At 39.3% G+C, this 121,896-nt stretch overlaps 8 protein-coding genes across 12 annotated transcripts in view; 3 read left to right on the top strand and 5 right to left on the bottom strand.

Moving 5' to 3' along the window:
- Window positions 1–697: 697 nt before the first annotated feature.
- Window positions 698–9,274, bottom strand: LOC103473163 (thyrotropin receptor-like). 2 transcript variants are annotated; one of them, XM_008423166.2, is made up of 11 exons: window positions 9,040–9,274; window positions 8,892–8,963; window positions 7,342–7,416; window positions 7,005–7,079; window positions 6,400–6,474; window positions 6,221–6,298; window positions 5,416–5,482; window positions 5,095–5,172; window positions 3,902–3,963; window positions 1,716–2,766; window positions 698–972 (listed from the first exon to the last, which is right to left on the bottom strand). In XM_008423166.2, the coding sequence occupies exons 1-11, from the start codon at window positions 9,201–9,203 to the stop codon at window positions 748–750; spliced, it is 2,022 nt and encodes a 673-aa protein (XP_008421388.2). In that variant the 5' UTR covers window positions 9,204–9,274; the 3' UTR covers window positions 698–747. The 2 variants fall into 2 exon arrangements, with proteins under 2 accessions (XP_008421388.2, XP_008421386.2); XM_008423164.2 differs by having other exon boundaries at window positions 3,902–4,090; window positions 5,414–5,482; window positions 9,040–9,270.
- A 459-nt stretch (window positions 9,275–9,733) lies between these two features.
- Window positions 9,734–18,974, bottom strand: pdzph1 (PDZ and pleckstrin homology domains 1). Its single transcript, XM_081613924.1, has 13 exons — window positions 18,865–18,974; window positions 18,277–18,363; window positions 14,643–16,565; window positions 14,398–14,553; window positions 13,373–13,534; window positions 13,136–13,237; window positions 12,701–12,811; window positions 12,141–12,319; window positions 11,892–12,049; window positions 11,686–11,728; window positions 11,371–11,557; window positions 10,338–10,473; window positions 9,734–10,032 (listed from the first exon to the last, which is right to left on the bottom strand). The coding sequence occupies exons 2-13, from the start codon at window positions 18,335–18,337 to the stop codon at window positions 9,933–9,935; spliced, it is 3,318 nt and encodes a 1,105-aa protein (XP_081470050.1). The 5' UTR covers window positions 18,338–18,363; window positions 18,865–18,974; the 3' UTR covers window positions 9,734–9,932.
- A 2,760-nt stretch (window positions 18,975–21,734) lies between these two features.
- On the top strand, window positions 21,735–30,011 carry reep5 (receptor accessory protein 5). The gene is made up of 5 exons (XM_008423162.3): window positions 21,735–21,937; window positions 22,146–22,239; window positions 28,562–28,700; window positions 28,799–28,967; window positions 29,750–30,011. The coding sequence occupies exons 1-5, from the start codon at window positions 21,820–21,822 to the stop codon at window positions 29,797–29,799; spliced, it is 570 nt and encodes a 189-aa protein (XP_008421384.2). The 5' UTR covers window positions 21,735–21,819; the 3' UTR covers window positions 29,800–30,011.
- Window positions 30,012–33,344: 3,333 nt separating this feature from the next.
- Window positions 33,345–35,965, bottom strand: lage3 (L antigen family member 3). Its single transcript, XM_008423161.3, has 3 exons — window positions 35,823–35,965; window positions 34,015–34,143; window positions 33,345–33,930 (listed from the first exon to the last, which is right to left on the bottom strand). Exons 1-3 carry the CDS (start codon window positions 35,861–35,863, stop codon window positions 33,816–33,818), a joined length of 285 nt encoding a protein of 94 aa, XP_008421383.2. The 5' UTR covers window positions 35,864–35,965; the 3' UTR covers window positions 33,345–33,815.
- Window positions 35,966–38,887: 2,922 nt separating this feature from the next.
- On the top strand, window positions 38,888–42,863 carry stc1l (stanniocalcin 1, like). Its single transcript, XM_008423160.3, has 5 exons — window positions 38,888–39,187; window positions 40,037–40,179; window positions 40,266–40,373; window positions 40,765–40,868; window positions 42,194–42,863. Exons 1-5 carry the CDS (start codon window positions 39,070–39,072, stop codon window positions 42,489–42,491), a joined length of 771 nt encoding a protein of 256 aa, XP_008421382.2. The 5' UTR covers window positions 38,888–39,069; the 3' UTR covers window positions 42,492–42,863.
- A 7,012-nt stretch (window positions 42,864–49,875) lies between these two features.
- On the bottom strand, window positions 49,876–79,204 carry fgfr1b (fibroblast growth factor receptor 1b). 2 transcript variants are annotated; one of them, XM_008423158.3, is made up of 17 exons: window positions 78,977–79,204; window positions 69,708–69,837; window positions 58,740–58,838; window positions 58,462–58,634; window positions 57,916–58,039; window positions 57,400–57,590; window positions 56,097–56,241; window positions 55,829–56,019; window positions 55,614–55,759; window positions 54,822–54,943; window positions 54,082–54,192; window positions 53,792–53,982; window positions 53,211–53,333; window positions 53,059–53,129; window positions 52,080–52,217; window positions 51,884–51,989; window positions 49,876–50,560 (listed from the first exon to the last, which is right to left on the bottom strand). In XM_008423158.3, exons 2-17 carry the CDS (start codon window positions 69,814–69,816, stop codon window positions 50,501–50,503), a joined length of 2,100 nt encoding a protein of 699 aa, XP_008421380.1. In that variant the 5' UTR covers window positions 69,817–69,837; window positions 78,977–79,204; the 3' UTR covers window positions 49,876–50,500. The 2 variants fall into 2 exon arrangements, with proteins under 2 accessions (XP_008421380.1, XP_008421381.1); XM_008423159.3 differs by lacking the exon at window positions 58,740–58,838.
- A 25,064-nt stretch (window positions 79,205–104,268) lies between these two features.
- Window positions 104,269–119,364, bottom strand: marchf5l (membrane-associated ring finger (C3HC4) 5, like). Of its 3 annotated transcripts, none has more exons than XM_008423154.3 (7): window positions 119,267–119,364; window positions 110,163–110,239; window positions 108,890–109,092; window positions 107,216–107,346; window positions 106,968–107,139; window positions 106,275–106,441; window positions 104,269–105,362 (listed from the first exon to the last, which is right to left on the bottom strand). In XM_008423154.3, exons 1-7 carry the CDS (start codon window positions 119,336–119,338, stop codon window positions 105,198–105,200), a joined length of 987 nt encoding a protein of 328 aa, XP_008421376.2. In that variant the 5' UTR covers window positions 119,339–119,364; the 3' UTR covers window positions 104,269–105,197. The 3 variants fall into 3 exon arrangements, with proteins under 3 accessions (XP_008421376.2, XP_008421377.2, XP_017163417.2); XM_008423155.3 differs by lacking the exon at window positions 119,267–119,364 and adding an exon at window positions 110,958–112,396 and having other exon boundaries at window positions 110,163–110,286; XM_017307928.2 differs by lacking the exon at window positions 119,267–119,364 and adding an exon at window positions 110,958–112,396.
- The window catches only part of actr1b (actin related protein 1B), a 9,996-nt gene continuing 7,089 nt past the window's right edge, over window positions 118,990–121,896 (top strand). Inside the window, exons 1-5 of the mRNA XM_008423157.3 lie at window positions 118,990–119,196; window positions 120,545–120,609; window positions 120,815–120,890; window positions 121,683–121,808; window position 121,896. The exon at window position 121,896 is cut by the window's right edge and continues 124 nt beyond it. Coding sequence (XP_008421379.1) covers window positions 119,149–119,196; window positions 120,545–120,609; window positions 120,815–120,890; window positions 121,683–121,808; window position 121,896 — 316 coding nt within the window. The 5' untranslated portion in view covers window positions 118,990–119,148. The remainder of the gene's footprint in view (window positions 119,197–120,544; window positions 120,610–120,814; window positions 120,891–121,682; window positions 121,809–121,895) is intronic.

Raw genomic sequence — 121,896 nt, 5'->3', positions numbered from 1 at the left:
CCAGACCACAGTAATGCCTCGGGAAGCCCATTACTGCTGTCCTGCTTTCTGTGAGCACAAAGGATCTAAACAGAGGCACTGAAGTGTTTTTCTTCAGGTCTGAGCTGCTCGGTGCTGCATGCTTGTGTCCGGAAGGGGACTGAAAAAAACCCTGATGATGACCTCATTAGGAAATGTGTTTGGATTTTAACTGCAACAAAAAAGAAACAAACAAACATATGACCTTGCCTTTAATTATAGCTAGATAACATCAAACACCTGCATATGGAAAGTGTGAAGCATCAGTTTAGATTTTACTTGAAGATAATCAAAATGCATACTTTTCTATCTTATTTTCCCTCAGATGAAATTGCATTTGTACTGACTTCTGGAAAAGTACAGCTTGCATAAATATACAAGCAAAAATTAATTAGGAAATAGTGGAGTTATTTCTTTTCCTTAACCATCATCTTAAAGTTACAAGATTTTAAAAGCCTCTGCAACGGTTTATTAAGAATGATGTATTCGCTAATCTGTAAATCATTTAAAACTGTTGAACTTACGTTGGGTAACACTTACATAGATCAGTTAAAACATGTAAGCATGTATTAAAAACAGATTTTAGTTTTTCATTTTGCAGTATTGGTATTATTCCATTCATTTCAAATTGAAGGAGGACAACATTTTTTACTGTAATTCATAATAACAGACACAAAGAAAGAGACTACTGGGTTGTATTTAAATATGTTTGAGAAGTGAACACATGGTTCATGTGTTTTGATGTTGCTGACTGGCAGTGCGGCCGGGCAAAGTCTCTCTGTAAACATGTGGAGTGATGCTGAGGAACTGGCTTCGAGAGTGGTACGCCTGCTTCTGGCACAGCCCCATCCGACTGAACAGCATCAGGATGTCTCTGTGAAACGCCTTGGTCAAGATGGCGTAAAAAAACGGGTGTGCACAAGAGTTCAGTGGGTAGAAGAGCACGAGCAGCACCTGCGGAGAAAATACAAATCGGTTATTATTTTAAGAAAGAAAAAAAAAATCTGAATTGAAACTATAGTAGACCCCTGTATTTAAGTGGGCTAGAAAACACAAGTGTGCACAAATAGCTGTAGTCCATGAACACTTGACACTTGAGATCTCCTCTAAAAACATTCAAATATTGCATATATGAAGTGTGAGTATTCACCTCCTTGGATGTTTTGTCATTTTTATTGCTTTTACAAATCAATAATGAGTAATAGTGATGGGTCATGTTCAAGAGTATCTGCTCTGAAGGGGGTAAATACTTTTTATTAGCACTGTCTCTGCTTATTATAATTGTTCAAGCACCAAATATTCTTCAACATACATTAACACACACCATAACACAAAAGCCAGTGCCAAGGTGGTTGACACTAGCCTGGCGCAAGCTAGCGTCAACCATTAGCTAGTGCTAGCAGTACTCCCAAGCTGCTCTTAGGGGTTCAGGCAATCAGTACTAATGGAAATAAATGGGTTTTTTGGATTGGGTCCTTTGCAAAAGCCAGACAATAGCAGCATTGTTTCTATGTATTTCAGCTTCCCAAACTGCATTTTCTTTAGAATATTGCAGATATAATCTGTGGAAAAATAATCAGCAGATATTTTCTGAATAGCTTGGAATCACATTCCAGAGAAAAATGCGCAAATAAGTTGATCCATGAATACTGAAGAGCCAACAGACAGGGGTCCACTATCCAAAGAAAAATGCAAACCTTAGAATCTGTGATGGTCATCAGTGGCTGGTGGAACACTGCCACCAAACCATAGAAACAAATAGGAGCCAGACACAGGAAGTTGGTAAAGATAAGAACAGCCATCCGCTTGGCCATGCTGGTGTCACATCGGCTGGAATCATGCTGGGGATTGTGCACCATACAGTAGATGTGCAGGTAACACAGGCTTACTACTATAAAAGCCATTATGTTTAGAATTAGAACAGAAACAATATAAAACTGGGCAACGACTGTCTCACTGTCCATGGGCAGACAAATGCTCACTCTCTGGTAAGTGTTCACACCAAGCACTGGCAAAAAGGCTACTGTCCCACAAAGTAGCCATCCAATGAGCATCAGCACGGCCGCATGCCGCAGCCTCATCTGTCTGTCCGGCCTCATGGCGTTGAAGATCGCATGCCAGCGCTGGAAGCTGATTGCAGTCAATGTATACACAGATAATTCACTGGCAAACAGTGATAAAATCCCTGCCATCTGACAGCCACTTCCTGTTTGCCAAGAAATAGCATAATGGTAGTAGTTAGAATGTGTGTAGTAATCGACTGTAGCTATCAGCAGCAAGTACATCCCCATACAGCCATCGGCAAAAGCCAGGTGACCCAAAAGGAAACGGGTGACAGACAGCTTCTGTTGAGATGTCAACAGGATGAAGAGCACCAACAAGTTAGCTGAAATGGCTAACAAGCTAACGACCCAGACCAACACCCGCAGGAAGCCCTGGCTCATTACGTCCTCACAGGGGTTCAGCGCATCAGGCAGAGGCGTGCACAACGGTCCGGTATCTTGGTGAAGAGCATCACACAGAGCAAAGTCCAACTCTTCCCCTAGCGCCTCTGAAGATAAATCCACAACAAACAAGCCCTCATCCTTAGCCTTTTTGTCCAGACCCCCAATGCCAGGGTTGTTTCGATGGTAAGTTGGGGTCTGAAAGTTGTTTTTCAGATGATTGGGCAGATTGTTTCCCAGAACCGTAAAGGATTCCTGCAGTTGTGTGACAGCAGCCCTGGTTTGGTTGCAGAAATGTTCTTCTCTGTGTTTGGAGAGAAAAAAACACAAGAATGTTTTAATTGTTGCAAACCAGCCTCAAGGTGTCACGATATGGTTCACTTTCAGTCACATCTTATGTAAATGTCTGTTTGTCGACATTCCTGGATACTTCAATTCAGTCACTAGCTACGTTTCCATTAACTGTAAAATTACACAAATTAAAGTTATGAAAATAAATTAGCTTAATAGAAACTAGGCAATTTTGAAAAAACATGTTTTTAATTAAGTATTTTTGCGCTAGGATGAGGTGGTTTTTCGGTCGTAACGAATCATGAGTCACGTAATAAACAATCGGATGTTGCTACTGGTGAAAATGACAAAGAAGACGACAGGAAGTAGTCGGAGGATGATGGTTTGTTTTAGGTTGTTTTGGTTTTTTTCGGACAATGTGCAGCTGGCTCCACCAGAGCTCTCACAGCATCACAGTTCATAAAAAGGTGGGTCTGAATCCGTAACTCTTCTGCACAATGGCCGACTACAATTTCTCCAAAATGCTGCATACAATGCTGCTCCCAAGTAAGCAGGGCTTGTCGCACAAACCCCTGAATAAGACGGCAACTTCTCCTCTGATTGGCTGATAGAGGATGAGCGCTAGCGCTAGCACCATGGATGAATTATGAATATATCTCATGCAACTGTTTGCATCTGTCATTGTCATTATTTTCAACAAATTATCATGTGAACAAGCTTATTCACGTGTGATTTTAATCTCAACTCTTATTTAATAGAAACACTGCAATGGTTTCATCAACACTGGCAAAATATAAACACAGATTTGTGCATATTTGTAATAGAAATGCAGCAATTGTTCCTATAAAATGTGATATTCATTAAAACATTTTACATTCTCAACTTAGCAAATAGGTCCTCAAACTCAAAAATCAGGGTTGGTTGGCCAATTTGATCAACCCTCACATCTCTTCAACCAATTTTAAACATCACTGTACCGTTTGCTTTTTAAATAGAAGGTAACGTCATAAAGTATTTATCTATAACAAATAGAATGACAACGTTGCAGCCCGTGTCTTCACATGAACTTGTTGCACTGTGAGACCTGGAGTTTGATTGAATGTGAGGAACGTGGGAACTGTTTCCAGCACTTTTGTTTTTTTACTCACCTTCTCCATCTTTTGAGCATTTTAAGGCCACAGCAATGGCTTGCGAAGGTCATGTAAGCACTCTGCAAATGAAGAAAAGCACTAAAAGGAGGCAGAGCTTTGAGTGCCCATGTTTTACGAACTTGAAGGATCTCAATGCTGCTCATGCCTATTGAAGGCAGAGAGTGTACTTTGGTTTCTGAAAGGTCTCTGGAATGAGAGAAGAGATAAGAGTAAGGAATTCACTCACATTGGTATTTTGTATTTAACTTAGACTTAAAGCAGTGCAGCCTGCAGCGCTTCAGATGTCGCTCTTTAAATGACCTCAGTGAAAGTTCACCAGTGTTCAATGTTTTCTCTGTTTGTGGATGACACTCATTGTGATTGGCTGGACTCACAAAGTTTTAGAAATGACTTTTCCAGATTGATAGATGCATTGTAGCAATTATCATCTGTTATCATAATTCTTTACTTGATGATTTCATATTTTAAATATTTTATTTCTGTTTCAATGTTTTTTTTAAATCAGGCAGTAATCAAGCCTGAGTGTGGCTAAAGAAACCAAACCTTAAAATGTGGATAATCACATAAGTTCAACCAAATTAAAACTGTTTTTAATTCATGATTGATCAAGGGTGCTTATGGTTCCAACCTATTTTCAATTAATAAGTTAAATCATCGTTCGAAAATTACACTTTTAATTTACTCCACTGATCTTTGATGTTAGCATGTGTTTGATTAAGGGGGCAAATGCTTTTTCACATAAAGATTCTGACATCAAATCACTGCATGGTTTTAATAAAGCTCAGTGTTTATGATTCAGCACACAAAAGAGGGACTGATGAAAAATCACACCCATGGGAAAGTTCCAGGATAAAAAAAACTGGTGAACAAATAAGAAAACAAAACAAATATTGACTTCACACCTGATTGACCCAAAAAAGAGGCCTGCTTACAGTCTGGACTCAAACACCATTGAGATTCTGTGACATGACTGTAAACAGGTCAATGATCCTAGAAGAGACATCCAACCAGAAGCAGTTCTGGGTTGAATGAAATCATTTGAAATCTAAATCTGCTCGGGAAATTAATAATTTTACCCTTGACTGTTATTTAAAAATGGTACAATTTAAGGGTAAACACACATACTGCATGTTCTATAAGTAAGGTATGACCACATGAATCAATGCACATTGAGTTATTAATAGACTTACAAATGAGTGGGGCCATGAATCACCCCATAAAATGCATATTCGGCTATATGTTCCAAATCCATATTCCTGTGAAGGTATCTGGAATTACAAAGAGAGAATTTTTAAAAAGTGATTAATCAATTTTTTTTTTTTGAAACAGTAATGCCAACATTTCAGAAAATGTGTTTTTAGCAGAAAAAACAGAGAGCTAATTTTTAAACGTGACATGCCCCCCCAAAAAAAACAAACTAAAATAGTGTGCTAATACAACAGTAATGACTTCTATATAGTGTTCTCAATATTTTTATATTTTTTTTATTATTAATTCAAAAGGCCTCACACTTCTTCCAGCTGGCTGCCATTGAAAGCGTAGTCTTGGATCTCCGTCAAACCATTTCCATTAAGCATGCTACGAGACAAAGAAGACAAGAATGCTATGACATGGTGGGACACAAAAACATCTCATAACTCTACGGTGTTTCAGATAAATAATGAAGTGTTTGTTCAAAGTCTCATTTATAGGGCCAGCATGATGTAAACTTCGCAGACAGCGACTTCCAAGCTGTCCTATTTATGTCAATATGTGCTAAAAAACAGTGCTAGCCAACAGCAAGCTGCAGCTAACTACTTAGCATAGCAACCGATGACAGCACATAAATAGTTTTCCTGTAACAGTCAGTTGTTTCTCCACTATTAGCTCATTGAGCAACAAGTACATGAGGATGATTGACAGAGCTAAGCCCCTCCTCCTGGCTCTGTTTTTGGTAAGGAGTGGTGCATTTCTTCAGATGGCTCAGGGAGGATGTGGAGGAGATTGATTTTTTCACAAATTATTTGTCTCGGATTGCGCTGTCACAGCAGGGTGACAGTTTTGATAAATATGAAGAAAATATAAATTAATTTTTAGGAAAATTACATACTGTAGCTTCAATCTGTGTCATGTTTTTCACTTACTGAATGGAATCACTGAAATGAATTAACTTTTTCTAAAATACCCAAATTAATTGAATGTGACCGTTATGTTTGATGCTTAAAAGGGTCTGCTGTGATCAAAGTGCATAATTAGTTCAGAAAAATGACTGTAAATTATTAATTTGCTATTTCTCAATTGGATTGCCTTAGCTGACTTCAACTAACTCCAACTTACACTGTCAAAGCGTTCTCAGATACTCCAGTGAAGGAGTTGGCAGGGATCACTCGTAGGAAGACATTTTCCACTATTTCCCTGAATAAACAGACAAAATGACTAAAATTATCCACACCAGTTAAAACACGCTGAGGTTTCTGTTGACTAGCAAAGTTTGCTTACACCTCTAGAATACATACAAAATGAAATCCTCCTGTCTTGACTGAACGTATTGTAAAACAGGAAATGATGTCAGACCCGTGTTGGTGATCCCACTGCAATGAAACACATCGAATGAGAAAGTAATAAACGTTTACAGTGGACGCTCACCTATTATAGGTTAATATTTACAAATTTTTCTGTGGAACATTAACTTTAAATTATTTTTGTCTATTGGTGAGTTTTTTTCAGAGGACATATCTAAAGTATCTGATAGAAAATGCAGTGAATCTGAAGTATGTTGCTCCTAAATCTACTTGACACTCTATTGGCTGGTGTTTTCAAAGCAGCCAATCCAGGAGCACCATTAATTTTCCTTGCGACTGATTGGCTGTACCTCCAAGAGCAGAGATAAGTCTGTGGATGTTAGCTTCTGTGCTAGTGCTAATATGGTTTCCACTGTGTGTATTAGTGCATATTTAGTCTATTAGAGGAGATCCCAAGTGCTCAAGGATTCTAGTTATTTGCAGGAGGTTCTTGTCCCTAATCCTTTGAATTCCAGGGATCCACTGTATTCATAGGATTGTCATTTACTCTCTTAAAAGAACAAAATACTCTTACGCTAAACATATAAACAGAGACTTACAGATATTTTAAGTTTGGAAGTTTCTTGAATGCCTCTGGATGAATGTATGACAGTGTTTTGATGCTGTGCAGCTCTCTGGACACACAGACAAACCATCATGTGTACACACATCACATGCACACAAACAGATCTGACACACACTAAGAACAAATGCTGTTTTTGGTTTTTCATACATTTTATTTCTTAAAAATAATCATCTAATGCAGCTTATTTAACTGAATCCTGGTGCGATATATTAGGGTCCAATGAGAAATTATTAGTATTCAAGCTAATTAACATTTATGCCCCAGAATGTGACAATAAAGGAAGACATCTCAAGCTGTTTAAAGTCACTTACATGTGCATGACGCTGGACAGATTGTAAAAAGAATTTCTCTCAAGAGATCTTAAGGCACTGTCATCAGAGATGTATCTGTAAAAAAATAAAATAAGATAAATAACACAAAACACAGAACCTTTATTATTCACAAAGTATTTTAACTGACTGAAAAAACAATGCATTTATTTTTGCTTCTTGAAATAATGACTTGAGTGAACCAGAGCGGTGTCTTGAGTAAATCCTGGCACAGGAAGTTATTCACCCAAACGTTCATGTATTGTTACTCTTGTTATTAACAGAAGTGAATTTCTGGTTCAGTGTTCTTCTGTCCAAACATCCAAACATCAAATATATAATATCACCCATTTAATCCTGCCTCAGGATTTTCCAGGGAGGCATTAGCTTTTGCATCTGGCTCTGACACTGGATTGACATGGATGCTCTCTTTAGAATTCAGAACCGAATTGGTAACCATGAAAAGATGTAATCCTGTCTGATAGTCAGGGGTCTTGACTGTGTGGCAGACGCACAAAGACAAAATAAAACAAGATTAGATGGGGAAAAAAATAAAATGTTCAGCCAGAAGGTTCTCAAACTTTTCCATGCCATGGCCTCTCAAACGGTATTACCCTATTTGCAAATCCAAAGACAATGCTACAAAATATGGAAAGAAACATTGAATTTTACTTTCTTTCTCAATTTAATTTACTTTTCAATAATTATTACATTTATTTGACATAAATGCTGTTTCATACCTTATGATTTTAGCTGGCAATGAGTTCTATGATGGAAAATTTCTATCAGGCAACATGACTTTCTGAAGGCACCCCCTGGTGGCCCCCACTTTCAAAAACACTGTTTTCAACTGTTCTCTTTCTTTAACGCTTTTGTCTTTACTTTTGTCTCTCCATCATTGTGTTAGTCAGACTGTCTTCACGCTGACTCACCACTGCAGCACACACACACACCAACCCATCTTTGATGGCATCAGGCATCCAGAAATCTTATTGTGTCAAACCTTTAAATGTTTATGCTTCACAGCAATGTGGGCCCTCAAGGCTACCACCATGCACTGAAACAATCCATGCCATGAACAGACAAAATGTGCATTCAGTTTAACATTTCTAAATGGCAGAAAAAATATTGTTTAGTTTAAAGAGCATGTTTCTAACTCACGCTGTATCTAACTCACGCATCATAGTTTCACAGACATAAACACAGCATTTCTTTAAAGGGTCAGGACAAATTTTGTGAGATAAAAGATTATTTTAACTCAACATAATGTCAGAATAAAGGCTGTATAATCAGTCAAGGTCATGAAGAAATATGTGTGCAGCTGTGTTTGCAAATAAAAAGCCAGTTTTGCTGAACAGCTACACTGCAACTATAGTAGAAAAGCATAAACAGTTGTGTTTTAATTTAAACGGTTTAGCTGATAAATAGGATCATTTTCAGTTTTCTCAATGACATAAAAAGTTGCCTCGAGTTGTCTGACTGTAATTAAATTTTGCAGGCTAGTTTTACATATTTCACAGAAACATTAATGTTGATTAAAATAAAAATCTTACATGTGAGAAATGTTGGGCAAACTGGCAAAAGCATTTTGAGGAATGTAAGCAAGCTTTGTCCTCACGAGCCACCTAAAACACAAGTAAGAAATGCATCAGCCATCACCACTTGCTAACTAACATTTGAGTCAAAAACTTAATTACTTACACCTCCTGCAAGGACAAGTGGAAAAGAGGCACAAGTTCTACTCCAGTGCATGACACATGTTTGGTTTTCCAATCGCACTTGCAGCGGGGAGGACAGCCGTCCACAGGGACAGACAGTCCAACCAGGAGGAGGATCACAGACAGAGGCTTCAGGTCGGGCTTCATTACGAATGTGGCGATGCAGCCAGGCTTCAAACCACTGAACTCAGAGTCTTTACAAAACACAGGACTGCACTTCTAGTCAAGACCTTCAAAATAACATTTTCAACTCAGGCCTTCAAAATAAAAACCTTTATGTAATTTTAGTTCGATGTATTTGACTCTAGAAAAGTTTTGCAAATACTTCTAGCACGTTATTTGAAGGGGTGTGCATAAGACTGACATGACGCTGTCATAAATATGACACAACAACATGAAGGAGTCTTCATGAATGTTTATGACTGTTGTCAGTAAATGTCATTCTGTAAATAATCACACTTTTAATGCAAAGTTGATTCTTTTAATGGACTTTTAATGCAAGTTTTAGTGCATTAAAAGTTCAGGTTTGCATTAAAATGCCTTTATTTACTGAATGACACTTCATGATTAACAGTCATAACTCCTCTGTGTTTATGACAGTCATGTCAGTCTCATGCACACCCTTCAAATAAAGTGCTACCCAAATACTCCATGAGAAATTAGAGGAATACAGAAGACGGAGTTGATCAGCTTTTATTTACATTTATTAAATCTCATTTGACATCCTGTTGGATTAAGGAAATTTTTAATGGTTTGAACATTTACAAGCAATATTATTTTCTTAACAGCAGCACAGTAGGAGCGGTGAAACTGTCATCATACTGGAAACTCGTCTCGGTCCTCAGGCTGCTAACATCTACAGAGTCCAGCTGTTCCTCACATCCTGGTTTCTTCTGGTGGGAGGCTCATGTAGTCCTGAAGGACCTGGTGAAATGGCCGCCACTTCTTTATGGAGGCTTTGATGGCTAAAATCCATCTGATAGAGCACAAACAAAACAGCCATAAAATCACTGAGGTTGCATGTCGGACATCGAAGCTGATCAGATACATTAACTCCTGTTTTGAAAACTTCTGGTTGGTTCTGTCAACAAGTTTTTCATCTTGAAACAAAATTATAGGATAAAACTGCACATTACGACGCTTTGTGAGGAGAGTTCTCATTCAGTTTGTTCTTCTGCAGAAGAGATCTGGCCTAAACAGCAGCAGCTCTACCAGTTTATCACAGACTGAGTTAATCTGGCTGATGAAGCTGTGAAGTGCCTCAAAAAGCCAACTCCTTACCGTTTATTTTCAGCTGAATTGTCGGCACAGAAGTAAAACGTCTTGAACTCATCAGACGGAGGTTTCAGTTCAATTGTGGACTTTTTGGATCCATAGGCCTGCTCCCGCACAGCATAGCCCTGAAGGTAAATCCCACCTGAAGGCAGAGGCAACACGGTGTTCTGATAAATGTATTAATAAATCATTTCAGAAATGAAAAAAATTAATCTCTCTGAGGAAACAAGGACTAACAACTGACTGCATATATCTTTATCAGATGTTTTGATTTTTGTAGCTAATCAGGTGGCTCAGTCAGTCACACACTGATCGGTTCCTCCAGGAATTTGCGATGCTGCGATTGCACCTAGTAACAGATTCACTCACCATTCACAAAGTTTGCATGGACAGGCAACTTTCAGCAGACATTTTCCACCTGGGTCAGATTATCTCATATCTCTGAAATAATCTTATCTGTGATACTTTTTCCTTCTTTTCTGACCAATCACTGTAACTCAAATGCAACTAAATTAGCCCCTTCTAATTGAAATTCCTGTTGTACAAACCTGCATGATGGAAGCATGAGTGAAACTCAAAAGTAAAATTTTTATTTTTGTTTTAGCCAAAGTCATTCTGAGATGTTTTGTAGGATTTGCTTCTACTGTTCATATTAACTTGAATGACTAATATGGAATTCTTATTTTGCACTTTGACCCCTCCTGATTTGATTTGTATTATAGCTTACAAAAAATTGCAACTTTGACTGAAATGTTTTTGAAAAATGTGATCAGTCAAAATAACTAATTTTGAGCTGCAATAATCACAAGAAAAGTAAACATTGCAACATCCTGGAGGTACTGACTGATGCTAATTCATGACAGCCCCAGACTCTGAAACTTGGTGTAATGCACATTAATACATTAATTCTTTTTAAATATATAGGAAGCAAATGATAATGTATATGTATAATAAAACAATTAAAGATATCACCGCATTTAACACCAACACTACATCTGCTGACAAGACTTCAACAGCTTCACCTGGCACAGATTCCTACCATGTGCGTGGGTTGAGCGGATGCCGCTGTACAAGTAGAGACACGCGTCTTTCAGAATGCAGTAGTGCTGGACCCACGTGTCTTTACTCCTGTCCAGTTTGTTGAGCAGACCCAGACAGTCCGGGTTTTTCACAGCCAGCGGCGGCATGTTGGAGTTGTGTCTTGTGACGTCAACCCACACATGGTTCTACAACAGAAAATAATCTCAGAGTTTATGTAAAATATGATATTGTGATAAGTATAAAAGTCAGAGAAATGTGTGATTCAAAGGCTTTAACAATAAAAACAAGGTGATTTTTTGACAGATTTGGCTACCTGTGTAATGGGATGAACAGCTCTTTCCATAGCTTCACACCATCTGCAGTCACAAAGGGATCACAACCAAAAAATTATTCATTAAAATATTGATGGAATATGAATGAAACTGAAATACGTCATCGGACTTAAATTCATGTTGCTTTAAATCAGAGTCTGAAGAATAGACTTTATAAAACTATTTGGTTTAGTTGGTCCTACATTACCTTTTCATTTCCTGGTTGGAAGTGGCGCAGAGAGAGTACACCCGACTGCCAAACTGAGGGCGACACTTGAAAACAAACGGCTTTCCCAGGGAATCATCCAGCCCCACCTCAGCGCCTTCCAGCTTCACTGAAGATAACGGCTGCCGCTTACCTTCATCCTGGATTACAAATGGAGTCATGTTCATTAGAGACATTTTATTTTCTATAGACGTTTATCTTCAGAGCAAGCATCCCTCTGCCTATACTCACTCGTTTGTTTTTGAAGTAGTACAGGCAGCAGTCATGTGTGAGAACAAACCACCTCTTCCTCCAGCCTTTGATTAGACCAGACTGGGTACGCTTATGGAGGTAACCCCGGCATGGTGGTCTGGGTGTGTTAGGACCCCGAGCAATGTCTGATCCAATGGTCAACGTTAGAATATCTGGACCTACAATAAATATTACAACTTTGATCAGTGTCAGGCTTCAGCTTAACAGTTGTGACAAAATAATATACATAGATAGCTATTTAGACAGATATTTATTTTTTGGTCATTTTTGACCTGTTTATACAAAAGTAAAAAAAGAAAAAAACACATACCGCAGAATAAAAATAAAGCATAAGACAAAACAAAGACAGAAACAGTTCATATTTAATTTCCTGTCTATGGCAAGAACACCAAGTTTACCTGAAAAAGTGTAAGTAGAAGCACAAGCTTATCACACCGTCACTTTATCACACATCATCAAGCTCAAAGCAGCAGAATCTTTTCAGAATGTCTCAAATGTTTAGTTTTGTTTCTGGTGTTTAACCTGAGAGAACTTCATACCTTGTCTGGCTAAATTAGCTGCCTCCGAATGAGGAATGCTGGTAACGTCAATTCCATTAACAGCAAGGACGTAGTCGCCCACTATTAGTCCTGCTTCCTCCGCTGCTCCATCTGAAAGCAAACAGATCACATGTATGATCCTACAAAGAAAAATAAACACAGCCACATAATACCCTCTGGACAAGAAAATTACTATTCAATTGGTAAGTTTTTGATTATAGGAAATGAATGAACCAATGTAATAACATTGACTTGGTTTAATTATCCCAAAACCCAAAACTACATGTTTGTTCATTTTTCTGCAGAAGAAATACACTCAACATTACAGTACCCAAAATCTGGCAAAGATTCAGTTTACATTTGACTAATCACTTCTCTATGAGTTGTTCTGCTGATTAAAAATAACTAAATCACTTAGAATTACTCATCACTTACTTGTGTCAACTTCAGTTACAACAATGGGTTTGGAAAACTGTATTCGAAAGCCCCAGGGATATTCTCCTGTCCCTTTGCTGATTTGAACAGTCCTGTCTCGAACTGGGGAGAGAATTTAGACAAAACATTCAAACCCGTCCTGCATTCATGATACTCAGAGCATTTTGTTTCAACAAAGATCAATGTAAAAACTCCTGAATAAATAAGCTTTCTTATAGAGTTTCAACATTAGCTTACTTGAGGCAGCTCGCGTTCTGACAGTGAGATTGGGACCGATGGCGCCTGAGTTTATGTCGTCTCCTTGGTAAATCCACGCTGAAGAGTGGAATGTCTCTACGTAAAACCCCCTGTCTTCGTTGTCTTGAACTGTCACATTTGTAGAAAGTGCATCCTCTGATACTAGAGAAAGACGTGTGAAATGTCAGCACTAAATACGGTAAGGAAACGACGATGGGCCTTTCTGCCCAAAGGCCACCTTCCTTGGGAACATGAACATAAAAATCTCAAAAATGAGGACCTTAGGAAGATCCTGATTAAATGTATGAACCAGGTAAACAGTCAACTTTCAAAGTGGAGGAGAAGCTGCTAAACTCCAGGCTCTTCCTGGACGATGGAGACCCTCACCCAGTTTCCAACCGCCTACATCTTGGATCTTGTTCTTTTCATCATGATCCATTTCTTTTTACCACAGGTGACAGTGAAACATCAATTGTTTGAAGACGTTAAATACTACACAAGAACATAGTTATGTGTGTTTTTACTAAGATTGAAGGAGTATGAACAAAATTCCTTCCGGCCAAGACAGAAGAAGCTAGTGAAGTTACTACACAAAACCGGCAGAAGTTTCGGGAAGATCCTATAGGTCCCTTCTATTGCAGCATTTGTGTAGAGTAGTGAGACCACAAGAAAAACATTTTACTTGGAATATATTTCAAGAACATGCTGCATGAAATCCCTAACCAGTTCGCACTTATAGAAGAGAAAACAAATGTCTCCATTCTTGCAAAGTAAGTACAGACTTTTGACTTTTTAACCCAACTCTTTCTTGAACATGACAGACCAAATGAGTGCAGATGGAGTTTCAACCTACCTGTCCATCTCCTGTTTCATACTACTATCACGTGGGAACAAAATTCTTGAATTCCTCCATGTGATTCAAAGACTAATGGCCACTGTGAAAGGAGTATGTTACCATTTTCTATTAGAAATCGACGACTTCAGACTTTGAGACCCAGTTTAATCCAATTATAACTAATAGTTACCTGATTCCTCTGTGATGTCGCTGGTAATTGAACTTCCACCAGCAGAGCTCCACTGCTTGCTCTCCTTGAAGAGTTTTCTCTTCCTGGCCCAGTGGTCTGTGCCGTCTCTGTCTTTGTGAGATCCAGGCTTCAGATGCTCTCTAGCCTCAGAGTTAGCTGGAAATAGTCATAATGGGTCAGACCAGATAACTTATATTCTTGACAGTTTTAGTCAACTGATAAAAAGAGATGAAACTACAACTTACATCTGTACACAGTGGGTTTCTCTGCCTTGCCGACTTTAACAGGCAGCTCCTTTGCATGGAGCAATACATTTGTAGATGGTTTTACAACACATAATAAACCGTCTGCTGCTTTGTTTCTGTCTTCTGAATGACTTTCTTTAGGCACCTCCTTATCATTCAGCTCATCAGTAACAAACAGAAGTGGAGGGCTACTAACTGACTTTTCAGTCAGGCTGGACTCGATTTCCATGGCAACATTGTGTTTTTTTAGGGAATCCATGTCTGTCTCCTCAGATGTTGATCTGGACAGGACGTTGTTTTGAACAGCATCAACAGGTGCTGTCATGACTGAGCGTTCTGAGCGTTCTGGTAAAGCGGAATCAGAATTACTTTGTGTAAAACTTCTGTCATCTTTGTCCTTGGCAATTAAAGTGGGAATCGTCTGCAGGATTTGTTCCTCTGAACCACTGCAGGATGGAGGGATGACTTGGATAGCCAGGCCTCCCTGAATAATCTCTTCCACATAAAGGTTTGGGCTCATTTCTCTGTCAGGCTCCATGCCTGTAAGTTCTCCGGTAGTTTCTGAACTGTCTGAGCAAGTTTTAGAACTCTCTCTACTTTCTGAAGAAACACAATTTTTTCTGACATACGTAGAAAATATGTCATCCAACTGCTTGTTATTTTCCAGCCTCTCAGTTTGGAAAGGAAGAGAACACATGATGAACGAAGAGACTGATTCTTTGTACGGGAGCAGAACATCCTCTTGAATCAGTTCTGAATCAAGGGCCGTTCCAGGAAACGTCTGGCGCCTTTTCTTCATTAGCAGACACTCCTTGTGCTCCACTGTGGCGATGCTGTTGTTTCTGATCCAGGACTTTCTCTTCTGGCAGTAGATGAAATCTTTGACAAAGCTGGACCTATTGGTAGACACGGAGGGCCGAATGAACATAGGCACATAGTTATCCGATTCTGACAGCTGATCAAAGGAACGGGTCGTATCTTCTCTTTCCTTCTCCAGTGCAGAAAATGGGAATGCTAATTCTGCTGAACCTCCTATCCTAAAGGAAGCTAGGTCATTTGTCAGGTCTTCTAAAGTGCTGCTGCACTTAATGTCGTCGAAGACTCGGGGTGTTGAGATATGGAAGAACCGATCCCTGTTCAAGGCGCCTGACTCCTTCCCCTGAATATTACCATCTAGCAGTGATGGTGGACCCAATAAATGTTTAGCCAGGTTTTGTTGGATGTAATCACTGCAACAACGACAGTAACTCGGATCACCACGTACGTTTGATGAGCAGACTGATCTTGACTCACTTTGTTCCTTTGTTTGTTCATTTATGCTGCCAAACGTAAACTTATAATTTATCTCCTGGTTGTGACTGGTCACACTTTTTGGGAGCTGCTCCAACGGCTGATGGTCAGGGATCTGCATCCCCTCATATTCCTGGTTAATAATAACCTCAGAAGCCTTGTTTTCATTCATAAAAACACAAGTGGTCTTAATGCCATAAGGATTCCCCTGTCGAATTTCTTGGATTTCCACTTTCACATGTGACCCAGTGCAGCTGACATTGAAGATGTTTGTTACGGGTGTAGATGAGTTGGTTGGATCGTCATTTAAGGACTCATGTGACTGTTGGATTTGGACAGTTTGGGACTTTTCCATGTCATTTTTGGACACTGATGTTACTATCTTCACTCCTTGTTCTTCAAGCTCTGTTGTTTTTGTGTACGCACTTCTTTGTTCCTGAAATGCAGCCATGTTAAAGTCTTGTTTACATCGTTTTTGGCTGGGTGGAGCGTGACCATGTTGTTGATCTTCAAATCCGGTCAGAATATTTTCTTTTTGAAGAGAGTTTTCTCCATGCTTTCCAGCTAGGTCCTTCTTATAGCTGACAGTTGTACTGCTGCTCTGGTTTTGAAAGAGAACGGCAGAGGAACTTTCTGAAATAAAAGAAAAAATATGTTTGCTCATTTTATAAATTCTAAATTCCTCTGCCTGCTCCCATTGCTGACTAGAAACAACCAAATAGAGCCAGGAGGCGGATCTTAACACTGTGAATCATAATCTCATGTGGCACTGCTCTTACCACCTCCATCTCCCCCACTTGCTGTCTATTACGATGCAGCTAGCAGGTCCTGTAGTGAATGTTAAGGCTAGTTGGAGATTTTCCTGTAACGGCAAGTCATTTTTCTGCTATTAGCACATTTAGCAGCGAGTACATGATCTTGATTAACAGCACTAAGCCCCTCCTCTTGGCTCTGATTGGTTATTTTTAGTTGGGAGCGGTGCATTTCTTCAGACAGCAATAGCAGCTCAGGAGGAGGAAGAGGATGAGGTCCATCTGCTGATAGATCTGTCTCATCACATACAGTCACAACAGTGTAAAAAACATATTCTTCATAAGAGTTACATACTGCAGCTTTAAACACTCAGACTAGCATGAACAGCTTCTCCAGAAGAATGGGACGGACTACCTGCAGGAAATACAGATAATCTGTAAGGAAATTCAATTCAGTTCAAAGATTCTAAATTACTTTACTGACCCCAAAGGGAAATTAGTAACTAACAAAAAAAAAAGCTCAAATAATTGTTGCAAAGGATCTCATATAGCAGTCTGTCTTACAGCAAATTTGAAAAAGCCTCTGACTGAAGACAAGGTTTTTTTTATGGCAATATCATGAACATGATGCTCAGGAATCGGATTGTCCATAATTTTCTTGATTTTATTTAAAATTCTTCTTGGAATCATCATCTCCAGAAGTTCCAGTTGATGTGTGAAGACATCGCCCGCTACTGAAAACCTTTCATGGAGCTGTCACTGATACAATGTTGGCTGAATAACCACTATGTTAGTCTCTGATGAAAAATTCTAATCAGATACATTGATATGTTTCCTTTTAAATACAGTGTATCTTCAAATACATTGACTAGAATCACAAGATTGGGGTTGTAACATAATAACATGTTAGAAAAGTTTAAGGGGTGTGAATACTTTACCACTGTAAGTTCATGATTTTTAAGTGTAAATGTACTTATTGTTGTATTCTAAAAATCATGAAACTTAAAAAGATGTAAATAGAAAATAGACTTGTGACTGCATAGAGTAATTTCTAGAGAGTTGAGTCCATTGAATATGTATCAACATTATGAGGTTAATAGATGATAACTTTTCAATTTATGTAAATTTTATGGGTTTTATAACTGGGAATTTGGAAGTAAAAATGTCCAAATTTGATCAATGTTTCAATATGTTACTATGAAATGGAACTGTACATTTTTTTGTTCAGAATTTGTTCGGTTGACATTCATTTAACACAGAAGAACCTTTGTATTTCTACAATGTCAGAAAATGTGTGTCTAAAGCATCTGGTTCATGATCTTCACACATTTGCCTTAGTGTCCCTTTTTCTTTTCAGATTCACATCAGAAAAACATTGAAATAAAAGATTGGAACTACAGGCAAATTACAGCAAAACTCTGAACCTGCTGCTGAACAGGATGTCCTGAGTCAGTAAGAGCTCATGCTACTCCTTTCCAAGATGGAGGGAGTCCAGGTATGAGACTTTTGTGCTCAATTCAAAGCTTGCAGGTGCACAGAAAACGTGAGCGAGTTAAGCACATGATTAATCTGATGGAGCTGCTCCCACTCACGTTTGCTGCTGCTGGAGCTCTTCCTCCTCCTGCTGCTCCGTCTCCTCCCCCTTTTGCTCATTCTTAAGTCCAACAGCAACACGTCAGCTGGAAGATGAATCACAGAAAGCATCATGTTTTTGCATTTTCCCTAGACTGTAAGTGTCTAAAATGCAAACACAGGTATTTTGTTGTGATTTGGCACAAAAATAAAAAGATAGAAATGCAGTTTAGGCATGTTGCAAAAGTTCTTGGATGTATTTTGTGCTGCGCTACAAGTCCTACTATCTTTGTGTTCCTCATACAATATAAAGACATTTCCAGATTTTAAATGTCTTTTGAATAAAGGTTGAGTCATTACAATTCAAGAATAATTATATCTGAAGGACCTTGAATGTGTATGGAGATAAATGATATTTTGTCAAATGATTACAGCACTACTAGTAAAATGATAAAAATGTATCGACAGCTGCAAATTTTCTTCAACAGAAGTTAAAACATATAAAGTGAGTCTAATGCTGGGGAACCGATAGCAACCCAGCAGATAGGACACAGTGTTTCTAATAACGGCACTTTTAAATGTACGACATGAAGAAAAGAAAGACTTACATGTTGCTGTGAAGTCCTGCAGGAGTGAATTAAATGAGAAGGTAGGAGACAGTTCCAGACAGCGTGGCAGCAGCCTCTCTGTCTGCAGCTCTCAGACTGCTCCACTTCTTATTGTTGCTATTCTCAACATAAAGCAGCTTACTACGTTTAATCTCATCAGTCGTGTGCGGGTGATGCTGCTGTGAACCTTGTTTATTCAGCCATTTTCCACTGGCCACCGGCCACTGAGGACGTGCACTTAATGCTCTCTCTCCTCTTCTGATGTGTATTTACTTTAACTCCTGTTCATGATGGGTAAATGGAGGTAGAGCCTTTGTTAGTTGTTGGGTTTTATGTGTCAGGACAAATCAACAACGGTCTGGTCACTATCTGTCAAGTTATCTAAATTTAAACTTGAATGTACAAAATCAAAGAACATTTTCAATACTGTTAGTGTTTTCATGTAAAATAGCAAAAGGCAAAAATGGGAACATTATCTCAAAATTATATGTTCCAATCTCTTCTAAAACCCATTTTATTAACAACATCCAATTGATTTGAGTTTCCAGATGTTTCTGAACAACTCACTGAAGATCCAACCTCACATTCTGTTGGGTTGGGGTCTGTACTTTGACTGGGCACCTTAACTTTGTTCTTCTTTATTCATTCTGTTACAGTACATGTAGCTCATGTGTTTGGGAACATTGTCCAATTGCCTGACCCATTTTGGCCCGGCTTCCGCTATCGGACAGATGGCCTAATGTCACTCTAGAATATTTTGGATTGCATCACTTTTTAGGCTGAATAAACTTCAGTCAGACTTGTTTTCTTGTTTCTCAAAGGTTTTTTGGCCACACATCCACAAAGTTACTTCAGAATGAAAGATTAAAAATGACTTTTAATACGTCGAATTAGAAAATAGTCTAAATAACTTAATTCAACCAAGTTCATTAAATGAAAACGTTATCTTCTATTTCTCTGTCTTTAAATATTTGTGCCAAGAGAATGAGATAAACCTAACACTCCCACAGAGTCATAGCAAACCAAGGAAAGTAACATTCTGCCTACATCTAGGCACAAAAACTCATGATACTTGTCAGGTGTTGCACTAAACTGTTTGACTCCAGACAAAAGAGAGTAGCCTAGAGTCAGACTATGCTCCTGTTACCATTCAATGTAAAAAATTTTATTTATATCTATACCTATACCCGAACAAAACTTTTTATCTTATTTTTTTTAGTATCCTTAAGTATGTAAGGAATAATGAAAAAAGACCCGAGGAACTTTTGAACATATGGAAAGCTATATCGTCAGTTCATGATGCAAAAAAAAATCAATGTAATATTTTAATAGTTTATCATCTGTTGATGCAGCAAACACTTATATGTATGGTTTAAATGGTACTATGGACTGACTATCTATCTATCTATCTATCTATCTATCTATCTATCTATCTATCTATCTATCTATCTATCTATCTATCTATCTATCTATCTATCTATCTATCTATCTATCTATCTATCTATCTATCTATCTATCTATCTATCTATCTATCTATCTATCTATCTATCTATCTATCTATCTATCCATCCATCCATCCATCCATCCATCCATCCATCCATCCATCCATCCATCCATCCATACATACATACATACATACATACATACATACATACATACATACATACATACATATATATATATATATATATATATATATATATATATATATATATATATATATATATATATATATAAATGCAAACGCAGGTATTATATATATATAAATAAATGTGAAGGGGGAGTGAAAAAGAGAAGCTCGCTGCGCCCCCCAGTGACTATAAAGAGTTCTACAAGAGAGATGAAAGGTAATGGAAATAGTGGGGAATAATAATACAAAAAAAAGAATAATAATTTGCTCTTTTTGAAAAAATGTTACTTTGCTAAGAAGAACTTGATGTCCCGAGTTGCCACTTACTTCAGTGAGTTCACATTCATCTTAGTTGAACAACCTCACAACGGAAATGTGATCAAACACATTGATTTTAAGGCAGCATCATTGTTGACAAGTTTATTTGAGATTCCAGCACACATCTTTCCCGGAACAGAGTTCAACAAACCAACATCCTGCAAATGAGGAAGAAAAGGTTCAGAACTGATACAGTAGTCTGGACTTTTTCTGTGGAAAATTTGGGGAGTTTTACATTTTTTACTTTAAAAAAAGAATCAGTAAACCCTGTAGTGGCTAAAATCCTGTGTTTTAGGCGGTTGCTGCTGTTCCTGGTAGGCATTGGTTTTACATGCTCTCAATCAAGATTCGTTATGCCGATCTTCAATTTGACTTATAATCACAAAAATTGTAAAGAAATTTATTTTCTGTACAATGTCCATTGTCTTGGCATTTCCATTTAGAGCCACATAAATCAACCACAAATCCAAACCAAGCACAATAGAAAACTGTTTGCCCTTTCCCATTAGCAACACATCAGAGCACAAAATGAAATACGCCCACTTGTGGCGAGAAAAAGATAAATGGCTCCTAAAAAACACAAGAGGTGCTTCTATGAAAACTGAGACTAAATAACGACTGAAACCCTAAAGTGTTTTGGTAAAAAAAAATTGGATGGTTGGTTGGATGGATGGTTGGATGGATGGATGGATGGATGGATGGATGGATGGATGGATGGATTTGGATACGAATGCAGCCGACTGAATTGTTCTGTATTAGAATAGTTTTGGTTGAATCAAACGTATTAGGTTACTATTTGACGTGTTTGTCTTCTTTAGTTCATTAAAAATGTATTTATTGCAAGTGAAAACTTTTAATTTGAAGGGCCAGGCCGGAGGCCGGTGTGTGATGAAACGCACAGGCCCGTCCCCGTCGCTGCGGCTCGGGTTGTGTTGGGTTACAGGGGTGTGGCGCCATCAGCCATCATTTCCTAATTCATCCGCATCGCTGAAGGAGGAAGCGCAGCCATGGCGCAGGGTCTCAAGGAGAGATTTGAGAAGTTCCTTCATGAGAAGAACCTCATGACAGATGCCCTGGCGAAAGTCGAAGCCAGAACTGGAGTGAGCCGGACGTATATCGCTGCCGGTGAGTAATTTTAGGAGATGCAAGCGTGGAGGAAAAAAACAAAACGGAAACGGGACGTCATCGTGGTTTTGTTACATATTTCATGTCTTCTCGTGTGTTTAGTACGATACAGTCGTTACAATCGCGATACTTCTGTCCAATAGTGTTAATTTTGTGAAAAAGAGTGTCCGTGGTGTGATGTCTTCTTTCTCCTCTTCCTCCCCTACAGGATTCATAGCCGTGGTCGCAGTTTACCTCGTCATTGGTTACGGAGCCTCCCTGCTGTGTAACCTCATCGGCTTTCTTTATCCAGCCTACATATCGTAAGGGTTTGATTTTCTAACTACCGTTCTGGCCAGCAGCCCCTCCCAGGATAAACACACCCTATAAAACCGTGAATAAATAGTGCCTCCATACGTCATCATATTTCCAGCGCGTTTCTAGACTTCTGGCTCCTCTCTGAGCCCGTTATTTTGACCGTGACTCCACAAAAACAAAACAACGTATGTACGACGGATTATTCTGGCCATAGTGGATGGAAGATGACGGAGCAAATTTCCGCCAAAAAATCTCGGAAATTATCTACAAAACCGTAGATGGATATCTAGAGCATTTCTGATATTAATCTTGTCTTTGTTGTTGTTTTTCAAGCATATATTTGACTTTTCAAGCTCAGAAACGTCCTTTTTTCTAGAAAATGTCAGAGATTATTCTCAAAAGTATTCCTGCTTAAAATCAGGTCGATTTATTGGCCAGATTTTATCACAAATATCCCACTATATGGGGTGTATCACACTTTGTGTCTATTAGGCTGTTATAAGAGGAGCAGAGATGGAGTGAAATTTGTGCAAAAAGTTATATTTCTTAACATCTCCAATGCTACACGTGACAAAATGTTCAAACTCCAATGTATGTATGTAAGTTTTCTAAAAACCGCATTACTTTTCAAGAAAGTATGGGATGTGCAATCTCATGTTGCAAAGTATCCTAAACATGAAAAGTAGTGATGTCCAAACTTTGAATTTTTCACAATATTGAATTTTTTTCTATACTACTATAAACAGAAAATATACAAACACAAAAGTCAAATTTCTACAGAAAAGAGCTGTGAGACGTTTCACACATACATGTGAAACATACAATATATGATATTTTAATATCCTAAATGTTGATGGTTTTTCTATAGATTTTTTTCCTGTATTATCAGCAATGAAAACAGGATATGGGTCGCTCGTTCCGCAGAAACCTTTGTTTTATCTAGCTGAGTTTACTAAACACATTTAACAAAGTCGGCCTTTTGTGTAAAAGTCACCGAATATTTGTAGTCCCGTATAATATGAAGCTAAATTAAAGGGGCAGTATTATGTAAAATTGACTTTTTTTTAGATGTACATCATGTTATGATATTATTCCCTCATCAAAACCATACCTGCTCTGTTGCCTTAATTCTTTCATGCATGTTAGAGAAATCCTTTAATCTCTATGGCAACTGCATCAGTCTCCAACCTTGAGCAGAAGAATCAGGTTTGTGCCATTTTTGTGTTGCGGTCAAAGCTTGCACATCATTCTTTTTAGCGTCGCTGATGGTCCTCGGGTCACACTTTGGAGACCCCTGTTTTAAAATATTATAAACAACAGGGTTTCCCCCAGAAAACTTGCTAAGCCCGGTGGACACCGCGCCGAGGTGGTCCACCGGCGGTCCACCGTTTTTTTGTATTAAAAGATGTCAAGTAGACAATAAAAGTAAAAATATCACTGGGTAAGTATATGTTATGGGAAAACATCATCAGTGAACTGCTATATAAACCCACAACTAGTCGTATAAACAACTAATCAAAAAATACAATTAAAATAAATATCAATTATGTTTACTTCTGTTAAATCCAAATTAAGTCAGCGGCTCCATCAGGCCCCCCAGAGCTTCAGGGGCCCCATAAATGTTAATATTTTAACATAGACCACAGATATATAAATGTAGCATTTGTTTATTGAGATTATCATTGCTGCTAAATTTGACATAATGGTTTCAGCATATATAAATTAAAATACTTTCAATTATTTAACATTTATATGTAAGATCTTAAGGAGCTGGCAAGTTTACTTTGTAGAAGTTCAAAGAACAATATTCATAGTCGGTGTGCTACGGTGGCGCAGGGGTTAAGCACAACCCACATATGGAGTCCTCAACATAGCTGTCGCAGGTTCGATTCCCAGCCTTGGCAACCTTTGCTACATGTCTTCCCTCTTCTTTCATTACCCACCTTCCTGTCAAATAAAGGCCACTATAGCCAAAAAATATTTTAAAAAAAAATATTCATAGTCAGATTGTTTTGTTACAACAGCTACAATCTGATGCTGAGTTTAATCTTTGAGTTTCAGCTCCGTTTGTTCAGAAATACAAATTAGTAAGCTGCAGTTATAATTTATTGCTTTTTAGGTTTGCCAGTTAAACTACTCCCCCTGTCCTAGATTTCACTAAATCTAACACAGAAGCTGTTAGAGGTGCTGATGTTTTTAGCAACAGAAGGGGCCCCTAAGTCATATTCAACCAGAGCTAACGCGGTGGGTTTAAACTCTTACCTTAATCAATAACTCTTCATAACTAATCATAATTCCTCACAGGGGGTTGATGGGTTGATGTAAATATCCATAGCGGTCAGCCTGTGTCCAGTTCGGGTGAAAGGAAAAGTGGGATCCACGCTGAGGTAAACTTTAGACATCCAGCCGCTGCAGCGCGTGAGGCAACGCGCAGAGGCCCAGCGGAGAGGCCCAGCGGTGTGATTGGTCCGGCTTTAAATGCATAAACTATAAACATATCTTTTAGGAATAAATCTGCTCTGATAGTGAAATGCTCGGAGCAACAGAAACACTTGCAATCCAGATTTTTTTAAAAAGCAATTTTTTTATTTTATTTTATTTTCCTTTAAAAAAACACATAAAAAACAAAACAAGAAATGCTTAGCCTGGCGGTGGCGCTAGTAAAGCATGGCAGACCGCCAGGCCTATAATACACTGGGGGAAACCCTGAACAAAGTATCCTTTATTTTGAAATAATGTAAGAACAACAACGACAAATCTGAAGAAAAGCATTGTGGCCAAGTCTAGTCTTGAAAACACAAAAGGACCAAAAAATCTAAACAAGTTTCCTTTGGTAGATATTGCAAAAATTAGCTTAAGTGTTTTGTTTTAAAAGGCTGTGTAGCTTTTGTGTCTTTTTTGATTTGTTGGACTGAAGGAATAAACAAGATTGTAAAGGTCAAATCTATTTGTATAGAACATTTCAGAGAGCTGTGCATCATAACAAAATCATACAGACATTAATTATGAAACGAGCAACTACATTTTGTCAAATCCCATCATCAAAGTCATCAAGCAAATGCACATAAAATATATTTATCAGTGTTTCACTTAGTACTAATAAAAGGCAACTCTAAACAGGTGGGTTTTCAGCCCTGATTTACATGAACAGTGTTTCAGCTGAGAGGTCTGGAAGGTTGATGCAACAACAGCAGATCTTTTAGCCGGTCAGTGATATATAAACTAACAGTATTTTAAAGTCTATTCTCTGAGTGAAGGACTGTAGAACTGGGTGATGTAGAACTGCTGATGTTCTCCGTCTCCCTGGTTTTAGTCAGAACTCCAGCAGCAGCGTTCTGGATCAGCTGCAGCTGGAGGATTGATTTGTTAGTCAGACCTGTAGAGACACTGTTGCAAAAATCAATGTAAGTAAAGATAAACGCCTAGATTATTTATTTGATCATTATAATTATAGCTATAATTATAATTGTTTAATATTTTTATTAATAAATTAATGAGCTTCTCTAGATCTTGTGGACACATTAGTCCTTTAATCCTAGAAATGTTCTTTGGGTGATAGGAGGCCGACTTTGTAACTGTCTTTATGCAACTCTGAAGGTTAAGGTCACTGACCTCTGTACTACATTGACCTCAACTCTGTTATGAACAGAACGACTATCAAAAGGCTGCAGTTGAAGTGTAACTGACTGAGAGGTGTTATTATTAATAATATTAAAAGTTGTTCCCAATTTTTATCTGAGGTTTTTAGTTTAATAATTGCTTCATCTAGTCCAAAAGATTCTAATAAATTCTTAGACGCATTTATTTATGCTCATGAAATCTAATAAATGTAGTCTCAGTTCTGTGATGTGGAAATACTTCAGATTTATCTTCAGCTTGTTAAGCCAAACACATTTCCAGTGACCTTTACCTGAAATATCAGGTGAATATGGATGTGTCAGGACTTGTTTCGGAGACATTCAGGTTCAATGTAGCAATGTCTTTTTTTGAGGAAGGACACAGGCCCTACCGGTCATACGAGTTCCTCAGTCCATGCTATGCTAGAACCAAATCACGCTTGGCAACCTCATCCTATTTTAGTCACTTCAGTTCACTTCAGTTTTTATTCATATCCCAAGAGGAAATTGGTTTGCATCAAGCATTAGAAATACAAAAGATAGAAAAAAAATATCCACAAAAGACACCAATTTCATCCTGTTAGTACCTCACAACTACACATATTAGGAGCGTTAACTCATGCCCTTGTGCGTAAAAATACTTTGAGCTCTAAAGATAACATGAATATAACATAAGTATTTCAGAAACCTAATAAGTTTTCTGGGTATTGCAGTCTAAACCAGGGAGATTAAGCTCAGTAATGGCTGCAGGAATGAAAGAAACCCGAGCGAGCCGGGTTCTGATCTTAGGCGTCTTAATGCGGTGGCCAGATGGAACAAGGGCAAACTCTCTGCAGAGTTCAGGACGTTTGACAGTCAGTTTGGTCTAGGTCTGACATGCTTGGAGTTTATATGTTGGGAGTTGGACTTGCTTCACTCCAACTACGTTGCTTGCCACATTAGCAAACGTCATTAACCTCTTTTAGCTTTACAAGATAAAGAAAGGAAACCAAACCACACAATTCCCTGGGAAGATAAAAAGGCCTTACTGATGCTGACAGCAGCTCAGTGTCTGGTAGACAGATCCTCTCACCAACCGTCACGTTGTTTCATCACTGGGGATTGATGCACAAGCAGACGATCTTCTCCTGTAGTTTATGCAAACATTCACTTTCTGTTATGCAAATGTATAAACTCGCCCTCCTATGCTAACAGACCAGGCAAGGAGAGCATTCATTCAGGATAGTGACATATTAAAGTAGCCATGGAGGAACTGCAGAGATCCACAGCCATCAGTTAATCTGGTTGTTATGGAAGAGTGTCGAGATTAAATCCATAAGTATTGCTCTTTGAGGTTTACAACGAGCCATGCAGGAGACTTCAAGCAGGCGGACGGAGTCCAATGTGTGGCCCAGTTAAAGTGCGGACCTGAATCCAAAGGACACTTTAAGATGAAATGTTAAAAATGATCATCACAGATGTTCTTTATACAATATTATGCAGGTTGAGAAATTTTGCAAAGAGGAACTGGGGTAAAAAAAAAATCCTGAATGTCCAAAACTGATAAAGAGATGTTCTGAAAGACGTGTAGCCGTAATCCCCACAAGAATTTTCCCCATGAAGAGTTGACTCAACTGATGTTTTGTATAAATTTGGGCCACATTTTCCAAATTTTTATTTATTAAAAGAAACATACAAATCACTTTCTGATTGCTTTTATGTACAATTATGCACCATTTGCTCTTGGTCTGTCATTTAAAATCCTAAGAAAATATATTAAAGTTTGTGGTTGCACACTGAAAAAGTGTATAAAAGTTCAGTAGATCTGAATTCTTTTTTTCAAGTCACTGCACCTATTGCATTTATATTTATATTTGTATAAAAATGCACATGTAGCAATTGCAGACACTGCGCTAAACAAACCTTGTTCAGGTTTCTTGTAAGTGATGCAGAACATGACGCTCCTGTGTAAAAAAGTAGTAAGAAAACAGAGTCATATGTTTTGATATGTAATGGAGGTTAACTGACCACAAATATCACTATAGTGGAGAGAAACTACTAAAAGAATGTGGTCACAAGTTGTTGATCAGGCTTCCCTCTGTAGCTAATGAACATTTCAAATGGAGCTCTAACAAATATAATACCAGGAATACTTTATTATTCAACATAATGATGCACGTAGGCATTTTGACAAATGACTGTCAGTTAGTAGATTATACACCAAAGGCTCTTTCAGATCATAGTTCTGCAGTAAACATAAAACCATGAACCTCTCTTCACATGATACGAGATCCAGACCATTGAGCCTGTGTTCTTTCAGAGGGCGATGTCGAGATTACGGAAGCAGAAAGGCGTGGCTTTACCAGAGCAGGGGTGGGAAATGTTAGGTACTCATTTCACCAAGGGTTTTTAAAGGTTTTTGTCAAAAACATTTCATATAATTTATTCTGTTATACCTTGTTTCCTTGTTTCTTCAAAAATGTTGTGGATGAAAAGAAACAAAGTAATAATCAAAATGCACTTTAAAAACATGTGGCTGTCCTCTTTGGACACAGCTGGTGTTTATGTTTGCGTAGTTGAAACTTTTAATAATGCAGGTTTTCAAATCCACTCAGTGCTTGAAATTGTAATTTTATGCAAGTCTGTTTACTGATCTAAAATCCAAAATAAACAAGGAGAATCAAACAGAACATTTTGATCTCAGGAATTGCTTGTTGACATCTCTTGGCAGAATCAAGGCGATTGAAAGTGCGACGAAAGAGGATGACACGAAGTGGCTGACCTACTGGGTGGTCTACGGACTCTTCAGTGTGGCAGAGTTCTTTGCTGATATCTTCCTCTCCTGGTTCCCTTTCTACTATATTGGAAAGGTCATTGATTGCCTCCCGTTTTTTTGTCTTTTTAGTTACCATCAATACGTCCCGTCTACTTTTTGATAAGGCAGCCTTATCTCTGTCTCTGTTCGCAGTGTGCCTTCCTGGTGTGGTGCATGGCTCCCACTCCTTCTAACGGCTCAATCCTGATCTACCAACGGGTCATTCGACCGCTCTTCCTCAAGAATGAGGCCAAGATTGACGACGCAGTGAAAAACATCACGGACAAGGCATCAGAGGCAGCTGACAAATTCAGAGAAGAGGGTAAGTATGGAATACTATTGGTGCTTATTACACCATAGACAACTCGATTGGCTTTTTACTCATTTCTTCTGTTTTTTTACCATTCCTAATACATTTTTTGCATAAAATTTTCTTAATTACAGTATAAAAACACCATTTTCTCTATCATATAATCAAACACTTAGATCTTATGCCATAACTGACTGACCATAGTAACATCTAATAAACAGTTTTATGTATCTGGATGCTAATGTCACTGGGTGTTTGTTTGCTTAATGGTCATGAGAACCAGCAGTACTTTAACTTCATTTTCTAAGATATTTATACAGTTCTTTGCAAGTGTCTTAATACCATTGAACTTTGTGACATTACAACAACACACTGAAATGTATTTGACTGGGACTCTATAGCTGCGTTTCCATTACAAATGTATGAAAATCTTTGTCAATCTGCTAATGTGAAAAAAAATTGCAATTGGAGTGTTTCAATTAAATAAGAAATAATATTAAAATCCCACGTGAATAAGCTTGTTCACATGATAAGTCATTAAAAAACAACAGATGTAAACAGTTACATGAAATGTATTCATAATTGAGCCATGCTAGCATTTTTACAGATTATCTGTCTCATTCTGTCACAGCTTAGTGACGGTTTGACACATATGTAAAAAAATAAATTGTTTTTATAAACCCTACTTCAAGTTGTTGCTCTATTATTGTATTGAGCTAAAAATCATTATCAATATGAACTCCATTGATAAGAACTGTGTTGCTTAAATAATTATATTTCCAATTCCTCCACAGCTAAGAAAGCCACAGCAAACATCATCTTTGAGGAGAAGAAAAACTTCTAAGACTGATGCCTTCTCACACCGCCGGCTCCGGACCCGACCGTGGTACAGAAGCTAAATGTTTTTAGGTCATCACAACTTTTAGCTCGAGCTTCATGCTGGATGTCTCATTTAAATCAGTCTTGCATTTATTAAAGTTGTTTCACATATCTGTTGGCCTGTGTATGTATTCATCGGCGTGTGCTTCATGACCCAAATAAAAGAGATAAATTGAAGTTGTTTTCTCATTCTTCAACCGTTTGGCTGATTTGTTGCGTAAAGCAGCAACAGATTAACACTAATCAGGCAGGTGTGTCTCCAGTCGTTACTGGATTCAGGTACATACTGGACAAACCAGCAGTCTGTCACAGAGCAACACACACCTAATGAGCAATTTTAGAATGGTCATGCTTTTGATTATGGGAGGAAGGAAAAATACCCAGAGACAACACGTGTATGTACTAGGAGAACACACACCCTGCAGGCTGCAGGGGAACGTCTGCTTGATGCATTATAGGATTATAAAGTGCATACTATAGCAAGAAAGGTAAACGCAGGCTGACGTTGCTGAAAAGTGCATTAAATAATGTTGCCAAATTAAATGCAACTAAAATTCTGGCATGATTTAGGTAGATGTAGTTTTGTTGTCGGCAACAAAACATTTACTCTGCTCACAAAAATGAGGAAGCTTACTGATGAGTCATGCAGTGTTTAGCAATAGTAAATGGAAGCAGCTGAATGTTTTACTTTCCAACCTATAACCACCACGTATCTACACCACAGGACTGGAGCTGTCGAAGCGCTGAGGTTGAGGTGCTTTAAAGAGACAGTGTCATGCAGAATCAGCTCTTTTTTTAGCTTTACATCATGTTATAATGTCATTCCTTCATCACAAACGCACCTGGAGTGTTGCCTTTATTCTTTAATGCAAGTTTGAAAAAAATGTCATTTAATCTCCATGGCAACCATTCAACTGTACAAAACATCTAAGCAGATGTAGCTCCTCCTCAGAGCTGCAGTTTACAAGTTTCCAAGCCTCCTCCTCAGAGCAGACCTCATACATTCAGCTCCTTCAGACTAGCCAAGCAGCAATTAGCACCTGTTAGAACTGTGCATCAGCTGAGCTCATATTTTACCAGAGCATTGCTGCTAAAGATGTTGTTAAAGGGTTAATAGAGGAGCGTTGTGGTGATAACTTCCTGAAGGCGGAGTTTCAGAAAGAGCAGGAGTGTTTAAAGAGACAGAGGCCCAGCATTTTTATAAAAACTGAAGTTAACATGGTTACTTGATTGTGCTATAAAACGGCTGTATGTGCATGGAAAACACATAATGCTGCCCTTTTAACGTGATAAAATGTTGCTCATATTTTATTGCAAAGTAGTGACAGTCTAACTCCTCTACACTACAGACTGTGATGAAATGAGACTTAATGTTTGTACCTAAGCCTCGTTGTTCCAATATTGTTTTCTATGTGGGTTCAGGTGAATGTACGATAAACAGTATTAATGTAAAAAGTATTCACCCTCCTTAGTTGTTTTATCCTTCTGTTGCTTTTATAAATGATCAACAAGATAGGGCTTTTTTGATAACAAACCAAAGTTCAGAAAAAACCTTAATGTTAAAATGAAAATTGATTTCTACAAAATAATAACAAATAATAATGAAACACAGAATAAGTTATTGCGTAAATAACACCCCCTTGTGACTGACCTTGTTCAACAGAAGTCTGACCAGTTGGTACTGGTTGAAGTTGGACTGTTGCTTTTACCAACATGGGATCCATGTGTTTTACTTCAGGGTAGCATGTTGATATTGTTAGCAGTTAAGAATGTAGTCATTCTAGTATAAACTTGATTTGGTCTCCTAAAGGAAGAAACCTCCTCATCACTACTTCGATCCGGGTTTTGTGCCATCTCTCTGAGCTAATAGACTCTCACTGCTGTGAAAAAACCATGTGATCGCTCTCCCTCATAGGGGAGCAGCTTTTGTTTTTCCCCCTGAGGGAAGTGATCCTGTCTCATGACCCAGAATGATGGGATAAGAAAAGCTTGCAGCATTAAACCACCATATCAAAGGCTGAGTGGTGGAGCAGCATGCAGGCATGGAGCTGGATAAAACCTCTGTTTACTGTTAGTTTCTGTTTGGAAGGTTTATTTCAACTGCATGTTTCTCAGAAGAAAATGACAAAATGTAAGGAATAAATCAAATCATTCAAAACACCAAACCTCAAAGCCTTCCTAACTCATAGCAAAACAGCAATAGCAATCTCCAGCTAAAAGGTAATTTACATTTTAACAGTAGTAATATAATAGTATATTATTATTATTATTTACAATTAAAGCCAACACAAAAATAGTATAAATAAAAAAACAGACAATTATAAACAGCAATGTTGCACAAAATTTTTATTACATGAGCCAAGCTCTTTAACTTATAAAGGATTTGGGAGTCAAAATAAAATCTTTTTAAGAAACTGAAAAAAAAACTATTTTTTTAACCCGTATTTTAGTTTTGAGAAACTAAATAATAAGTCTCGTCTATTCCCCAACAACAGACAAGATTTATTAGTTTTTTATTAAACAAATACAGTAGTCCTACTTTTTAATTATTATTGGAAGTGGATGTTGCAAATCAAAAGTTGAAAAGGGGTTTTGCACATTTGCAAACTGTTACAGAGCCCTGGGGAACACCAGAGGCGACGGGAACGTTGAGATCTGAACGACCTGAATGAGAGATAAAACTGGAACCAGGTTAGGTGGTGCTAATGGAGATCAATAGAGGAGAATGGAGTGAGAAATATGTCAAAGGCTGCACTTAGATCGAGGAAGGTGAGAATAGAATAAACCGGAATCCGCTGCCAGGAGGTCATCTGTGATTTTTAGTATAAGTTATTATGACGAGGACGGAAACAGGATTGAAACCTTTCATACGGACTATTGTAGCCGCAACTTTTTGTGCACAGCGCCATCTGCTGGCCTTCCACCATACCACAAGCACAAAAGATACTTTTCACCATCTATTTTTCTGAATCAAGTTTTTGCTTTTTACAGTCAATTTTGAAGAATTCTACAAAGAATAAAAAGAATCCGACAGACGGATAAAAATGGATGTTGAATCAGTTTTTTAATTGACTTCAAGCCACTTTGATCAAACATTATTGCTTTATATTTATCTGTAATGTTACCATGACTCAGCGCAGAATTTCCAATTTATGATCCAAAGAATAAAAAGTCCAGTATTAAAACTCAAATCTGAGACAAATCCCAGGTTTTACTGGACCAGCAGATCTGGGTGTGAGATTTCCCAGCTCACTAATCTGAGCTCTGCTAACCTTCCTTCACTATTCCTAGAATAAAAGTGATCCGTTTTAGCTTCCAATGACTAAATGATAGGTTGGTTCAGACGTAACTTTTGAACATTAAATTGGTTCTAAAATGGGTACAGATGGTGAAATAAGAAATGAAACCCTGATAGAACTTTTTCCATCTTTAATATAATTGCTGCATGCTTTTCATGCGATGCTTTGTTCCTCTCTGTTTAACCAGGAGTTATTGAGAGATGTAACTGAGTCAGAGACAAAGTATTAGTTTAATATTAGAGTCATTATACCTCTATTGCAGTTTTATCTGTAGTGAAGTCATTTTTATCAGTGTACTCTTTTGGACGATGCACTAACTCCCCTCAGAGAGCTGCCATTACAACAACATCCTAAGAGTCACTTTTAGATTTTATTTAGAATCCACAAAATACAAAATGTTTTTTTTTTTTTACAAAGTTGACAACATACAACAACACAGGAAGTCTGACCTTTACAAGAAAATAATTCAAGTGAAAAACAAATATTCTCCTCAGGTTCCTGCAGTGCTTTCTTGTTAAAAAACACTTGAAAATAAATACTCCCCAAAAGACTGGTGAACGGTCGATATTGAAAAACCAGAAGTCAGATCATACAGTTTGCTCTCCTCATATCTAAAAGTTCCAACAGCGCCATCTTGTGTTTGTGTTCCATCTATTCGTTCCAGAGCCCTGTGTGCAGTGCATCAAAGGTCGACAGGTGGGCCAAAGAGTTCCATGGTCTCCACAACGAGCGACAGGTGGTCCAGGAAGGAATTGACGGACACTCTGAGGATCCGAGCTTCGTCTGCGCTCCACCTCCTGAAACACAGCCACAGACGGTCAGAGAGGCGGCGGCAGAATGACCGGCAGCAGAACGCAGACACAAACGCTCCGATCGCTCACACAGACAGCGTGCTGCCAGACACGCTCAGTCGCTTGCTGATGCCGCCTCTCCTTGGCTCCCGGTCTGGGGACAGGGACCTCAGGGCCACGGTGGCCTCACCAGATGATGGGAAGGGGACGTCCAAGAAGCTGCAGGGCGGTCAAGGAAGACTGGCCAAGTACTGTATGTCTGCATTGGTACTTGATAAAAGTTTAGAGCAAGTACTACAGCATTTCTTTTGCACCCAGTCCTTACTTCTTCCTTCCACTCAACTTTCCATGAACACGCTTGGATACCACACTCAACCACCTTCTTTAGCAAATACCGAACTTTATAAAGTTCATGCCGTTCTACAAAGTATTTTAAGTTAATACCTGCCATTGACACATTTTCTCACACACATTAATATATTTGGCAATCAAAGAGATGACTAGAGAGAGTTTCTAACTTTTGATGTGATTATTTAATTGTTTTGGGGCATTTCTGAATAAAGAGCACAATGTTTTGATAGAAATGATTCTGATCATTTTTATATTGAAATTGATGAACAGACACTTTTACAGTGTTTTATTAAAGAATATATTTACATAATTCCATAATTTAATGTACATTTAACGTTTCAAGACAAATAATTTTCCTGTATTTATTTTATACATTATTGAGAAATGACTTGATTTATAAATCAATCATTGTCAAACATTAAACTACATATTTTTCTTTTTTCTAGAGAATAAATATTTATTACAGTACGTCAACTCTGCTATTGACAGCAAAAAGTGAAAATAATTCTAACAAATGATTTTTATTTCATTACATAAACTACATTAATACACCAATACTTCAGATTGAGATATTTAAAAATACACAAAAAGTGAAAGAATAAAACATGTATTTATTATACTGGGAACACTGGTCACAGGCTTCAGTCTGCTGGTCACACTGGGAGAACTCAACGACCTCCGAGACGTCCTGATTCACAGGCTAAAGCCAAGAATAAAAGAGAAATGATCCAAAAGTGTAATAGAAAATACATACGATATGTTTCGTATACGTTTCTTTCACATTCAGAAAAGACATTTTCAGCATGTTGGGCTCTGACTCGTAGCATCTTTATAGCTAAATACGGACATGGAGAAGCTGAGCTGGAAACAGACTGAAGACCAGCAGCAGCTCCAGCTCTGATCCTGACTGATCTTTACTCACCAAATCCTCTGGTTTTTAATGAACTTCTCCTCTAACAGCGGTTTCTCATCAGGTCTCTCTCATTAGAAAACGGGATGAAAACGTTAGCTGCTAAGCTAACAATCAGCGGTTACTTCGGGCCAATTTAGCTACATAGGAAATATTTCCCGGTTGTTTATAAGCGAGTTTCTAGCTGCAAAGCAATTCTGATCTTTCATCCTTACCTGAGGAAGGAAGTGAGAATGAATCCAGTTTGTTTCGTAAAACGGTTGAAACACACAGCACAGGACTCAAGGAGCTCCGATCGCCCGGCTGCCACATAGAAGATGGCGGACGCTTTTACGTACGACTCAGCGCTCCATGAGGCGTCTACGTATTCATGTCTATGGTCCACTCTATCATTGGGACATTTCGAAAAAATAAATAACTTCGACAGTCCTAACTGACCGAAACCAGATATAGTTTAATGTCAGGCAGTGAGAAAAAGCTCCTCCACCCCTAAAAATGTCCAAAGAACCACCAACACCAGAACAGAACTCTAATAGGAACCGAACCGAGCTACAAGCAAGCAGACCGGAAATCTAAATCCAGACATTTCAGTTGAAGAGCACCTCCACTGTAGTCCACGTGTGAAATAAAAGGATACAACTCCAGCTTGCCTGTTTCTTGGTTTGTTTCTGTCGCCATTGCTGTTGTGTTGAAGGGACTGAACTAGAAGAAGAAGAAGAAGATGAAGAAGAAGAAGAAGAAGTGTTGTCCACGTGAATGGAGGTGTGCTCCTGCTCCCCAGCGGTGAGGCGCAGTAGCACAATAGCAAATGAAGAAAGAAAACCAACTTACAGCCGAAATATTTAAGTGGAAAACGTATGAATTTATCCTTTGTTGGAAAAACTGTCAGATTAATAAAAAGCAGCTGTATCTGAAGCAAATATTTCAGTCGATCCTTCATCCAATCAGGGTACAGATATCACAACTCTGTTGTCAACTTTGTTCTGCTAATTATAGGACAAATATTTTATGTAAGTTTTTGTGCGCTCGGCCTGGTCCTCCGCCGCCCTCTAATAAATCAGAGTATCCTCTGATGGCTGATCGATGATGAGCCATGATTTTTAATGACATCACGTAAACATACTTACTCACGTGATTTTAATTTTATTTATTAAGTTTTTATTTTATTTTATGGAAACACGCGAAATTGCGTTTTTTCGAAATTATGGAATACAGACAAAGATCTGCGGACATTTGTAATGGAGACGCAGCTATTGTTATGCAAGTTGAACACTGACAACTTTACACAAAGTGTCACAATTAAGTACTTCCTATGAAAAGATTTTAAAAAAATATTTACAAAAATGTGAGAAATGCATGTCACGCTTGTGAGATACTCCATGTAGTTAATCATAATTCATTATTCAACAAGAAAGGATTAGTTTTTAAATTAAATTTACATATAAGATGAAGTTAGTTGGGATAGCTTTTATCCCTTAATAACTAAATTTATACTTTGAAAATCTGATTTTGTATTTACTCAGATCATCTGTGAAGATACATCAAAGGTAACAAAAAAAGTGAAAACAACAGAACTTTTCCCAGCACTGAAAACTAGATCTATCTTGATTAAAAACAGAGCCAGTCTGAGGAAACGTAGCAGGTTCTGAACACTCTGGTGTTTTTCCATGGATCTGGCTGAGATGGGAGCAGAGTGGGTGGATGTGGGTGATGCTTATCAGCGCCCGCTGACCTCCGGGCTTCCTACGGCTCACAACTTCCTGTGGTCAAACCAGGCTGCATGTGGAAACATCAGCTCCTCTGCCAAATCTCACACTTCACTGATACCCGACCCTCAGATAAGACACACACTATTTTCCACATCTCACACACAAAAACAACAGTCCTGCATCAGTTCCTGAAGAAGATTATAGAAGTAGTCAAGGGGTCAAATACTGCCTGAGGGGTCCTGATCCTCACTTCCAAAATACAAACAAAAAACAAAAAACTTTAGTAGTCTGAAAACAGCAATTAAATATGAACCATTTTACAGACATGCAGGATTCATAAAGGTGGAAAACGTTCATAAAGATAAAGAACAGCCCTTCTACCATCATTAGATCTCTTTTACTGAGGATATGAATCAGGATGTCAAATTCCAGTTCACATTGCAGAAACCTGTGGACTCATTCAACACATAAAATCATTCAACTGATGAGGAAAATGTTTGTCTGTTTGTCCAAATGTCTCATGGATTTACATGTTTCTAAGTCAAGCCTGTGCTGATGAGGCTGGTGTCATGTTATGGATTCATGATTGTGTAAACTTCAAACAGACTGAGGAAGCCTATTCTATTACACCGTCTCAGCAGGAAAAACATGGACTAACAATAGCCAAAATAATTCACAATTACTAAAATAAAAAAAGCAAAATAAATGTTATATCAAGTGTTATGTGATGTTATATCAAACTTAAATTTGTATTTACTTATCATATAAACATTCAGTGTCACACACCTCTAGTTTGCAGTGATATATATATGTTTTTTGGAGATTTATCTTTGTTAAAATGAACCAAACCATCAGAAATAGTTCATATATAGCAAACTCAAAGAAATTCAGTTTTGCGAAATAAACCAATTTTGACAAGAACAAAAGAAAACTACACCTCATCCTATGTCAAAACTTTCTTAGCAAAAAACTATGGATTTTTTTTTTTAAATCAGTGTGTTTCCTTTAAGAACATTTATTTTTGCTTTGTGGTCCAAATAAAAACCTTTTCTTATTACATCTTCTATCTTACTATTTATTTTTTTGATTGGGCAGTATTTGACAGTTATTGAGCGCAATAGACCATTATAACTAATTATCCCCATAAAAGCTGCAATGGAGTTTTCTATGAGTTCTGGCTCCCATAGTGCTGCTTTCAGAGTTGAGTACTAGTTACAGTTAGTTGAGTAGTTACAGTTAGTTGAGTAACTCTTTGGGGAAAAAAACATAATTTTAGGTTTTTTACTATGCTGTACTTTTTACTTTTACTTACATATGTATTATGAAATATTCCTGATCTTATGTTAGTACATTTTCTGGATACCTTATCCACTGTGAGTAACTTCACCAAATTACCAAAAATTCACACAGGCATGCAATTTTTGTTAAAGTTTCATATATACATAAATTGCTTTAGAAAACTTATTTTGCCTGATTTTGTTTTGTAATGATGTCATCTGTATGAATTATTTTTCATTTGATCCTTAAAACACCTGGATTTCTACACAACTAGTTCATCTGATGTTGTTTTTAAATATTAAATGTTTGGAGCAGTTAGTTCTTCAGTAGCCTTTTTACCAAAGCCTTGTTCAAGTAAGAATGTGTCGAAGTAAAAGTAATTCTTATTGGGTAAAATTTCTGGCTCCTCCATCCTCCTCCACCTGCTTCCATTCCCCATGAACGTCACGTCTTCTTGTGACGCACCTCAAAGGAAACGCAGAGAACGTGACAGGAATCAGATCCACCAACTGAAGTGAAAACACTGTTTTAAATTAAGCTCATATGGCTCCTCAGGTGAGATTTATCTGTTTTAATTACTTCCTCGTAGTGATTTTTTTACATGTTGAGAACATGTTTAAGTATTCTATGAAGCGCAAACACCGAAGAAAGTTTACCGTAACTCGTGCTGTGGGTGGAAATATCCAATTAACCGCGGGGGTTAATTACACACATGAATAAACCACAAGCTGACCGCCGCGTGGGAACGGCGAGCTGTGATTGGTTCCCTCAGAACGGGCTCTGTATAAATACCCACTGTGGAGTTAGAGGAGTCACGAAGACCGAGCATCTGGAATCAGCTGTGAACCAGACACCACCTCCTCATCCTCACCTTCATCAGCACCGTAGAAGAAGAAGATGCTGCGCCGCTCCGCTCCGCTCCTCCTCCTCTGCTCCCTCTGCCTCGCCTCGGGCTTCCAGATGCCGCCGGAGGAGGCCGCTCCCCGCCGGGCACGCTTCTCCTCCAACAGCCCGAGTGAGTGTCTGCTCTACCCGCTGCCTCTGGTTGTTCTTCCCGTTCTCCTATAGTTCACTCATAGTTTGACATTTGTGTTTAAGTTTATATCACAGCCTGGAGAATTCCACCTTTTACTTGTAAAAAAAACATTAACAGTATTATTTTCTAATTAGGAGGACGTCGTCAGGGATAGGTCTAATAAGATGAAGCTCTGCAGTCAAATAAGATGTATCATAATATATCTTATCTTATGATATCATAAGAAATCCACTGATTATCTCTCTGTTATGCAGTGGAAATAATTTCAAGGTCTTATAAGATAAATAAAGACAAAATAGTTGTAATAACCATAATAAGCACTTCCAGAGTTTCTTGCACCTTTTGTTCATCCATCACTTATTTTTAAACACTTCATTGGTGCTGAAATGAGCAAACTTTGAGTTTCCTGCTCAGTATTAACTTCCACACTGAAATACATTGGAGGATTTTGCAGTGTATCTTCATACAATTAAACATAAAAACACTGTTTTACATTGCTTAATATTTAAGCTCATATGAAAAAAAAATCGTTTTGAGAATGTAACTCAATGAAAAATATAGAATATCAGTCATAACGTAATGTTTTGCTCATCTTGGCTTGTAAGAAATGTAGCAGCAGCAGGTAGCAGCTGAAACATAAACCATGAAGCTTGAAGTTCATCTTTGTCTGGAAATGTTTTTCATTATGTCCACCTTTACTTGATTAGCCTGCTTATTTAGAATATTCATAGTCGCTGTGGGACTACAAAGCAACCCACACATTTAAAGTGGAGTGTGTTTGTCATGTGGTTCTCCTGTAAAACGTCTCCTCTGAATGTGTCACTGCAGCCGATGTGGCCAGATGTTTGAACGGCGCCGTGGCAGTGGGCTGTGGATTCTTCTCCTGCCTTGAAAACTCCACCTGCGACACAGACGGGATGCACGAGATCTGCGAGCTGTTCCTTCATGCTGCGGCCACCTTCAACACGGAAGTGAGTCCCTCCACCCGGCCCCTGCCTGTATCGAACCCCCATTCACCTGGCCGGGTCTCAGTCTGAATTCTGTTGCCGTTCTTCAGGGTAAGACCTTCGTGAAGAAGAGTCTGCAGTGCATTTCCCAGGGCATCTCTAACAAAGTCTTCCAGACCATCCGCCGCTGTAACATCTTCCAGACGATGATTGCTGAGGTTTGTAGGCCCAGAAATGTTAATGTAGATGTGAGATCGTCCTCTGAAGCATGACTCTGGTTTTTATCATCATGGGTAAATCACTGGCAGTCATACAAAAGTTTCTTTTCAATATGTTCCTTTTTAAAATTTACTTTGCTTGTAAGCCACAGGCTGCTGGCTTTGCCACATTTGCAAGATATGTTGCCTGTTTCTCAGCATGTTAGATTTGAACTAGATTTAAAGTTTGAGTGATATTGTGGTCAATTATGCAAACTAATGACTGGAATTGAAAGTCCTGAAACAGTTGGTGTTGCGACTTCAGTCATGGAATCAGGCCCATTTTTATACTTCTGTACAACAGTGTTTTTTTTTTTTTTTTTTCAATCACTCTGTTCCCACCTTGTCAAAGGTTCAAGAGGAGTGCTACAGCAGTCTGGACATCTGCACTGTGGCTCGGACAAACCCTGATGCCATTGGAGAGGTGGTGCAGGTTCCCACTCACTTCCCCAACAGGTGAGCTCTGACATCCGTCGTAGAAAACATGTAATGGCATAATGAAGCCACAACTGTAACTATACTGAGCAAAACTTAGTTATCTGATATCTTACCCCAGACTCATGAAGGTCAAACGGATTCCACATGTTCATTTTTTTTAAAATCTTTTTTTTGTTGCATGACTGTCAGTTTTATTTACATTATGTAGCGTTAAGAGTTACAGGAGTTTACATAAGCAGACAGTTCTCTGACTATTCACATGTGCGCCTGGCAACAGAAAGAAACTACAAAACAAAATCACAACAACACAAATCTGAGGAGCTCCATTTTGGTTTTAGCCAGTTGGGGTCACAGTTTGTGTGAGCATCATACAAGATCCATGTAAATAACAGACTGCAGACAGCAGAACTACTCAGAGATGTGGCAGGAGGGAATTAAAGTGTGAAAAATGTGATACAATGAACATGTTTTCTACTTTACATATTTACAAAGTACTTTCTGCTGTGTTTTATGCTTAGGCTTATGCTAGTGAAGCTCAACTACACAACATTTAAATGTTGCTTTAAAGACAACATTTAAAGCTGCAGTATAAAACTTTCACAAAAAATATATTTTTACTGTATTTGTCGAAACAAGTACGGTGTGAGACAGATATGTGAAAACATTGAGCTTCTAACTAGAAACAACCAATCAGAGCTAGGAGGCAGGTCTTAGCGCTGTCAATCACTATCTTGAATGGCTCTGCTCATCCCTCACCCCCTTGCTCTCTGCTATCCTGCAGCTAGCAGACAATGTTGTGAACAGTCAGGCTAGTTAGCATTACCAACGGTGATGGAAGAAACTGTTTACCTTTAAGTTGTTTCTCCGTCATTACCACATTGAACAGCGAGTACACAAGGATGATTGACAGTGCTAAGCCTCTCATCAGGTCTAAATCCAGTTGAGTATTTTGGCCAGTGATGAAAGCTGATGTCTACAAATGCTTCTCTGTTCTGCCAACTGAGCTTCAGCTGTTTTGTAAGGAACTTTGGGCAGAATTGTTGACCTTTAGATGAGCAAACACCAGAACACTTGCTACTGTAATTGTAGCAAACAGTGGCTCTGCAAAGTATTGACACAATATTTATATTTTAATTAATTCAAAAAAATGTTTAAACAATGCATCGTTTTAGTTCCACTTCACAATTTTGCTCTACTTAATGTCGGCGTGACTAATAAAACGCCTGATAAACGCAGTGAAGTTTACATTTGCAACCTGACAAACTGGAAGAGTTGAAGGGGCATGAAGAGTTTTTGCAAACCACCTCGTGACCCTGAGTCTGCATTGTCTGCTGAAACCACAGGTACTACAGCACGCTGCTGCAGACGCTGCAGGCCTGCGACGAGCAGACGGTGTCAACGGTGAGGACCGGGGTCATGACCCGCCTGGGGCCCGACATGGAGAGCTTCCTGCAGCTCGTCCAGAACAAGCCCTGCACCCCCAGCTCTGACTCCACAGCATTCAGCAACCCGGCCAGCTGGAGGAACATGCCCGTGTTCAACATCCAACCCGGCTTCAGGGGTCGCGACCCCACCCACTTGTTTGCCAAGAGATCTGCGGACACCCAGGGGAACGAGGGAGGGGCCCAAGCTGACGAGTAGATGACAAAGATCAGAAGAAAAATGATTGTTGTGTTGTAAATTGGGGGATTTTTTTGATTTTCTTAGTTTATCCACCAGGTAACTGATGTGATCTTGTTACATCATTATAATCTTATTACAATTGATATTTATTGTCCTAAATAAATTTTTTAGGCTGCCATGGTGGTATGTTTAAATTAGCCCGAGGATAAGAAGCAGGGTGAGGCGTTCATGCTGGTCATGGAGCTTTTCACTGCCTCGTTTTACTGCTCTACAAATCACTTTATAAGCTGTTTGTTATGTTGAAAACATTTTTAAATGTCCGTCAAAATGTGGGATTCAAGTTGGTTTGTTGGGAAATTAGAAATAAATGGGCTGATATAAACTCATAAATTTGACTGGATTATTTCCACTGAATGTTTTTTACAACATCCACACTGGCAAAAAAAAAGAAACTTATGTTTATAAGAGGTTTATTATTTTTCCATGTCAGCCATGTTTGGGCTAAAACAGGTCAATAAGAGCACAGCTTCCACACATTTATCTGCATTTTCTAACCATACAGAATTCAAACTTAAAAATGTTGCAACTCAGTTTTACCAGAAACTGTGCAGAAATATTTCAGAATCCAGTTTATTGTTACATATAAAGATGAAGCTTTATGCTCTAACAACATTCTCAGTTATTGTTTAAACACTTTTCTTTTACTATCAAAGAAGCTGAGGCGAGGCGGTCATCTGCCACCAGATGGCGTACAAACTGTTTCACTGTCAGTCATTGCGTATCCTAACATTGTTTTCTCCTTTAAAATGAGGTATTAACGGACGTGCTGAGTTTGCAGATCTCAGTATTCTCTGAAAAGAAATTCCCAGGGTTTAAGGAACTGGCTGTTGGTAAATATAAATTATCTCTAACATCTAGAGCAATATTAGCCTCTTGTATTAATAAAGCAAAAGTTGTTAAACAACAATTTCCATCTTCAGGAAGGACTGATGTACAATCACCATCCATCCATTTTTTTTTACACCCTTGTCCCTCAGTGGGGTCAGGAGGGTTGCTGGTGCCTCTCCAGCTAACGTTCCGGGCGAGAGGCGGGGTCACCCTGGACAGGTCGCCAGTCTGTCGCAGGGCAACACAGAGACACACAGGACAAACAACCATGCACACACACACTCACACCTAGGGACAATTTGGAGAGGCCACTTTACCTGACAGTCATGTTTTTGGACTGTGGGAGGAAACCAGAGTACCTGGAGAAAACCCACCATGCACAGGGAGAACATGCAAACTCCATGCAGAAGGACCGGGGCCGGGAATTGAACCCAGAACCTTCTTGCTGCAAGGCAACAGTTATACCAACTGCACCACTGTGCAGCCCCTATACAAACACATTATATAGTTATATCTCTTCTGATTTTATACTTTTAACATTGTTCAAGTCAACTTCCTCTGTAGAAAACTCTAAAAAGATTTAATCAGAAATCACTATATAAATATATATAAAAAAAAGATATAGGACAAAGATTAAGCCAAAGAAAAAAATCGATTCACTGCTGGAATCCCTTTACGTAAAAATGACTCAGCAACTTTTTGCTGTGTGACTGTATCAGTCACCTCACTGCACATGAATTTTTGCTCGGACATTTAATTTTTGTCTCTCTGTTAAAACCTGTGGATGTTCTTATGTAAGGACGTCTGTACATCACAGACTCTGTTAACCTTCTATTTAAACATAACTGCTTTAGAAGTGTCTCTGCAGCTTCCCGGGAACATCAGAACATTTAAAAGAAATGAAAATATTGTGTAAAAGTACAGTATTTTTGCCAGTCATTTCAGAAAGTGAAAAGGTAATTTAATAGAGAATCATTAAAGAGTAAACTATTCCTTTTTTTTACATGTTAGCGATTATGGCCTACAGGTAACCCCCCCCCCAAGTGTCTCTGAAAGTAAGAATATTGCACCAGAGACAGAAAAATATATATTTGGATGAACATTTATAATATTTCTCACAAATTAATTTAACTGAATCCATAAAGAAATGCAGCTGCCCTGACAGTGACGTGTGTAAAGAAGAAATGTGTGACACTTCTGTCTGGGCTGGTTAGATGGCTCACACCTGAAGGTGCAAAGTGGCCCCACGCCGGTGCTTACTCAGCCATCGGTAACCATAGGCAACAACTGAGCCATGATGGCTTCTCACCACCATGTAATGGCCCATTACCCCCCGCTCTTCCCTGGGGGGGCGTCCATCTTTCCTTCCATCCCGTGGGCCAGGGCTTGCTGACAGGAAGGTGGGCAGCTGCGTTTCCAGGAATCCCATCAGTGTAACAGCAGGCTGCTCTGCGTGTTCACTGAAGTGATGGGAGCCACAGTATCACTAATGAAGCAGAGTTCAGGCTGCGGGGACACTGAGCTGTTCCAGTTAAAGTGTAACTCAGCTCAGTAGCATCATGGAACCAGTTAAAGCTTCCTGATTTCACTGGAAACAAAGTCCGGATGAGACATCTCCCATTTTACTCTGACGTCCTCAGGGCAGCAGGCAGGCACAGCAACTTTAAACCTGCAGTATGTAACTTTCATAAAAATATGTTGTTTTTTTCACACACTGTATCTGTCAAAAGTGTCACGAAGTGTCACCGTATAATAAGAGATGAATAATCTGTGAAAAGATCAATGTCCTCCACCTCCTCCCTGAGCTGCTAATGTCGTCTGACGACCAAAAGCCTCCAATCGGAGCCAGGAGGAGGGTCTTAGTGTTGTCAATCAATCTCATGTAGTTGGCTAATGGTGGAGAAACAACTTACTGTTACAGAAAAACTGTCGGTCTCCAAGCTAACTAGCCTGACCTCTGGGAGAAGGCAGAGGAGCTTTATTGTTAGCTTTAGTCCTTGTCTTTATTCAGGTACCACTTGGGTTCTGCCATAAATGGAAACTTCATTGCTGTGAAACATATTTGCCCACTGCTGATTTTTTATTTTTTTTGGGGGGGGGGGGGGGGGGGGGGGGGGGGGGTTGTCATTGACTGTGTTTCCATTCACCATAACATTGCACAATGTCTAGACCCGAATTCAGTTGACAATCCATGGCAAGTGCCAGTGAAATGTTGAAAAACCAAACAACAAAACCTACTCAACTTGCAATGTGATGAAATGTGAAAAAGTTCAAAACTTTTTCAGGGCACCAAACTATAAAACACTGTGATATTTAACAAAAATGAAATATTCATCTTGTAGAGATAAAACTAGAAGTTCCCATGAATAAACATGATCTTCCAGTTAATGCTAAGACACCTTATTGTTGCTGTCCTCGTATTAAAACACATGAACATTGCACAAACTTCAGTTAATTTTACTATTTTTGCTATTTTACTTTGGACTTATTTTACTCTGAATTCCTCCAAACATGTCTCAGTTTTATAGTTTGCTGAGGTTCCTGCCACAGCACTTCCTCTGGTAGTAACTCAGCCTTTCATGGCAGCCTGAGAGCTCTGAGGGATGAAATGGATGCCAGGACTGCAGCAACCAGGAAGAAGAGCTCAGCATGAGGCTGCAGCTTAAAACACACAGCAGTGGACTGTCAGGCCAGGAGCTGCCGAGGAAATAAAATGTCACAGACTGGAGCACATGATGGACGATCTCCCACGTTCCTCTTTATGGGAGAAAAGAAAGTGTGGAGCTACAAAAAGGCTACTTAACAATCTTCAGGGAGAAGACGCAGAGCAGTTAGATGAAAAACGGACTGTGTGATAGATGATGAGTCCTGAGTGGAACTCTGCTTCTTCAATTCACCTTCTTGGGGCCGACACACACATTGAGAGAGTTTCTGCTGAAGGTAAAAATCCCTCAAAGTTTATTCCTGAGAATCACATCCACACCACAAACAGCAGCTTGTACAACAATCATCAGTGTTTCCAACACAAACGTACTGTCTATATATTCACAAAAAAACCACACACACACACACGCATGCACACGCATGCACACGCACACACACACACACACACACACACACACACACACACACACACACACACACACACACACACACACACAATTGCAGATTTTCTATTAAATAGGAAATGAAATTAAAATCACAAATGAATAAGCTTTTACACACAAGTCACTAAAACTCATGGCAGCGATGGATGTAAACAGTTACTTGAAATATCTTCATAATTCCGCCATGGTACTAGCACTGGAGCAACAAGCCCAGGTTCCTTAGGAGCTGCTATGTATGCAGCACTTTGGGGAAATTGTGGACTGCAATTTTACAGAAGAATTATGGATTCAACAAGGTTAGAGTGACACATAACTTTTTATGAACAATGAGGTGCTGTGAGAGATCTGGTGGAACCAGCTGCACGTTATCTGAATAAATAAATAAATAAATAAATAAATAAATAAATAAATAAATAAATAAATAAATAAATAAATAAATAAATAAATAAATAAATAAATAAATAAATAAATAAATAAATAAATAAATAAATAAATAAATAAACTATCACATTCCTTCCATTCCTCTTCATAGTTTTAGCCAGTAGTAACATCCGGCTGTTGATCATATGACTCCTGTAATGCAAAAAAAAAAATAAAAATCCCTAAGTACATCTACTTTAATGTGGCTACAAAAAACATCTCCTCCTACCACAAAATCTGTTATGAAAAAATGTGAGTTCTTTTTAAATTGGTCTGTTTTCATTAAGCAAACTAATTTTTGTAATGTCAATTTGTGCAATTCTATGTTTGCTTTCTGCTTTCCTTTTATTGATAAAAGAAAATTTAAGCCAAAACTTACAAAAATATTCAGATAATATTCAGTCCTTATGAAAGATGGACAAGAGGCAGAGATCTGGTGGAACGCTTTGTGTCATGGTGTGGAATCAATCATCTCATCCTCAATGTGAAGACAACATTTCTGTTTATCATTAATAAAAGTATTTTGTGGATGCCTGTAAATATTGTCCAAATTCTGTCCCAGGTTTTTACAAAGAATTTTAAAAGCAAAAACTACAAAAACACCTAACAGTCAGAAGTTTGATTTTATATCAAACTTACATAAAAAGTATCGATATTCATGTTATTGGTGAATGGTGGCTCTGTATTTACCGTATTTTACGCACTATAAGGCGCACCTAAAAACCTTCAATTTCCTCAAAAGCTGACAGTGCGCCTTATAATCCGGTGCGCCTTATATATGGACCAATATTGAGCCACAACAGGTCTAGTAACTACGGTAAGCAGCCGCCGACTTCATTTTGCCCGTAGAAGAAGAAGCGCGCGGTGCATGCTGGGATAGTTATCAGAATGCTGGTTTGTTAATAAAGTTTGACTGACCTAGCTACCTACGGACCTGATAATCAGGTCGTCTGCAGGTCATTTAGCACCACGTTCTCCACGAACATGCTGTGCGCGAACGGAGAAGGTTGACCATCGTCCGGCCATGACCCGGCCCAGTCGCGCAAAGCTCTCCTCGCCGACCGAGGAGGGGGGGCGGGGAAGAGACAGAGACTGCGGTGGCAGCGTGTCGGTTGGTCTGTGTTACCCAGAAAGCAGTTGGGCACAATATCGCAACACCAACACCGTGAGTGAAACAATGGACCTTACCAAGCTCCGCCCAGAAACACCCCTCGAAAGTCCCATGTGACTACATGTCTCACAAGCAGAGCCTCGCGGTGCTTAGTTTCTATGTAAACATGGCGTCTTTCATTTTGACTGACTCTCTGCAGAGTATTTCTGAGTCGATTAGCGTAGCATTTCTGCCGGATTTTCAAAAAATATCAGCCACGACAATGGACAGGGGAACCAACAAGTTCATGTCATCTTTTTTGGATGACATCAAAGTGTTTTAGCCACCCGATGCCTCCAACATTGTGCGTGTCACAGCTAAATGCTACCGGTTGATGAGGAAAACAGCAGATCCTCACATACTCAGCATAAATATAGCTGTGAACAAGATCGCTCATGCCTATTGTTCTTGCAAGGCTGGGTAAGTCGGGCATTCATGGTTTTGAGGGTTACTTTTGAATTAGTGATTTCTGTTGTTGGCAAATGTTTGAGTGTGCCTAGGCCTAGGCACGGTACTCGGTGCTAGCGTGGCTAACACGATTACAGTGTAGTAAAAAGCCTTTTCAGGTAAAATAAAATCTTTAATGTATGTCAGATACGGTACACATTGCATATTGATCTGTTCAGCTATCGTAAGGCTGAAACAGACAGGCTTCAGGATGTAGAAGTTGTATTGGTACTGCCCTTTTGCTGTTCATGGCTAAAAGGTTTTCATAATGGATGTGTTTATTATTGACTTTCTTTTTGTCATTCACTAAACACAAAGAAAGCAAAGCAATAATACTTACACCAGCAGACACTACTTTGTTCTTATTGATCCTATGACGGTTGAGCTGCAAATGCGGTCGTGCACACAGATTTTGGAAATCTGTGAATTTTAGTTCCACAAATATGATCAGGATACCTGACATCGCCTGTGCAGATTCCCCACTGACAGTGGAGAGCCATTCTTTTCGAGTCCTGACGCAAAAACGTTCTGCCGGTCTGCTAGTCCACAATGTACATTAGCATGTGTTTACTACTGTAGCTTGTGTTTGTGAGACGGTCACGCATGTGGTAGCTGCGCGCTATGACGTAAAATGGGCATTAGCCAATAAAACGTGGCCCGTGTGGTAAGGTCCATGACTGGGGCAGCCTACTATATAAAGTACTCGGGAACCACTTCTTTATTATTATACATCCACATTTGTATGGGACGGGTGGCAACCCTAACTGTAGCGTCTATTCTATGTGCCTTATAATCCGGTGCGCCTTATAGTGCGGAAAATACGGTACTTGCTATCAGATCGATACCAAAATATGAAGTACCGCACACCTCTAGTGATCGGAGACCGCTCAAAAGGCGGGAAGACGAGCAGGGCATTCTGGGTAAATACAACCAAAACAAACAAATGAGCCTAGCACTGACAAGAGAAATGGCTCATGATCTTTTATCAAAGACAAAAGAGAAATCCTACAAATGCTAAAATCTGACACCACTCCATTCTTGTTTACATTTTGCGATGAAAGTTGGGGTCAGGGTCTTCTTCAGATTGTTCTTTTGTGTTGCTTCCTTCTGTGGATTTGGTGCAGCGCCACCACAGGCTGGGAGGAGGGTAACAGATTTTCAAAGGTTTTGGTTTGTTTGATACATGAAAGAGAACCAGAGCTGGAAATGGAACAAATGTTGCACATTTAGTCTCCAGTTGAGCACAGTCTACATAAACCAGCTCAATAGAAAGAAATTAAATGAAATTAAAGAAATTTTTTTTTGGTATTTGAAAGGAAATGACTCCAATGACTCATATTTAGCTTTAGGTTAAATGAAGAAAAATGAAAACAAGACATGTTTTTCAGCATCAGTTTGACGTCTTTTTAATATTGTTTTTAATACTGTTCTTTAGTTATTTTACATTAAACTTAAAGCTCATTGTCTAACAGTAGCAGCCCATGGAGAATAAGTGCAATATGTATTTTTATTTTTTTTTACAGAAAACAAACAGAATAAATCAAAAAGTATGTTTCTGAGAGTATGTTATGCGTGATGCGTTATTCTGCTGAGGAGCAGGAATCCATCTGTACAAATAAAGAATAATAGCTACATAGATTTATCAAAACATGTTGCTGTCCCCTTTTCTATCCATTCCACTTCATGTCACTGTAACACAACCAGACAGATACTCAACATGAAACAGACTAATGTGTAAAATATTCACACGGAGTACATTATTATAGACACACAGGACACATGTCCTACTTCAGTGTCTGAGGTACGTCTTGTCCTTCTGTCCTAGCAGGACACTGCGTTTCCTGTCTGAGGGAGTCCAGTTCAGTCCAGCTGGTCTTTACATCACACAGCAGTGAAACGGTTCAACTGAGCTCCGTCTGTCGCTCTGCCCGGCGGCCTCATCTGAGGCTGCACCGGGTTGCACAGGAAACAGGAAGTAAACGTTCCCAGAACGATGCCGACGAAGTACGGTGAGGCTAGGCAGAGCCACAGACCGATGTGTACTGGACCAGAGGGACGGCCAGGTCCAGGTACTCCTGCGAGGGTATGGGCAAATAGTTAGAGCCGGTTTTCAACTTTAATAAGGCGACACATAAGCATCATGCAAGAGGCTGCTTTGAAATCCTTTAAACTGAGACAAAATTACATACAAGGCATTACATTCTGCCTTGTCTGTCAGATAAACTGACCAATCAGAACAGGCTGCGTTGTAAAGGATGAAGTAAAGATGAAGAAACTGAAGGTAAATATTTTAAGTTATTGTCACTACTTTGCGACAATAAAGTCACAAAGTGAAAAGTGCTTTTCTGTAAGTTTTTCTGTAATACCTACAGGAAAAAAAGTCCCACAGCATCATGCTAACACCACCATACGCAACAGTTGGTAAAGAGTTCTTATGTTTGAAAGCTTAACGTTGATTCCAGAACTGACTCTGGAGTTTTCTCCCAACCTTTGTTGTCACCATTTTGTGGACTAACATCAGAGCCACCATGAGGAGGATGGAGAACTGTAATTTATCGGCAGATGATGTAAACTGCTTGTATGGGAAAAAAATCTATCAGTTCAAAAAGCTAACAAATAGATTCATAAACACAAAAACACAGGGCATTAAAAATATCATTTCAGTATGTTTTCATTTTATAAATGCACAATATAATTCCAGTTATTTATTAATTATATAATAATAATAATCATTATTATTATTATTATTATTATTATTATTATTATTATTATTATTATTATTATTATTATTATTATTATAATAATAATAATAATAATAATAATATTATTATTATTATTATTATTATTATGAATTAATAGTTTTTCCCCATTAATTACTGCTCTTATTTAGTTCACTTATTGAAAATGTTTTATCAATTTTAGTTTTTGTTATTTTGTTAGCTGTGATCAACTTTTCTAATTCTAAAAAAATCTACAGATCTTTGATCTTTGACAAGTTATTACAACATTCCTATCTATTGGCCATTGGTCGAGTTGGTGACCAATGGCCAGACAGCTCTTGTTGTATTTATGAAGAGAAAAGACCAGCCGCATCCGATCATGATTATCAACCCCAAAGTTAAAAGATCTTTTCCCTCATCAGGTTAAAATACACCCTATGACCTTCAGTGCACTTCACAAAACAATGTAGGTGAATATGTTTGTATTTGAGGCTGCATATGTAATTTTGACCGAGTTTGGATTCAATAAAGAAAACTTTTACACTCAAGTGTTACATTTAGAAATCATTGAAACTATATGCTGTGTAATCCTTCTCATCCCGGAAAAAAAACCATTCAGATAAATCCGACTGCAGATGAATATAAACAGTAATCCCTCCAAAGTTGTAAGTTTGTTACCTGGTTGGCCATATTGGAAAGCGTTCGATCCAAGTCTTCTACAAGCTGCTGGAAGGTGGGCCTCTGTGCTGGAACAGCATGCCAGCATTCCCTCATCATCAGATACCTGAAATATTAAAAATCATAAAGACAGCTGTCTTAGGACATCTGCAGATGGAGTTAAGGAGGAGGAAAGTCAATGTGTGCATGCACTCACAGCTCCTGAGTGCATGCGGAGGGTTTTTCCATGCGGTGTCCCTCCTTCAGTAGCTTAAAGAGCTCCTCTACGGGGACCCCGGGGTAAGGAGAGCCTCCCAGGGTAAAAATCTCCCACAGCAGGACACCAAAGGACCACCTGCAGCAGCAGCAACAGCAGCACATAGGGTCAACGCGTGGAATGTAGAGACTGAACTGCAAACTGAAGTTCAGGTTTAGAAAAGCGTAACCCTGCAGAGAAATTATCTGATGGAAAAGTAATGCTGGGCAAACATAGATGACTGAATGCAATTTTAGCCATTAACTGATAAAATAAGCTAAATTTGAAATTCAAAAACCCTTTATAGTGCTAAATTATTGAATAAACATATGAGCTGAACAACAAAGATATTTATTGTTGTGTTATTCATTCAGTTTTCCAGAGTTTCAGGAAGCTCTGATCATTCATGGAGCTTCTTTAGAAATGTAGACTGTGGTCGTTGACATTAGCATTAGCTGCTACATGTTTAGCATCAATATGCTGTTTTAGGTTTGAATAGCTTTGCTGATAAGCTAGTTTTTTCTTTACCAAAACTTGAACACAGCAATAGTCTTTTCTAGCTTCCAATCAGATTTTTTTTTTAAGCAAAAAATTAACCCCTAGAGGCCCAATAGCAGCGGCTTTGCTTGTCCATCACTGCTGTTTGGGGATGTCGCTTGTGCAGCAGATTTATGGCGTACCAGAAACAAATACAAAGGTTCCAGCTCGGGATGTTTGTAGGTAATTCTTTTTTTAAAAAGCGATTATTTGTGTTCAGTTTTTAATGGGTTAACTTAAGTTCCAACCCCAACTTTCACACAACAATCATGCCTTGCAGAGATTTGCGCCAGTCTCCTGCTCCGATTTTTGGGCTTTAAAAAGCTTGAAAGCACTGATACTTATGAGAAATTTCAAGGATGACATAAAACAGAAAAACTACTGTACGTAGTAGGTAACTCACACATCACTTTGGTGCGTGTATATCCGATCGAACAGCGCTTCAGGAGCCATCCACTTCACGGGTAACCGGCCCTGCAGGCACATTAGCACATTAGCATCCGGTCATACTGTTAATAAATCTACAACAAGCTTCCTTTAAACAGTCAGGCTTACATTAGTGGTCTTCTTGTAGTAGTCAATGTGATGGATGTCTCGAGCCAGGCCAAAGTCGGCAATTTTCATCACAGTGTCCTCAGTGACCAGCACATTCCTGGCAGCTAAGTCTCTGTGAATACACTGAAACAAAACAGAACCAGTGAGTGACTGCTGAAATCACAACTTTTATTTTATTATTTAAAAAAATCATTCCAGAATATGACTGGAGGGAAAGAGAGTCATCCTTCAGAACCCGGCTTTATAGGTTAAGCTCACAGGTTTGTTAGCCAGTTAAACTAACTGAAGCACAAAAAACCAGACAGAACTGACAGGAAGTCGGTTCTGTCTGACTCTAGGTTGATGCCATTGTCAATGCTGCATTTTATTCTTTACTTTGTCTCACCAGGTTGGATGTTTTATGTAATGCAATTGTAAAAACTTGCAGGACACTATCAATTTTTACTTAACAAAACCAAATGATGAAACATAACAGCCTACAGATTACAGCAAAAACTGAACTAGACAAATTCTGAGGTTATTTTATTTGTTTGTTTGTGTTAGACATGTACAATATGTGACACTGTTTTATTTTTTCAGACCTTTTTTGAAGCAAGGTAAGACATTCCTCGAGCCACTTGGTAAGCAGCAGACACCAGCTCCCTCATCTCCAGACTCCCCAGACTAGCCTGCCGCAGGTCGCTCCAGTACTCCAGCCCGGCGGGTCGACGAGCGCGCAGATACTCCCTCAGATTCCCTTGAGACGCATACTCCACCACCACATACAGAGGGCCTGATCCAGGGCACGGTGACACATCCAGGGGAGAACACGCTGGTTAATGAGCAGAACTCTCCCCACATAACCCAGCCATTTAAAGACTTCAGCACTCACCGCCCTGAGTGCAGGCGCCCAGGAGGTTGATGATGTTTTTGTGTTTCCCTATCATCTTCATCATCTCCATTTCAGAGATCAGGTCAGACAAGTCCTTCTCTGTGGCGTCCGCTGAACACAACAACGTGCCAAAGATTAGAACATCTGCTGCAGCAGGGGGCAGAACAGATCAGCTGCAGGATATAACTTTTATTAAAAAAAGTTTTTTTTACATATTTGTTAAAATTATAGTTGTTTTGACGATATAATATATAACAGACAATCTGTGGAAGAAAAAAAATTGATCTTCTCTGCCTTTTCTCAGTGCTCCCAGTACTAACCGCACCACTCAGTGTATTACTGCAGTAACAACCAATCAAAGCCAGGAGGAGGGTCTTACAGCTGTCAATCACTCTCCTGCTCACCCCCAGCCACTTTGCTCTCTGATAGGCTACAGATGCTTCACTACAGCATACTCTGTCATAAATGCTAAAGCTAGTTAGCATGGCCAATGATGAAGGTGGCTATGCTAACTCTTTTAACAGTGAGCTGTGATTGGTTGTTTTTGGTCGGGAGTGGTGCATTTCCTCAGACAACAATAAGAGCTCAGGGAGAATGTGGAGGAGATCACGGATTATCTGTCTCATATCATACTGTCACGACACTGTGACAATTTTAATAAATATAAAAAAAAAACATATTTTTGTAAAAAAAATATGAACAAAAAACAAAAAAAAAGAATAGCTTCTATCATCTCTCACCTTTGAGCATCTTTACAGCCACTTTGGTTAGACGTGTGGGTTTGTTCTTGTCGATCCCGACAGCCTCAGCCAGCACCACCTGACCAAAGCAGCCCTCTCCCAACGGCTTCCCCAGGGTAAGCCTGAAACAAATGCAGAGGTGTAAAATTATGCTGGACTAAAACACAAAACACAACCTAGAAATGAAAGCATAAATCAGACACTCAACCCTCTGTAGACAAGGGGTTGTACACCAATAAGACCTGTTAACACTGCAGTGTTTCAGTGTCTTTAGACTTTTCGTCATAGAGGACCAATGATGAATCTTCTCTAAGGTGGAGGATGATTCACGGTTTTAAGGTCTAGTTCTTAAGGACATTGGCTTTATTAATTACATCATGTTCCTCCTCCATAAGTGGCTCTTTAGCCCATGTCAGTACAAAACTGGATAATGTTTCACTAAACAACCACATTTTCCAACCACAAAACCTCAACATATTTATAGTTTTTTGTTTTTAACAGACCAACAGGAAGCAAAGCATAACTGTGAGTGGGAGGAAGATGATATAATAATTTTGAATTTGTAAGGTTTTGTAAGGTTGCTCAGTTTCAGGTTGGAACACCTGAACATCAAATTTTCCAAGTCCTGCCAAAGATCCTCAAATAGATTTAGGTCTGGACCAGCAGCAGATCACTTCCTTCCACCTTTTTGCTTGGTCGCATAAATGTGATGTGGTAAACTGCCGATGCTTTTTGTAAAATGAAACTTTTGTGGGGGATGACTGCGTTTGGGGACATTGGGTAAAGACATACCGTTCACGTGGCAGCTCCCATCCAGGATCGTATGGAAGTTCGTACTCTGACACTCCAGCCAGGATGGTGGTGGCAGCACTGGAGAGACGCGACTGGTGCATCAAACACATCCCTGACTGCTGGGAGGTCGAGGACTCAACTGAAACCTACAGATATAGACTTAGTATGAGATCAGGAAGACAATGAAGAGGTGATCTGAATGCTCACTGCCTCACCTGTCTTCTCAGAGGAATGCTCTTGGCTAACTTCTGCACTGCCAGCTGGCTGTTAAAGTCCCTTTTCTTCTGGGTGCAGCAGAGCCTACACATGACTGCGGAGACCGTCAGAATGATGATGACGAAAAACCCCAGGCAGTAGATGAAGATCTCCAAGTATGTCTGCGAGGGCACCGGTGAGGGCAGTAACTCTGAGGAGAGGGAAGTCATGGTGACCGGAGAGGAGAGAGTCTGAATTATGGTGTGCATGGGTTCCATGTAAACATACCATCGACCACAGTGAGCCACGCCGAGTGGTAAGACACTCCGATGGAGTTCTCCGCCAGGCAGGTGTACTCTCCAGCGTCATCCAGGGAGACATTCTTCAGAGTCAAAACCTCCATGTCTTTTTCTGTGGTGTTCAAACCTGCAGCCTGACGGCAACATAGATATTAACTCCAGATCAGAAACAAACAGAGAACGTTCACAGCTGGAACCTGAAACAGACATACAAATAGCAGCATTCACAGGGGAATGCAGGTGGATGTTAACCCTTTAAATAAAAACCTACAGTTTACTCAGTAACACAGAAACATTTCTCAGAGTTGGTATACTTAACTCTACTCTACTAAAGGAATAGTACAAATCTCAATTTTCAACTTGACTAGTAAATAAATCTTCTGTAATTGAAAAAGAGGCTGAAGTGTTTCTCCTCATTATCCCACCACTTCCTACAAATCCAATCTGACTGTCTGCTGACCAGAGAAAGAAAAATGAGACCAGTGCCATGCAGCAGAACCAGCTCAGTCACCACTACAGTAAATCATTACAGCCCACTGGCAGGCATCAGCCACAGGGCCTAAAGATCCTCTTCTGCATACTGACTGTAACAACAGTGTTATGCTCAGCTTCCACAGAGCGGTACGTCATGGGCCGGTGCGGTTCGGTGCTCTATTTTATGGTCCAGAGTTTTCAGGAGAGCAGCTCCAGCAGCAGTTGGACTCTCACAGGACAGGCGGGGTCAAACCCAAACCCTTTAACTTGGCGTCATTCTAATACAACGACAAACGTGATGCATTTGTATGCCTCATGTCTGTTGAAAGCAGTAACATTTTTACTTCCCCAGTCGATAGAATGTGTTGTGTGACATCAGTGGCTCCACCTTAACCATACAATTATCTTATAGACCTGTAGTCAGTGCTGCCAAGTCTTCTTATCATCAGCGACTGTGGGCTTGTTTTGTTTTCTAAAGTCATTTGCAAATTTAATGAGGTTGCTGGTTTTTATTTTTTGAGGACTGGAATGTTGCAGTTGATTGAGGGACCCAGGGGCACAAGATGCCACCCTGGGCAGTTGCCCATGTCACTCAGTGTAGACTCAATGGAAAACAGAAAGCTCCATCTAACGGCTCGGTTCTGTCTTCACCTCAAAAGACCTATACAGCTTCACCAAATCCACCAAACACTTTCATCGATACACTTAGGGTATCAATGTCTTTGCTAAGCTACAGATAAAGCTCAGACTGATATTTGCTTAATTTCAATTTATTAAAGCTAAATTTACAAAAAACACCACCTGTGTGCTTTGCGTACCTTGAGAATCATGACGAATGGGTGTCCGTCTGGTCCCTGTTTGCTGCCATTGACGGTTATATGTTTGAACCACTGGATGTGAGGCTGTGGGTCACTGAACACTTTGCACACAAACTCCACATTGGTTCCGACAACAGCCGTCTGATTGGCCGGCAGGCCCGCTTGCAGTATGGGTCTGTGAGGAGAACGCTCTGGAGCAGAGATGTTTGGACAAACGTCAGATGAAGGTCAAAAGCTGCACTTAGTAACACACTTCAAAACGTCCAGTACACTAAAGGGTAAAAACTCTATTTGATATACAGTAAATATGCTAGGATCAGGAATGTCCTGTGTTGTGTTTGCCAAAATTTTTGGAAAGGAAGACTATTTTCAACCCTAAGGTGTTGGAAGAAGAAAAGTGGAAGATCAGAAGAGATTTGATGAAGGACAGGAGGATATGCAGAAAATTGGTGAGACACGGGAGGGCGCTCGGTACAGAAGGGTCATTCTGATGCCCAGAACATCAACATGCCTCACCAATTACGTCCAGAAGGAAGGTGTGTTTCAGGCTGCCATGTACATTCTCCACCACACAGGTGTAGTTCCCTCTATCAGAAGGAACCACTGACTCCATTATGAGCGTCCCCATGTGTTCTCTGAACTGATAAAGAGCAGAAGATTTAATACATCTCTTTAAAACCAGATATACTGTTCCTGTCTAGCTGCGTTTCCATTGACAGTATAATTGCTCAATTTGACATTTTGCAAATAAGTTCGCTTAGTTTTTTTGAAACATGCCAATTTTAAAAAAAAAATTATAAGTTTTAGTGTTAGGGTGAATTTGTTTTTTGGCCATATCAAAATTCGCTTACTTCGCTTCGTGGAAGCACTTTTTTCACAACCTACGAGTCACATGATCAACAACCGGATGTCGGGACTGACTCAAAAAGAAGAAGATATGAAGTAGTTGGTGGGATGATGGCGTAGCATGTTTTTTAATGACTTACCACATAAATAAACTTATATTGACAAAAGTTTTGCGCACATTTGTAATGGAAACGCAGCTACTGATGTCAGACAGACCTTGAACCCTCCGATTCGTTGGTCTTTCCTGAACTCCTTCCCGTTCTTGTACCAGCGCAGGCTGGGTAGTGGGTTCCCGGTTGCTTGACAGCGGAACTTGACGGTCCTGCTGGCAGGCACAGCATGGAGCTGCTTTTCCATCTTCTCTGGCATCACCCACTGCGGCGCCAGCGCTAACGAGGAGACACAACAACATAAACACGATAAAAATCAGCCATTCACAGCTCAACTGCTTTCAGGCAAAAGTTTGGGAGACCTAACAGCATTGAAGGAATTACGTTGGAGCTTTTCGTTGCTTGTTGACATTTCATTGGACAGTTTATTTTCCTCTGAGGATGACTCTTCATCTTCTTCGTCTTCAGAAGACTTTGCTGCATCTGTTTTAAAAGAGATTTCGAATAGATTTCTTTAATAGGAGAAACAGCCATAAAGGTGTTTTAAGAGAAATAGAAACAGCTTGAGGATCCACCTCTGACCTCAGTGCAAAGAAACTGTCAGTGTTTCTGCTCAGGCTGCTGCAGCAGACGTACGGGCGCTATCCAAACACAGTTACACCCCAACCACTTCACAGACATCCTCTCCATTAATCTGGACCATAACCAACAAGCTTAAAACACACACATCCTTTCAGCCTGGGGAGATGGGCAATGTTTTATGTTTAAGATGGTTTCAGTACTCCTTTAAATCACCTAGATGATGTTGCATGTCAGAAGAAAAGGCAAAAATTGCTGTAACGAATAAAAACAGAACTCGGCAGTAATGTTCTCCAGTCTGCATTCTTTCTGTTTGGCAGCCAATCTGCTTGGTAACCAATCAATTTGCAAACTTCTTCCATTTTCAATGTCTTCATCATGTGGACATTGCTGCATTGAATTTCATGGTATATTTTTAATACAAATTAAGGATAATATTATGACGTGCATGGAGTCCCTTACACAACAGACTGTGCTGTTTCTCAACCTTTTTTGGGCCAGCGCCCCCTTAGCCTTTATCCAGGTCCCTCACTGCCCCACCAAAGAATTTGCAGGCTACTTTGCACTGACTATTATTTTATTATTAATATTACCATCACTATTGTAGATGTTTTGATTTTTATTCTTGTTTCTGTATTTATCATCAAAAATAATTTCTCAGAGAACAAAAAAGTCATGGGAATAGAAATTATTTTCACAGGTATCTACGAAAAATGCAATAAACATTCAAGTTAAAATCTGTAGGCCTAACAGCAGCCAATCAGAGTGGAAAAAATATTGTTATATATTCCACAAAATAACCTGATAAAAGATGTAAAACATGTCAGTTTAAACTTTGAACTATTTGCAAAACGACTGAGCTCTGCAACATTAAAACATGGATAGAACTGTAACTGCATTAATCATAACTCTTCTTCTCTTCAGTGTTTCTGTGGGTTTCTGGTGGTGCAGCTCTGTGCTGCCTTCAGAAGAATGGGACATCAGAGTATCATCCATAAAATTTCACCCACATGGCATTTATTGTGTAAACCAGAGCTTTCATTGGAAAAACAAAAGTTCCAGATCCTTTTAATGCCTAATCGTCATGTGTTTCACACCATGTGTTGATTTTTCACTGTTCAGCATCGGATTCTCTGTTTTTATGCCGTAATTCACATCTAGTTCGTCGCTCCGTTCGTCCAAAGTGCTGTGGTACCGTTGTTCTATCATCCGTTTCATACCGGACCACTTACAGCACCGGTATTAACGCTATAAAATGAACGCTCTCTATCGAGGTATCACCCATGGAGGGATTTCTTTATTTAAATGGATTCATTTTTAGAGGGATTCAAAGTGAGGGTATAGTGATTTTATACATGTTTATAAGAGCGATTTTCTGCTGTCCTTCCATGGAAGCGGGCAACTTTCAAACGGAAATAAAACACTTTTTAATATAAGTTGCTGCTTTGACATGATCACAGAACTGCCAAAAAATATGTACAAAAGTACCAGACAAAGTGAATCACAGCACTGAATAGAAGAAGAGCTGCCATCGATACATTTGCAGCCAAGCATGATTTAATGTTACACAATACAGTTTCACCAGGTTGCTTAAAGTCTAAACTAGCATTGTTGTGGATTTAAGGTGTAAAGTTTACCTTCGACCAAACGCCCCCCAAAGGTATCCCAGCGCCCCCCTTTTGTAAAAATTTCCGCCAACGCCCCCTGGGGGGCGGTATCGCCCACGTTGAGAACCGCTAATCTAAATAGCGCATACTCCACAATTTCTGATATTATCAATAAACTAAAATAATCCTTTTCTGGGTTAAATAGCAAGTACTCCACAGTTTCTAAGAGGTAAACTAAATAAAATAAAAAGAGGAAAGGACACATTAGGGCAAATGGTAACATTCAGACAAAACAAAGGGAAAAACAAAGACATGAGTGAAGGCGGTGACACCACAGGGCCATGAAACCATGTTGCTCAGCCTTCCCGCAGAAGTCCGACAGAGGTGTTGTTTATCCAGGAATGTCCTTGGGAGCGCTCAGCTCCACAGCTGCATGGATAACAGAAGGGGGTGAGGTGGGAAGGAGCGTTATGTTTACATATCTTCAAGGAGATTGGAAATATGCAGCCCTTCCAAGGTGACACAGAGAAAGCCAATTCAGAAACAGAATGTCTTAGGTCGCATAGATTATAAATTTCAATCTTCCCTAAAGTCTCTCTGATACATCTCAGTTCCCAATTATCCAAATTAATTTGGTCGTTCCACTGAACCGAAACTGGCGACTTCTCCAAGATCGATTCTATTCCATTAGTGAGTTTTAAAGTCCTCAGCTGGGCTGCGAGTCTCAGCAAGACTCACATCCAACTTGCGTCTCTATTTACACCAGCAGTCTGAGTGTTCACTACTTTGGCCAAGTCTGTCACAAATTTGTTGATAATCCAGGAATCCACAAGGTCCAAACAGCAGAAATCCTGTTATCATGAAGAAATCCAGGGTGAATCCCGCTGGGTGTGTCCCCACAGGACAAGAGGGACAAGATTGTGCCATTTTATAGCACAATCAAGTAACTTTGTTACCTTCAGTTGTTATAAAAATCTTATTTATATCAAATATGACTTAAAAGAAAATTGACTTTGCAATTTAACGCCTTGAAATTGAGTCTCGATTTAAAAACTCCTCCTCTTTCTGAAACTCCGCCTCCAAAAACATGGTTCCTCTATTAGCCCTTCAGCAACGTTTTTACCAGCATTGCTCTGAGAAGTAGCTCCTATAATGAGCTCAGCAGATGCTCAGTTCCACCAGGTGTTTGCTAATTGCTGCTGGCTAGTCTGAAGGAGCTCTGTGAGGCAGAAGCTTGGAAGTTGCAGCTCCTGAGGAGGAGCTTTGTTCTTGAAGGTGGAGCTAGGTTCACGCAGCTGAATGGTGGCCATGGGAGATTCAGGGATTTTGTAAACATGCATGAAAGAATCAAACCAACACTCCAGGTGTGTTTTTGATGAGGGTTATCATTATAACATGATGTAAAGCTCCAAAAAGTATGTTTTCCACAATACTGCCCTTATAATAGAAACTCTCTTTCTGAGACGAATGTGGTCAATCTCTGACTCTGAAAGTTTGTCCAGAGTCAGTGACTATGGTCACCAACACTGACCACAGTCACAAATGTGCAGCTATGGTTCAAACACTGACCACTTTCTAGGCATGACCAGAACTTCTGTTTCCCTCTAAATTCGGAGAAGTGGTGTGATTTCAGAAAGCATGCAGCAGAGCAGAGGGAGCTGGGAAACTGAAAGCAGGCCTTGTTTATAAAAGGGGGCTGGAGCAGAGAGACGAGATCTGATGGATTCTTGACTGAGATGAAAACAAGAGTTTACAATGGTGCTACAGACAGTCAGCTGGAGCCCAGATGGTTGGTGAAACACAACCAAGTACACACAGACACGCTAGATGTATACATACATATTCATAAACAGAGGGAGAGAGGAAGGAGCATAAATGGTGCCTGAAAGTGCAGCTTTATGCTGAGCCGGTTGGCTCAGTGAGCCCATAACAGAGAGCGACAGGGTGCATGTGTTTCTGTGTTCCTGTGTCTGGACAGAATCTACAGACCATAACCAGCACCCACAGAGCCAAACCATGGTCACACCACAAAAAAAAGAGAAGAAAAAAAAGAAAGAAAAAATCCCTTTAACCGTTTTCAGACGCGTCTGAGCCAAACTCAACCAAACCTAGAAAAAGTCACCATCCTGTTAAAGCCCTTTATATAAGAGCACAAACTGTAATACATACAACCACAGCTGAGATCAGAGACGAAAACAAAGGAGAGCAGGAGGGACCTCTGAATGACAACCAAACAGCTTGTAAAGAAGCCGAGACCACTTTCAAAAAGAGCTGACTTCATTGAGCAGAGTAGCAAAGGAGCATGGGAAATCAGTTTGAGTGATGTGAATCCAGAACATGAGGAGATGATTACATTCAATTTGAATTATATTTTGTTAGACAGCAAAAAGCCGATTCAATTTTTGTCTCAGATTAGTTTAATTAATTACTGTTCGTCTCTTCCTACATCCAGGTTTAATGGTCAGGAACGTCGCTCAGTAGTTGGTCCCTGAAATGATTATAGTACTGGTAAGTTTGGAAAATCATTTATCTTGTGACACTAATCCGTTCTTTCAGGCAGCTGTGATTTCAACTATTAATGCAAATTCACTCATCATTCGCCAGTTTTCCACAAACTTGCAATTTTCATCAGTCATGACAACTTTTTTGTAAATCTGACCGATCACCGTAACGTTTTTTGTATTTCATTTTTTTCTGACCAATCACAGAAACTCAGCTGAATTTTGACCAATCCCCTTCGACCCCTCCTAATTTAACTTCCTGTTTCACAACATCTCTTGAAAACCTGAGATGAAAGCATGAGTGACGCTAAAGAGCAAATTAATCTTTATAACATTAATCTGACATGAAGAATTTGCTTCTACTGTGTCTACAGTTCATGTTAACCTGAATGAGACAATTTGCACTTTGACCTCTCCTCAGGACAGGATTTGATTTGTATCAAGCTGCTATTTCAAGAAGAACTCTGAAAATGTTCACTGTAAACATGAACCATGTCAAAATTCTGTCTCTTTTCTGGGAAGGTTATGTGCAGCAATTTCACCTTTTTGAAAGACGGCGAAAATAAGACTGAAAGAATTCACAACTTTGACAAATCAGTACTTCTAAGCAACAACAATCACAAAAAACCATCATGACATCCTGGAGGAACTAAGTAAGCCTAACTGTTGCTCAGCTCAGAACCTTTATGGAGAACAGTGAAGCCACGTTAAACAACTCAATTGGGACTGAATGGTTCATGAAAAAAACAACCATGAATGGTTTACTGGTCAAGGTTTGGGACACATTGAGCTCTGTAATGTGATGCATTTCGGCACCATAGTGAGAGCAGAGCAGCAGGCAGGCCAGTCATGGGAATGCTGAGCAGTAAACACAATGTGGCCTCAGCAGCAGCCTGCTTCAGTATGTTGTCTGCCAGCGTTTCAGATGCTCTAGTACCGATATGTGCCTTCAAACAGATTTCCTCTCCTGTTGCTTTTAATGTTGCGCTGAAATGTCTCAGAGCTTTAAACACATGTTAAATCAGACAAAGATAACCTGAGTAAATGCAAAATTTTGTTCAAAAATGCTGAATTCTCTTAAGAAGGACTGAAGCTATCCCAGCCAGCTTAGCCCTGTGCTTCTAGCTGAACAGTTTTAATTCAGTCACACTGTGCAGAACAGCATGTCCGAGGTCAGGGCACAGCATCTATATCAGATTTAATTCCAGACTTTGACTAGGTTAATCCATAACCTCCATTTTAGTTTTTGAGCCATTCACTGGTTGATTTGGGCTTCAGATGATTGTCACTAGTATTAGCTTGCTTAATTGCTGATGTCCTTTGTCTGAAAAGCTGTGTTGATTTCACACCATCTATGCATATAACAGGATGCACATCTAAAAAGAGTTCCTCTTTTGTCTCGCCAGTCAACAGAATATTTTAAAATACATTTTTTTGGAGAATATGAAATAAGCATTTTTGTTCTTTTTGGTCTGCAGAAATCTTCAGCCTTGGAACCCTTCTATGACTCATAAACATGAACCTTAGCAGAAGCAGTGAGGCCTGCAGAGCTGTAGATATTCTGAGTTTCTTTGTGTAGAGTCATACCTTCAATATGAGACTCCTGTCTGTGCTTGGGTCCATTTCTGACACAAAGTATCACACAGACAGAGTGTGGGTTTTTTCACAGAGGTTCTAGTTGGATAGAACCTCTTCTTTAATACATGAGGTCATCATTTGAAAACAGCTTTTGTTTGTTGACATGGTTATCTTTATCTTTTTATCTGACATAAATGTTGAAGATTACAAAACTAACCTTTCTGTGCGAAATAGAAGAAATCTGTTAGAGGAAAGCTGCAATAGGTAACATTTCTAAAAGTATTTATTATTTTATATATTTGTTCAAACTGTCCCTGTACGTCCTGACAGTATGATATGAGACAGAACGGAGCTCCTCTGCCTCCTCCCTGTGGTCCTCTGGCTCAGAAACAACCAGAAACAATCATAAGGTCACGGCACAGTGACAGTTTGAACAAATATGGAAAACATATAGTGATTCCTGAGAATAGGGACAAAATGCGTTTTAATTTTCCCATGATTTTTTTTTGTTATTTCTCAACCTTATGTATGCAAATATGACAAATAATGTTTTGGAAAGGTGCAGGCTCCCAGTTGCAACATTTTTTTTTTAAATTACATTTTTAATCAACCTAACCTAGAACGCTGTTATCACCATCTGACAAAAATAAATAAAAAATAATTTTTAATGACCCTATTAGTGATATTTTTTTACTTATTTTACAGATAAATGCTTCTCAAGAAACACAATAAATATTATTTAAAACAAAAAACAACAAAACGTCCATCTGACAGAGTTGACACTGCATGATGGAGATGACACAGAACTGAAGGTGATGACAAACCAGTGAGTAAAATAAAAAACTTGGTACATGTGAAGTAATGCAATTTATGTAAAATACATTAAAATGAATTAATTACACATTTAGGTGAGATTTGACAACAATTTCACAGAAAGAGTCACAAAAACTCTGATGGAGTCAACATCTGACGGAGTTGACAAAATGCCAAACTACCTCAATTTTTATGATGTTATTCTGAAGGAGGCCATATTGTAGCTCATCGGGTCCATGAAATCTTTACATTTTACCAAAATTAAGCATTTATTTCACAAAATTTCATAAAAGTTTTGTAAATTGTCAGTTATGGTGTTGACACATCATGGTTGTGACAAACAACTTAGGAATAAGACAGAAGAAAAAACTAAAGAATAACATAGCTAACCAGAGCTAACTAGCCCTCTTAGCAAAAGAAGAGAAAGGAAGTGGTCATGGGGTCCTCGGAAGTTCTGGTGTCCCCATCCACAATGGCATCATCCACAATGTTTAAAATAAAAAAATATTCAGCAAATACCTGGAAAATATACATTGTTGTGTTCACATGACCCAGGTTAGTTTAGTCAGATATTTGAAGAAATTATATTTTGTGTATATTTTATTCAAATTTTGTGCTTTATCCATAGGACCTGTTTTGTCCCTATTCTCAAGAATCACTTATATATATATATATATATATATATATATATATATATATATATATATATATATATATATATATATATATATATATATATATATATATATATATATATATACCTGGGGTCTTTCTGCATGGAGTTTGCATGTTCTCCCTGTGCATGCGTGGGTTTTCTCCGGGTACTCCGGTTTCCTCCCACAGTCCAAAAACCTGACTGTCAGGTTAATTGGCCTCTCCAAATTGCCCCTAGGTGTGAGTGTGTGTGCATGGTTGTTTGTCCTGTGTGTCTCTGTGTTGCCCTACAACAGACTGGCGACCTGTCCAGGGTGTACCCCGCCTCTCGCCCGAAACGTTAGCTGGAGATTGGCACCAGCAACCCTCCCGACCCCATTAAGGGACAAGGGTGCAAGAAAATGGATGGATGGATAGATATATATATATATATATATAAAAAGAAATTCCCTTCTCACCCTCCGCGGGTGGTCTGTTTCATCCTCTGAGCTCGGGTCCTCTACCAGAGGCCTGGGAGCTTGAGGGTTCTGCGAAGTATCTTGGCTGTGCCTAGAACTGCACACTTCTGGACTGAGATGTCTGATGTTGTTCCTGGGATCTGTTTGAGCCACTGCTCCAGTTTGGGGGTGACTGCCCCAAGGGCCCCGATGACCACAGGCACCACTGTGGTCTTCACCTTCCAGGTCTTTTCCAGTTCCTCCCTGAGGCCCTGGTATTTCTCCAATTTCTCATGCTCCTTTTTCCTGATGTTGTAATCACTTGATATTGCTACATCCACCACAACGGCTTTCCTCTGTTCTTTATCCACCACCACAATGTCCGGTTGGTTCGCCATTACCATCTTGTCTGTCTGGATCTGGAAGTCCCACAGGATCTTAGCTCGGTCATTCTCCACCACTTTTGGAGGTGTTCCCCACTTTGATCTCGGGGCTTCCAGTCCATATTCTGCACAGATGTTCCTGTCGTTCCATGTATGCTTTCCCTGCCAGCATCTTGCACCCTGCTATTATGTGCTGGACTGTCTCAGGGGCCTCCTTGCACAAACTACACCTTGGGTCTTGTCTGGTGTGGTAGATCTGAGCCTCTATTACTCTGGTGTTTAGGGCCTGTTCCTGGGCAGCCAGGATGAGAGCCTCTGTGCTGTCCTTGAGTCCAGCTTTCTCCAGCCATTGGTAGGATTTCCTGATATCAGCCACTTCAGTTATTTGTCGGTGGTACATCCCATGTAGGGGCTTGTCCTCCCATGATGGTACTTCCAGCACCTTGTCTTCTGTTCCCCATTGCCTGAGACATTCGCTGAGCACATCGTCTGTTGAGGCTTTGTCCTTGATGTATTTATGGATCTTGGATGTTTCATCCTGGACAGTGGCTCTCACACTCACTAGTCCTCTGCCTCCTTCCTTACGGCTCGTGTACAGTCTCAGGGTGCTGGATTTGGGGTGGAATCCTCCATGCATGGTTAGTAGCTTCCTAGTCTTAACATCCGTGGCCTTCATCTCTTCCATTGGCCAGCTAATTATTCCGGCAGGGTATCTGATTACTGGTAAGGCATAGCTGTTTATTGCACGGATCTTGTTCTTGCCATTGAGCTGGCTTCTCAGGACTTGCCTTATTCGTTGGAGGTATTTGGCTGTGGCTCCTTTCCTTGTGACCTCATCGAGGTTGCCATTTGCTTGTGGTATTCCCAGGTACTTGTAACTGTGCTCTATTTCTGCTATTGTTCCTTCTGGGAGTGAGACCTCTTCTGTGTGGGTGACCTTCCCTCTCTTTGTAACCATCCGACCACACTTCTCTAGTCCGAATGACATCCTAATGTCAGTGCTGTAGATCCTGGTGGTGTGGATCAGTGAGTCGATGTCTCGCTCGCCCTTGGCGTACAGCTTGATGTCATCCATGTAGAGGAGGTGACTGATCGTGGCCCCATTCTTGAGTCGGTATCCGTAGCCAGTCTTGTTGATGATTTGGCTGAGAGGGTTCAGGCCTCCACAGCAGTGGAGACAGAGCATCTCCTTGGTATATGCCACATTTGATGGACACTTGTGCAAGTGGTTTGCAGTTGGCTTCAAGGGTGGTTTTCCACAGCCCCATCGAGTTTGCAATGAAGGCTCTTAGAGTCCTATTGATGTTGTACATCTCTAAGCATTCAATGATCCAAGTCATAGGCTTTCTTGTAATCAATCCAAGCGGTACACAGGTTGGTGTTGGTTGGTGTGTCGGGTTTTGCAGTCTCGGGCGACTGTGTGGTCTACAAGGAGCCTCTGCTATTTATGCCTATGCCCTTGTATTTATCCATGTGCCCGCTTATCTTAGCCGCTATGATGCCTGACATGAGCTTCCATGTTGTAGAGAGACAGGTTATTGGCCGATAGTTGGATGGGACTTCGAGGGTTCCTTCTGTATCAGGATTGTGCGCCCTTCAGTTAACCATTCAGGGTGAGTCCCATTTTGGGACCCATTTTGCTCATTTTGTAGCAGCTGGTTCAGTTGAGCATCTGCCACAGTGATGGTTACCGGGGCTTGTTCAGGGAGGTTGCTGTGATCCACAGTTAGCCACTGTGCATTGCTGTTGTGGGACGCCTCCCTTTCCCATATGCCTTTCTAGTATTGTTCAGGCTCCAGCCTGGGTGGGTCTGCTCTGTTGTTATTACCCTGCCATTGAGAGTACACTTTAGCTGGTTGGGTGGCGAAGAGCCGGTTAATCCTCCTGGCTTCATTCTCTCTCGTGTATCTCTTTAGGCGGCTGGCCTTTGTTTGGCAGTTTCGAGTGCTTCAGGTATGGGCATCTGGCTGTACTTGTAGTCCCTCTGACTAGGATTACTTGAGTAGTAGCATTCCAACAGATTAATGTTTTCACCTCTTGCCCATTTCCATCTTGTTCCAGTAGCCCATTTTTCATCAGGTTGCTCTGGTTCTCCAGCACCTGACGCAGACCTTGTTTGGCCGGGCGACGTCTGAGCCGGCATGTCGTGCTTATTTGTTTCTCTCATGGTATGAGGTAGGCTATATAGCTCCAAGGGTCTTGCCTAAGGACCCACACTGACACCCACACTGACAGCTCAATGTCACCGTTGTAACTTTTTGCCCCAGCCCCCAGCTATACAGTGAGCTATATAGCTATATATATATATATATATATATATATATATATATATATATATATATATATATGTGTGTGTGTGTGTGTGTGTGTGTGTGTGTGTGTGTGTGTGTGTGTGTGTGTGTGTGTAAAAGTGGCCTATTGCAGCTGTAACAATAGCAAGAAAGAGCTGAATGAGACCGTGACCGTGTGCAAGCACATGTGGTACACATGTGGTTTATGCTAGCAGCAACGCATCCAACATGTTGTCTCATCTATCAAAACATCCCTGCAAAACTGTTCAACAGCCTGTTAGAAAAATAAGCAGGACCTCCCAGTTACTATTGTTTACAGAGCAGAACAAAACCAAAAACCACAAGCCTGGAACTAGGAACCAAACAGAACTGTGGTTTTTATGGCCAACTTTGTATTTCTATGAGCTTTACCCTCAATCTTTAACTAAACTCGATCACATGACAAACAGACAGCTGAATTACTTTATCAGCTGTTGTTTCTGTGCGATAAAACACACAAAGGCTCTGACCTGTGTCCGTGTCTTCTGTGGCTGGTCTGGACTGGACCTGAACCAGCAGTAGCACCAGGACGCACGGAAGCAGGAAGCAGCGCCGGGAATCCATCACATTCGACTGCATCCACTTACTGGGACTTTTGCGCTGCAGAGAGGAAAAAGACGATGAAATTAGACTCACAATGAGATTAAATGTTCCTACTTCCTTCAGATTTTTCCAGTCTTGAGGCGCGTTGGAGTTTTGAGAAACATTAGGAACTCCCTTCGTTTTATGGAACAATGAAAACCTCATTTAGGTTGTGCAACACATGGACTTCTTCTGATTCTTTCAAGAAACACACAGATGCTCAGATGTCTCTGAGTCAATTTCCAGTAAAGCCATTAAAACCAGAAGGTCTGGTTTTACTTGACCAGCACAAGCTGGCCAAGTATAAACTAATACTGCATCAGCTGGTGATTTAATTTAAGTGTGAATGTTTAATGTCATTGTTTATCTGTAGGAACTGTGACCACAGTCAGTGGTTTTTGTCACTATGGAGAAAAAGCTAGTTATAATTTAGTCAGTTAAAGTTTATTTGTTTGGTGTCATTCACCATAAAAGCTGCCCAGTCCCAGTAGGCTTATAGTTCACAAACACATCAATAACATCCTTCACACATAAAAGTGTCCTCTCTGGAAGAGCTTCTGAAACATACTGAGTTAATTGAAACACACAATCCTTAAATAAACACTGTAGTTTGTCTTCATCACCAAAATAAAAGAAATCTGAATAAACATCAATAACTTTACCAAGCAATTATTTAACTAAATATCTCTGTTATAGAAGTCCCAACAGAAAAGGTGTTATGTGAATCTGTGATCCGACATTTTAATAAACCTGTTCCATAATCTCATCATATCTCCAATATATCTGACCTCACATGGTTACATCCATATAAGGCCGGTTCAGAATGTTTCTGGTCAGACTTAGGAAATAGCTCAGGACTCTGTACTGGACTTTCTCACTACAGGGTCGGTGACAATAGCCCCAGACTCTAGAACTGGACAGACAGGATCTGTCCAGATTTATAACCCAGGTCACAATAGAATTTTACTTCATTTATAACCTAATTCTCCACCCGCTAAATCTAACAGGATTTTTACTCATTCTCCAAATTTAAGATGTTCATCCACAATAAATCCCAAATATTGATTTCTTTTTTGTTTTTTTTTTGTTTTTTTTTATCAATAAGCAAAATAATAGGCCCAAAACGAAAGGTAAATGTTGTCAGTGTGTAGACCTTCATATCACACACAATGTAAAAGATACATCTCTAATTTACAGTGAAATACCAGAAGCTGTGGTTGCCGGAATTTTACCATCCATATTTTACCATATTTTGTCATATTTAGTGAGATCTACTCTCACTCCCACATCCACCTCTTTACCGTTATCAGATCATTTATTTATAATGCAAAGAGTAGGAGACAGGACATCACATTGTTTAACACCTTATGTGAGCCAGCCTGTTCTGAAGTCATTCACTAGAACACAAAAACCCATACATGTATTAATAACTAATTGAACTGAATGAAAATGAAATGCAGTTGAATATTTGAAAATTTGACGGGTAGAATTAGATTATTACTGGATTTTGTTGGGCTCTGTTAGTCAAAATGACAGACAATGAAAAGTCCAGGTCAACCTGAGGTCTCAGCATACATCTGAACTAACAGCAGAACTATTTGATGAGAAGAAAAATGCATTCTGGGACGTCCAGAGTGTAGAACTAAATCTAACAGGAAACTCTGTTGAGGCCACCTCTTCAGATCTTCATAATCTAAAAGATTAAAAAACCCGGCAGTTTTTGTGGCTGGCAAGTGGAGTGTCCTACAGGATATATTGAGATGTCATGTTGCTCGGCTCTCCACAATGTTTTTTAAGGAATCACTTTTCCTCAGGATGTCATTCTGGCATTTATGTTTTCAAAATAAATGGTGAAAAATTCTAAAAACATCCAAACCGATATGTGTTTTTTTACTTTATTACTTTGACAGATGTCATTTCATCGTCATGAAACAAATCCCAGCCTCCATACAGATTTTGTTCAGAACTGAAGAAATCCCAGCAGGAAACAGACAGAGAGTGAAGAAAGCTGTTTACGCCGTGAACAGAGCTGGTAGAGGCTGCAGAAGGGGACAGTAAATGACATTCATCATCTTATGAGGCTCATAAACAAAATGAGGACTGTTTGGCCGCCCTCGCCCGAGCGTCTCATTACAGCGTCTGCGCCCGGCGCGCTGCTGCGTGCATGCAGAGCACATGCATGTGGTTGAGGGTGGAGTGTGATGAGCAGAGCAGCGGAGGGTGCCAGCTTCATGCAGCCATAATTAATGCGCTCAACACACACATACACACAGACAGACGCCTGTTTAATTACTGTTGAGTCTTTGTTGTTTTATACAGAAGATTCACAAGTGATCAGGCACCACAGCAGACGCCTTTATTCACATATCCAGTAAATGCAACTTGCTGCACACAACTGAAAGCTGGAGCTGTTCGAATCAAACTCCATGCTAACTATAGTAGAAAGCTACTGTTGTTGTTGCCTGTTTTACATCCCTTGTTAGTTAGTTAATGCCAGGAATAAACCCAATCATTTTTCACTTCTGTACAGAACTTGTGCTCACTGTTGCTTTCCACATGGTAAAAAGAAATCTTTTTTGCCACAGCAGAAAGAGCAAAGAGTCAGGGAGAAGACATTATACAACCACATTATAAAAAACAAACCAATTGATAAACATACTGTAGAAATGCAAAGGAATTTTCCGTTATGATTTTAACAGGGTTTTTTTTTCTATAATTTGTCCTTTACACTTTGCATCATGGGAACAAGAACCTTTAGACAACATTAGCAGCTCTCGCTAACCAAAACCAGGAGCATCGACCATTTGGAGCTAGATTTAAGAGTTGGATTAACCTTTTTGGCACATTTTTGGTAATATAAAATAAATAAAAGATGTGTTTCTGAGTAAACTATTTTGTATATTATAGAAAACCTATTTTCTAATCTAATTCTGACAGAGGTTTATGGCTCTAGATTTGGTCTTTACTTCATGGGTCACACACTCTTTCCACAGGACCTATTTTTTTGTTTTTACTTTCAGTTTTACTCAAGAAAAGAAGAGCTAAACATATCATTTAAAATGCTGTGTTTGCTCGTGGTTATAAAAGTGAGACGCGGTTACCGCAGCATTTGTTTTTCAAACTCCTAACACCGTCCGCCGTCATCTCATGATGAGTTACACTTGCTAACTAGACTTTATTTGTTCACCTTAAGAAGAATATTTGCCACGTAACTCCCAAAAATAAGAGAACTGTGCTATGGCAAAAAAAATAAAATAAAATAAAACTGTTCAACTGTGACCACAACGTTTTGGAAAAGCTGCTGCAAAATCAGTAATTTTATGCCACAAAAATGATAAAAAAAAAAAAACATTGAAGCATCCTGGAGGGACTGATTATCTATACCAGCAGAAGAAGATTGAAAAAAAGGGCCTGTTAAAAATGAAGGGTCTTGGTAGTGTATTAAAACCAAGATGATTACATCACTTTTTACATCACCAATAACCTGAACATCCCAGCTTAAAACAAGTTTCAGTGTTTTATAGAAACATTTAAAAAACCCAGTCCAAATAAAAGCCAGCAGGTCTAGTTGATATTTTCCAAGCTCCACCTTTGACCAAAAAGCCACGGTCCTCCGCTTTCTACAGCATCAGAGGGATTTAAATTTAAAGCAACACACATATTACCAAGAACTGGATGTCCCTACAAAACTGACAAAAAGGTACAGGAAGTGTGTAACACACACACATGCACACACACACCTTACCCCACATCATGTCTGGGATGTGGAGCAGAGTGGCAAGATGGAGGCATTTCCTCACGATGAAAACATCCAAACCCCATGACGCTTGACAGACTGTTATTTTGAAGTAAAAAAGGAAGTAGCTCCCAGATTATACTGATGTTGTATGTATGGCAATCTTGGAGGAAAATGTGTTAAGCTGAAATACTCTGAAGTCTGGGGTTGGGTTCTGTTTATAGAACAATGGTTTCTACATGCTTTCCAGTTCAGACTTCTACATCTTTTAAGTCTCTAATGGGATTTTCTGCTGGTTTTATTGACATTCTAGTACCTAACATTTGCCTTGTTGAGTTTTATTGTTCTTTATAAAGCAACAACTAAAACACTGATAGAGATGGCTTGTGGTTTTGGTATTGGACATCTGAACCAACGTGGATTAATTCAAAACTTGGACTGCCTTTTCCTGGATAACATAGAGATCATTCAAATCCTAGTTTATGAACAGAGATGCATTCATTTCATGAAATCCTCCCATTTCATGAAATGCATTGGAAACAAGATTTTTAATGCTATTTTCAAACCATAGAAAATAGTAATTATTGAAGATTAGATGCTTTTTTGTAATCTAAATCAAATTCAGTTCATGAACCTTTGGTCCAATTGTTAAAATCTAAACATGGATGTATTTGTGGGTAAAAACAAATTCATTAAAATGGATGTGATCTTTGAGTGTGTTAACTGAAAAAGCCAAAGTGATTGATGAGCTGGACAGAAACTCGAGCCTAGATGAGGCAAACTAAAGATAGTCGTCATAATATACTTTTAAATTAATGTAAAAAGTTCATATTTCACATTATGAAAAAGTTGGAAAAGTTTGATAGGCATGTATGATAATCCTTTCACTTCACAATAACACATTGTGTTGTGTTTGTATTATACAGGACTGCAAATCTCCAGAAGGAATACTTTTGCACTGTATTAACGCTTCGATTTCCTGTGTGTCAGACCAAGCACAGTGACACAGGTGTCAGAGCTGCTGCCTCGGAGCCAGAAGGTCCTGGTTTGAAATGTGGGCTGGGCAGAGGCCGATCTGGTGGACCTGATCCAACTCTCCAGACAAGCACATGAAAAGAGCCAGAGCGGAACGAAGCAATTGGACAGAAAAGAACTTCCTCGGCTGCACAGCGCAACAAAAACCTGCATGGAAAACCTTCTGAGGACTCAGGAGCATTACACAGACCTAAAAATCTGACGGAGGTAAACAGAAGTCTGACCCAGTCGGTGTGTGTAGGTCCTTGTGTTTTCTCATCTGGGTCCTAAAAGTCTCTGTCCTGGTCTAACTCAGTCTGAGCTGGTCCCTCACCTACACACCAGATTCTGCAGCCGGCTGGCAGCTCCTCATAGCTCTCATACTAACATACCAGCTGCTCATGGCTCCCATCCATCCAGGCTGGAAAATATACACACAAGTGCCAAACAGGAAGTGAGGCAGAAGGCTGTAAACCTTCCACAGACTTTGTTTAAACCATCACAGAGAAGAGAGCAAGTCAAGTTTAAAGGGGAAAATGGTCCAGGTTTGTTTTGCTTCAGATCCAAAATTCTTGAGGGTTTTAGAGGAAAAGTGACTCACTTATATCATACAAACTCCACATATTACAGTTCAGCATGAAAAGTGATGATTTACCATCCTGAAATATGGTGCTGGCTTTAAAAAAATCTGTTTATACATCTATTTATATGTTTAGGTACGGAACCCTCCAGGGGACATGGGGAAGTTTTTTTCTTTTGCGTTCCTTCGCAATACTTTTGCGTCCCCTCGCAAAAATCTATTGATCAGTTCATGCGGCATAATTGAATACTGTATGCCTTTCTTACGGTGGCCGCAGTAATTTCTGCTTTAATACAAGCTTATGTGCGGTTTTTCCACAGACTATTGAGTTATTATCGGGGGGTAATAAGTCATTTGATTGTGTCTATTGTGTTCGTCTGAATGAGGGCTGCTTTCAGTGCCGTTCCATCTGAGCCTTAACAGACATAAACATGCAGTAGATAAATCGATTTTCAATCAGTTTTTAATAAAGAGTTAATAATAATAAACACGTTTTCACTAAGGCTCTAAAGAGTCGTATGAATTAAATAATTATTGATATGACAGAAGCAGCGGCTTTGACACCTGGTGATGGGCGTGTCGATGTGGGCGTGACTGTCATGAAGTATGAATGGGAAGGTTACTGGCTGCTGGCTCCGTGTGTATGAGGAAGCGGTTGAACGGGGTGGTCAGTCCTCGTAAAGTTTGGAGCATGATAATCAAAATTAAATAAATCGATAATTGTTACAGAACAAAGAAGAGGTTTGGAGTTGATTGATACACGGACAGATGAGATTTCCCGCGTTAACCCAGTGCGGCCCTCTACCACCATTTGTTTGCTGTGTTTTATAATAATAAAACGTGTTTATTATTATTATTACTAACGCTTTGGTGCAAAAAACTCATTGAAAATCGATTTATTCACTGCATGTTTATGTCAGTTAAGGCTCAGATGGAACGGCACTGAAAGCAGCCCTTTAAACCATTCAGACGAAACAACAAAGACACAATCAGATGACTTATTACCCCGCGATAATAACTCAATAGTCCATGGGTTAACCTTAAATAAAGCTTGTATTAAAGCAGAAATTACGGCGGCCACCGTAAGAAAGGCTTACAGTATTCAATTATGCCGAATGAACTGATCAATAGATTATTTAGAGGGGACGCAAAAGAAAACAAATTCCCCATGTCACCTGGAGGGCTCTGTATTTAGGGACAAAGCCAGTGTTATAAATAATCAGCTGCAGTTCTGCAGGAGTAAAGCAGGGCTGCTCAAACATGTTGGAACATGGACCAAAAAAAACAAAAAAACTATTTTAACATTTTCTTTCGTGCTCAACAATAAACTAAGCATGAAATATTTTGATTAAACAAAGAAATTAGATTTGTTTTTGTAGGAAAGGAATTTGCAAATCATTGTAGATCCAAAATTCAAAAGGTTTTCACATGTTTTTCCTAAAGAAGAAAAGGCAAAACTTGTATTCATTTATTTTAAGATTTAGTCCAATCTCAGCAACAAAAACAAAATTTAGGTCAGTCTTTATTTAGAAAATTTTAACATAATTAAAAGCAGATTTTGGAGCTCTAAAGTCTGCTTCAGTGTAGAAATCAATTTACCAATCTGCCAAGAAATTAAAGGAAAGCAAATCGTTTTACTATTAAAGGGGAAGTATTATGTAAAATCTGCTTTTTTGAGCTTTACACAATATTATAATGTTATTCCATCATCAAAAATTTATCTGGAGCGTTGCCTTGATACTTTCATGCATATTTAAGAAATCCTTTAATCTCCATTGCAACCATCCAGCTGTGCAAAACACCTGGGTGAACCTAACCCCGCCTTCGAGATGCAGCTCCTCCTTTGTGGTGCAGCTATAAGCTTCTGAGCTTCTGCCTCACAGAGCAGCCCTTCCCAGTGACTGCCCCACTCAGCTCCTTCAGACTAGCCAGAAGTAATCTGCTGAGTTCATTATAGGAGCAACGCTGCTAAAAATTTTATTGAAGGGTTAATAGAGGAGCCATGTTGTGATGACTACCTGAAGGTGGAGCTTCAGAAAGAGCAGGAGTTTTTAATAAAGAGACAGAGGTCCAATTTAAAGACGTTAAATTATAAAGTCCATTTTTAAAGTAATATTTCATAAATACAGTATCAGAAACTGATCTTACTGATCTTGCCGAAACTGATCTTACCTTCAGTTTGAGCAGAAACTGAAGGTAAGATAATTACTTGATTGTGCTATAAAAATGCACAAGATGCCTGCAGAATACATGATACTGCTCCTGTAAAAGACAAATACTTTGTGGTGCATCTAACATTTTTGTAAGAACATTTTCATTTTTGGGTCATTGTTTTGTTCTAATTGGGAAAAAAAAATTCTTGTGCACCAGCAACCCTCCCAACCCCACTAAGGGACAAGGGTGCAAGAAAATGGATGGCTGGATGGAAGTTCTTGTGCATCAACCACCTGCACTGCTGGGATAAATTTAAGTTAATCAGGGGCCGCACAAAATCAGTCATGGAACGACAAATGGCCCCTGGCCCGCACTTTGGACACCTCTGCTCTAGAGTCTAATATAACATTTCAAAAATATTCATGTTAAATAAGAAGAACACGACAGTAGCATTACCACAATGCTTCATATGTGCCTCTGTGTTTGTTTACGGCCTAGTTAAAGCATTCCGCCCTTTTTAATTTTTTTTCCTAAAAGAATCAGATTATTTTATGGAGATTTAACAGACTGACACAAAGTAGCAGAGCAGGGAAGTGGAAGGAGCTTAATAATAAACAAAAATAAAAACCTAAAGAGTGTGGAAGACATTGGTAGCCATTCCCCTTTACTCTGATGCTACAATAAAAATCCAGTGCAACTCATTACCTGGCCAAGACATGGCCGACCAAGTAGAGCATTTCCTTACAGATGTGATAACCATGGTAACCATGGAGGAGCTGCAGAGATTCACAGCTCTTTGAAGCCAGCTCACAAACACACATCTGAGCTTTATGGGACAAACTTCAGCAGAATAAGAGCAACAAATAAGGTATGGTTGGAAAAACGAGTAAGAATACAGCTAAGGAAACGTAGAAGAAATATATTGGAGGCAGCATCATGCTGCGGGTGGGGTTTTCTGATTGGAGGTGATGAGACGGATGATACCAGAAGAAAAGCTGCTGCAGGAAGCCAAAGAATAGAGCCTGGAGCAGATCTATCACTTTCAGGACAACACAAACACAGAGCCGGGGCTGCAGTGGAAGAGTTCAGATCAAAACATAAACAACTGCTGAAATGGCATAATCAAAGTCCAGACCTAAACCTAACTGAGTCTGTCACAATACAGGTCTCCATCCAATCTGACTGAGCTGCTCTGAAAAGAGGACCGACCTCGTCAGTTTGATGTGTGAAGCTGATGGAGTCATTCCAGGGAAGACTTGAGCTGCAGTGGAGCTGGTTTATATCCTGATTTATAAAAATATATTGGAAAAGCAAAGCATGCACACTTTGCACTTCAGGATTCTGCACTACATTGTTGGTGTTTAAGATAAAATCCAAGAGAGCACACAAAGGTCTCAGATTATGACTAGAGATGATTATTTCATATGTAATACAGCAGGTTATAGCTTCATCACCGCCTCTTCCATTTATACTGCGGGACGTTTACTGAAACGAATCTGTCGGTTTTGAGTTGATAAAGTTATTCCCTGAACATCTGGACACTTTTCTGCTCCATTGGCTCAGATCCATCCGCTCCACCGCGGCCCGCCTGCAGCTGGCAGTCAGAACCCACTGAGGTCCAAAGATCTCCGGACTGACAGAGGAAGTGATCCGGTCCGGCGAGACAGACCTACCTGTACGACACGGTCCAGTTGGCAGGGTCCGGAGCCCAACACCGAGTTTGTCCGTCCGTACAACCATGAAGTATGAACTTTCCAGAACTACTGCGAAAGTCCTGCGGCGGTCCGGACGGGCTTTAAGACCTCCAGCTGGCGGTAAATCCCGGCGGAGTGAGTCCGAGCCAGCCGCTCTTCGTCCTCTGGAGAAAAACGTGGGAAAGGCGCCACTGGTAGACAGAGTTGTCTCAATAAATAATGGAACCAGAAGAGACGCCCACAGTGGGAGTTTCCTCTGGTCAGCGCCCCCCAACCCCGCCTCCCAACACACACACACACACACACACACACACACACACACACACACACACACACACACACACACACACACACACACACACACACACACACACACATCTCCATTATTTCTACCGGGGCCTCCCTCCCAGGAGCCCCTCGCTTCGGGTTTCCTGCTGTTGTGGGGACACACTGTGTTTCTTCAGCGACTTCATAAGATTTAGCGACATATGAGAACAGCGACCCCCATTCCACTTCCACCCATCACACACGAACACACACTACAAAAAAACCCTGAAATAATAACCTAGATAATAGATTATCATCATCGTCGTCGTCGTCATTATTATTATTATTATTATTATTATTATTATTATTATTATTATTATTATTATTATTATTATTATTATTATTATTATTATTATTATTACATCTGCCGTGGCTTACATTGAATTTGATTATTTGTAAAAACAAATAATCTGTAACTTAATGTGATTTAAAGAAGACTTTTTGCTACTCAACCAGAGCTAAATCTCCAGGGTCACCTGAAGAGAACTGTGCAGCAGATCCTCACATTGTCAGATCTAGAGATTTTTGTTCTTTGCAAGACAGAGTGAGCAAGACATTATGCTGCAGTGCTGAAATAAGCAGGAGGCAAAGACGATTTAAAGCTAAAATCGAGTCAAATGTGTCAACAAAGTTTTAGTTTTACTAAGAACCAACTTCCTGATGGTTGTATTGTCTTGCAATCGATTCCAGATTCCTCCTGTCAGATGTCAACGTGCCCTTGAGAAAAGCATTTGAACCCAAGGTTATGATGGATCGGTGTATTAATGTGTCCATGAACGGATGAATATGGCTGTAGTGTCACATGCTTTGAGTGGGCTGGAACAGCTCCAATTAAATTTCTCAGATTAAATTTATGGTCTTAAGGATTTATTTGAACCTTTTTTTGTTTTCAAAATAAATCAACAAAAAACTTAAACAAAAAAAAACAATCCAAAAAACTTTTTTATATATAAATTTAAATGAACTTTTAGCTTTTATTTGAGAAAAACTGTTAAGAGATGCTATGAACTACTGCATAAATATTTTTTTTGTGATGAATTGTTTTGGATTGGAAAAAAAAGAAAAAAGGTAATCTAAATGATTTATTCTTCTCATTTTGCTCAAAGTTGAAACAAAAAGTCTAGATGTATAATGATGCTGATGTTTGGAGGAGATGAGATTTTAACCCAGGGGGCAGATCCAGCCTGGTGGAGGCTGCATGATGCTGTGGGTCACCAGTGGTACATTTGGATTACAGAATGGAAATAGAATAAAAGAATTCAAACTTCCACAGCATTAGGTGTTTCCAAACATAACACACTCCAATCAAACATGAAGCCAAGTTAAAGCTCCTTACACAGGCTCTGATCACATGACCTCTGCTGGACATTTCTAATGTTGTTTAGCTTCAACAGAAACATTTTTCTCTGGAATCTGAAGCTGCAGAGCTAAACCAGGTAATCGTCAACTTGCTATGTCTGATTTCTCACACTTATATCAGAACATATTACATAAAACCATCTTTGCTCAGTCTAACCAAACAGCAGCCCTTTGTTTCCCACAATGTTATCAACAAAAATGTTAAATGAAAGCTATATAAGAAAGAAGATATATTTTGTGCTTTTGTTCAACACTACCCCAGCCTTTCTGACAGAGGGTGCTAGTTAGTGCTGGAGAAGTGAGTAAAATTTGCTCACATGTGCCAAAAATCACTTCCTCTTTGTTAGACTTTGTAAATATTTTGCAGACGGGTAAAAACCATTTTTTGTGTCTGAAGTTTTTGCCATCAGTTTCATTGAGAAATTGTATTTAATAAAAAAGTGTCTGCTGTAGCGCTGAGCATTAGCACCCTCAGAAACGTGTGTGTATTTGTGCGTGTGTGTTTTGGTTTAGTTGAGAGAGACTGTCACACCTCTTATTCTTGAAAGCAGCAGGAAGGGAAAGGATTTCCTCCTCTTTAGATTCCTACTGTTTCTTTTATGAGCTTGATCTGAGAACGTTTCCAGAGCGTATTGGATCATTTCATGAAGTCAGTTTTCACTGTAATCATTTCGGTTGCAAAAAGAAATAAACCTCCAAAAAAATCCTGAGCACAACATTCAGGTCATCACATGCGTGACTGTTTTTCACAGGCTAATTCCTGACTATGCCTAAACTTGCCTTGAACAAGATCCATGAATCCAGATGCCTCCTGTGGTTAACATCGTGTGGATCTAAGGGATTCCAGGCATATAAACTCATGTGTTTTCTGGATCTACTGAGTTTGGGGCTTAATGATACATAAAACTCACAAAACCAGACGAGACTTGATATTGAGCTCACAAAATGTGACGGGATGAGATTTTAATATTCATTTAATAATGTAAAGAAGACGAGATCAAACTTATCCTGCAAAAAGACATCTACTGTACATTTTAATATATTTTCTATCAAATCCCAAACAAATGTCCTTTTCTGATTTCCCGAAGCTCTTCAAACTTAAGGACAGTGCTTCTACTGCAGATCATTTCCAATTTCCAGTTATTATTGCTAGCATGTGCTATGATTGTGCTAATAGTTGTGCTAGATGCAGCTCCTCTAAGTTTTTGAATAACTTGTTTTGTCACTGTGCTGCTATTTATTATTCCCACTAGAAACCCAAAACACTGGAAAACAATTGATTTAGTAGTTGGGACATCTTCAGTTACAGCTTCATCAGGCACAGCCACAGCCTGACTATTACATTCATATGCTCTTCCACTCGATTCAAATCTTACTTGTAGTTCAGTCTGGACTTTCTCCCATTCACTTGGATTCCTCCAGTAGAATTTCTACTGAGCCAATCAGCAAACAGAAGGAGAAGTTATCCCTTTCATCAAAACTCCTGCTGGCACAATTATTTTAACATGAATGTAACTCAAATTTTTTTGACATTTCTCCTTTTCTTATAAGTTTCTATAAAGTTTTCTGTTATTTTAATCAATGACTTTGAGGTTCCTTGGTGTCAGTTCTTCCTCCCAAGAAATATTAGAAATGTCGTTGTTGCTTCCTGATCTATATGGTTCAAACAAATATGGTTGCAGTAGAACCAGCTCCCTCTTCATCATTACTCCATATTGATTATTCCTACAAAACTGCAGATAAATTGCTCAAATCATCCTCTTCTGTGTATTCAGCATTAGTTGTTTGCAGTCTCATTGTGTCATGAGATGGCGCCGGCATTTGACTGAGTTACTAAAGACGTAAACATCGACACTCTGCAATGCCATAGAATTTATAGCAGACTGTGAGAAACCTTTATCATTACACAGACAGAAACATATTTTAAAATGAACTATAAATGATATAATTTCATATATATATTTATATATAGATCATGTCAGTGACACTTTAAGCAGAGTTTTCCCACATATCCATCTCAGTGTGAACTCGGCCAAAATGTGAAGATCAGCAGAGGAATCCTGAGATGATCTGCACTGTGGAGCTGCTTAATGAATAACTCCAGCATGTGATCTGTGGATTTCAGACGTGCCTGACTCATTTATAACACACTGTGTGCGGTTTGCGGTATGTTGTTCACACACTGGAACTGAAGAGCTGCAGATTTTAGCATTAATAAGAAGCCTGTGATGACTCAACTGATATATTAATGAAAATGAACTTGTGTGTGATTTGCTAATCTGATGATGCAGGTTGTTTAAATGATGAGGGAAACTGGAATTCTCTCATCAGGTTGTAAAATGTAAAAAAAAATAATGGTTATTCTGGTTTATAAGAGTTGTAGAGAAAACCTTTATGGAATCATGAATCAGTTCATATTCTGGCCAGAGCGAGACATGCACAGGAAGTTTCTGTTTGAGTTTTCTGTATTGCTTTCCTGTGATCGCAATCAGCTGTTTAGACTGCCGTCTTTTAGCGCTCCATGCAGCTCACACACAGCCCACACACACAGTCCGCACACAGAACACACACAATCCCTTTTCATTATCATAGGACAAAAATCACATCGGCTTCCACTTTGCAATCCTGATCTGCATCAACCTTCAACCAGTCAACAGTCTGTATTGGCTTAGTTTGTCATGTTTAAATGTTTCAGTTAATCAAACAAGTTTTAATATCACCCAGAGATAAATCCAAATAACAAAAAGCTGTTTTCAAAGGACAGTTACATTTATTAGTGCAACAAGCTATCCATTTCACGATGTGTGGGTTTAAAGTGGACCCAAATTCAAAATCCTCACTTTTGCATTTGTGGATGTCTCTAGACTGATCTACTAGAGGCGTTGAGTAGATTAGTCAGAACTCCAGCAGCAGCGTTCTGGATCAGCTGCAGCTGGAGGATTGATTTGTTAGTCAAACCTGTAGAGACACTGTTGCAGTAATTAATGCAACTAAACATGGATGAGTTTCTCTAGATCCTGCTGAAACATTAGTCCTTTAATCCTGGAAATGTTCTGTAGGTGATAGAAAGCCGACTTGGTAACTGTCTCTATGTGACTCTGAAGGTTCAGGTCAGAGTCCATCACTGCTCCCAGGTTTCAGTACAATCTGTAATTTCCAGCTCTAATAACTGAATGGTTTTTTTTTTCTGCTCTGCTGGAGAAAGTTATGGCACATTCACACATTGATTTGTTTTAAGCCTCTGTTCAGTGATTGAATGGGTTCTTAGGAGCACTGGCCTGGTTTGTGTGGGGAAGATGAGAACAGATAAGAAACAAAGTAATTGAAATCTATCAGTCATGAAAGACATTTACAAAGCCTGATTCATGCCTCCACGTCTGCTTGACTTCAAGGGCCATGTGACTCCATTTTCATTACCTACACACTCATCCACTACCAGCTTCTTGAAGACATCCAACAGATATTTTCACCATGGTTGTTCATCTGAGCTCAACAGCATGAAAAGGTGATTATCTGTGAAGCCAAGGTGGTCAAATAGAAAGATGCCAAGAGCAATGTCAAGGCCTTAAGGCTTTTGGACTCTACAGAATCACTGTGATCTACAAATGGAGAAAATTAACAAATGAGGGGTCACTGACAGCTCATAACCAACATAACCAGAACAACATCTAAAGAATTGAAGAGCTCAAGCTCTTGATTCAACAATCACAAAGAGAGACTGGATAAAATTGCCTTAACAGGCCACAAACCCTGCTGACCAGAAAGAACACAACACGTCTTCTGTTTGACAAAAAACAAACAAACATTAATCATCCCTCAGACTGCTTTGCTTCTGATTAATCTGTTCGGTTTGATGGATCAGGTAGATCAGTGGTCCCCAAGCTACGGCCCGCGGCCGCCTCCACATTTGGTCCGGCCCCCTGAACAATACCAGAGAGCCTTCAGATTTTTTTTCATATATTGTATTTTCCGGTTTCAACCACCAGGGGTCTCTTTGGCAGGCAGGAAGTGTGTCCTGTAAACTGTGGGTGTTTTGTTTTGCATGGCGCATTGCTGCCATCTGTTGGACTTTTAGGGAACTGCTTGACTTTTATGTTATTTAATCAGTACGGTTGTTTGCTAGTGGTAGAGCAGATGAACACGTGTTTGTTATGAACGCCGCATTCCAGGTCGAATTCTTCAAAGAAATGCCTGTAAGTAGCAGCTTATACTTCAAAACGAGCCTTTATGTTAACATATGAGGAATTCATATGGAATATACTAGTCAGTCCCAGTGACCGTTTCACTAACGGTTTTTGCCCATGTACTTTCTGGGTAAAAATCAATCGAGAAACGCGCACCCCCCTCACCCCCCACCGTCAACAATTTCCGGCAGCGCAGGTGATAAACATGTAACACTTTTTCTGTTACAAATTGACTCCGACCCCCCACCAGAGAAGGGAAAAGTTATGTGGCCCTCACAGGATGTAAAAGACTCGTTGCAAAAGACCAGTTGTGTGAACACTTGTTGTTGTCAAAGGGAGCAAAACTAGTTAATAGATTATTAGATGTATTCCCTCAAGTCATCTCATATTAAAATAGTTTTTATCTTCTGGGGCATTTAGGCAGAACATTCAATCTGTGAGGGACAAATGGTGTTTTGTGATGCTGCATACTGTTCAGCTAGGTGAGTCTCCATTGACTCATCGCAGATCTCTGTCCCTGCAGCATTAATAACACCAGCTCACACACACAGGCTGAACACAACAGATGTACTCTGTTGTGAATTCATCTGCAGACTGGAATAATGTGTGTTTGAGTGTGTCAGGCTGTGAACAATGCGTGTGAGTGTTTCCCTCCGGCTGAGTGTTAGTGTACAACAGAGTACAAAGACCATATTGTGAGAGACGTCCCACCAAACAAAGGAAGAGCAGCGTCTTCTGTCAGACATTCATGCGAGTGGGTGAGATGGGCGCAGGCCCCGCATCATTTTCAGGAAGGAGATCGTCATCGACTGAAATTACAAAGTCAGCTACAGTAGAAAAGAGATTTCACAAATAGAGGAGAAACAATTCAAGGTAAAATGATGAAAACCTGGATTTAATACCACACGGCCATTTTCCAGTGTGTCTTACCTTTGGACACACTGGAAATCTGTGAGGGACAGCTGGGTTTCCATCACAAATGTGCACAAAATTTTGTCAATGTTAAGCTAATGTCAAAACAACACAATTTCGCAAGTGCTGTGTTTCTACAGGTCCTTCTAAAAAAATTAGCATATTGTGATAAAGTTAATTATTTTCCATAATGTAATGATAAAAATGATCCTGTCATATATTTTAGATTCATTGCACACCAACTGAAATATTTCAGGTTTTTTATTGTTTTAATACTGATGATTTTGGCATACAGCTCATGAAAACCCAAAATTCCTGTCTCAAAAAATTAGCATATTTCATCTGACCAATAAAAGAAAAGTATCTTAATACCAAAAAGGTCAAATAATTATGTTCAGTTATGCACTCAATATTTGGTCAGGAATCCTTTTGCAGAAATGACTGCTTCAATGCGGCATGGAGACAATCAGCCTGTGGCTCTGCTGAGGTGTTATGGAGCCCAGGATGCTTCAATGGCCTTAAGCTCATCCAGAGTTTTGGGTCTTGCGTCTCTCAACTTTCTCTTCACAATATCCCACAGATTCTCTATGGGGTTCAGGTCAGGAGAGTTGGCAGGTCAATTGAGCACAGAAACACCATGGTCAGTAATACCATGGTCAGTAAACCATGTACCAGTGGTTTTGGCACTGTGAGCAGGTGGCAGGTTGTGCTGAAAAATGAAATCTTCATCTCCATAAAGCTTTTCAGCAGATGGAGCATGAAGTGCTCCAAAACCTCCTGATAGCTGCTGCATTGACCCTGCCCTTGATAAAACACAGTGGACCAACACCAGCAGCTGACATGGCTCCCCAGACCATCACTGACTGTGGGTACTTGACACTGGACTTCTGGCCTTTTGGCATTTCCTTCTCCCCAGTCTTCCTCCAGACTCTGGCACCTTGATTTCCAGATGACATGCAAAATTTGGACCACTGAGCAACAGTCCAGTGCTGCTTCTCTGTAGCCCAGGTCAGGCGCATCTGCCGTTGTTTCTGGTTCAACAGTGGCTTGACCTTTGACCTGGGGAATGCAGCACCTGTAGCCCATTTCCTGCACACACCTATGCATGGTGGCTCTGGATGTTTCTACTCCAGACTCAGTCCACTGCTTCCCCCAAGGTCTGGAATCAGTCCTTCTCCACAATCTTCCTCAGGGTCCGGTCACCTCTTCTCGTTGTGCAGCGTTTTCTGCCACACGTTTTTCTTCCCACTGAGGTGCGTTGATACAGCACTCTGTGAACAGCCTATTGGTTCAGAAATTTCTTTCTGTGTCTTGTCCTCTTGCTTGAGGGAGTCAATGATGGCCTTCTGGACAGCAGTCAGGTCAGCAGTCTTTCCCATGATTGCAGTTTTCAGTAACTGGGAGTTTGTAAAAGCCTCATGAATCTTTTGCAGGCATTTAGAGTTACTTTGTTGATTCAGATGATTGGGTTAATTGCTCGTTCAGAGAACCTTTTCATGATATGCAAATTTTTTGAGATAGGAATCCTGAGCTGTATGCATAAATCATCAGTATTAAAACAATAAAAGACCTGAAATATTTCAGTTGGTGTGCAATGAATCTAAAATATGTAACAGTTTAATTTTTATTATTACATTATGGAAAATAATTAACTTTATCACAATATGCACATTTTTTGAGAAGGACCTGTAAGAGGCGCAATAAAAATCACACGTGAAAAGTTTGTTCACGCGGTAAGTCATTACAAAACGTGGCACACCAGCATCCTCCAGCTACTTCCTGTTGTCTTCTTCTTCATGGGTTTGTGCCATGTAGAACCCCACACAGCTGTTGATCATGTGACTCGTGATGTTTTGCAAAATAACAAAAAGTTTTATGCGGCCAAAAAAAAAACACCTCAACTTAACGCAGAGGATTTTTCAAAATGACCTTGTTTCCATAAGTGAATTTATTTTGGAAATGTCAAATTGCATGATTACATGATGAATGCAAACCCATCTACAGTCATCAGACACATTGTACAGACATCGCTGCCCTGGACGTCCCAACAAAAGTGAATGTTATCATATATTGTCATCACAAATTTCCATTTATTTTAGCATAACTTCCATCACATTTTATGATAAAAAAACAAAAACAATCTTCAACACATCTAACTAAAGAAACTGCATATCTCTTATTGACAAGACACATCTACCCATCTATCTGTTGCCTTCTCCCTTGCACTGAGATTGGGTCTCAGATTTAACAGACCCAAATAAATTAGATCTGTCCAGCCCTTCCTGGACTTCCCCCACATATTCCCAGGTAAGGAGTGATGGATGCTCCTTCCCATGGGATGTTTCTACCCGGAAACCTTGAAAGATGAGTTTGCCAGAAAGTCTCCTTATCAGCTTCCTCCTCTTCCAACCTTCCTATCTTCACCTTTCAGGTCAACTCCTTCTTCACTGCAACATTCTCATATCTGCAGATTAAACCCTGATCCCTTTATACTCTCTTAAAGGAGCAGTATTATGTGAAATACACTTTTTTGAGCTTTACATTATGTTATAATGTTATACCCTCATCACAACCATGGAGTGTTGCTTTGATTCTTTCATGCATGTTTGAGAAATTCATTAATCTCCCATGGCAACCATCCAGGGGTTCCTAAAGGCTTGGTCTCATTCAGTGCTGCCTTTTCCTCACAGCTCCTCCTCTGAGCTGCAGGTCTGCAAACTGAGCCTGCGCCTCACAGAGCAGTCCTTCCCCACAACTCCCCCTCTTAGCTCCTTCAGACTAGCCAGAAGTGATTAGCAAGCAAGTGGTTAGAACTACGCTTCTCATCACAGGGACTACTTGTTAGTGAAGCACTGGTACAAACGTTGTTAAAGGGATAACAGAGAAATGTTGATGTGATGACTTCCTGAAGGCGGAGCCTCAGAAAGATCAGGAGCATCTTAAAGAGACAGAGGCCCAATTACAATGCATTAAATTACAAAGTCAAATTTCTTTTAAGTCATGTTTGATACGTATAGCATTTTATGAGAACTGAAGGTAACATAGTTACTTGTTTGTTCTATAAAATGACACCATGTTCCTGGAAAGACCATAATACTGCCCCATTAAAGAGGCACTTCCAGTGAATTTATCATGGAAAGAAGCAAAACAAACAGGATACCTATGGCTCTTATGTGTATCATTGTCTAATAGAATCCTTTGCTTAACTAACTAACATGGTGTGGGTATTTTCTTGGATACCATCTGGTCAGCCAAAGACTGAGTCACTGATCCATTTGTTACCCAGTCAGGATTTTTTGGATCCCTCTCACTCCTGCCAGAGGATGGTTCTGAAAGCTGGTGAGAAAAACCCACATAAGCGCTATTCCCAGTCCAGCTTATACTTCTGATCCAGTTCTACCACACATTTAGATCATTTAATGGGCCCACCCAGACCTGGGGGCAGAGCCAAAGTCCCAGACTCTGGAGAACCAGAGCGCTGCCCGGTAATGCCAAGAGAATTTTAAAAACAGATCTGGTCACAAAACTCTGCTCCAACAAACAGGCCCAACAAACAGGCAAAGAGTTATTGCCGACTAAATCTTTCATGTTCCCATTCAGCTTTAGCTGATGTTATTTAAAAAGTCTGGCTTCGGCTATAATCAACCTACTCTGATTGGTCAAAGGTTGACCATTTCCTTGGTAGCCAAGAAAGAAGGAAACCTCAGAGAATTTGAAATATGTCAAGACACTGAACTAAACAATACAGACACTCCTCTGACAATTTCAAAGACATGAGTCAGTGCCAAGAGAAAAAAAAACATATTTTTGAAATTCAGTCTAATTTACAGGAAAATTTATTGACAAACTGTACTGTTACAATTTTATAGATGTTAGTTCATTTTTTAAAAGTGTGGTCAGACTGAACAGCTTCATTCACTTCCTCTGCTGCCATCGCTAAAACTACAGAGCAGAAAATCAACGTCATCGTTCACAACTTCTCCTTCTGTTCAGTGGTTGGCCTGGTCAAAATCCTACTGGTGAAATCCAAGTCAATGGGAGAAAGTCCAGACTGAGCACTGAAGGGAGATGAGAACCAAACAGAATGGTAATGACCTGGCCAGGCATGTTGCAGTTTAAACAGAACTTATTTAACTCACCCGCTACTCTAATCCACTAGCGGAACAAGTCAGCGTCGGGCAGACATTTAAGCGACTTGAAACCATTCCTCCCTCCCTGGCACCTCCAGACCTGGGCCCCCATCCGGCCCGGTTCGGGGGGCAGCCGCCCACCCAGCCCCCCCTATAGCTCCGCCCCTGCTCTAATCCAGTCACTTTAAAGCAAATATTTTTGCCTCCTATTCTGGAAATAATCTGTCAACATTTTATCTGGACTTCAAATCAAAAATGTTGGAGTACTGTAGCAATGTTGCTACAATGTTTGGGTTCAGCTTCCTGACTCAAAGCAGAATCACACTCAGGAGACGAGTCACTAAAGGTGATGAATTTATTACCATGTTCAACACAGAATGTGGAAAATGCAATCATGAGACACTTTTCCTTTCAGTTTGTGGTTGAGATCACGTCTGGGGGAGAAGAACGTTACTACACTTTAGTTTCCCATTTTGTCAATGGAAGTCCACCATCATGCCTCAGTCATCAGCGTGGTAAGTCCCTGCTGGGTCAGACCGTCTGTCTGGTCCGACCAATACCAGTGATGTCATCAGAACACTTCAGGGAATTGGCAGCCAAGACAAGAGGAGTGGAGAAGGAACACATCTCTGAGGGGCACCAGATGCTGCTGCTTCTTGTTTAAGAGAAGAAGCTCCCCACCCCCACCTGTTGCTGCCGGTCAGTCAGGAGGCTGGGGTCCACTGCTGGGAGCTGAGGGCCTCCGCTGAGGGCCACTAGGAGATGGCGGGTTAGCTTCTGGTATATGCTTAATTAATTTATTTATTCTTTGTTCTGGCATGTTCCTTGTTGTGTTTTCTCTCTTTTTCCCACCTCTACCCAAAATATCTGTGTGACCATAGATTAATCAAAACAAGCAATATTAGAGAAAATGAAAATAATAATAACAAATGATCAAAAGAAACATATCATAACCCACATAAACAATTTCTTTTTTGCTGTGACACCCCTTGGTTGTGTTCTGTGTTTTGTTTTTGTCCTGGATGTATCCATTTAATGTGTACGTGCCTCCTTTTTTGTTAATTTCCATTTATTTTTTGTTGTTCATTCTTTTATCTAAATGGTTATTTCTTGTTTTGTAGTTCTATACCTCTGTTTGTTAGTCTGTAATGTTAAAGGTTGAGTTCAAGTCCACAAACAGCATCTTGAATTAAGTGGTGCAGGAGAAAGTATCTTAGGTCTATGTCTTTGGTTTGCATGACTTACCTTTTATCCCTGCAGATGCATGTGTTTTTGTCTGTGTGCTTTATTTTTAATACTTAACATGCAGTCCTTTTTTATGAACAGAGGCAATGGATCATTTAGCAACTTTCTCTCTTGTATTAAGCTAAGAGTGTGTGAAACTCAAAGCCACTCAAGTGCAGATCTTTCAATGTCTGTCAGCCAGAAAACACACAAACACATACAGTCTCCTCCCTTCATAAAAGCAGAACTTTGAGACAGTCACACCGCAAAGTCAGGAATGTGGCGTTTACATGGGCAGCTTTATTTGGCCTGACGAAAATGTTCCCTCTTTGAGTTCAGAAAGCCACATCACCTTCTCTCTCTCTTTGAGAGAGAAAGAGAGAAAAAAAGACTTTAGCTGCAAAAGCAGACACACATGAAGTAGATGTCCAAAAAAAGCTCCATATGTTATTAACATTTAATACTGTTGGTTCTGTCTGTGGTGGGTCAGAGCTGAACACAGGATCTGTGACTAGCAGAACCAACAGATTGACTAGAACAGAAATAGTGTATTTTAGCTAATATGGCTCAATCAAACGGTGGAGTCAAATCCAACAAGGAAGAAAACACAACTATACAACCAGTAGGTTAAAGCTAGAGATAAATGAGTGGAAGTGATTTTTTTTTATTTGGTAAAGTGAGTTGACATGTTGTGAATTGTTGCAATACAAATAAAGTGAATCGAATTGAATTCTATGTTACTGAAGCATTTCAGTTTTATGAATAAAAGGAACTGGGAGTTACACATGGTTCCAGTTCAGAAAGAAAAATACAAGAGTGAGACGCTGGTCTGGTCTGAGCAGCTTTGAGCTTATTGCTGGACCAGCTGATATTTATGCAGGTGGGATTTCTGGAACATGAACAGTTGTGTGTCTTGACTTAAGAGGATAGATCTTCACTAAACAGATCACCAGACTAATGCAGTGGGATATCAAATATTCAAGCTTTCCAAGCCTTATTTATAAAGCACTTTAGAACTGCACATAGAACCAACATGTTAATTTCCCTCTGGGATTAATAAAGTACATTCATTCAAGGTGTCATCCAGACTTAAAAGATATGTTTTAATGTGTCTTTAAGGTAATTTAAGTCATTTTTTTGTAAATAATGTCCAAAAATAATGAGACACTCGTGATACTGTAGTATGGTACAGTGTAAGGAGCAGAAAGGTGCAGTAATACTGGAGTTATTTATCTAAGGCCTAATTGCCAGCAAGATAGAGAGAAAAAAAAGGTTAATTTTTTTGTTTGTTTTTGTTTTTTTAAAACACAGATAGGAGAGATTTGTGTGGATAATTTAACTGTTAGGAACAAGAAAAACTGGATTGATATTCTAGTGAGAAATCAAACTAATTCTATATTTTCAAGAGTTTTATTCTTTAAAATCCCCCTATGAGTATAAGAACAAGCGCTTGATTCCCTGTTAAAGGTTCTTATCTCTGAGTGGGAGGCGGTTGTTCAGCTGAGCTAAAAACACCTAAAATAGTGTGTGTGTGTGTGTGTGTGTGTGTGTGTGTGTGTGTGTGTGTGTGTGTGTGTGTGTGTGTGTGTGTGTGTGTGTGTGCCCGTGTGGGGGTGCGTGTGTGTGTGTGCGTGCGTGTGTGTGTGTGTGTGCATGTGTGTTTGTGTGTGTTTGTAGCACGGCCTCCTGAGTCAATGGAGCATAAAGCAGGCAATCGACAAAGTTTGAAATTGTGACATTGCACCAAATATAACTCAACAAAAAAACGGCCACACACACTTACAACCCAAGTGTAAAGAGACAAACCGGGACACAAAAATCACTTTAATGAATTCAATAAATCAGCTCAAACAGACTAAAGAATCAGATTTTTTTGATGGTCACTGTGTAAAAGAGCTGCTGCTCATGTTTCTGTGTGGCAGACGGACTTTGTTCCATGACTGTGACCCACTTCAACATGTGACCTCACATATGAAAGAGCAGCTGTCATTACAGCACCAGTTAACTTTAAATCCTGTTAAACAAAGTATAATTAAAGCATAAATCCATGCTGTGTCTGAGGACGAACCAGAGAACAATGACAAACACAGAAGCTCTTCTAACTGCAGTCAAAACATCCGAGAACAACTCATACATCACCGGCTGCCAGTATTCCACTAATGTTAAAAAAATACAACCACGCAATTGCAGTGTTTTCATTAAATAAGAAACACAATTAAAACATGAATAAGTTTGTTCAAGTGAAAAATCATTTAAAAAATCTTCCAGCTACTTCCTATCATCTTCTTCTCCGTTGTTTGAGCTATGGGGCAACATCACCAGTTATTTGATGAAAAAGAAGAGTTTTTATTGCAGTTTGACAAGATAAGCCAATTTTGACATGATCAAAAAAAACACACACACCTCATCCTAGTCCCATGGAGATTACAGGTTTCTCAAACATTTATTTTTATCTATTTATTTATTTTGAACAGACAAAAGTTAAAGCAAGAAAGAAGGAAAGAAAATGAAAACAAATGATTATGCCCAAGTGACATGAAATGTTATATTATCTGTTCAAAAAGGAGCAGGTAGAAGATAGAAGATATTGTGATTTCCTGCCCCTTTCATACTCATCAACTTATAAACAATTAAATAAACATAAATTATGTCCATCTTACTATTAGTATTTAAATCTCACATTCTCATCTTTAGCTGTACAACTATTTAAACACTTTTTATATCATCAATAGCATTTATGGTCTTTGAAACACTCATCTTATACAACACATTTTCCAGTAAGCTCCTAGTTTTTAAAGTTGGTTTATATTTGAACTCTTTTTGAATTCATCATTCGATTCATTCCAAACATCTACTCCACACACCGATAAGCAAAACTCTTCTTGGCTGTTCTAATACATTGTTTTTTAAAATGTCCTTCTCCTCTGAAAGTATAACCCCGCCTCTGTCACAAAACATTTTTTGTATGTTGTGTGGAAGTTGGTGGTTTCTGTGTTTGTTTTTCCAGTACCGAACAAGTTCAGTTCCTCAAAAAGCATGCAGCTACTGGAACCCCATTCATGCAGAATCAAGCCCAGTTTGTAAATGACCATTTTCAAATAAACAGAGTTGGTCCTTTGATTTAAACAGGCCATGTATACAGTGGAGCGTTTACATCGCCTCTGACAGTCTGCCCACCAGCTTCCTATAGCGCTCAGCCTGCCAAGCCAGGTCAGTGTTGGTGTTGGCAGGAAGAACTGCGCTCAGCTGACTGTTTGGCTTCATGTGACACCAGCCATCTGCTCAAATGTTCTACTAGCAAAGAACAGAACTCAGCAAAAACCATTTAGTTTGGATTTTTGTTTCCAGTTTAAAATTTTTAGGTTCCACAGTTACACTGCAAAAACACAAAGTCTTACCAAGTATGTTTGGTTGAGTTTTTTGTTCACTTTTAGTACATTTGAAATAAAACTAACTGTGATGGACCGAGTTAAAAACAGGAGGAGTCACAGGATATTAATTAGAAAAATAGTTTTTTTTTTATTTTAACCCAAATATTATAAATTACAAAAAGATGAACTGAGCTCATAAAAAAGGTCAAAGAAACAAAACTGAACTCAGGCAAAAATGTAAACAAACTGGCTGCACAAACAAACATAACTGACCTAACAAAGAAATGACACACAGGGGTTTATATACTGGCTGATCAGACCAATTAAGACACAATAGGGGAACTAAACAAATACAATTAAACACAGTTACAGCTAAGTTTGGCTAAACTAAAGACTTCAAAAAATGAAAATAAAAACTATAAAAGTTTAAGTACTAATATTTACTTATATACAAAACTTATGTAAACAAAGAAACTACAAACTTCCCCTGCCAGCAGGAACTAGTGGTGTAGTCCAATCAGCATTTAAGCCGGCTGAGCCCTGACCCCCATCTTTTGTCTGACCACTCCAAGGCAGGTAAGTACCGGCAAAACACCGGCAAAACACCGGCAAAAGGTCAGTCTCTAGCAAACAAATTAAACTTAAGTTGATATAAATACATATGTTAACTAAATGTGCGCGCTAACAAAAAGAACAAATGTATCCAAATCAACTAATAAATGTTTTACTGAAACTAAAGTGTTGTTGTGTTTGAATGAAAAAAAAAATTGTGCATAAAAGTTATCGACTTCTGTCTTCAGAGTGTGGCCATGGATTTGGCCATCACACTAACTAACAAGTAACTTTTCAGCAACATATAGGAGCTTAATTCCTTAAAATTGATAAAAAGTACTTGTTCTACTGGAAGATTATTTCACTTATAACATTTCGAGATGTTTTCTTATAAGTGAAATAATCATACAGTAGAACTAGTACTTTTTCATCAATATTAAGGAATTAAGCTCCTATGTCTGGCTGAAAAGTTACTTAGTTAGTTCTTATTTCAAGTGTACTAAGAAATTAGACCACAAATACTTGATAAGATTTTGGATGTTTGCAGTATGCTATCCAGAGTCTGGGTTGAGTTTTTACTAGGCTAACTTCTTTCTAATATTATGTTCATACTTTATGCATTATTATTATTCTGTACTGAACTTTCACTTTCAGACAAACTGTAGCCTAATATCAGTCCACATAGCTATGGTGTGTGATGTGGTTCATATAATGAGGACCTGAACCAAAAATCCTCTGAGAAAGTCAAGTGAATTTAAGAACTTCAGATATTGTTAACCTGTTTCTTGGAGTACCGTAACTTCAGTTTGGACGTTTTGGTTTTAAAATACTTTGAACTGTCTTGTTGCTGAAATGTTCTGTACAAATAAACTTGATTGAATAAATGATGTTCTGTCAAACAGTGAACATGGTACGTTTGACTGACAGAAAAGCAAAATGCAATAAAACTGTAAAACTGGCAACAGAAAAATAACTCAATGAAATAAAAACAGGAAGAAAATAATAATTTAATATTGTAGTCATCATTATTATTTGGAGAGCATGGTGTTCTGATGCATAACGGCATGTTTGCTTTTGCGTCTGTAAAAATGAAACCCAGCGCAGTAATGACACTCTTTTCCAACCTTGACCTTGTTTCAGGCCTCTCTGGTGTTGCATCTTCACCACAAACCACCAATCAAGGCCCTCCACCTCCAGCCTCGTAAACACAGAGCCACAACAGGACGCTGTGGTTTCCTAGGAGAGAACAGAAACAGCGGAACTAGCGGTCCATCCCTCCACCATGTTCCTGTTATGGTGTACTCGGGCTAACTGTTGAATCCTGGTTCTGTTTATGAAGGGGCAACCTGTTTACCAGTTCCTGGGGTTACTCTCCAATAATGAACCTGAATGCACCACAGATGTAAACGGTGGCTGGGGCCAAATCACCTCTTGCAAACATGGAACTGGAGGCTTCAACACAAAACAGGAAGGTCCCTTTTTTTTTTTACTAATTTTAAACAAACACCACAGAAGGAACTAATTATAGCATCTTTGTTGCCAATAACACACAAAACCTAAACCAGTTAAATCAATATTGTTTTCAACAGACACAGGAGTTTCCCTTGTGGAATTAATATTTTTATAACCTTCTTCTTTCTCAACCTTAAGAATTTGAATTTAAAATATCCATAAATTAGATGCATTAAGTTCACAGTTGATTTTGTCAGGTGCAGGATGGTTTTGATTTATTGATTCTAGTTTCATTATCATTCTGTGTTCCCTCGTCTCTTCCTTTGATCAGATCAGCTTTGTTTCTGTTCAGTCTTTCTTAGTGATTCTAATTTATTATGTTTCTGTCTGTCTTGTGTCTCATTATTCTTTGTTAGTCTTAAATTCATTTTCTTCATTTCATTTTTTTACTCTCTCTCTCCCCTCAGTCTACAACCCGTTAGCTAATAAGCCCTGGTCTTTAGTTCCAGCGTTCACCATCACAGTGTTTAAACACAGGTCCCTCTCAGTCCTTGCTGGTTCCTCCCATTTCTTCCTCAGGTCATCCTGTTGTTGTTTTTCTTCCTCCATTTTTGTTCTGCTCTGGCTCCTTGTGTTCTCTGTGATATTTGTAAGTTTTTGTTCAGTGTTTTTATTAAACGTTTATCATCTACTTGCTGCCTCTGCCTCTCTGTATTTGGGTCACCATTAAAAAACAACAAACCATGACTGATTTCAAGTCAGATTTATTTGCATGTTACATTTTCAGCAACAAGCCAGTTCAAGAAGACATATTACTATAATCAATAATGAAACGGTAAACATTACATTTTGTCAAATGCCATCACCAAAATCATCAATGAGAGATACATCTTTTAGTTCTTGCTTTTGTCGGTGTTTCAGATGTTTTGTAGTATTTTAAAGTTTATTCTCTCAGTGAAGAACTGTAGAACTGGATGATGTTCTCTATCTTCCTGGTTTTAGTCAGAACTCCAGCAGCAGCGTTCTGGATCAGCTGCAGCTGGAGGATTGATTTGTTGGACAGACCTGTGAAGGTTAGAGTTCATAACTAGTCACAGATTTTAGCCTGATCTGTAATCTCCAGCTGAAATAACTGAAGCTGTGTGCTGACTCTAGATCATACCTCTTTAGGTCCAATGATAAAAACTTCTGTTTTGATTGGACAGGTTTAATGTCAATATTATATAGGAAGGGTCCCAGGATTGAACCTTGGGGTACTTCACACATGACTTGTGCCTGTTCCAGTGAGAAGTTAACTATTGTGAAATAGAAGTTCCTGTTCTTTAGATAAAATTCAAACCAGTTGTGATTCGTCCTGAATATTTCCAGGTTTTAACTAATGCAAAGGTTGAATTATTTTGGAATGATTTTATCAGCTGCAATAAATTCCAGTCCTTTTTAACTAGTTGAAAAGTTTGATAAACCAGTAAATGACCCAGCCTCCAGTGATGGACTAACAAGTTTTTTGCAGAGCTGTGGAGAGTCAAAACAAGTTGTTAAAGAAATATGACAGATCATTACTGCAACAAACACTCTGCAGCCTTTATGCCCACATTGTTTCTTCATCATGGGATTGTACTTAGAGGACAAAGGTTTGAAGCAAAGTCTCATTAGCGCTAATTATTAACCAGCATGAAGCATCTAAATGGTTTGTCACTTCCTCCTCTGAGAGAAACTAGTTCTGGTTCCAAAGCCCACCAGCTCCCTGGATCCCAGAGGAAAACATCATCAGTCAAAGCCAGAACACATCACATTGCTGCCTCCTTGTGGTTCTTTGTCATCTCACATGGGTTTCACGTGAACCTTTTATTTGATAAATTTAATCATCTTAAATAAGCAGCGATACATAGTATTCTATAACTAGTAGAACATTCTTGTTTACCCTTTAAAGATAAGATTGATGGTCCAGTCAGTCTCCTCCTGACTTCCCTTTCTCCATTATCTGCTCCAAAGTTTTAACTGTTTAGTTTGAACTTTCCTATGAATAAATTGTAACCTTTTCTATAACGTGAAAGTTTTCCAGAACTCTGTAGAGAAGGTTCCAGATTACATTCCTTCTACAGAAGGGTAACAGTGGAATAAACCCACAAAATTAATAGGTTACTCGAATCATTATAATAATTTATCATTTGAAAAAAATAGAAAATTTACATCAACCATTTATTTCAATATATTTTAAAGATATAGTCCGATCACCTTTTCTTTATGTTTTATTTCAGGCTACTGCTTATATGTTAAAATTTAAAGGGACGGGATTATGTGTATTGGAGTCACACAGTATTATTGTAAAACTGACTTTATGAGACCATTAACAGGACGTTGGATCCTCAGTTAGCAGCCGACAAAAACATCTGATTTGAGCAAACTAAGTTCAACCAACGCCAACAAGAGACGGCTGAGCCAATCAGCAGCTTTCATACCACACTGTCTGGCATAACGTTGCCAAAATATGACTTTGGAAGATGAAATGATGAGAGACGGATTCACTATCGTAGTGGAAGACAAAAAAATGTTACAACAATTACAAATGGAACCCAAACGAAGCAGACAGTGCTTACCGAAAACTCACCTGACAGAGTGAGATTGAAAAGAAGCAACCAGAGATGCTAAACACTGACCATGGGGACAGACGAGGGGGTGCATGTCCTGGACACAGTGGTGGAGAAAGTACTCAAAAAATGTACTTAAGTAAAAGTACAAATACACAAACAAAAATGTACTCAAGTAAAAGTAAAACTACCACATTAACATTTATACTTAAGTAAAAGTGAAAAAGTACTGGCTTTTAAAAATACTTAAGTATTAAAAGTAAAAGTACTTGCTGAATGCATTACCTAATCACTAATACAATATCATTAAGTGAACCGATCGTATTTAATTTTAATACATTAGAAATGTGCCATTTTAATGAACAATGTCACAGATAAAGCATGTTTTTATTGTGTTTACTCTGTAACATAGTTTAGACTTAGATATGTGATTCTATGCATCATAATTTCAGGGATGGAAACATCTTGTCTCCTGTCCTAACAGCATGAACTTCACTTTTTTTGCCATTAGTGGCATTTATTTTTAAAGAAATCCAACAGAAAGGGGATGGAAAGAAGGTGGGTGGGAGAAGACAGGCAACCAAGGAGCCAAGTAGCAGAGTTGTAGTCAAGACCACCTACCCAAGACCAAGTCAAGACCAGCACCCCGCGCTACGCGACACAAAAAAATTAACTTTTACCTATCAAAATTGCTTCTCAAATTGATCTGAAAGATCCACATTCCCATAAAAAACCTAGATATTAAATACTTAGAGCTGAAATAAATTTAATCAGTAAAGATCCGTCCAGAAGAATCGGATCGTTCCTGAATGTCATATCAATGCAGACTTTGGTCACAGCATTGTCCCATATTTGCGACACCACAGTCAACATCTCCACACAATAATTCAGCGCATGAGTGACAACTTTTTTTCATCGCAGATGCAACACGTGTCTCTGTACAGCTAGCTTTTCTAGCAACACGTCCACTGAGCTTACCTTTCTTTAAGCTTTCCTTCCAAGTGACGCTAACAGTTGGACGAGGTCTGAACCGACTGTGAAAGCGAAGCGCTGCTGATTTTACATATCGCCATATCGATTTATGCAGCGCTATTATATTACTGACGATTAGACAGACATCTTCTCCCGCTCAGAGGAAACCACTGCGCATGTCTTGGAGCTCCGCGTGCGAGTAAAGGTGGAGGCGATGGGTGACAACAGACACTAAGTGATGTTATTGCTTGGATTTTGCGGCGCCACCTTAAATCCCTGAACTTCACATTTTAACGGACAAAAAGCGCAACGCGACTTGGATGTAACGAGTAACGCGACTGTTTTGTAGAAATGTAGTGAAGTAGAAAGTACAGATACTTACTGTAAAATGTAGTGGCGTAAAAGTAGAAAGTACCCATTATTAAATCTACTTAAGCAAAGTACAGATACACGAAAAATGTACTTAAGTACAGTTGTACTTTGTTACTTCCCACCACTGCCTGGACATCTAACAACAACCACACAAACTAACTGCTACACAAACACCACTAGACAAAAAGAACATGAAGATGTGGAGGCATCAAAAGGGCCTTGTCTGCAACAATGCTCAGCGGAGGAGGCTGCATGGCATTACTGGAATAAAACGGGACAGTTTGTCAGAAATAAAAAGCTGTGTAAAGTCACTCACTACTGCAACACACTCCGACAACAACAATGCAGACAAGGACAGTTCATGGGTGACAGACATGTTGACTTTAACTCAGTTAAACACATCAGAACATCTACAGGCGGCAACAATTTGGCAGATTGGATTCATGTTTCTTGATCTTGTAATATAAGGTATTGTGCGTAAAATAACTTATTTTAGTATATTTTTGAAATAACTGGATAGCATTTTATTGCTTTTGATTCATTCAGATTTGAACACGTGTTTATGAAAATGTACTTCACAGGTGCATGCACCCATCTCTCTAATCCAGACTTTTCATGTGAGTTCCTGCTTTTCACTGATGCTTCAAATGTGGTCATTGGTTTTACACTATAGCAGATGAATGATACAAATTTGGAAAATGTTATTGTCTATGACAGTCATGTCCTCAAAAAAAGAGAAAAATGTTGGTCCACCTCTGACAGAGAGCCATGGTTATTGTCTGGTCTATAAAGTGGTTTCGTCAGTATTTTACTGGACACTGTTTTCAGATCATCACTGACCTCAGTGGCTGCAAAGTCTGTGGACATTACCGCATCTGTCCAGCAGGTGGCTCAAGGTCAAACTATTGACCTCTCGTTCCTGAACAGAGTCACTGATTACCTTAGACAGGCCCAGAACATCGATCCATTTTAAAAACTGTTTTGGAATGACTGCTCACAAATAACAGGCCTCACTTTGCACAATAAAGAAGTGATTCCCTGAACAGAGGAACATTTGGTGGGAGTTTCGAAACTCGTTGTTGGTGACTCTCATCTATGTCAGCAGGTTCTGCATCACCCTGGTGATCCTGTTATACAGACTTTCCCAAGTGATCTGAAAAAGGAACTGCATGGCCATTCTCTTGCTGGACATTCTGATGCAGTGAACACAATGACCTGAAGACAAGACCTGACAACAATAGTCCTCGGGCCAGATGCTACTGGCCATACATGTTTCCAGACATAACTGAATGATGTTTACAATGTGGTGTGTGCACCTGATAGTTCTGATACCTGACTACCCACAATGGGCTCCATTTCCAGGGACTCCTCAGACTGTTTAAAACCAGGCTCTGGTTTAACACCAGGCCCTGACAGAACATGAATTCCCTGAAGGGATCTCAGAAACTTGTGTCCTTAAAATAGTTTTTAAATTTTTTTACAGGTTATACATACAAACCAGCCCATATGGTAAAGACATTGAGCGTAGTAAACATTAAAACTGCTGCAGTACAGTAGTTCCTTAAACATTAACCTACACGTGCCTGTGTAACAGATACCAGCTGTTCATGTTTTGGAACATCACAACCGTAACAAAGCAAATAGGAGATTTTTAAAAAAAAAACTCCTTATGCTATATTTGAAATGTCAGCTCATGCTACCAGTAAAGACGTTTCATGTCGACAGTAGTGTAAAGAAGCAAGATGTTTCAGCATTCATCGGACAGTTGAGCAGGAAGGTGGTGGTTCAAACAGTCTGACATGTGCAGAGGGGTCAGCATTTCCTCAAAGATGGCTCCCTTCACATTGGAGAAATGGACCAGAACTCCAGCAAACTACTGGGAGAAATTTGTGGTTCCACAAAGTCCCAAACTTTGTGGAACCTTCCTTCCACAAGGTTTGAGTTTCATTCCTTGTGTTAGGTCAACTGTTTGACCCAAGTCATACAGTTCAAAGGCAAAACTACCAAGTACTGATGAAATGTATGCAAACTTCTGATTTGGAAGACATTAATAAATAAGTCACCAATATATTATCTCTCATTAATGTGGCACTTAACAACCATAAACAATTTTGATAATTCTAACAGACCTGAAACAAGAACGTTTTGCTGTGATTTAACTTCAGACCAATTAAAAAAAAAATCTTTTTAAAAACTCTTGGTTTCAACTGTAAAGAATTTATTGAAATCAATTTGTATTCCAATGTTCCTGAAAGTTGTGATGTCCCTCAAAGTTACCTTCAACTGAGTGTCCATCTGATAGGTACACCACGTCATCGTCTCTGTGGAAACAGATGCACACGTCACAAAAACTGTAGGGAGGTCATGCCAAAACCTCAATACCAGTTTGACTTTGTATACTACTGTTGACATGAACCAGACCTCAATGCCAGTCTGTTCTGTCCACAGGATAAATAATAAACATTCTTTCAAATCATGGCTATGATTTTAATTATCCACAGCATTGCTAATAAGTTAAGAGAAAATTGTTTAACATGATTATTCCTCTAAGTTCAGGACATAAGGATTTTTAGAAATCAAAGACATTCCCTGCTTTTTGAGGCCAATATCAGCAGCAGTCTGTATCGACGTGTGAAACTCCAGCCGTTTGGGTCTCACCTGATGAGCGCGATGAGGCCGCTGTTCCCTTTATAAACACTGGAGGCCGCTGTTCCCTTTATAAACACTAGAGGCCGCTGTTCCCTTTATAAACACTAGAGGCCGCTGTTCCGTTTATAAACACTAGAGGCCGCTGTTCCCTTTATAAACACTAGAGGCCGTTGTTCCCAGTATGGAACTGGCCACGTTCAGTAAATCCTCCATGGAGCTGTTAACAGCCACCACCTGTAAGAACATACCGAACACACACCAGTCCGCCTTTCAGCACCACGGAGCGAACAGCGGGACCCAGGTTGGTCCACAGAATGTAACTAGGGGTAACCAAGCCACGGTGTTGCTGACACACAGGGACAGACGGTCTTTTTGGGTTCTTTACTTTTCCATTGGTGGTGTCGCTAAACATAGTTCATTTCTCTTGCCTCCATCACACACAAACTCTCAGAGACGCAACATCCGCCAATCAGCAGCTTAGAATAAGATACAATAGCCAATAAGCAAACAAAGAAGGCGGGCTGCTTAAAACAATGTGCAAAATAATTGTTTATTTTTTGCCATTTAAATGTTAGTTTTAATTAAATAATACGATGGAGTACTACGGTTGAGTTCATATTTTAAATTACGAGGATAAAGTCATAACATTATATGAATGAAGATGTAATATTTCCATTAAAAAGTGAAATTACGAGAATAAAGCAAGTTTTTGTAATGTGACTCGTATGGCTGTTGTGACTTAATTCTCGTACGACTTTTGTCTGCAACATAACATTCTCGTAATAAACTTTTCTAATCTAGCTCTGTTTATAAGTTTGTTAAAATATTAACGTGAAAGTTTTTTACAAAAGTATTCGTTTGAACCTTGTTTATTGTCTTAGATCGACAAACCTTGTGCATTTTATTAGAACTGTATGATAGACTAGACTAAAAATCTGCAAAAATGATGTAGTGGGGAAGAAAAAGAATACACGTTTCACATTTTTAAATACACAAAAGTGTGGCGTGCATTTGTATTCCTATTCAGTATTCTGAATGGATATTTTGTAGAACCACCATTTGCTGCAGCTGCAGGTGTTTGTGCTTCTGGAATGAAATGTTTGAAATGTTTTCTTTGCAAGATGAATGGATTTATTCAGAGACTTATAAACAACAACAAAAAAACACTACATGTACAGGTAAGCTCTTCAACATCTTTATTTGGCAAAAATTAAATAGCATTTAAAGCATCTGGGCTAAAAACAATGAGGTGGGCATTTAGCAGGCATTGCTTTTTGTTTTCCTCATTTACAGCAATTTGAATCCAGCAATAAACACATTCAAATGCATGACCGACCACCTCTGTGATCTAAACATTAGACTGAGAGAACTGGATGACACAAAAAGAGGAGGCATGATGAAAACCAGGAGAACAGATGATGTTAACATTGTGCATATTATATTCAATCAGGAAAAAACTATTGTGGCCTCAGGACCATGTAGGCATTGGTTTTATCATCAGAAATAAAGGTATTTTGAATTTATTGCAGATCTACTGTAGACAGGTTTAAATGTATTATTTTTTCCCTTAATCTGAAAAAAAACAACAACAAAAAAACAGGTTTTCCTGTGAAAATGTGATGGTAGTAATTATTTATGGGCAACAATGTAAAAGAATGCAGAACTGTTTTCAAGTTTATCATCTTCAGAGTGGCAACAGCATGTGAGCCTCATCTGCAGACAAACCAATCAGAGCGAAGGAGGGTAGGACGTCGTTTGGAGGGTAGGACGTCGTTTATTGGCAAAGTTCAACAAGCACCAATGGAAACAAGGTCAGGGGAACAAAAATAGTTCATTTTGCATAGAACATGTCATTCAGCTGGTTCTAAACAAGGGAAAATCATACAACTACAGAAATTCATCATCTGCAGCTTCATCGTCATGACAACATATCAGGTCAGAGCTGATCTGTTCAGGCACTGCTTCAGTTCATTTTGGAGAATTTAAGGCAACAAAGCATCACCTGTGATTATGAGTCAGTCCAGGACCCACACCCTGCGTCTCTCTGTCCTCATCGTCCAGGGGACAGGAGGTCTGTTGTTCCCGCCGACCTCTAGGGGGACAGGCGGTCACTCGTTCCCGCTGTCCTCTGTGTTGACCTCTCCCTCGCCCCCTGGTCGGTTCGTGTAACTTTCTGGATAGTTCACGATGTGTCTGTTGGCCTGCATGATGTACTGCTGCTGTTTGAAATACACTTTCAGTACGCCTTTGATCAGCACGAACGCAATGCCCCCCTGTGGAGACAGATGGTAGGGCATATAGAAAACAGAAACCTTGAGAGAAAAATTCATATGAGGGCTGAAACACGACAAGGCGTTAAGATCATACTGAGGAAAAATAAAATTACAAGAATAAAGTCATAATATCATGACAATAAAGTTGTATTAATGGGAACAAAGTCAATGTTACGAGAACAAAGTTGTACAAGAATAAAGTAAACAATCTGACTGAGGTTGAATTAATTCGCAAAGATGGCCAGGTAAACATTTTTAATGTCTAGATGTTCTAAAATTTTTAAAATTCTTTTTTATTCTTTTCAAATTCCCATTTTTCCTTTTAAATTTTTCTGAATTCCATTTTAACCATACCTATTAAACCATAAAGTGGGTAATAATGGTGTAAATGACAAATATTTAACAAATCAATATCCAGAAGTCACCATTTACTTCTTCTCTGTTTCACAAATGAAGCAACCAGCTGTGGTTCAGTAGAACATTGCTGACTGGCTGCGGTTAGCTACCTTCATCTCTGTTTCTGAGTAGTCTTATCTTTGCCCCTCCTGTCAACCATGTGCTGACAAAACATACAGAATTTTTCTCCTATTTCATAAAACGTGCTGACCCTGAACGTTGTGCTAGACTTTGAATTTTTGTTATCAGTGTTTTATAGAGGTTTCTTTTTCATGGCTGGCTGGTTTATTCTGTCTGTGTGGAGAACAGAGCTGCTCCTCACCGGGTAACAGCGGGGACAGGAGAATAAACCAAACTGACAGAAATCACTGCATGTCCTTCCCTTTTTGCAGATATTAGCTAATTCTGTAATTTTGTTAATTGAATTCCGCGATTCCATCCTTGCTGTAACATCCCATGCTGCATTAAGATGAAACGCATTGTGCTGGGAATTCCCCAGTTTCCAGGCAGACTCACCAGTATGGTGCGCTGCAAGTTGGAGGTAACTCGTCTGAACAGCAGCCGTCCCAACAGACTGGCTATGGAGGGAAAGATGAGCGCCCCACACAGAGTCCTGGACATAGACAGGTGGTCTCCAGCGCCGGGCCCCTGGACACGCAGGGGCGGCAGATAACCACCACCCCCTGACGAGAAGCACACACACACACACACACACACACACAATGTTAACTGAGAATGTGTTGTTAAAGAGCTAACCAGCAGAACTGAGGCTCCCACTGAGTGAAATGCCATTTAGGAAGCTGCTATTGAATCAAAGAATTATTTTAAAAGGGGAAGTATTATGTAAAAAGATTTTTTTTTTTAGCTTTACATCATGTTAGAATTTTATTCCTTACTCAAAAATACACAGACTGTTGCCTTGATTCTTTCATACATGTTTGAGAAATGTTGTGAGTTTCAGAAAGAGTAGGAGATTCTTAAAGAGACAGAGGCCCAATTTCAAGGCATTAAATTGCAAATTATAATTTATTTTATGTCATATATATGGCATTTTCTAACAACTGAAGGTAGCAATTACTTGATTATGCTATAAAATGGCACTATATGCCTGGAAAATACATAATACTGCCCTTTAAGTAGGACCTACAAAACAAAGCCAGGATCAGCATGTCACAGGGGGCTGAGTGAGGAAGATGATGCGTTACACACCTGATGAAGGGCCTTGTTTATAGGAGTATCTCAGCCACAGCCTCAATAAGTAATCCTCCCAGCGAATCATCTTCCCCAGGACCAGCAGCACGGGGATGGTCGGCAGGCCCATGAGCAGGAACAGAGGGTCAGCCCGCTCCATCACAAACAGACCCTTCTTATGCCCCACCACCTGCAGGGGGAGCCAGAAAGGTGAGGCTACTGCAGACGGTGACGACTCAGTGGTTCCTCCATGCACCTGACAGCACCTGCATGACGGTCACGGCTCCGTAAGTGACTGCCGACCAGTACACCGTCCCAACAACCACTCCGACTGCAGCGAAGGGGCTGGCACGGGACAGGGCTCTGTCCGCCTGCTGCAGGAAGTACACCAGCGGGCCTGGGGGACCAGAACAGGACCGGATCAGTCATGTCACAGAGCATGACACAAAGGATAAATTGTTGTCTTCTCTTACTTTCATGTCTGTGTCTAAAAACTGAGAAATGTGCATCTTAGCTGAGTGATTTGAACAACAATCATTTACATGTAGGGTTATGGCTAACGATTATTCTGAGAATAAAAATTTGCACATTCCGCAGATTTTTCATTTAACCCAGGGCTGTCCAAAGTGTGGCGGGGGGCCAACTGCTGTCTTTGGACAGATTTATTTTTTACCATTTTGTCTTGATTACGTCTCTAAATGTGTTCAATTGCTAAATTAGTTGAAATAATCGATTATAATCAATTCATCAAGATTAGTCTAATGTTTTCAACACTAGTTTTACATAATAATGATTTCGAGCAATAATTAAATTGCTCGAAAAGGGTGAACCCCACCTCTCGCCTGGTACGTTAGCTGGAGATATGCACCAGCAACCCTCCCGACCCCACTGAGGGACAAGGGTGTAAGAAAATGGATGGATGGATATTTATTTCTTCAATATTATTTTTCATGTCAGTGTTAATGTCATGAGGCTGATGACTCCATGACACTTTCAATTTGACTCATTAGGATTTTATTAAGAACCAGATTTGTTCTTTGTAATTTCTGTCCAGTAAAACTATTAATCTATAAATCAATAGTCATGTCTATATAAAGATATAATCCATGTTTCTGTCTCATATTTGTATGGCATTAAAATGATCTGGAACTTTTGTTTTTCCACTGAAAGCTCTGGTTTGGACAATAAATGCCATGTGGGTGAAATTTTATGGATGATTCTCTGATGTCCCATTCTCCTGAAGGCAGCACAGAGCTGCACCACCAGAAACCGACAAACTGAAGAGAAGAAGAGTTATGATTAATGTAGTTACAGTTCTATCCATGTTTTAATGTTGCAGAGCTCAGTCGTTTGGCAAATAGTTCAAAGTTTAAACTGGCATGTTGTAAATTTTTTATCTCCTCATATTGTGTAATATTTAACTAGAAAATGGCAAAGAATAAGAATATTTTTTCCACTCTGATTGGCTGCTGTTAGACCTACCAATTTTAACTTGAATGTTCATTGCATTTTTCTTAGACACCTGTGAAAATAATTTCTATTCCCATGACGTTTTTGTTCTCTGCTAAATTATTTTTGATGATAAATACAGAAACAAGAATAAAAATCAAAACATCTACAATAGTGATAGTAATATTAATAATAAAATAATGGTCAGTGCAAAGTAGCCTATAAATTCTTTGGTGGGGGGCAGTGAGGGACCTGGATAAAGGCTGGGGGGGGCGCTGGGCCAAAAAAGGTTGAGAAACACTGATCTTAAACTTTCTTCAGCTCTTGTAGTTGCATTTCTCTGCCTGTAGGGGGCTAGAGGAAACAGCTGGGCTGCTTAGAGCAAAGCTCTGCTAGGCCTGCATGTAGTTTCTGACTCTCTTCAGGTAAAAGCCACAAGAGAGGATCCTGATACGTGGTACGGTCCAGTCAAAGGTTGCTCCAGTTCTCACCCATCTTTGGGAAAATGATGCAGTACTCGGTGCCACACTGCGGACAGTTAACGGCGCCGCCGCTGTTTCCCTTCTGCTTCTCGTCCAGCCAGCGCTGCAGACACGACTGGTGGATCCATTTGGTGCAGCCTTTACACCTGCAGGGGCTCACCCACTCTGCGCCGTGGTCGTCCCGCTCAGTGGCGAAACACACCCAGCAGTGTCTGCACACACACACACACACACACCAAAGTTTCATATAGAGGTCAGCTGTGTTCAAAGGATTTTAAGGAGAAAATTTGTAAATTTATAAGCATGATAAACACAGTAAGCTGAGTGCAACCTGAACATGAGCTGACTAACTGAAGATGAAAGAAAAAACTAATTCTGGCATACGGAAATAAAAGGGCATTTTAACACACAAAGTCAGATCAATACCCAAATACTTTGGAAATATCCCACAAAGATTCTTAAAACTACTGAGAAAGTAGTTGATTTTACATATCTGACAACATTGTAACCACCCACTGACAACATTTATATTTCAGAGTTTGTGCATTAGTACAATAATTTAGTCATGGATAATCTGTTTACAGCTAATAAAGGGGCAGTATTATTATTATGCATTTTCCAAACCTATAGTGCCAATTATACAACAATCAGGCAAATATGTTACCTTCAGTTGTAATAAAAATGCTGTTTATGTTAAACGTTACTTAAAAGAAATTTCACTTTGCAATTTAATACTTTCAAATTGGGCCTCTGTCTCTTTAAGAAGCTCCTGCTCTTTCACACAATACGCCTTCAGCAACGTTACGCTTCTCCATTAAGTCTTTACAACCGTTCATAGGAGCATGGGAAAAATAAAAAATAAATCACAGAAACACTCCTGATATGGATTTTAATGAGGAAATAACATTATATAAAGCTCACATAATGCTCCCTTTTAAAGTGTCAAGAGTCTTTCAAATGTTTTAAGTGACTAAAAAAAAAAAACATCAACAATGTTAAAATATTCACTTAGAAAATATTTTAAATAATCAAAAATATGCTAAGAGAGAATGGCTGATCAGTTTGGAACAAATCGATTAAAAGGCAGGGATGTTTTTAAACAAGATAAAGAAGCTGTATATGCATTTTCACGATAAAAGTAAAAATTTTCTCAAAGTGGGATGATAAAATGTAACATCAGAAATGACTAAGATAAACTAGAAGTCTGTAGATATATAATGTATGGTGAGGATTTGCTCAGATTCTACTAAATATTCAAATGAAGAATGAAAAGGAACATTACTTCTCAGACTGCTCCTCTGTCAGGGCCATGATGTTACTGCACAGATTCTGATGGACCCATCCGACTCCAGCAAGAACCTGGGAAACAAAAGTGGAACAACTTCCACTAGCTGTTCAACATAAAGCTAGAGGAACAGTTTAAGTTGATCTTAAAGCTAGTAGAACAGGGCAGGACAGATTTCTAGATTTCTAAATTTACTGCATAAAATGAACTAAAAATCAACATTAGTGACAGACAATAGCTGAATTATCTCAGTCGCTGGGAATGGTAATTCTGGCTCTTCCACACCCAGTAATCAGAACGTCAAAATCTGAAAAATTGCTGCCAAAAATAACTTGTAATTTATTTTTTAAAGTCTGCTTTCATTTGTCTTGTTTTTTATTCTGTTCGTTGAAGCAGATTGTAATTTTCATCTCGAAACGTGCTAAATAAATGAAGTTTTACAGCCGTACTTTGGAGCATTGGCATTTGTTGTGCTTTATACAGCATAAAAAGTTATCAGATCTTGTTATGATTTAACCAGTCTGTCACCAATATAGGATCATTTCGAGTCAATCAAATATATTCCATAATTCCTAGAAGCAGTGAACAGCCCTTTTTAATCAAGTGACAAATCGGAAGCTAACTTCAGCGCTGTCATGCTACAGCTAACAATGTTAGCAACGTAGGCTACTAGAACTTTACCCAAATATAATTAACAAACCGCGAACGTCACAAGGAGAGAATACAGTAAACAAATATTTCTAAAAATGACCCATCGAACCATTTTTGCGACACTGTTAAACCGCTGCCTACCTAACATACAGAAAACCTTTCCACTGTTACAGCCGACGTGATGTGTTTTGCTGCTTCTCTGGTTTCACCTTTAGCTGCTGCCTGATTGGTCATGAGTAAGTGACGTCTGCTGATGCGTTCACGCTAGTTATAAAATGTAGAAAAATTTGGGTAAAGAGTAGCGTCATAATCTATTTGCAGAGGCGAATTTAGCGTGGACCAAGTGAAGGAGTCAAGACTCCTTAGTTATTTTACAGCCAAATTTTACCTAAAACCTAGTTGCCTGCAATTGATCCTGAAATTTTCAAAAACATATTTGATTTGTCTCAAGAGTAAGTTAACTTAATTCAAAGGAGTTCGAGTTTTTTCGTTGTTTTGGTCTACCGATGATATTCTGTAAAGATGAGTTATAACAACCTATTTCCCAAAATTATTGTATTTTTAATTTCTCGCTTTTGAGGGAATGAAGACATTTTGAATATCTTAATTGAGAACGAAGAGGAAAGAAAGTCAAATTTGAAGGCAAAAAGTTGGTAAATTAAGCTAATGCTTATTTACTATTAAAAAAAAAACTTTCCCTAAAAAGCTGGGTTTCAGATGGCTTTCTTCCTATCAACTTCCCTTCACAAAACTTTGCTTCTTGCAAAACTTATGTCCTTTAGTGTCTGCAACAAAAGTAATAGGAGGGGGTACCCAAAAGTTTCCAGAATGACACTGCTGCATGCGCAGTTTTCGTAGTACATGATTCTGCTGCTAGTTGAATCAGCAGAATCAACTAGCAGCTATTTGGTTTCCGATGTTTTTTTCCCGCAAAAAAAAGCATTGGAAAAAAGCCTCGGAAACCATTCAAAACGCATCGGAAAAAAGCATCGGGAACTATTCAAAAAGCATCGGAACCCATTCAAAAAGCATCGGAATTCAAAAAGCATCGGAAACCATTCAAAAAGCATCGGAATTCAAAAAGCATCAGAAACCATTCAAAAAGCATTGGAAAAAAGCATCGGAAACCATTCAAAAAGCATTGGAAAAAAGCATCGGAAACCATTCAAAAAGCATTGGAAAAAAGCATCGGAAACCATTCAAAAAGCATCGGAAAAAAGCATCGGAAACCATTCAAAAAGCATCGGAAAAAAGCATCGGAATTCAAAAAGCATCGGAAACCATTCAAAAAGCACTGGAAAAAAGCATCGGAAACCATTCAAAAAGCATCGAAAAAAGCATCGGACACCATTTAAAAAGCATCGGAAAAAAGCATTGGAATTCAAAAAGCATCGGAATTCAAAAAGCATCGGAAAAAAGCATCGGACAAAAGCATTGGAAACCATCGGAAAAAAGCATCGGAAACCATTCAAAAAGCATCGGAAAAAAGCATCGGAAACCATTCAAAAAGCATCGGAAACCATTCAAAAAGCATCGGATAAAAGCAACGGAAACCATTTAAAAAGCATCGGAAACCATTCAAAAAGCATCGGAAAAAAGCTTCGGAAACCATTGAAAAAGCATCGGAAACCATTGAAAAAGCATCGGAAAAAAGCATCGGAAACCATTGAAAAAGCATCGGAAAAAAGCATCGGAAACCATTCAAAAAGCTTCGGAAACCATTTAAAAAGCATCGGAAACCATTCAAAAAGCATCGGAAAAAAGCATCGGAAACCATTCAAAAAGCTTCGGAAACCATTCAAAAAGCATCGGAAACCATTCAAAAAGCTTCGAAAACCATTGAAAAAGCATCAGAAAAAAGCATCGGAAACCATTGAAAAAGCATCGGAAAAAAGCATCGGAAACCATTGAAAAAGCATCGGAAACAATTCAAAAAGCATCGGAAAAAAGCATCGGAAACCATTCAAAAAGCATCGGAAACCATTCAAAAAGCTTCGAAAACCATTGAAAAAGCATCAGAAAAAAGCATCGGAAACCATTGAAAAAGCATCGGAAAAAAGCATCGGAAACCATTGAAAAAGCATCGGAAACAATTCAAAAAGCTTCGGAAACCATTGAAAAAGCATCGGAAAAAAGCATCGGAAACCATTCAAAAAGCATCGGAAAAAAGCATCGGAAACCATTCAAAAAGCTTCGGAAACCATTTAAAAAGCATCGGAAACCATTCAAAAAGCATCGGAAAAAAGCATCGGAAACCATTCAAAAAGCTTCGGAAACCATTCAAAAAGCATCGGAAACCATTCAAAAAGCTTCGAAAACCATTGAAAAAGCATCAGAAAAAAGCATCGGAAACCATTGAAAAAGCATCGGAAAAAAGCATCGGAAACCATTGAAAAAGCATCGGAAACAATTCAAAAAGCATCGGAAAAAAGCATCGGAAACCATTCAAAAAGCATCGGAAACCATTCAAAAGCTTCGAAAACCATTGAAAAAGCATCAGAAAAAAGCATCGGAAACCATTGAAAAAGCATCGGAAAAAAGCATCGGAAACCATGAAAAAGCATCGGAAACAATTCAAAAAGCTTCGGAAACCATTGAAAAGCATCGGAAAAAAGCATCGGAAACCATTCAAAAAGCTTCGGAAACCATTGAAAAAGCATCGGAAAAAAGCATCGGAAACCATTCAAAAAGCTTCGGAAACCATTGAAAAAGCATCGGAAAAAAGCATCGGAAACAGTTCAAAAAGCATCGGAAACCATTAAAAAAGCATAGGAAAAAAGCATCGGAAACCATTCAAAAAGCATCGGAAAAAGCATCGGAAACCATTCAAAAAGCTTCGGAAACCATTCAAAAAGCATCGGAAACCATTCAAAAAGCTTCGAAAACCATTGAAAAAGCATCAGAAAAAAGCATCGGAAACCATTGAAAAAGCATCGGAAAAAAGCATCGGAAACCATTGAAAAAGCATCGGAAACAATTCAAAAAGCATCGGAAAAAAGCATCGGAAACCATTCAAAAAGCATCGGAAACCATTCAAAAAGCTTCGAAAACCATTGAAAAAGCATCAGAAAAAAGCATCGGAAACCATTGAAAAAGCATCGGAAAAAAGCATCGGAAACCATTGAAAAAGCATCGGAAACAATTCAAAAAGCATCGGAAAAAAGCATCGGAAACCATTGAAAAAGCATCGGAAAAAAGCATCGGAAACCATTCAAAAAGCTTCGGAAACCATTGAAAAAGCATCGGAAAAAAGCATCGGAAACCATTCAAAAAGCTTCGGAAACCATTGAAAAAGCATCGGAAAAAAGCATCGGAAACAGTTCAAAAAGCATCGGAAACCATTAAAAAAGCATAGGAAAAAAAGCATCGGAAACCATTCAAAAAGCATCGGAAACCATTTTAAAAGCATCGAAAAAAAGCATCGGAAACCATTCAAAAAGCATCGGAAACCATTTTAAAAGCATCGGAAACCATTCAAAAAGCTTCGGAAACCATTGAAAAAGCATCGGAAATTCAAAAAGCATCGGAAACCATTGAAAAAGCATCGGAAAAAAGCATCGGAAACCATTCAAAAAGCTTCGGAAACCATTGAAAAAGCATCGGAAAAAAGCATCGGAAACCATTCAAAAAGCTTCGGAAACCATTGAAAAAGCATCGGAAAAAAGCATCGGAAACAGTTCAAAAAGCATCGGAAACCATTAAAAAAGCATAGGAAAAAAAGCATCGGAAACCATTCAAAAAGCATCGGAAAAAAGCATCGGAAACCATTCAAAAAGCTTCGGAAACCATTCAAAAAGCATCGGAAACCATTCAAAAAGCTTCGAAAACCATTGAAAAAGCATCAGAAAAAAGCATCGGAAACCATTGAAAAAGCATCGGAAAAAAGCATCGGAAACCATTCAAAAAGCATCGGAAACCATTCAAAAAGCATCGGAAAAAAGCATCGGAAACCATTCAAAAAGCATCGGAAACCATTCAAAAAGCTTCGAAAACCATTGAAAAAGCATCAGAAAAAAGCATCGGAAACCATTGAAAAAGCATCGGAAAAAAGCATCGGAAACCATTGAAAAAGCATCGGAAACAATTCAAAAAGCTTCGGAAACCATTGAAAAAGCATCGGAAAAAAGCATCGGAAACCATTCAAAAAGCTTCGGAAACCATTGAAAAAGCATCGGAAAAAAGCATCGGAAACCATTCAAAAAGCTTCGGAAACCATTGAAAAAGCATCGGAAAAAAGCATCGGAAACAGTTCAAAAGCATCGGAAACCATTAAAAAAGCATAGGAAAAAAGCATCGGAAACCATTCAAAAGCATCGGAAACCATTTTAAAAGCATCGAAAAAAAGCATCGGAAACCATTCAAAAAGCATCGGAAACCATTTTAAAAGCATCGGAAACCATTCAAAAAGCTTCGGAAACCATTGAAAAAGCATCGGAAAAAAGCATCGGAAACCATTGAAAAAGCATCGGAAAAAAGCATCGGAAACAATTCAAAAAGCTTCGGAAACCATTGAAAAAACATCGGAAAAAACCATCAGAAACCATTCAAAAAGCTTCGGAAACCATTGAAAAAGCATTGGAAAAAGCATCGGAAGCCATTCAAAAAGCTTCGGAAACCATTGAAAAAGCATCGGAAAAAAGCATCGGAAACCATTCAAAAAGCTTCGGAAACCATTGAAAAAGCATTGGAAAAAGCATCGGAAACCATTCAAAAAGCATCGGAAACCATTCAAAAAGCTTCGGAAACCATTGAAAAAGCATCGGAAAAAAGCATCGGAAACCATTCAAAAAGCTTCGGAAACCATTGAAAAAGCATCGGAAAAAAGCATCGGAAACCATTCAAAAAGCTTCGGAAACCATTGAAAAAGCATTGGAAAAAGCATCGGAAACCATTCAAAAAGCATCGGAAAAAAGCATCGGAAACCATTCAAAAAGCATCGGAAACCATTCAAAAAGCATCGGATAAAAGCAACGGAAACCATTTAAAAAGCATCGGAAACCATTCAAAAAGCATCGGAAAAAAGCTTCGGAAACCATTGAAAAAGCATCGGAAACCATTGAAAAAGCGTCGGAAAAAAGCATCGGAAACCATTGAGAAAGCATCGGAAACCATTTAAAAAGCATCGGAAACCATTCAAAAAGCATCGGAAAAAAGCATCGGAAACCATTCAAAAAGCTTCGGAAACCATTCAAAAAGCATCGGAAACCATTCAAAAAGCTTCGAAAACCATTGAAAAAGCATCAGAAAAAAGCATCGGAAACCATTGAAAAAGCATCGGAAAAAAGCATCGGAAACCATTGAAAAAGCATCGGAAACAATTCAAAAAGCTTCGGAAACCATTGAAAAAGCATCGGAAAAAAGCATCGGAAACCATTCAAAAAGCTTCGGAAACCATTGAAAAAGCATCGGAAAAAAGCATCGGAAACCATTCAAAAAGCTTCGGAAACCATTGAAAAAGCATCGGAAACCATTTTAAAAGCATCGGAAACCATTCAAAAAGCTTCGGAAACCATTGAAAAAGCATCGGAAAAAAGCATCGGAAACCATTGAAAAAGCATCGGAAAAAAGCATCGGAAACAATTCAAAAAGCTTCGGAAACCATTGAAAAAGCATCGGAAACCATTTTAAAAGCATCGGAAACCATTCAAAAAGCTTCGGAAACCATTGAAAAAGCATCGGAAAAAAGCATCGGAAACCATTGAAAAAGCATCGGAAAAAAGCATCGGAAACAATTCAAAAAGCTTCGGAAACCATTGAAAAAGCATCGGAAAAAAGCATCGGAAACCATTCAAAAAGCTTCGGAAACCATTGAAAAAGCATTGGAAAAAGCATCGGAAACCATTCAAAAAGCTTCGGAAACCATTGAAAAAGCATCGGAAAAAAGCATCGGAAACCATTCAAAAAGCTTCGGAAACCATTGAAAAAGCATTGGAAAAAGCATCGGAAACCATTCAAAAAGCATCGGAAACCATTCAAAAAGCTTCGGAAACCATTGAAAAAGCATCGGAAAAAAGCATCGGAAACCATTCAAAAAGCTTCGGAAACCATTGAAAAAGCATCGGAAAAAAGCATCGGAAACCATTCAAAAAGCTTCGGAAACCATTGAAAAAGCATTGGAAAAAGCATCGGAAACCATTCAAAAAGCATCGGAAAAAAGCATCGGAAACCATTCAAAAAGCATCGGAAACCATTCAAAAAGCATCGGATAAAAGCAACGGAAACCATTTAAAAAGCATCGGAAACCATTCAAAAAGCATCGGAAAAAAGCTTCGGAAACCATTGAAAAAGCATCGGAAACCATTGAAAAAGCGTCGGAAAAAAGCATCGGAAACCATTGAGAAAGCATCGGAAACCATTTAAAAAGCATCGGAAACCATTCAAAAAGCATCGGAAAAAAGCATCGGAAACCATTCAAAAAGCTTCGGAAACCATTCAAAAAGCATCGGAAACCATTCAAAAAGCTTCGAAAACCATTGAAAAAGCATCAGAAAAAAGCATCGGAAACCATTGAAAAAGCATCGGAAAAAAGCATCGGAAACCATTGAAAAAGCATCGGAAACAATTCAAAAAGCTTCGGAAACCATTGAAAAAGCATCGGAAACCATTCAAAAAGCTTCGGAAACCATTGAAAAAGCATCGGAAAAAAGCATCGGAAACCATTCAAAAAGCTTCGGAAACCATTGAAAAAGCATCGGAAAAAAGCATCGGAAACAGTTCAAAAAGCATCGGAAACCATTAAAAAAGCATAGGAAAAAAAGCATCGGAAACCATTCAAAAAGCATCGGAAACCATTTTAAAAGCATCGAAAAAAAGCATCGGAAACCATTCAAAAAGCATCGGAAACCATTCAAAAAGCTTCGGAAACCATTGAAAAAGCATCGGAAAAAAGCATCGGAAACCATTCAAAAAGCATCGGAAAAAAGCATCGGAAACAATTCAAAAAGCTTCGGAAACCATTGAAAAAGCATCGGAAAAAAGCATCGGAAACCATTCAAAAAGCTTCGGAAACCATTGAAAAAGCATTGGAAAAAGCATCGGAAACCATTCAAAAAGCTTCGGAAACCATTGAAAAAGCATCGGAAAAAAGCATCGGAAACCATTCAAAAAGCTTCGGAAACCATTGAAAAAGCATTGGAAAAAGCATCGGAAACCATTCAAAAAGCATCGGAAACCATTCAAAAAGCTTCGGAAACCATTGAAAAAGCATCGGAAAAAAGCATCGGAAACCATTCAAAAAGCTTCGGAAACCATTGAAAAAGCATCGGAAAAAAGCATCGGAAACCATTCAAAAAGCTTCGGAAACCATTGAAAAAGCATTGGAAAAAGCATCGGAAACCATTCAAAAAGCTTCGGAAACCATTGAAAAAGCATCGGAAAAAAGCATCGGAAACCATTCAAAAAGCTTCGGAAACCATTGAAAAAGCATCGGAAAAAAGCATCGGAAACCATTCAAAAAGCTTCGGAAACCATTGAAAAAGCATCGGAAACCATTCAAAAAGCTTCGGAAACCATTGAAAAAGCATTGGAAAAAGCATCGGAAACCATTCAAAAAGCTTCGGAAACCATTGAAAAAGCATCGGAAACCATTCAAAAAGCATCGGAAACCATTCAAATGTTGAAGACCGCTTACAAGGATGACGCTATGTGTCAAGCTCAAGTTTACTCATGGTTCACCAGCTTTAAAAATGGTGAAATGTCAATTGATCATCAACCGCTTTTTTCCTGAGCAGGCAGCAAAGCTTCACAGCCGCGCGCTGCTCATAAAACTTCTCCATGAAGAAAAGCGACGGCTGGTCAAAACAGCTCTTCCAAGAAAATTCACTGCGGGTAGACGAAACCTTCCACATCAACGCCGCTTGGCACACTGATTGAGAAGGCGTGGTTGAACAAATAACTAGCGGCAGAATCGTGTACTACGAAAACTGCGCATGCAGGAGCGTCATTCTGGAAACCTTTGGGTACCCCCTCGTATATAATGCATTTCTCCTGTTATCCACGGATAGGCAACAGTAGCAGTAATACAACACTAGATTCCACTGGTTCATAAAAGCCACGGCTCCCGCTGATGGACAGCCGTCAAATTAAGCATTATTATTGGCTATATTTGCTGTCAGTCAAAGGCTTTCGCCAACCTGATTGGCTGTCTTCACGGTCAGTCACGCGGACGCCGTGCTGTTGCGTTTGTTGTTGTGGGGAGGCAGCAAGCAGAAGCAGCGGCGGTGGTGGTGGACTGCACAGTGACAGGGCGTTATTTTTTACATGCTTACAACACTAAACGAAGACGGTGACACTCGCGGATCGCTAGGAACGTGTCTGAAAAACCCTGTCCGTCATGGAGTCCTATGACATTTTAGCTAACCAGCCGGTGGTTATTGATAATGTAAGTATGATGATGTCATTCATCCACACCCAAACCAAGGCCGCTTGTAATGGCCGTTAGCCTACATTACCTTTGTGTTACTGCTGCGAATATACAGGGGAAAATCCACGGGCGGACGTTTTTTCCTGAGCACCAGTTCCATACACAACTTCCCAATGTTCCTATGGGAATGCTACCAGTAGAAGCTTCAGTTAAGAATAACTGGAGATTCATGTAGCAGCGACGGGAGCTAAAGCTGCTAACCGGTTAGCTGTAGCGGCGTGTACTATTATCGCGTTAGACTCATTGTAAAAGGCTTCATTCAGCTCTGCAAGATACAGGAACATATGAATAACTTAATGAGGAACTCAGTGATCCAGAGGTTTCAACGGTAGCTAAAAGCTAACACTGTTTTAGGAAGAACCCTGTGTACACATATTAGACCAACAATAGTCAGATTTTACTGGGTGGGAATAAAAAATGAGACATTTCATCAAACTCTTAGGTGTTTTCTTTTAACAGTATTGGAATATTAAAGATTTCATAGAAAATATTCTTCAAAACAAAACAAGTTTATTATCCAGACTTTTTACTCATACATCTGTGAAGACTAGAACGTTTCTAATAGTGTGTCAGGACTGCTGCAGTGCCTGGTCTGAGCTGTTCCTGTTGTTTCCCCACCAGGAACAAGGGCATCCTCAGGACACGCTGCGTTTACGATAATTAGGACCTGATTCCATACTGTCATCCAGTCAGAAGCAGATGTGTTTGATTCAGCATCAGACAGTATTTCTGAATGCTAGCAGAGTTGCCTGTACAGAGCTGGACCCAGACAACAATGCTCACACACTGAGACTGTTGAGATGATTTACTTCATAAGCCCAGTTCAGCCTCCTTGATCAGTAGTAGCATTTAATTGTCAAAATGATTTTCTTTTCAAAGCAGTTGTTAATTTATCAGCCATTTTACTGATGTTTAGCCTGTACTTTCATTTTTATTTTTTTGGTAACCAGCTGCCTTTTTTGTAGAACTTATTTAATAGTCACTGTCTTTTGTTTTACAGACTTTGTTGTTGTTCAATTCTTGAAAAATGAATCAGTTTGCTGCAGAATCGTTTTACTCCTAACAAACTGCATGTTTGACATTTTAGTTTAGAGACATAAGAAGATGATCATTTATACTTGGTTTATCTCAAATCACAAACGATTCCAACTGAAGCAGTCTGTAAAGGACAAAATGTTTCCTGTAAAGCTCAGTGTTTCTTCAGGCTGAGTGTGTGACTGTTGGTGGCTGAGTCTCATGATCTCTTTCTTTCTGAAGCGTAGAGGAGTGCAGAACTGTGGTGAATTATCCCTTTTCTTCTCTTTAGGGCTCGGGGGTCATCAAGGCTGGTTTTGCTGGTGACCAGATCCCCAAATACTGCTTCCCTAACTAGTAAGTGTCCTCCTGTGGATCTCCTCACAGATTTAGTTTCCAGAGTTGAGCTTGAACACGGTGTTTTATGTTCAGCTGACAGATTTGGGCATGTGGATGTGGAATAACACCACCCAACTTATTTTGTAATGTAATGTGCTCTCAGGCCTTTTTGTGTCTGGTTGGCATGCGTGGTGTTTTTAATAGCGTTACTGTGTGTGTTCAGTGTGGGACGTCCCAAGCATGTGCGCGTGATGGCTGGAGCCTTGGAGGGAGATCTGTTCATCGGACCCAAGGCAGAGGTACGGCACACAGGGCAGGAACGACGGGAACCAGCAGAGACGAAGAAATCTGGAGTGTGGAGAGATTTAGTATTTCCAGACTGTGTTCCATATCCACTGTCTACACATCGTCAATCCATCTATCTGCTCTTTCTGTCTTTTCATATTTTCCTTTCTTTCTTGCTGACTTTCTGCCTTCTTTCTATCTTTCTTTCTTCCTTCTTTTTCACTATCCCATTGTCTAAACATCATGTGTCCACCCATCTGCGTTTTCTTTTTCATCCTTCCCTCTCTTTTCCTTTCCTTCATTTGTTCTTTCTTTTTTCTTCTTCTTTCATTCTTCATTTCTTTCCTTTCTGCCTTTCTTTCTTTCTCGTGTCATTTTTTCTCCTTTTGTGGAGAGCTCTTTTTGGTAACACTTTATTTGAAAGGGTGTGGCTAAGACTGACATCACCTGTCATGAACATGAAGGAGTCTTCATGAATGTTTATGACTGTTGTCATAAAGTGTCATTTGGCAATTAGTGACACATTTAATGTAAAGTTGTATTTAAAGTGGCATTAAAAGTCCATTAAAGTGGCCAACTTTGCAGTATTTGGTAAGTAATAACACGTTTAATCCAAAGTTGTACTAAAACTTCCATTAAAAGTGCGTTATAGGAGTCAGCTTTGCAAAAATTAAGACTCTTTGGTTCATCCCGTCACCTGTGTTTATGACAACAGTCATAAACACAGGTTTATGACAACCTGTGTGTGTGTGCGTGTGTGTGTGTGTGTGTGTGTGTGTGTGTGTGTGTCCCTCTTGATGCGTCAGGAGCACAGGGGCCTGCTGTCGGTGCGCTACCCGATGGAGCATGGGATAGTGAACGACTGGAACGACATGGAGAGGATCTGGCAGTACGTTTACTCCAAGGAACAGCTGCAGACCTTCTCAGAGGAGGTGAGCTTCACTCTGGGGTGTGTGTGTTTTCACACAGCGTGCTTCCTGAGCAGCAGCTGATCCTGTTGTGTTTGGATTGTTTGCCAGC

This window comes from Poecilia reticulata, chromosome 12 (genome assembly GCF_904066995.2).
Source record: "Poecilia reticulata chromosome 12, P_reticulata-male-v2, whole genome shotgun sequence".
NCBI classification, from domain to species: Eukaryota; Metazoa; Chordata; class Actinopteri; order Cyprinodontiformes; family Poeciliidae; genus Poecilia; species Poecilia reticulata.
Note: the sequence above shows the minus strand (reverse complement) of the source record. Positions and strands in the feature narration are given on the sequence as shown.

What these genes read in the sequence shown, in the direction of transcription:
- marchf5l (XM_008423154.3), bottom strand. Translation starts at nt 119,338, where the DNA reads ATGGAACTGGTGCTCAGGAAAAAACGTCCGCCCGTGGATTTTCCCCTG. An exon ending in ACAGAGGAGCAGTCTGAGAA is followed by an intron (nt 109,093 to 110,162) that starts GTAATGTTCCTT and finishes GTGTGTGTGCAG; the next exon opens with ACACTGCTGGGTGTGTTTCG. An exon ending in TAAACAAGGCCCTTCATCAG is followed by an intron (nt 106,442 to 106,967) that starts GTGTGTAACGCA and finishes GCTTCTCGTCAG; the next exon opens with GGGGTGGTGGTTATCTGCCG.
- pdzph1 (XM_081613924.1), bottom strand. Translation starts at nt 18,337, where the DNA reads ATGAGCAAAAGGGGGAGGAGACGGAGCAGCAGGAGGAGGAAGAGCTCC. An exon ending in GAGCTCCAGCAGCAGCAAAC is followed by an intron (nt 16,566 to 18,276) that starts GTGAGTGGGAGC and finishes CTTTTATTTCAG; the next exon opens with AAAGTTCCTCTGCCGTTCTC. An exon ending in ACTACTTCAAAAACAAACGA is followed by an intron (nt 12,050 to 12,140) that starts GTGAGTATAGGC and finishes TTTGTAATCCAG; the next exon opens with GATGAAGGTAAGCGGCAGCC.
- fgfr1b (XM_008423158.3), bottom strand. Translation starts at nt 69,816, where the DNA reads ATGCAGTCGAATGTGATGGATTCCCGGCGCTGCTTCCTGCTTCCGTGC. An exon ending in GTGGCTCACTGTGGTCGATG is followed by an intron (nt 56,020 to 56,096) that starts GTATGTTTACAT and finishes CCCTCTCCTCAG; the next exon opens with AGTTACTGCCCTCACCGGTG. An exon ending in CTTACCTTGCTTCAAAAAAG is followed by an intron (nt 53,334 to 53,791) that starts GTCTGAAAAAAT and finishes GTTTTGTTTCAG; the next exon opens with TGTATTCACAGAGACTTAGC.
- lage3 (XM_008423161.3), bottom strand. Translation starts at nt 35,863, where the DNA reads ATGGCGACAGAAACAAACCAAGAAACAGGCAAGCTGGAGTT. An exon ending in GAAACAGGCAAGCTGGAGTT is followed by an intron (nt 34,144 to 35,822) that starts GTATCCTTTTAT and finishes ACCGCCCTGCAG; the next exon opens with CTTCTTGGACGTCCCCTTCC. An exon ending in TCTGGCAGCACGCTGTCTGT is followed by an intron (nt 33,931 to 34,014) that starts GTGAGCGATCGG and finishes GCTGTGTTTCAG; the next exon opens with GAGGTGGAGCGCAGACGAAG.
- stc1l (XM_008423160.3), top strand. Translation starts at nt 39,070, where the DNA reads ATGCTGCGCCGCTCCGCTCCGCTCCTCCTCCTCTGCTCCCTCTGCCTC. An exon ending in CTTCTCCTCCAACAGCCCGA is followed by an intron (nt 39,188 to 40,036) that starts GTGAGTGTCTGC and finishes GTGTCACTGCAG; the next exon opens with CCGATGTGGCCAGATGTTTG. An exon ending in CGGCCACCTTCAACACGGAA is followed by an intron (nt 40,180 to 40,265) that starts GTGAGTCCCTCC and finishes GCCGTTCTTCAG; the next exon opens with GGTAAGACCTTCGTGAAGAA.
- reep5 (XM_008423162.3), top strand. Translation starts at nt 21,820, where the DNA reads ATGGCGCAGGGTCTCAAGGAGAGATTTGAGAAGTTCCTTCATGAGAAG. An exon ending in CCGGACGTATATCGCTGCCG is followed by an intron (nt 21,938 to 22,145) that starts GTGAGTAATTTT and finishes CCTCCCCTACAG; the next exon opens with GATTCATAGCCGTGGTCGCA. An exon ending in TGACAAATTCAGAGAAGAGG is followed by an intron (nt 28,968 to 29,749) that starts GTAAGTATGGAA and finishes ATTCCTCCACAG; the next exon opens with CTAAGAAAGCCACAGCAAAC.
- LOC103473163 (XM_008423164.2), bottom strand. Translation starts at nt 9,203, where the DNA reads ATGAAGCCCGACCTGAAGCCTCTGTCTGTGATCCTCCTCCTGGTTGGA. An exon ending in CACTTGTCCTTGCAGGAGGT is followed by an intron (nt 8,964 to 9,039) that starts GTAAGTAATTAA and finishes CTTGTGTTTTAG; the next exon opens with GTGGCTCGTGAGGACAAAGC. An exon ending in TGACCATCACAGATTCTAAG is followed by an intron (nt 973 to 1,715) that starts GTTTGCATTTTT and finishes TTTTCTCCGCAG; the next exon opens with GTGCTGCTCGTGCTCTTCTA.